The sequence below is a fragment of the Misgurnus anguillicaudatus genome, chromosome 16, assembly GCF_027580225.2.
Source record: "Misgurnus anguillicaudatus chromosome 16, ASM2758022v2, whole genome shotgun sequence".
NCBI classification, from domain to species: Eukaryota; Metazoa; Chordata; class Actinopteri; order Cypriniformes; family Cobitidae; genus Misgurnus; species Misgurnus anguillicaudatus.
This window is the reverse complement of record NC_073352.2, coordinates 37,709,964-37,852,107: the sequence shown is the minus strand read 5'-3', so window position 1 is coordinate 37,852,107 and position 142,144 is coordinate 37,709,964.

Below are 142,144 nucleotides of genomic sequence, written 5' to 3'. Positions count from 1 at the left end.
CTGAGATATTGAGCTGTGGAGAGAGCCATACCTACCTAGAAGCTGTAACAGGCACAGAGGTGAGAGAAAACCTAGAAATCGATTCACTGTGTCCTTGTATCCCAGCAGTCGTCTGTGGAGAGAAAGAGAGCCAGTGCGAGCACTGAGATATTGAGCTGTGGAGAGAGCCATACCTACCTAGAAGCTGTAATCAGCGCAGAGGTGAGAGAAAACCTAGAACTCGATTCACTGTGTCCTTGCATCCCAGCAGTCGTCTGTGGAGAGAAAGAGAGCCAGTGCGAGCACTGAGATATTGAGCTGTGGAGAGAGCCATACCTACCTAGAAGCTGTAATCAGCGCAGAGGTGAGAGAAAACCTAGAACTCGATTCACTGTGTCCTTGCATCCCAGCAGTCGTCTGTGGAGAGAAAGAGAGCCAGCGTGAGCACTGAGATATTGAGCTGTGGAGAGAGCCATACCTGCCTAGAAGCTGTAACCAGCACAGAGGTGAGAGAAAACCTAGAACTCGATTCACTGTGTCCTTGTATCCCAGCAGTCGTCTGTGGAGAGAAAAGAGAGCCAGCGCGAGCACTGAGATATTGAGCTGTGGAGAGAGCCATACCTACCTAGAAGCTGTAACCAGCACAGAGGTGAGAGAAAACCTAGAACTCGATTCACTGTGTCCTTGTATCCCAGCAGAGTCTGTGAAGAGATAGAGAATAAAGAAGAAGAGTGAGTCAACGAGCAAGGAACTGTGGGAGATAGGCGGCGAAACGCCGTGCGCTGCAGAAAGGTACACTGATCAGAAAAGTCCATGCCCCCACTCATTGTGATTTTATTCTGCCTCCAGGAAGGAAGAGGAGCGCACCACGGGTAGAGGGAACCAGAGGCGGGAGCCAGTTCCCCGACGCAAAATCCCCTCCCCTTACCCTCCGTCTTCCATTCAGCCGTGGCCCCCTGGAGGACAGATTCTGATTTTAGTTTTAATTCCCCTTTCCCCAAGTCCCCGTATATTTTAACTATTTAAATAAATAAAGAATATTTTTATACTTACCTGTACTCGTTGTTGTCTGGTCATTGGGTTGGTTTTGGGGACCTCCTCGAGGTGGAAGTTTAGAAGGGGCGTGGCTCAACCATTAGCGGCCAGCCCCTGGCTTGTGACAGATTTTGGCGTAGTCGGCAGGGTTCCACCTCGAGTTGAGTAACCAGACTAGCCCAATGACCGACAACGCGGGACCCGCAGCCCAACCCCGTGCGGTGCCTGTCTTTATGGGCAGCCCTTGGGTCCAAAAGTATGGAGGGACAGAGTCGGGAGTACGACTTACGGAATGGAAGGCCCAGTTGGAGTATCTAGCCGATCTGCAAGGCCTTAGTGTAGCCCAGCGGCTCCAGTTCGTGCTGAACTCCCTAGAGGGAGAAGCGCGGCGAGAAGTACAGGCCGCCCCTGAAGCTGTCCGAACCAGCGCCCAAACTATATTCCAGTTTCTCACCGAGCAATATGGTGATCACACCCCTGTAGCCGTCCTCCGTTCCCAATTTTTTAATAGTAAACAAGGCCCCCGACAACCCATTAGAGCTTTTGCCCTGAGACTGCGAGAGCAGTTCACCCGGTTACAGACCCGCCGCGATCATGGATTGGGAGATGGAGAGACTTTGCTGCGTGACCAATTCCTTTTGGGGATGAAAGAGGGCCCCGTGAGACAGAGTCTGAGGGATCAGTTTCGGAGAGACCCCGACCTCACATTTGAAGATCTAAGGAAGGAGGCGCTAGCGTTGGAGGGCGACGAGGTTGAGGTGAGTGAGACCCCAGTGTGTGCGGCTGTGAACGAAAGCGTGCCACCACCACCTGAGCGCACGGATTGGAAACAGGCTCTGAAGGCAGAACTCTTGAAAGACGTCCGGGAACAGATGTCAGAAATATCTAAGACCCTCCTGGGAGAGCTACGCCAAGGAAGGGCGCGGGAGGAACCAAGGCCGGCACCCCGAGAGCGAGTGTACTCGGAGAGGAGCCGAGAGCCACCTGGACGCCCAAGCCGCTACAATCGGCCCCGTTTCGAATGGGATGACCAGGGGCGGCCGATTTGCAACCGCTGTGGTGAGCCAGGACATTATAGCCGTCAGTGTGGGCCCCGCAGGGCATCGGAAGGGGGTTTGTAGGACGACCGGCCACAGTGGGTCGTGTGGCTGGGGCCCCTCGAGGAGACCCGGGAAGAAGGGACAGCTCAAGGCAACAGATGATCGGGCATAGCCCGGTGGCAGAAGTAAAAGTGTGTGGCAAGTGGATTCAGTGCCTGGTAGATACGGGCTCACAGGTAACGATGTTTGCAGAAAGCCTCTCCAAGGAGATATTCGGACGAGGGGGAACACAAGGAGCGGAGGCCCCCTGGCTGACGTTGAAGGGCGCTAATGGCCTGGAAATCCCCTACATTGGCTATCGCCTGACGGATCTGGAAGTGCATGGAGTCGTTGTCCCCCAAAAAGGTGTGATCATTGTTGAAGATAAGTGTTTGGGCGCCCACAGGGCCCTGTTGGGCATGAATGTCCTCTCTGAGTGTTGGGAGGAGATATTCCGGGCTAGGCCTGGTCCAAGGATCTCACCTACCGAGAGGTCCAATTGGGAGCGCGTAGTGGCCGACTGCCGCCGGGTCCAGATGAACCAGGTTCGTAGAGATCGGGAGGAAGTGGGAAGAGTAATGTGTCGTTTTGCTTTGTCTATTCCCCCTAGGAGTGAGGCTATCGTATGGGCGAGAGTGCCCCTTCGGGAAGCGAGCCCTGAGGAGTGGGTGTTGGTAGAGCCACACACAGATTGTCCACAAGTGGAGGTAGCACAAGGATTAGCTGCGGTCCACCGAGGGAGGATCCCTGTGAGGGTACGAAACGAGCACCCCTATGCAGTACAATTGTACCGACATCAACGACTGGCCTGGCTGACGATGGTCACGCCCCACCAGGTGAGAGAAGAGAGGGACGTCAGTTTCCGTCAGGTGTGCCCCACTGTGATCGAGGTGGCCCTGACTCAGATGGATGCCCCGGCGAGTAGCCAGGGTAGAGGTGTGCCAAGACATCTGGCGGGTGAGTCACTGCAAGGGGATGACCTGGGACAGGTACAGACACAGAAACTACAGACACTCCTTCGGAAGTGGCAACATGTGTTTGCGAGGCACGATGAAGACTATGGGTGCACCCGGGTGGTGGAACATCACATCCCCACTGGGGATGCAGGGCCCAGCAGGGAGAGGTACCGACCGATTCCACCTACCTTGTATGCAGAAGTGCGTACACTTCTGCAGGGCCTGTTGGGCCGGGGCATCGTCAGAGAGAGTAGTAGCCCCTGGGCAGCCCCCATCGTGCTCGTACAAAAGAAGACGGGAGCCTGGAGGTTCTGTGTGGACTATCGCAAGTTGAACCTGGTAACCAAGAAAGATGCTTTCCCTTTACCACGAATTGAAGACTCCCTTGCTGGCCTCACGCAGTCGGCCTGGTACTCCACCCTGGATCTGGCCAGTGGATATTGGCAGGTGCAAGTAGCCGAGGTAGACCGGGAGAAGACTGCCTTTACGACCCCGTTCGGACTATTTGAATGGGACCGGATGCCTTTCGGGCTTTGCAACGCTCCGGCCACCTTCCAACGCCTGATGCAACGCTGCCTTGGAGGTCAGTTGATGGAGTCAGTACTGGTATACTTGGATGATGTGATTGTGTATTCCCCAGATTTCGACTCTCACCTCCGGCACCTAGAGGAAGTCTTTCGAGCCATGGAGAGATACGGGCTGAAGCTGCAGCCAGACAAATGCCACCTACTGCGGCGAGAGGTGAAATTTCTGGGCCATGTTGTCAGCGCAGCAGGGGTGGCCGTGGACCCCGAGAAAGTCTCTGCAGTGAAGGATTGGAATGCGCCTAAGACTGTGAGGCAAGTACGATCCTTTCTGGGGTTCGTGGGATATTACAGACGTTTTATTAAGGATTTCTCGAAGATTGCCAAGCCCCTTAACCAGTTGCTGGTTGGCACGGGACGAAGCCGGGCCGTGGATCGCCCTCTATTAACTGGGGTAGTGAGTGCGAGATGGCTTTTCAGAGGCTGAAGCAGGAGTTGTTACAGGCCCCCATCTTGGCGTATGCTGATTTTTCTAAACCTTTTGTCTTATATACAGACGCGAGCAACCTGGGATTGGGGGCAGTATTGGCCCAACGACAAGAGGGAACAGAGCGGGTAATCGCTTATGCGAGCCGGAGCCTTCATCCGGCAGAGAGGAACGATGCAAATTACAGCTCCTTCAAGCTGGAACTGCTGGCCCTGAAGTGGGCCCTGAGCGAAAAGTTCAAGGACTACCTGTGGGGAGCTAAGGTTACAGTCATCACAGATAACAACCCTTTAGTACATTTACAGACGGCGAAGCTGGGGGCCGTGGAGCAGCGATGGGTGGCTCAGCTGGCCAACTTTGATTACAAGTTGCAGTATCGGCCCGGACGAGAGCATACGAACGCGGACGTCCTCTCAAGACTGCCAGAGGTAAAGAGCCCCAGATACCAGGAGTATCGAAGGGAGGATAGCCAAGAGGAGGGCTACATGATAGGGGCTGTAGAGGCGCCAGGAGGCCAGCAGGAAGCCGCACCAGGGAACTGGGGGTGGGACCCCCACCGTTGGATAGAGAGGCAGGCCCAGGACCGGGACGTGCGTCAGGTGAAGACGTGGGTGGAGCAGGGCCAACGGCCCACGCCGGCGGAAAGGCTAGCCCAGACAGAGACTGGGAAGAAGTTGCTGGGACAGTGGGAGAAGCTGGAGCTACAGGAGGGGGTACTTTGCAGGAAGACCCGTGATCCGAAAGTGGGCGAAGAGGTGTGCCAGATCGTAGTGCCCGCCGACCAGGTAAACGCATTGGTCTCAGCCTATCATGACCAGTTGGGACATCAGGGACAGGAGAGGACTGTATCTCTACTGCGTAGATTCTTCTACTGGCCGGGACTGGAGGCGTCTGTGCACAACCTAATTCAAGCTTGCCCCCGGTGCATGTTGTTTAAATTTAGACGAGAGGCCCGAGCACCGATGGTACCCATTCACGCGAAAGCCCCCCTCCATATATTGGCAATGGACTTCCTGACGCTGGGTCGCCCTCGGGACCGTTATCAAAACATTCTGGTAATTACTGACCTATTTACCAAATACGCCTGGGCAGTCCCGACGCTCGATCAGACAGCCAACACCACCGCCACAGCTCTATGGCGAAATGTGTTCCAGAGAGTGCTGTGTCTTGTCTGACGTAACCCTGCCTTCAGTCACTCGTCCCGGGATGACGAAGAGGAAAAACGGCGCTAGAGAACATCTGCACGATTATGCTGTAGTGTGCTTCAGTCTGACGGTATTATAGAGTGGCGGTGAAGAACTGTGCGAGTGGCGGTGTGCGTGAGTACTACATTTGCTGTTGTTACTTTACCTGTGTCTTTTTCATCATTACAGAGTAGAGGCGAACGAGATCCGCCGGCCCGAGGTCTCGACGAAAGGGCGCCCCGGTCCGGTTTTCGATTGACCAACGGGTCTCGAGGAAAGGGCAGCGCTCGACCCGGTGTGCCGGCGTGACGTCCTCGCCCCTCTGTCAACCAACAAGTTCGCCGAGTGGGTCTTGGTCCCCGGCGTCCCATTGTAAACTACTGTCCAATCGACGCATTGCATAGCCAGCCAGCGTTAAGCCCGCCACCCGTAGCCGTTTGTGAGAGATTGAGCTGTGGAGAGAGCCATACCTACCTAGAAGCTGTAACCGGCACAGAGGTGAGAGAAAACCTAGAAATCGATTCACTGTGTCCTTGTATCCCAGCAGTCGTCTGTGGAGAGAAAGAGAGCCAGCGCGAGCACTGAGATATTGAGCTGTGGAGAGAGCCATACCTACCTAGAAGCTGTAACCAGCACAGAGGTGAGAGAAAACCTAGAAATCGATTCACTGTGTCCTTGTATCCCAGCAGTCGTCTGTGGAGAGAAAGAGAGCCAGTGCGAGCACTGAGATATTGAGCTGTGGAGAGAGCCATACCTACCTAGAAGCTGTAATCAGCGCAGAGGTGAGAGAAAACCTAGAACTCGATTCACTGTGTCCTTGCATCCCAGCAGTCGTCTGTGGAGAGAAAGAGAGCCAGTGCGAGCACTGAGATATTGAGCTGTGGAGAGAGCCATACCTACCTAGAAGCTGTAATCAGCGCAGAGGTGAGAGAAAACCTAGAACTCGATTCACTGTGTCCTTGCATCCCAGCAGTCGTCTGTGGAGAGAAAGAGAGCCAGCGTGAGCACTGAGATATTGAGCTGTGGAGAGAGCCATACCTCCCTAGAAGCTGTAACCAGCACAGAGGTGTGAGAAAACCTAGAACTCGATTCACTGTGTCCTTGTATCCCAGCAGTCGTCTGTTGATAGAAAAGAGAGCCAGCGCGAGCACTGAGATATTGAGCTGTGGAGAGAGCCATACCTACCTAGAAGCTGTAACCAGCACAGAGGTGAGAGAAAACCTAGAACTCGATTCACTGTGTCCTTGTATCCCAGCAGAGTCTGTGAAGAGATAGAGAATAAAGAAGAAGAGTGAGTCAACGAGCAAGGAACTGTGGGAGATAGGCGGCGAAACGCCGTGCGCTGCAGAAAGGTACACTGATCAGAAAAGTCCATGCCCCCACTCATTGTGATTTTATTCTGCCTCCAGGAAGGAAGAGGAGCGCACCACGGGTAGAGGGAACCAGAGGCGGTAGCCAGTTCCCCGACGCAAAATCCCCTCCCCTTACCCTCCGTCTTCCATTCAGCCGTGGCCCCCTGGAGGACAGATTCTGATTTTAGTTTTAATTCCCCTTTCCCCAAGTCCCCGTATATTTTAACTATTTAAATAAATAAAGAATATTTTTATACTTACCTGTACTCGTTGTTGTCTGGTCATTGGGTTGGTTTTGGGGACCTCCTCGAGGTGGAAGTTTAGAAGGGGCGTGGCTCAACCATTAGCGGCCAGCCCCTGGCTTGTGACATATACGATATTTAACTGGTAGCCAGTGTAAAGATGCCAGAATTGGGCTTATGCGGTCATACTTCTTAGTTCGAGTAAGAACTCTTGCAGAAGCGTTTTGAACTAGCTGAAGCTTGTTGACCTGTTTTGCATGGCATCCTCCGAGTAACGAGTTACAATAGTCTATTCTAGAGGTCATAAAAGCGTGGATAAGCTTCTCTGCATCTGATGCAGACAACACATGGCGTATTTTTGAGATATTTCTAAGGTGGAAGAATGCTGTGCGGCAGACATTGGAGATATGGCTGTCGAAGGATAAACTGCTGTCGAACATCACACCTAAATTCTTAACCGTGGAAGTTGGCACCACAGTGCAGCCATTTATGGGCAACTTGTAATCTGTCATATTATATTTGTAGCGATTCGGTTCGATAACAAGTATCTCTGTCTTATTGGAGTTTAGCATAAGAAAGTTATGTGACATCCAGTCACTTATATCGCTGATGCAGTCTGATAGTTTAGAAAAATTTTGTGTTTCGCTAGGATGCGAGGAGATGTAAAGCTGTGTGTCATCTGCATAGCAGTGAAACTGTATGTTATGATTTCTGATAATATCTCCCAGAGGTAAAAGCACAACATAAGTAACATACATGGCTTACTTCACAGATTTACTTTACCTTTTTTTGGCTAACAAATGTGTTATTTACAGCTTAATGATTAAAAGGGCAATAAAGATGATACTGGATCGGGATTGACAAATACTCAAGGTTCTGGTATCGACATCGACCCAGCCCTACGCAAAACCCAGGATTTGCACAAAGTAATCCTAAACTTACCTGGCTAACCAACTAAAACGCCTTCATGGTATTGTATGTGGATGCAACACAGACTGAGCGCTAACACGATTGCAGCATTGCTGCTTCAAATCCACTTCTGTGATGCTAACACGTGCAGTGTTAATGCTGTTAACATCAGTGCTAAATTAAAGTTTGTGCTGCAAATGTTCAATTAACGTAAATGCATTGTGTGAAACTAGACTTCACAGTTCTCTATCTCTATCTCTATCTCTCTCTATATATATTATACACACACACACAACTACATGTATATTAGACATGTCATTGACCAGTGGTTCTTAACGTTATTTCTGGAGGCCCACTGCCCTGCACATTTTGTATGTCTCTTTTGTCTGACAGACTCAGTTCAGTTCATAAAATCTCTTCAAATGAGCTGATGATTTGATTCAGGTGTGTTAAATAAGGAACACATACAAAATATGTAGGGCAGTGGGCCTCCAGGAATAACGTTAAGAACCACTGCAATAGACGGTTTGTTGTTAAGGAGCTAATCGGTTTACAGCTTTGACTTTACAGGTTGACTTTACAGCTAATCTGCATGTAATATAATAAGCTAAGGGTATGCTGCTTTTAAATTAATATCTATTAATTCACAAAAAGTTCTTCTTTGGCAAGATTAGGCTAGATTTTTTATAGCATGAACATAGTCTTTACTGCCTTCAAACTTTAACTGAAATATCGCCGTTTCTGTCATTGATTAAAAATCTCTGTATAAAGGCTATACATCTTTCCTTCCCATTATTTGCACGTAAGACAGTGATAACATAATAAACAAATGTAATTTCTATTGTTGTTCTCAGTTTACATTTTCTTCACTTAATATGTGGTAAAAGTTGTTTACAGAAACAGTATAAAATGTCTCTGTTGATAATGTTCTCTGCATTATGAGCTTTGCTACTGCAACAGCCAGAATTTAGGCATTTAGAACTTAAATATGAAAATAAGAATGAAAATAAGTTTAAACATTTTTGTTTTTTTAACTAATTTGGCCTTTTCTCAATTTTTTTGTGTTAACCACATGCTAGGAATGAAGCTAGAAAAATGTTTATTTACATATTGCCGAAGCTTGTCATTGTTGCAGTGACACTGCAGAGAAAACAAGGAGCCAACATTAAAGGGGACAGAGAATGAAAAACCATTTTTACCTTGTCTTTGTTGAATAATGTTAGTCTACCCACATTCACAAACATACAAAAAATGCTAAACATGCCAGTCTCATAGAAATTCCTCTTTTAGAAATGTCAGCCAGAAAACAGCCCAATCTGAAATATTGATGCTTATGACATCACAGGCATCTAACTGCCCCTCCACATTAAAATAATTGGCTACATTTTTTGAGTGGCAGCAAAGTCAGCCAATCAGTAATGAGATTGCAAGTTAAGCCAGTAGGGGGAGCCAAATAGGTGCAAAACCACTTGTTTAAATCCCCCACCCTAATAGAGCTATCTGAGAGAGGTTTTTAGGAAGCTTCTAAAGCATTAAAGACCCAAACAATAAATATTTTGTCTACATGTCACATCACAGAATGATTGAACGTGGTATTTATCCTTGTGCTATGTCACCTTTAATTTGTATAGTTGGATTACTTTTGTTGTTTTATCTATTTTTAGAAAAGTGTAACACTTTACAATAAGTTCATTAGTTAACATTACTTGTTTTATATTAACTAACATGAACAAAACATGAGCAATACATTTGCTACAGTATTTATTAATCTTTGTGTAACATCTGGCTGGACGTCAACTGGAGGTCTCTTCAGTCTGGGTCGTTAACGGTTTCATGCTGTGACCCTAGATTGAGTTTTGTCACCAGGTCTGCTCAGACGCTTTCATCAGAAGATCCTAATCTCCTGATGACACACATTTACAGACCCATCGACTCTCTCTGGCTGTCTTTATTGCACCAATCTAAGCAAATTAACACCTCAAAGCAAACTTCAAACCGTGGCCAGAGACGAAGCAGCCATGACACAAAAATGTGTCTGTCTAAGATCACAGCTAAGACCAAGATAAATTTGTTTAAATTGTATATATTATATATCCTTGTATTGCATATTTGTTTCTGTAATGAACCACTTTCTTGTAACACTATAGGGATACTTCGTTTATCTTAGCATGTCTCATAATTCACATTTATGAGATTACTATTTGATTTGTGTTTAAGTAATATCTTGTCTACACTCTTAATAATGCCCTTTTCCTTTCCTGATCAATGATGTGCATCATCTTACCATAACTTATATCAAACTTGTTAAATATTAATCTAAATTATTATTGTAACAAATCCCTGGCATAGCACATCTATGCAAATGAGTCTGGTGAAACAAAGACAAAGTTTCCCTGCTCGATTAACACCCTTTTGGATTGGTCATCTGAACTTCAAGGGGTTGGTCTAAGCTCAGGTTAAGAGGCCTGCACCTCAATTCATCGATGCTCATAGCTCGTGCCCGGCACGCCACACGGCTGCTCAACAGCGAGGCCGTGGCGCCCATCCGGGCTTCCTATGAGAACTGTCCCTCTATCGAATAGTTTTGGGTACCCTGCCACTTGGACTTAAACTTCAACTCCTACGGACACCTCCAAGAACTCCGTCACGTGACCACAAACTCAGGAACTCTCTTCCTCGCATACGCGCCCATATACAGCCTGTGTCTCTATATAATATATATTATTAAATACTCACGCCAGTCTCCGCAAGTCCGCATCGCAAGACTTCACACCCGCGTCTCCCAAAACGAATGATGCGTTAAAACTTTACACAGACACACGCCCAACAATATTTACAAGCCTGGCTCCTTATTTAAAACAAACTGAAATACCATTTAACTTGGTTGCTAATGTCACTTGAATGAAATGACTTTTAACGCATTTGGATATTATATTCATTTTAAAAATCCCAAATGTAGCTATTTAATATTTTGATAGTTATGAAGTTGAGTATTACAGTTCTTTGTTTACAAAAAACAAACATGCATTCAAACCTTTCCAGTTAAACTCAGTCACCCATTTAAATATTTTAACTTCTTGTTAAAGTTGAAGCTATAATGAACCTACTTATTTAAATACGGTTACAGTGTTCATTTCATTAATATGTGTAAAGAACTGTATGCAAAGTGTTTTCTATTAAAATAAATTCTTCTGATACACGTGTACACAAAAACACAAACTGAATTTAAGAGGTATGATACATTATCTAAGAGATTTAGGTATTACGTGACACAAGTAGCTCTCGACCACTTTTATTTTTTAGAATGTATGGTACAGTATTTTGTTTACTATTTGTACTGTCATGGCAGTGATGGTGCTGTCAGTTTACCTTGTTGTTGCATTTCAAAAGTGCAGAATAAATTGTGACACTGAATTTGAAACATCACATTTGTAATTTCTGCATCTATTATTAAAGTATTTATTAGTAATAAAGTGGAAATTAGTAGATTTGGTTACCATTTTGATTTACGTTGTGCGCCCCTACATTTTCTGGTTGTGCTCATAAAATTTTCAGTTGGGGGCCACTGTGCTCCTAGCGAAAAAAGTTAGTCTGGAGCCCTGGTGCCTCACAAAAGCCAACGCAAGTATCGCTTGTTCATTCGCTGTAAAAAAGTTATTGCCCCTTTTAATTAAGGTGATTCTTAGAGTTCTGATGGTTTGTGCAGAAGTTAAGTCTATAGTGATATTGCCCTTCTTTTACTCTCTCTCTCTCTCTCTCTCTCTCTCTCTCTCTCTCTCTTAATTTTCCATTCTTTCTCTTTCATATATGTTTCTTGTTTGTTTGTATGTATGTATAGTTAGTCTGGTGTGTTTTTGTAGTGTAACGTAGTTTAATAAACCGGTTTTGCATTTCACAATTGAATTGTTTCTGTGTTCAATGCTAATGAAATCAATGTCACTTAGGCTATGTTTACATTAATGCGTTTATCCTTTAAAACGCGTTACTTTTGCTACGTTTACGCCTTTCATCTACACTACAGCACCGTTTTCGACCCTCATAAACGGATTCGTTCGCAAACGCTGAAGACCCTGTTTTAGTTTGAGAACTCAGACGTTGCACTGCAGGGTAAACGAACATAGACGGAGTCTTATGTAAACGAACAGCTAATGTTAACGTGACGGCGCATCATTTTCAAAGTAAAAAATATTTTATTCAGGTAAATGGAGGTTTGCTACGGAGGTTTTGCCAAAAATAGTAAACCTCTACAAACCAGCTATTATAAATGCTATATCAGATTGTTTTAACATGTACCCTTATAGATAATGTCTGTTTTATATTTATGTTTGAGTATTGTTGAGTTTGAATATTATTGTAATGCTGTTTATGTTTTGTTTAAATTTAGTTAGCTTATTACGAAAGATAGACTGTAATTTTAAACGCCATAGGGCGTTGTAAAGGCCAATATGAAGGGAGAATTGTAATGGGTCAGACATTATTTTCGAGTTTAATTGAAGTTTTGTTTGCTAAAAATTAAATTTACATTTAAAATTAATTTTGTTTCATATCATTTGTCACTTAATTTTAATCGATGTTTTGTTGATAAGTTTTGTTATATAAATTAATAAAAACAATAAAATCAATATCATTAATATTTAATACTCGTTTAGCCGATTGCGCTTTTTGCTATTTCTGTGTTGCTAGCGGAGGACGTGCACGGACCTCGCACACTTTTAAAAATTGACATCATATTAATTTTTAATACTTAAGCCGGCCACGCTTTTTGTCGGAGAACGTGTGTGAGGGAACACAACCACAAACGCACTGAACAGCGACAGGTGAGGGAAGATAAGTTATTTGGTGTTTTTCTGAAGAATACAGTCAGTTCACGAAAATTTTTAAATGGACTAAGATCATAAATATGAACTGCGAACATTGAACTATTATAAATATAACAGCGTAAAATGGCTGAAGAGGAACTCCCTACATTAAAGCAATAAGCATTTCTGTAGGCTAAAGCTATACTTCACCTCTTATTATGTTTGATTGAAGTTTGCATTTGCAGAAATTTATTTTTGCTTCAAGTTCGCTTCTGTTTAGTACTGTTCACTTGAATGCTTCCTTTTTAAATCATAAAGACCTTTCTGTTTGGTTTAAAACATCAACATTAACCCATTAAAGGCGGAGTCCACGATGTTTGAAAAACGCGTTGGAAAAGGAGACGGGCCGACTACCAAAACACACTTATAGCCAATCAAATCAAATCAAATGCCGGGTTGCGTATGTGTGGGGCGGGTCTATCAACAGAAGGTCCAGATTCTATTGGGGTAGGGGCGTGTTTGTTTAGGTGATTTCAAATATCAACATTGGCTTTCAAACATCATGGACTCCGCCTTTAATCAAATTAATTTGTAGGTGGGAAGTTAGAACAATATAAGACTTTCTCAAACACATTTTTATAGGTTCAAAAATAGTGTCTGTTGTAGTTGCTGGAAAAGGATCCAGGTATTAATTCTTGTCATTGTCGCACACCCCTAATCTGCATAAATGTGCAAAGGTAAGCTATTATTAGAGTAATAATTTATTTTACACTTTAATGCGCATGCCCAGTTACGTGATTGGTCATGTTTCATGCGTTTATGGTGGTGTATAGTGTGGATGAAGATTCTTTTTAAAATGCCAGTATAAACGAGGATTGTTTTCATTTTAAAATGCCGTTTTAAAACGCAAATGCTCTAATGTAAACGGCCTTAATCCGCCTTTTAAGATCTTAAAGCTACATGCTTAATAATACTTTATAGCAGTAAGAATGTTATTTTCTAAAGGCCACGGAATTAACTTGTTAATGTACAAATTATGAGTATTTGCTAGACAAATGTATTAATTAATTTTTATTATTATTCTGCTAAATCACTTAAAATCTTAATAATTTGTATAATTAACTGTACTTATTCCATTTGACCTAAATCTGTGAATTTCCCCAAATTCCCTTAAATTCCCGTAGTGTTTCGGTTGGAGGTTTATAGTGTTTTAAATAACGCCGTTCTCCTCCTCCGGCTGAATTCGCTACATAAGTTAATTTTAGTTAATACAAATAAAGCTTTTAATTGTTTGTTCATGTTAGTTTAATGTATTTGCTAAAAACAAAAACCAAAAGAGTGAAAGTGACATTTTTGTCAAGTATGGAACACACACTAAATGTGACCTCTGCATTTAACTCATCGTGAATACTGAAAACACACAGTGCAAATGGTGAACAAACACACACTTGGAACAGGGAGCACTATAGTGCCCATGGACCAATTGGTGTTAAGGTGCCTTGCTCAAGGGCACCTCACTCGCAACCTGCCAGTCGTGAGACTCGAACTGGCAATAAGTGTAAGATTGAGAGTGGTTTACCTGGTGTTGCACTGTTTTCGGTGGCTTGAAAGCATGTGCAGAGGCACTTCTTGGTTGCACGTTCTGCATATTTGTTTCAAAGTATAATTCTCCACATTCCCATTCTGTAATATTATTTAAACAGACATTAGTGAAGAACATAAAAACTAAACACAGAAAAAAAACTGACATTTCTTACCTGTTGCCCGTTTGCATTAAGTGGGAGATCGCATTGTAAGGGTACAATGTATGCCACAGCTTTATTAAGATTGCTTCTGTTTTTTAAAAATTCTACAGAATACCCTCCTGGCGGGATAGGTATGTCAAATAGCTGTTTGCTCTGGCCACACCGCATTAGCTTAAAGCCTCCAGCCATCTTAAGAGCAGAAAACGCTTCCTCAATGGTATTAATAAAATCAGATGGTGTGCATTGCACATCATCAAATCTCAGTTTTTTTTCCCAAGCCCGTTCGCCTGTAAGCACATGCTTTCTTCCAGCGTTGGTATTTCTACAGTATTCATTAGAGAGCAGCAGAAAAATGTGTGCTCCCATGGCTGGGTAAGATGGGTTTTTTTTTCTTTTTAAACCTTTATAAGGCTGGAACAGCCTGCTCAAACTAGCAGTTACAGATTCCGGACGATGAGATGAAAACTGACCCATACCAAGGAAGGGGGCACGGACAGTCTGTCCTGTCAGATCAGTGGTTGGTCCAGGGAGACCAGCAGTAGGTCCAGGCAGTCGAGTGATCGATCCAGGGGGTATAGCGGTAAGTCTTCCGGCGGGTACAGCGAACGGTCCTGCGGGTGCAGCGGTCGGTCCTGCGGGTGCAGCGGTCGGTCCTGCGGGTGCAGCGGTCGGTCCTGCGGGTGCAGCGGTCGGTCCTGCGGGTGCAGCGGTCGGTCCTGCCTGCGGGTGCAGCGGTCGGTCCTGCGGGTGCAGCCTGCACACTTGTTTGGTGCCTCAGGAGATGGCTAAGCTCCATTATAAGAGCACTTGCCCTGTTGGAAAAAATAAAAAGCAAGGAAGCATGAAATAGCTCTGTAGGTAAAAAAGTAAAAGCTGTTATTTTTTATTACTGTGTTGGTGTTTGTCTTTGGTTGGCTTAATCTCTGCATTTACTAGCTGCAAAATCTTAGCCTGGCTAACACCAGACCAGTCTCATAGAAAATGAGACGTGGTCTGGGAACCATATGCTCATTTTCTCGTATTTGAGGCGTGGTTTACGAATGCCCAGAGCCATTTATTGAGCGCTACGAATGTCTGTCAAACATGTCTGTACGCAGCTCATAGCCAATCGTTTAAATTTTACCAGATTACGTATGTAGAGCGTATGTAAACAAATTTTATCGGGTACGAGTGCAGCTGAGAGCTATGCAACTAAACCGGTAGCTGTATATTATATTGAAAAGCAACACATTTTAGTGGCACTACGACAACCACCGTACACGCATAATGACAATGATATTAATAAATACCACTTACAATTTATAACTTATATGTACTTCGTCGACGACGATGCCTAGCAGGTTGGTCCTATAAAACTCCGTGTTTATCATGTCTTGCCATATAGACGGTTTCATCAGACACACGTGATTCACGTCTGGATCCGAACCTTACTTCCGGTTTCATTTTTTTAATGGTCTGACTAGTTACTAAACTGATCTCTTGAACGAATGCCTCGTCGAAAATAACAAATGTTTTGGTTTCCTAGATAATCTATGGGTGGTTTTTTTTGCTTGTTATATAAACTACGTTTAAAAACGTTTTATTTATTCTTAGCGGAGTTTACCGGAAGTTACGTGCGGACCGCGACAGCCGCTTGTTTATGTTGTTACTGCTGAAACCGTCTATACAAACATCCTTCTTGGATATTAAATAGCCCAGTTTAACGCCAAAAGGTGCTCTTTTTTTAAAAGGATAGTTCGGCCAAAAATGATATTAAACCACTGATCTATATAAATGACTGGATTGCGCATAGAACGCTTACGTAACAGCGTGAGGTGAAGCCAGTGCAGAGTTCGAGCAGCCATCTTGGTATACCCAACCGGCAGAGGGCGTCATTGACTTCTATTCAAAATCATGATCTAAATTCACCCGCTTTACAGCGTATCAGTCACTTTTAGGATTCATTTTTAGGATATGTGTACATAAATTAATAGTTAATTCTGGTGTTATTTGCAATGTTTATGTTTTAATCGGGCAGGATAATGGATTTATAAAAAACAGTTAAGGTGAGTGTGTCTGCTGCATTCTGTTAATGACATGGATATAAAGAAAGTTGTTTTTTTTTTAGATTCAGCTACACCGTTATTTCTCTAAATAAGTTTAGGTGACTTGTAATTTCAGATAACATAATTACAAAACCACCAAATTATTGCATGCATATACAGTACAAAGCATATTTATTTAGATTTCAAAATGAGCACGTTTGTCATTAATAATAGGCTGGTCGGCCGCTGATCTGATACTGTAATAAAGATGAATGTAATTGATTAAAAAGCAAAATGTACAACTTTCAGTAAATAACTATGTACATGTTTAGGAGGTTTGTGTTGTAATAATGTACAGGATAACTTCAGATATAAAAACGAAGACTAGTAAAGTGATGTTTTATCATTAAAATCTGATAACGTCCATTGATTTAATGGAATGTTTGGGTATACCAACATGGCGGCGCGGTGGCTTAACAAGTGTGACGTCATGCGCAATCCAGTCATTTATATAGATCAGTGTATTAAACCCATGATTAACTCACCCCCAAGCTGTCCGAGTTGCATATGTCCATCGTTTTTCAGACAAACACATTTTCGGATATTTTAGAAAATGTTTTAGATCTTTCAGTTAATTAAATGTAATGTTACGGGGTCCACGACCTTCAAGTCCAAAAAAGTGCGTCCATCCTTCACAAATTAAATCCAAACGGCTCCAGGATGATAAACAAAGGTATTCTGAGGGTAATCCGCGCGGTGTTGTTGTAGAAATATAAATATTTAAAACTTTATTAACGAAATTAAATACCTTCCGGTAGCGCCGCCATCTTAGTCGCGTCCGCATTCAGGATGAGATCTAAGATGGCGGCGCTACCGGTTATTTTCCTTTATATAGTTTTAAATTTGGATATTTCAACAACACCACCGCGCGGAAGACCTTTATTTATCATCCTGGAGCCGTTTGGATTTATTTTGTGAAGGATGGATGCACATATTTTTTATCATGGGTTTAATATCATTTTTGGCCGAACTATACTTTTAATATCACACTATTGTGACTTGCCACATCTACTGGCAGGATGAGTTTCATATTTTAAAAAGAATAAACTTAAATTTAGACATCTGCCATTTTAGATTACGGTATTCAAAAAATATATATTTTTGCATCTGAATTTAATTTGTATAGGGGTTACTTCATTTAATCTAATTGCCAACTTTATTTCGCGAAAATAATATATATAAATTTTTGTGATTATTAATGTCAAATGTCTCTGAAATAAAATAACTTGTGAAAATTATCACTTAAAGATTCTGTGTAACGTTAAGTGAATCATCATTTACTGTAACGTTAGGCAACGACAAAATCCCACATCATTATTAATGTTACACCCAGCTTGTATTAACTTCTTTCGACTCGGCTGTCTCGTATTTAAAAAATTAACACTTTAAATAAAAAAAGTGAGTTATAGGACTAATGTTATTAAAAACTAATTTACCTTTGATGCTCTGAAGACATTCTCTCCGATGCAGAAACCACAAACGGAAATGTTGATTTTGGCGCAAATCCGCCTTTTCATATGTAGGGGCGTGGTCAATAACTGTCTTTTCAAATTGATTGGCACAACATTGATGTCAATCTATATCGAGACCAACGGGATACATTTAAATATTTTTATTCTGCTTTTTATTTTAACCTACTTAACAAATATTTCATATCGTCCAATATATTAACTTATTTTATAATTAATTAATTAATAAATCAAAACACACAAGTGTCTGATGAATTAAGACAGACTGCTTTCTACGAAGAGGCCAATAACAAACAAAAAAGACAAACACAGTCAATGCAACATGAACAATCAGGATGGTTGAGAAGCAAGACTATTCAAGTTGATCGGCAGCAGTGGCAGACACTTAACCGTGCTGGGTGTGTTTCATAGTTGCTAACTGATCAGGGAGTCGGCCATTTTAAAGGCTGTCACAACCGCAAAATCCTTCCAGTGCATTGGAACCTTCGTTCTCTAAAAATGCCCATAATGCAACGAAAAAATCAGTGAGCGTCGATACCGGAAATCACGTGACCTTTTCTGAAACTCGTCAACCGAAAATCACGTGGGCCAACTCAAAATTTATGAAATGTGACAGAACTTTTCATACAAACATTTCTTTTAGTTTTAAATATAAACACACATTACAAGTTTTAAATTCCCCTAACCTCTAAGGTCTGGAGGGGAGATAAGAGAAAAAAGGCGACCCACTTCAATCCTCTGTCCCAGAGGATTGACAACACCAGATGGTATAATAAAAGAAAAGGCTTTATTCAGAATTAAGGGACAGAACAGGATACTAGGGAGCAAAGGCTCAGGGGAGAGCAAGGACTAAAAATAACAATTAAAACAATACACTGACTACTTTTGGGAGCAGTCCTAACTAACCTAAGAGAGGTTAAACAAAAAGAAATAAACTTTCCTCAACTCCCTAGCTATTGAGAGTGAGGAGTCACGTGCCGATTTGGGCGGAGTCTGGGCCAGTCGGCCATGATGGTAGGAGACGCTGTCGGTTGCCAGAGGCAACTTCACAGAGGCGCGACTTCCAAAGCTCTTAATTTATTATTTCGGCAGGACAGAGACGATCTACAAATACGATAAAGAAAAGGAATATGGCAATGCAAAAAGATAAGGCTAAAGAAAGGGACCTTTCAGGAACAAGCTCACAAACAGCGTTGTACTGGCAAAGGTAACTTAAGTTTCTTCACATGCGTTTAGTGTATTTTAATTACATTGCATTTAGCAGACACTTCTTGACCAAAATGACAAAGTAATTAACTGCAACGGTTTCTAAACACGAGATGTCCAATGTACACAAACGTTTCCAACATGTTGTGATGTAGAATATTTAGGTATTTAGTTGTAATTTGATTTTAGCCCAATACCACTGTTGTAACTTTACCAGGTTTTTGTGTTGGGGCTGCAAAGTGCCTATGGTAGTTATATGTGTGATTGCAAGATGTAAATGATTAAAGATTAAAGCCATTAACCGTGTGGGTAACACTTTACTAGAAGGGCTGTGCATAAGACTGACATAAAACTTTCATAATTATTTATGACCTGACATGTCATGAATATAAATGAGGTTTTATGCATGTTTATGACAATTGCAAGTGTCATACATTCAATTATGACATTTTTAATGCAAATATGCCATTGTTTGAGATGTCTTTGTTATGCATAATGGTGTCTTCATTTCGGTAACCTAAAAACGGTATTCCACTGTTCGTATGTCTTCCATATTTATCGTGTGAGGTACTGGAGCAGTTTTTAACGCAGCAGTAACTGCGGGGCATGGTAAAACAGTGTAGAATTGCGAAAAACTACCCTACTACGGAGCTAAGAACACACGTAAACAATCATGTTCTGCCGCCGGAATCCTGCCAACATGGCGGAAAGGGGGAGGGGCTCTGTACGATGACGACAGCTCCTAACTCTCAATACAAAAAAAAAAACCCAGATAAAACAGTATTAAAGGAAAAAGGCACTCACCACCTACAACAAACAAACATACCTTCTCCTTAATGTTTAGTTGTAGTAAGATCAATTTCACTGAATACCAGCCACTGCTAAACCACAATTACTATCTCTGAATGTCAAAACATATCAATACAGCTTTCAATCTGGAGAAGTGTGGACTGCTCTCTTATACTCTCCGTCTCAGGCACACTCACAAACAAGTTGCAGGTGCTGATGATTAGGCCTGAAAGTGAGTAGAGAGAGAGAGAGAGAGACAGAGAGAGAGAGACAGAGAGAGAGAGACAAAGAGAGAGAGACAGAGAGAGAGAGAGAGAAAGCAAAAAACACAGGTCACACAACCAGTCCCACACTTTCAGAAAGTAAATCAAAAAGGTTCAGGAAAAAAAATCATCATAATAGTATTAACATAACACGTCCTGGGATGAAACAAAAGACTGTAAGGGACCACAATTTACTCAATATTTAAAATATTTTTACATTTGACGTTTAATTATACTCCTCCAATTTTATGCATGTGTAACAGAATAATGATTATTTTTTTGCAATGTACTGTTTAAAATTGAAGTCAGAGAGATGTTGGTTTTACTGGTTGTTGATGAGTAACAGCTGTGAATGATCATTCACAACCCACTTAAGCACCCACATGACAGAAAAATAAGTGAACAGTGTCCCAATGTCAAGTGAGCTAGGGTCCTTACTAGTGCCCGAACCTGTGTACACGATATACTGATTCACGACCTCGGGAGCTAGGGAACGAAATGAGAGACATGGTTTGTTTCAGGAAGCCAAGCTGCATGGCTAAGGATGACAGGCAGAAATATTGAAACAGCAGAAATAAGAGCCAAGGTGGACCCATAGGAACAAGAGTACATGTGGAGGGAATCCTGAGCCAGTGGACGAGAGACTAGGGAAGATGGCATGAGCAATAGCCTACAGAGACACATAGAGAGGGAAAGTTAGACCACTGGCAAACTTACTGGACACATTGAGAAATTAGATCTTCAGGAGAAAATACAAGACTAAGGTAGAACTACAATTACAGGACTAGAAGCATATTAATTACTAAACTGGACAAGACTAGAGAAATACAGCATAACACCAAAACAAAAGCACCAGATGAGGTACAACATGGGGAAAATAGAGAACAAAACAAAACAGGTCAGTTGAGTGCACTGCTAGACAAAAATTAATGAGTTAAGATGGAAAGACGTGATCATGTCAGTTAAGCACATTGTGGGCTGTCAAAACAATGCTGCATGCACAATAACCACAAACTAAAACACACAAAGACAAATTCAAATTTATGACATCACAAAAATATTTAGATGGCAGAGTCACGACTACCGTATTAAAACATTAAAAAAAATGTTAAAAGTAAAAAATAAGAGTAACGCTTACATACCTAGGTTTGTGCAGCCATAAAGACTTGGATCTCGGACATGGCTTTAAGGTAAATATCTGCACCAAACACCTCACTAGTCATAAAGGGGTCAATAGTAGTTCTTAAATGCCCATTAACTCTCTGAAGCAGGTCCACAGGAGCTGCTGGAATCTCAGCAATGTCTGCATCAGGTGCTGCCACTGGCCCACCCCAGTCAATGCCCCAGTGTGTAGCATCAATCTATCGAAAAATGAACCAGATTAGGTAAATATGAGTGAGTTTGTCTGAACACAGTCTAATGTGTAACAAGGAAAAATGTAACACCTGTTCAGGATCGACTTGCTGCCCTAAAAGGAGACCAGCCATCCACAACTGCTGTGGAGACCTGTTTCCCTCAGTTGTAAGTGGATGCCTGTCCCACATCAGGGTGAACTGATGAAGATGCCAGTTCAGTCTTGGCAGAAAGACATAGTGCAAGCCTATTAAATGAAGGTCTTGATCAGGATCCAGTACACCAATACTTTCAAGGTACCGGAAGGTGGTGTAATAATTGCAAACAACTATACACCACACATCACGCCAAAGCCTTTCAATTCTCTGGTTGTGTACACTTTTCCCAGTGATATGGCTTCTTCTCTCTGACGTAGATCAGTTGAACAAACAGGAAAGATGAAGGAAGATAGACAGATAGATTGTCAGTGGGGAGGAGCTTGCCACAATGAATATGAACAATGTCTTTCCAGCATACATCTACATTCAAAATAAGTTTGGGAGTGGGTAATTTTAGATAACTCAAATGGTTTTAAAAAAGGTAATATTACAATTTTTGTGTTTCCACCTACATGCAATACATTTGTGCTAAGGTAAAAAAAATCTAGAGAGTGTGAACATTTTGATATTGGGACAATGGATATTTAATTTCCAGCCCTGGTTATCACATGATGCAAATATTAAAGCAAATTAACTAAATTATTTGATACCTTGATTAACTTTAAACAGAAACAAAATGTTTTGTTTACGGTACTGAGGGTGGTTACTAAAGGTGATGTGCAGTGATACACAGAATCATTAGGCAAAGCTGTCATATAACAGCAACCATTTTTTAATAAAACAAAATGTTCAACAACATTATTGTTGTAAACTTGGAATTATTTTTCGATATGTCAACCAATATGTGCTTCACATCTCCAGTAAGGAACAGACTGTTAAAGTTTACGAGTTAAGACTTACAAACTAGTCAGAGTTATTGAAATGGATAGTTGCCGTGCTGTCCGGGGAGCACTTGGCTGTTGGCCTAAACCCACAGCACACACCCCTGTTCTGGTTAAACAGCTGACGAGAGGTGGTGGAGGGATGATGAAACTATCGAGGAACAAGAATGAATCCAAGAATGAATCTATATAGGTTTCCCTTAATGCAGATCAAGTGGCAATCTGTCACAATTACGAGGTGATTGGGTAGATTTGTTTGAACATGTTCCTCCCGAACTTTGTTAAAGGTCCCATGTCACAAAACATTTTTAAGATGTAAAATAAATCTTTGGTGTCCCCAGAATACATATATAAAGTTTAAGCTCAAAATGCCCCACAGATAATTTATTATATGTTAAAAATGCCACTTTTTAGGTGCAAACAAAAATGTGCCGTTTTAATTGTGTCCTTTAAAGGGCGTTTTGCAGGTAAAATTTTTCAACGAATTTGTGCAATTTGCTTGTTGATAATAAACATTTAAACTGTTATCCATTGTATTTTATGTTGTTGGGTATCACAAAACCCGAAAAAGTATGAAAAAGTACAGCAATTTGCAATGATTCTCCTTTCCCTCACAACGCACTGTATGACGTCACGCTGGGGAGAGAATTGACCAAAGCCGCCTTGAGAGCATTGAGAATGACTATAGAAAGACGAGTAAAGTAGAGTTCTGATAGCGCAGATTATAGATAGATAGATAGATAGATAGATAGATAGATAGATAGATAGATAGATAGATAGATAGATAGATAGATAGATAGATAGATAGATAGATAGATAGATAGATAGATAGATAGATATGCAGGCAGATAGAAACATAGATAGTTAGACACAGATAGACAGACAGACATATAGACAGATAGACAGATAGACAGACAGACAGACAGACAGATGGATAGGCTAGTATAGAGAGATAGGCAGACAGCCAGATAGCATAACGTTAGCATATCTTCGTGTAGAAAGTAAACAAACAATTAACATACTCGTGCATGCTGGCTTGAGGGGGTCCATGATCCTGCCTGAAATGGGTGTAACTTTATGCGATCTTCAGCACAAACGGTTTTGGCAGCATGTCTCTAATCCTGGAAGGTGAGTGAAGCACGTCACGTCTGTTCGCGGGGACCAGCGACCCAAACGAACTCACTTTCTTACAGCCAGTAGCGGAATGGCAATCGAGAGTCGGGACTTTCCCGGGCCGATCTGATAATAGTTATACATTTCGAGTTATATTAGCAACACCGTCTGGCGGCGTGATGTGCGCCGGTTCCCGCAGCCCGCTGGTCAAACTGTGCAGGCAGCCTCTCTGCTCAATAAAGTATATAAAAGTGCTCAACCTGTTCGGCAGGTCCAAACATGTACAGGATTTATAAAAATACGGTGATCAGTGAGCGGTTCCTCCTCAAATGGCATAGTCTGTCGTGATGTAAAAAGCCGCCGAACGCCTGTTTATTACAGTATGTATGCGGTCGGATCCGAGTATGCTGCAGCTGCTGACTGCTGCTGCATAAAATGATCGTGTGATTCGTTATAATCGCATAAACAATATAACAAAGCATCATTTTATTTCCCAAAACAATATATTTGAGATATTATTTGATAGACTAGTAAGTGTGGATTAAGGATGTTTAAAAATCTCTAGCCTGGTGGTCAGGACATGAATGGATCAAATCAGCAGATTTGCGAAGTTTTATTTATCTCCACATATATCATAAATAATAATTAGCAAGGTAACTTTGCAGTATAACACATTATATATTTCCTACGATGTATATATGATTTCCAAATTATATACGTAAGTATTAAATAGCAATAAATGTCTCATCTATCTCTATGGCTCTGGCTGAGTCTTTCTCCACTTCTCCCCAACGTGACGTCATCGCAGAATTGCGTTAAAAAAACCGTTAATACCAAAAACGTAAAAAAAGTGGTCTTTAAGACCATTTTTGAGACATTTTAAAAATTATACACATATCTTGAGTGATTTATGTACCCATTAATCGACAGTGGTGGTTAACCTGCAACATACACTTTAAGGCCCTGTTTACACGTACACGGTTATTTTGAAAAACTGAGACATTTCCCTTCATTTGCACCCTTTGTACATGCAAACCGAGACCTTACCTCTGAAACCGATTCTTTCTAAAAAACTCCGGCCAGAGTGAATATTTTTAAAAACCTTCGGTCGAGCGGTTGCATGTAAACTGAGACAAACGGATATTTAAGCAGCCAACGTCACAGTTCGTTGCTGTTTTCGGGATTCTGATTGGCTTACGTGGGCTTTAGCTTCTCGTTACACCGCCACCTAGAGGTCTGGCATTCTCTTGACCGTATATACAGTGACTGGATGGCACATAACTTTCTTATGCTATATATAACTCCAATAAGAAAGAGATACTTATTATTGAGTCGAATCACTACAAACATATGTCAGATTACAAGTTGCCCATAGATGGCTGCACTGTGGTACCATCTTCCACAGTTAAGAATTTAGGTGTGATGTTCGACAGCAATTTATCCATCGATAGCCCTATCTCCAATGTCTGCCGCACAGTATTCTTCACCTACAAAGCCTTAAATGGCTTAGCACCCTCATATCTTAGAGAATTACTATCAGAATACAATCCATCACGTGCACTGCAGTCCCAAATTCTGGTCACTTAATTATCCCTAGAATATCAAAAATGTCTAAAGGTGGTAGAGGCTTTTCCTACTTAGCCGCTAAGCTCTGGAATGATTTACCAAACTATGTCCGAGAATCAGACACAGTCGATAACTTTAAATCTAGACTTAAGACTTTTCTCTTTAACAAAGCATTCACATAATTTGTCAAGTAAAGGTACTTATCTCACAATAGTTAGCTTGTACAACTTAATAAATAAATAAATTAAAACCTTATTATCATGAACACTTACACTTCAAAGCATGGTAAATTTAATTAATATTCTTAAGAAATATGTTGAAACTTTGAATTAGTAGACGGTTGAGTCTTAATTTGGCCACAACTATCTCTGTGTTCAGCAAAGGGAATGATTTTTGGTGACAAATCTTATTTTGACACATATTTGACTTAGTCTATATTCAGTTCCATCATGAGTATAATAGGCCGGTGTTGTAAGGTAACTGCGGTAGATAGTTTGCCACCGAACCTGCATTAAGGACATCACTGGGGCCTCTGGCCTTAGTCAAATGGTTTGGCACGTGTGGTCGGGTTGCGATTTTGGTGTTTTCCTGTGGTCTTGTGAATAGTATGCCATATAGACCCGTTTGCCACTTAACCTGCATTAATGATGACAGTGGGGCTTCTGGCCTTAGTCAAATGGGTTTCTGTTTTAAAGATCAGATGGGGGGCCCCATACATAGCTTTGCCTTGGGGCCACCAATTTGCTTAATCCTCAACTGTGGGTAATATACTTATGCCGCAATAGTTAGCCTGTCTGGAACCAAGCTGATTTTTTAACCACATCACTGTGTGACACTTGCATTACATGTGAACGGCCCCTACGCTAATAGGATTTTGTTTCTCTCTCCCTGTCTCATCCTCGACCCCGAGGACAATGAGACAAACAGACCCAGTTCCGGTAAATGTGAAGGTCAGCACACCTCTGATCTACTGTCCGTCCGTCAACGTGATGCCCAGCTGATGCCTGACCAATGACCACCGGCAGAACCCGTTTAATCTCCTTATTCGTTTACATATATACAGTATATATATATATATATATATATATATATATATATATATATATATATATATATATATATATATATATATATATATATATATATATATATATATATATATATATATATATATATATAAAACTCCCAATGGTTTTTTCCTCCTAGGACTTTTTTCCTAGGGGTTTTTTAAACCCCGGGAGTCAGCCTTCATTGGCTTAACTTAGCACTCTCTTCTATACATTACATTATTAATACGCTCACTTATAATGTTGTCACGTTCCTATCTGTGTCCATTGCATGTTTTGAGTTTCACCTTCCTAGATTAGTTATCCTCTGTTAGTTAGTCATCATCCTCTGTTCATCTGTCTAATTGTCAACACCTGTTTATCATTAATTATCTAGTTTAGAGCCCTATTTAAGTTGTGCTTGTTTCAGTCTTCCTTGTCCGGTCTCAGTCGTGTTAGTTAGCAAAGTGTGTTCGTGCTGTGTTGTGAATTCATCCTGCTTTTGAAAGTAAAGTTTATATGTTATTTGGAAACTACTTGTCTTCTTCTTCTTACCACACACACGTATGTGATAGAAGACCGGACCAAAAACTGGAATGAAGATGGATATTGCTGCCATCAACATACACCCTGGAGGTAAAGCAAGACATTCCTCAGAAAGAATCGTCTTTCTCTTCCAGAACGGCAAGAGTCTAGAAGAATATGTGGAGGAGTTTCTAGACATCTGCCACCACACCACTTGCAGTGATCTTACCCTTATGGAGGGGTTCTGGGTTGGACTGGACGAAGAGTTTCGGTTTGTAATACCACAAGCAAATCCAGTATGGTCATTGTCAAGTTACATTAATATTGCTTTGTGTATTACACAATCACCTTTCATCGTCTCCCCCGTAGAAGAATATGACCCAATCGTCCAATCCAACTCAGCACCAGCGAGACAGCCTACCTCAGAACCCGATCCACCACCCATGGCCGCAAAGATATCATGTGAGCCCCCCGCAGACGGAGAAGGACTACCCGCCACGATGAGTAAGCCAGATCCCAATGAGAAGAGGACTGAGGCTACTATCGTACAGGATGAAGAGCCCACTCACCAATCTGACCAGGGATGTGAGCCCGTGACTTCAGTGGCCGAAGGGGTTTTGGTGGATATTGAAACCGAGGACTGGCTTATCGACTGGAGCAGTGAGGTCCTGCTTCCCACCCATTCCCACCCATCTGTATCTGTCATCTTGCCATCACCTAGTTTAGTCAAGTCTCAGTTCACGTCTTTGTTAGATGTCTGCAGCCCGGTGCCCAGTGACGCTGTATCGCCGGCCATGCAACCTACAGCAGCATCTGGATGCGAGGATCCTGCATTCACACCGTCATCCTCTGTTCCCTGCACTCCATCCTGTCCTGTCGACCTATCGACTCAGCCTCAGCTCTTCCCTATTTCGGTCTCACCCGAGACCCGCAGCCTTGTGGCGTCGCCGGGTTCCCTCGTCCTACCGGCTCCCCTTTGGTCACTCGTCACTCTACTTCCACCTTGGACTTGCGAGTCGGCCGCTACGCTCTGCCTCTCCACCCCTCTGGTTACAGCGGGTTCCTCCATCCCTCCGGGATCACCTCTGTCCTTGGTCTCTCCAGCTCCCCCTCAGTCCTTGGGCACTCTGGCTCCACCTTCAACGCTCATCACCTCGACTTCGCCTGGGTCTTCTAAGCCAGAGATGTTGCTTGTCCTCATCGTCTCTCCATCTGCTCACTTGTTCTCCTCCAACTGGTTTCCGTCGGTCGTAGCATGGAGGCCATCCTGCCGTCGTCCTTCACTGCCCGTTCCATGGCTCCTCCCTCCGTCCATTCCTCCATGGCTCATTGCATCTCCCTTACCACCATGGACTTTAATGTTTATCTGCCTGTTTATTTGTGTTTCAGTTTTTTGCCCATTCCTCCTGTGTCCCAGTCCAGCATCCATTCTGTCATCATCTGTCTCTCACAGCGCGAGGTCGCGCTTTGCCGGAGGGGGGCGAACTGTCACGTTCCTATCTGTGTCCATTGCATGTTTTGAGTTTCACCTTCCTAGATTAGTTATCCTCTGTTAGTTAGTCATCATCCTCTGTTCATCTGTCTAATTGTCAACACCTGTTTATCATTAATTATCTAGTTTAGAGCCCTATTTAAGTTGTGCTTGTTTCAGTCTTCCTTGTCCGGTCTCAGTCGTGTTAGTTAGCAAAGTGTGTTCGTGCTGTGTTGTGAATTCATCCTGCTTTTGAAAGTAAAGTTTATATGTTATTTGGAAACTACTTGTCTTCTTCTTCTTACCACACACACGTATGTGATAAATGTTGATTCATAGCCACAGCAAATTCTGCTGTTTATGCTATCTGTATTATTTTATGCTATCTGTCAATTTTTCTGTGTTTTTCCCTGCTTCTATTAATGTAAAGCTGCTTTGAAACAATTACCAATTGTGAAAAGCGCTATATAAATAAAATTGAATTGAATATACACAAGTACGTGTCAATGAACACTTTTCTGAAAACTGATATGCGTGCACGTTATTTTTGAAACCAAAGACGGTAGAAATGTCAGTTTATGCAAATAGCCCCACGTGTAAACGTAGTCGAAAATGCAAATGAGCTGATAAATTGCAAACACTGATCACAGTGATGGTGGTTTGTTGAAATTAAAACTCAATTGTGCTGTCAATTACTTTTTCTTTCTCTCTTTTTCTGCACTAAATGGCAGTAGCATGGTTGTACTGTGCAGAGTAAAGGCTGGGTCCATGATTTCTGAAAGCCAATGTTGATATTTGAAATCACCTTAACATCACGCCCCTACCCCAATAGAATCTAGACTTTCTACTGATAGACCCGGCCCACACATATGCAATCCAGGCAAAGATGTCGGTAAGTAGACACGCCCCTTACTGCTGATTAGCTGTTTTGGTAGTCAGCCCGACTCCCTCTTTCAAAGCCATTTTCAGATATTGTGTACCCCGCCTTTAAGGGGTGGTATTATTATAATAAGATCCCCTTACAACATCATGTGGGGTCAAATTTTAATTACCTTATATATACTGTAAGTTACTGGGTTGAAATTTCACATTTTTAGGTTGATAGAAGCACTGGGAACCCAATTATTTCACTAAAACATGAAAAACGTAAATTGTTCATGCTATGTGACCTTTAATAAAACCTTATACAGTTGATATATTTTGTTAAAACGTATTGTATATTATGGGTTTGGATATGTACATAGTACATCAAGGACACATGAATTGGGTCATGACAACTCACCTGAGCCCCTTTCTGGATGTTCAAGCATGTATCTAGCCACCTCAACATTTTCTCCTCCCTTGTCACTACGTACACGGTGAGGCAAACCATGTGAACTGACAGCAGCAAGGAAACACTGGAGCACAGTTGATGTTCTATTGTTTGTATTGGCTTGAAGATACATTATACGCCTACTGAATCCATCTATGCCTCCATGTATAACAATTCTCCATCTATAAAGATTTACAAATTTATCTGCAATAAGCTTTACTTACTTAGTAAATAAGATTTACTTAGTTATCTGCAATAAGCAGATAAGTAAGTGTTGACATTAAAGTTTTGTAAAACTTCTGATCTTGTCAGTCACTTAGTGATTTTCTAAAATCATCCATCATTTGCAAATTAGTAAATGCATTTCTCAAAACAATTTGGAAAGGTTTCAACAGCATACACTAGTGGAGAACCACTATAAGACTCTCTGGTCAATATTTCTTAAAGGGACACTTCACCCATTTGCATTAATCTTTGTATAGTTAGAACCCCAGTCATGTTTTTGAATGGTCGTGCATCATTTCCTTAGTTGACACTGAGACAGGAGAAATACAGATTTCAGTGTTGCACTTCCTTCTTTCAATGATGTTAAAATCATCACTTTGCATCATTGAAAGAAGGAAGTGCAATATCTTTGTTGAGGAAGTAAGACTACAAACACCCATTTTCTCTGTCACATAGGCACCAAATTCGAAATGTATGTTACATTTTGACCACAAATATGACACACTTTCAATAAAGATGAATGTTTCTACGGGTGAAATGCTCCTTTAAGCATAATGTCAGATAAGGCTAGAAACAGAAACAACTGTACACAGTAAACTGCATAAATGTACTGCCCTGCTAAAAAAACAATAAAACCATTACAGAAATTCTAATGGTTTCCATTAAAATACCAATAGGAACCTTAAGCTTTTACCATTACAATACAAGCACTACAGAATTCCTTTAGGATTTAATGGCCCCACCAATAGAACCCAACAAATACCAATGGAGACCAACAGAGACCATTATAGTTTCCTATAGACCCCTTCACGGTTCACGTCACAGGCTGTTCCCACTGCGCATGTCGGGGTCAGAAAAGTCATTACAGCTGATTGAGTTGCGTATTATTCGGTATCGTCAAAAATGCCTACTTACGTCGTGGGCTGTGAAAATCGCACGAGGTCTTCCGTTAAGTTTTCGCGATTCATGCAGAATCTCAAAAACAAAAAAATACAACATCTGCGTCTGCAAGCAATTAACGTGCAGACTGGGACATTGCAAAGATCAAAGAGGCTTGTGTTTGTAGTGCTCACTTCATTTGAGGTAAGTCATCATTTTTCAGCATTGTTAGATTAAATTATAAAGCTTAAATGGTATGAACAGTTCGACCCTGTGCTGCGCGCGCACCCGATAATCATTCAATGTTTACAAACCTTGAAGGGGTCTATACAACCAATAAAATTCCCATCACTAAATCCAATAGAATCTATTATATGGTTTCTTTTGATGTACACAAGTGATTAGATGATGTTGAAGATTTAACAAGTATTTTCATTGTTATCTGAGTAATTCTCTAAAGCTACAAAGAAAATAAATAAATAACTTTTTGTTAATAAACAGAATAAATAAAATTCTAACCTTATCAGTTTATGGTTACCATCTATGTGCCACAGGGAGAGAGGACCCGGAACAGAGTATGGCACTCTTGGGACAATGTTAAGTTGAAGCCCGCGAATAAAATTTCCAACAGGATCAACTTCTTTTAGATGAAGCCGCACCCGGAACTGCTGAACTCTTCAGAAGGAATGTTAGGTAGAATATGGATGATAATTTCCAGTAAAAACATAGCACAACATAACAACATATAACAATATAATCTTGCACATTATCCTTTTCACCAAAAATGCTAAGAAGTCCATCAAAACACAACTAACTTTTAATCCCATGTTTTCTTGCATGCATGGATGGACTTCTGTATTAACTTAAAAGTGTGACAACCTACCACACTCTCCCGTACAATATGTGAAAATTACGTGATCTCTTAATTACCTTATTCCTTGAGAATTAAGATGTCCAGTCACAGTCCTTATACCTGCGTTTGGGTAATGAGCAATAAAGTCAGAGATTACATGCTGGAGGTCTTCATCTGTGATGTCTGAATAAGTCTGTCGCACAGACAGTCCATATTCCGACATTCTCCTATGAACAGTTCTCTTGCTAACACAAAAAATTTGTGCTATGTCACCAACTCTAAAGTTGTTTTCTAGAAGAAATAGCAGCTGCTCCCTTGACATCACAGTGCTGAATCTGCATTGGTCCACCATCTGAATTATCATTTGCAATAAATGAAAAACATGCTCTTCATTAGGTAATTCTGCAATAGCAGCTAAAATTGTCAAGGCACTATATGTTTTCCAAGCTGATGACAACTCGATCAATCTCAGCTTCAGGTCTTAAAATTTCAGCTGCCAATATACCCAGGGCATCTGCAATATGGTCCAACTGGCTGAAAATAAAGATGGCAACATTTGAACATTAGATGACATTTGATGTGGTTAAAATGTGTTCATTTAAATGTGCTATGTACATAGCTACATAGGCTATATGCCGAAAACTATTAAAGACGTGAAAGTAAGGTTGGGGGATAAATTGCACAAATAACACTATTTTCTCACACTTTCAAAACACATCTAGTATTTAAATAATAATATATATTCAATATATGTACATACGTTTAAGCTGTAGGTTGCAAATTAGACTGTTTCCTGGAGCGAAAATGTATTATTGTGTTTAATGTGTAACCATGTTTTTTTATTATTACTGGAGCAAAATCATGGTTTTACTACACTAACCATGGTTTAACTATGTTTTTTTAAAACCATGTTTGTTAAAACCATGGTTAGTTTGTGGTTAACATGGTTATACTTTAGTAACCATGTTTTTTGGTTTTAACTGTTGTACAACCATTAACTTTCGCAAGGGCACATGAGCATTCTGTGTCTGCGTGAAATAATCAAATGACATATATGGGGTAACTGGAAATTAAGACTCTTGAAAACAAAACAAACTCCGCTCCACATCACAAAAAGTTTAAACCGTTGAAAAACGTAATAATTTCATAAACGGCATTTTGAAAGGCTGACTGACTGACCTAGAAATATCTGCTGCCATGTTTCCCAGTACCGCTGACTGTTTACGTAGGTGTAGATGCTCTTGGTATTAACTTCCGCTGCGATGATTTAACCGCTTATGACACGGAAGTTTCACCGCAACTGTCAATGTGGTTCAGATAGTAGGCTACCCTAAATAACTTAAGTGGCACATTTAGCAAGATTTAGGTTAATTTTAGACTTCACTGAGCATATTAGCAGTTATATTTCTTAAAATGCTAATGTATGCTAATTGTTGAAGCCTTAAAAGAACACGTTTATTAATAAGAGCTTTCAAATGAACTCAATTTACCCTTATTCAATGAACACATCATCATCATTAGGCATAAACACCAGTCTATATAACCAATAGTTATCACCATATTCAACCAAATATGAAACCTGAAACCATGACACAACGCAGTTTTTTAATAAACATCATAATCATTCAAATGCAGCATCAAAGGCATACAGGGCAGTTAAAAGTAGTCTACATCACAAATACATTTAAATTTAACGTGTGACACCTGAATGCTGCAATCTTAGTCCTCTCTTTCAACACATTCCCTATCCTAGTCAAGCTTTTGATTTGTTTTCAAATAAGTTGTCAGGAGGTTAACAACAAACATAAGGCATTGATGTCGAACTTGGCTGACCAACAAGCAGTTAACTTAGCCATCAGTCTTACTTTAATGGGTTTAAATTAGACCAGTGTGTAAGCTTTGTGTACATGACATATATATAAAACATCAAAGAAAAAGACCAAAACATTGACCAATTGTCTAAACATGTTTAATTTGACGTTTGTGCTTGGGGGTCACCTACCGGCAGACATGGGAACTGCAATACTTTTGATTAGTGAGTGTGGCCTTCTAGTTCTCAAAAATATTTTATGCTTAGGTTACTCAGTCTACCTACTAAAACAATAACATTAAACAAATAAAATGGGGAAATATGTATTATTTTATTTCATAAATCATAATTGCTCAGGTCTTGGGGTATACAACAAAATAAATATATACAATTATACAAATAATCTAAATCTCACTATTCATAAAAGTTCTTAAACTTGTAAACTCAGTGTAAACATGTTTAATTTATGTTAACTTACACATTCGATTCACCCTGCAGATATATTGTATATATTTGCACAGAATGTAACAAATATTATATTGCCTGGGAATAAATAGTCAAAAAAAGTAAAGTAGATAATACATAAATATTAATAGATAATGTGGCGTGAAGGTATAAAGTTATATAAGGTGAAATTTACACATTTATCTATTGTTATATATACAATTTTATCTTATTTAAAAATGGATGAATATATTAATTAGGAAATATAACTAGTTTTAACAAACATGCATCACTAAAAACATTACTGGTGTGCATTTTGAGGCAAAACAAAGGGCACTGACAGATTTACAGATATGTCAGTGCAAGTTGTTTTCAGTTTGGACAGCTCTTACATTTATTTTAGTCTAGGACTAATCTAATCCCTGTCCGGGAAACCGTCCCATATGTTTCAACATGCCAAAACCTTTACTCACAACAGTAAACCATTAGGAACACATACTGTAGCCACCCGAACATGCATGACAAACACTTTATTACTGTTATTTTAAGTTAATGTGGCTGTTAATGTATATTGTCTGAACATACTTGAATAACTTAGTATCATTTAAATAAATAATGTCGTTGACATATGTCTTCAAATGAACTTTAAATACTCAAACATCTGAATGTTAAGATTTTTCCCCTCTTTTCTCAATTGTTTGTCTATATGAAGTTCAAAAGGTTCTGGAGGAGCCTAATCATTTAGTCATGTGGCCAGTTGCATAAACATAGTTGTTTTGACTTTGTCTTAAGAATGAATATGACTAACTAGCAATTAGTTAGGGCTAATCAGTCTTATTATTTGTATTTAAATTAGACCAATCTACCTTTCTAACACTTAAAACACCAGTCTGGGGGGGGGTTGAAGTTTCCCTTAAGCCACAGCCTCATGTTCAAGCTCTTTGAAGGTTGGGGTGTTGAAGTTTGGGCTCAATCCTTGGCCTTAGGTTCACAACTCCCTTCGAGGACAGAAAGCCCAGTTAATTTACCATTACACCGTGTTCCAAATTATTATGAACATGCCATTTTTGTTTATTTTTCCAATACAGTCAGTAAGTTCACTTAAAAATGTATTAAGTAATTAATTCCTGTAACAATTTATATCTGGTGGACCTAAACAGAAATTATTGAACTATTATAAGATTTATGAGTGATTCACAGTACAGACAGATTTGAATATATAAAGGTTTTTGTATATGTTTTTTTTCACAATATGATATAAAGGGCATAATGTCTTTTGAAATAAATTTACTTTCATGGAGGATAATACACCATCCCATGCTGCAAAAACCATCACTGACTATTTTAATTAATATGGGCATAAAATAAGAAAGAAATCAAGGTATTACCACCATCATCCGCTGACCCGAGTCCTATTTAAGAGCCTGTGGTGCATCATTATATGAAAGATCTGTGAGGTGGACAGAACAAAAGTTACAAAGCATAAACTTTCATCAACAATGAATCAATTAAAAACATCAACTTAGGGATGCAATACTAGCGTCTTCAAGTGGAATAAAGACAAAACCTATACTTGTATACTTACAAGTTTAATGAATGGGAGAGTTAAAGTCATGTCAAAGATATGTCCATATATTATTATGTAACTTGTGTAAATACATTATTTATTTTACATTGTGTTTTTTTTGGACAATGTTTGTTTTGTGTCCATGCAGCACATTTGACAGATATATGTTTTTGGATCATTTAAATCGATTATATCATTATCAGTATGTTTAAAGTGCATAATAATTTGTAACAGCATATTTTGCATATTTTTCTAAGTATTAAAGTATACTTTGACATATTTATTTCATTTAAATAGAATAACATCCACACTGTCATATAAGCGTTGAGTGAAAATTAGAATTTGTAAACTTACTGACTGTATTGGGAAAATAAACAAAAATGGCATCTACATAATAATTTGGAACACAGTGTAATTATCAAGAATAAATGGGCAGGTGAACTAGTAAACTGTCTGTTACATACCTCCACTTCACTGAATTAATAAACAGAGAAAACAATAAATCACTGTTGAGTAAGAATGAAACAAACTTCTTGTGATGGTAAACTGGGTCAAAGAGTACTAGTACATACACACATTGAATGATTACAAACTACATTTACTACAGTAGTCAGTAGAACAATGTAACTGCCACAGTTAAATTACTTTGATCAGGCTATATAAATAAAAACAAAAAATATTATTAAAATTAACTTTAATAATAAAGACAACATATCTGTTAAACTTATACATTCATGTTCCTCTAGAATAAAGGATCAACACAGTTGTGGTCACACAAAAAGCTACCAGAAGCTAATAGTGGCTTTAACTACTATATTAGCAAATCTGCCAACTTTCAAACCAGTTCTGAACCGCACAGAAAAGTTAAAGAAATTAAATTCAGTAGGTGACTCACCCCACGATTATTGTTCACATTTCTTTTAAGTGTCCCCTTGTTGTTGGAAATGAAGTTCAATCAGATCTTGTTAAAAACTCGTTACAAACACAAGTAGTTATTTGGAGATGACGTATGTGTCACACGTGCTTAGAGACGACGTATGTATCACACGTGCTTAGAGACGACGTGGGTATCAGACGTGCTTAGTGGCGACGTGGGTATCAGACGTGCTTAGTGGCGACGTATGTATCAGACGTGTTGTACGGCGACGTACATAGTTCAGACGTACTAAGTACACGTAATTTTTATGTAAATTTCGAACATACGCCGTCGTGACGTCGCCGCCGGTAAACGATTCTTCCATGCACTCGCCGTGACGTCACCGCCGGTCTTCCGTCTGCAGTCCCTATCAAATCCATTCAAAACTCCACACGGACTGGCGGCGACGGAAGGTTAGGCTGCTCCTTATCCTTCTCCAGGTTAGGCTTTGAATTGGCAGCAATCACTCGCCATACCCTCGGGTAGAGCGACCGACCCCGAGGGCGACGTCCTCGGACTTAAGGCGCCCGAGCAGCGGCCGTGGGAAAATCCGGAGACGGCCCCCCGTATCTCCGCCGCGGAAAGGGCCAGATACTCGCGGGTGGGCTCGTTCGAAAGGGCCCCTCCGGCGGACCAATCGACCCGAAGGTCGAAGGCCCCGGGCCCGAGGCGGCGCGATAAGGAAATTCGGATATTCGACCGGAAGTATCTCCGGTCCACGGGGTCGCACGGACTCGGGGCCGGCGTCGCCGGAAAGCCCCGGGAAAGACCTTTCGAACGAGACCGGTCACGCCTCCGGCAGACGAACGCAGCGGACGCTACGGGCGAGCAAACTCCGGACGAGCGTTTTTTTTTTTCGAACCGCCGTATCTCGGCCGAGGAAAGGGTCGGAGGGTCGAGGGCGGGCTCGTTCGAAAGGTCCCCTCGGGTAGAGCGAGCGACCCCGAGGGCGACGTCCTGGGACTTAAGGCGCCCGAGCAGCGGCCGTGGGAAAATCCGGAGACGGCACCCCGTATCTCCGCTGCGGAAAGGGGCCAGATACTCGCGGGTGGGCTCGTTCGAAAGGGCCCCTCCGGTGGACCGACCGACCCGAAGGTCGAAGGACCCGGGCCCGAGGCGCCGGAGCGGCGCTGTAACGAAATTCGGATTTTCGACCGGAAGTATCTCCGGTCCCCCGGGCCGACCGAGGCGCACCCTCCCGGCCGCGGACCCGGCGGGTTCCCCCTTCGCGGGGGACGGTAGGGCGAACAGGTGCCATCAGGTATATAGCTAAGTCGGTCGGGGTTGACCAACTGTCGGAGAGGCGAAAGCTCCAGAACCTAAGTCGATGGGGTTGACCAACTGCTGGAGAAGTGAAAGCTCCAGAGCCTAAGTCGATTGAGGTTGACCAACTGCTGGAAACGCGAACACTCCAAAACCTAAGTCGATTGAGGTTGACCAACTGCTGGAAACTCGAACGCTACAAAACCTAAGTCGATTGAGGTTGACCAACTGCTGAAAACGCGAACGCTCCAAAACCTAAGTCGATTGAGGTTGAAAGGGCCAGATACTCGCGGGTGGGCTCGTTCGAAAGGGCCCCTCCGGCGGACCGACCGACCCGAAGGTCGAAGGACCCGGGCCCGAGGCGCCGGAGCGGCGCTGTAACGAAATTCGGATTTTCGACCGGAAGTATCTCCGGTCCCCCGGGCCGACCGAGGCGCACCCTCCCGGCGGGGGTCCCGGCGGGTTCCCCCTTCGCGGGGGACGGTAGGGCGAACAGGTGCCATCAGGTATATAGCTAAGTCGATCGGGGTTGACCAACTGTCGGAGAGGCGAAAGCTCCAGAACCTAAGTCGATGGGGTTGACCAACTGCTGGAGAAGTGAAAGCTCCAGAGCCTAAGTCGATTGAGGTTGACCAACTGCTGGAAACGCGAACACTCCAAAACCTAAGTCGATTGAGGTTGACCAACTGCTGGAAACTCGAACGCTCCAAAACCTAAGTCAATTGAGGTTGACCAACTGCTGGAAACGCGAACGCTCCAAAACCTAAGTCGATTGAGGTTGACCAACTGCTGGAAACGCGAACGCTCCAAAACCTAAGTCAATTGGGGTTGACCAACTGCTGGAAAATCTTTCGGGTTGACCAACGGTTGGAGAAATTTTGGGGTTGACCAACTGTTTGGTTCTCCAGAAGGGCCGGGAGGATGGGGCTTAGTCCGGTGGGGGAGTGCTTAAGAGTGGGATGGCAGGGACCGAACGGTGCGCCGGGTACGAGCTCCAGGGTGTCCGTCGCGGGGTCCAAAGCCGGCCTCGGGTGCACGGTGGTCGGGTTGACGGGGCGATGTTCCCGGGGTCGTATCTCGGCCGGGGAAGGGGGTACGGAGACGGGGGTGGGGTCGTTGGAAAGGGCCCCTCCTGGTGGATGAGGGACTCAAAGGGCTAAGGTCTCGGTCTTAAGGCGCCCGAGCTACGGCCGTTTAAAGGTGCAGCGGTGGAAGTCCGTATCTCCGGCCCCCGGGGTCGCACGGACCCGAGGCTGGCGTCCCCTGAAAGCCCCGAGAGAGACCTTTCGAACGAGACCGGCCGCGCCTCCGGCGGACGAACGCAGCGGACGCTACGGGCGCGCGAACTCCGGATGAGCGTTTTTTTTTTTCTTCGAACCGCCGTATCTCGGCCGCGAAAAGGGTCGGAAGGCCGAGGGCGGGCTCGTTCGAAAGGTCCCCTCGGGTAGAGCGACCGACCCCGAGGGCGACGTCCTCGGACTTAAGGCGCCCGAGCAGCGGCAGTGGGAAAATCCGGAGACGGCCCCTCGTATCTCCGCCGCGGAAGGGGCCAGATACTCGCGGGTGGGGTCGTTCGAAAGGGCCCCTCCGGCGGACCGACCGACCCGAAGTTCGAAGGCCCCGGGCCCGAGGCGCCCGAGATACGGCCGTTCGAAGTTTTCCGAAATTCGACCGGAAGTATCTCCGGTCCCCGGGGTCGCACGGACTCGGGGCCGGCGTCGCCGAAAAGCCCCGGGAAAGACCCTTCGAACGAGACCGGCCGCGCCTCCGGCGGACGAACGCAGCGGACGCTACGGGCGCGCGAACTCCGGACCAGCGTTTCTTTTTTTTCGATCCGCCGTATCTCGGCCGCGGAAAGGGTCGGAGGGTCGAGTGCGGGCTCGTTCGAAAGGTCCCCTCGGGTAGAGCGACCGACCCCGAGGGCGACGTCCTCGGACTTAAGGCGCCCGAGCAGCGGCCGTGGGAAAATCCAGAGACGGCCCCCCGTATCTCCGCCGCGGAAAGGGCCAGATACTCGCGGGTGGGCTCGTTCGAAAGGGCCCCTCCGGCGGACCAATCGACCCGAAGTTCGAAGGCCCCGGACCCGAGGCGCCGGAGCGGCGCGGTAACGAAATTCGGATAATCGACCGGAAGTATCTCCGGTACACGGGGTCGCACGGACTCAGGGCCGGCGTCGCCGGAAAGCCCCGGGAAATACCTTTCGAACGAGACCGGCCGCGCCTCCGGCGGAACAACGCAGCGGACACTACGGGTGCGCGAACTCCGGACCAGCGTTTTTTTTTTCAATCCGCCGTATCTCGGCCGCAGGAAGGGTCGGAGGGTCCAGGGCGGGCTCGTTTGAAAGGTCCCCTCGGGTAGAGCGACCGACCCCGAGGGCGACGTCCTCGGACTTAAGGCGCCCGAGCAGCGGCCGTGGGAAAATCCGGAGACGGCCCCCCGTTTCTCCGCCGCGGAAAGGGCCAGATACTCGCGGGTGGGCTCGTTCGAAAGGGCCCCTCCGGCGGACCAATCGATTCGAAGGTCGAAGGCCCCGGACCCGAGGCGCCGGAGCGGCGCGGTAACGAAATTCGGATATTCGACCGGAAGTATCTCCGGTCCACGGGGTCGCACGGACTCGGGGCCGGCGTCGCCGGAAAGCCCCGGGAAACACCTTTCGAACGAGACCGGTCAAGTTTCCGGCGGACGAACGCAGCGGACGCTACGGGCGAGCAAACTCCCGACGAGCGTTTTTTTTTTTTCGAACCGCCGTATCTCGGCCGCGGAAAGGGTCGGAGGGTCGAGGGCGGGCTCGTTCGAAAGGTCCCCTCGGGTAGAGCGACCGACCCCGAGGGCGACGTCCTGGGACTTAAGGCGCCCGAGCAGCGGCCGTGGGAAAATCCGGAGACGGCACCCCGTATCTCCGCTGCGGAAAGGGCCAGATACTCGCGGGTGGGCTCGTTCGAAAGGGCCCCTCCGGCGGACCGACCGACCCGAAGGTCGAAGGACCCGGGCCCGAGGCGCCGGAGCGGCGCTGTAACGAAATTCGGATTTTCGACCGGAAGTATCTCCGGTACCCCGGGCCGACCGAGGCGCACCCTCCCGGCCGCGGTCCCGGCGGGTTCCCCCTTCGCGGGGGACGGTAGGGCGAACAGGTGCCATCAGGTATATAGCTAAGTCGATCGGGGTTGACCAACTGTCGGAGAGGCGAAAGCTCCAGAACCTAAGTCGATGGGGTTGACCAACTGCTGGAGAAGTCGCTACGGGCGAGCAAACTCCCGACGAGCGTTTTTTTTTTTCGAACCGTGTATCTCGGCCGCGGAAAGGGTCGGCCAGGGAAAGGGTCGGAGGGTAGAGCGACCGACCCCGAGGGCGACGTCCTCGGACTTAAGGCGCCCGAGCAGCGGCCGTGGGAAAATCCGGAGAAGGCCCCCCGTATCTCCGCCGCGGAAAGGGCCAGATACTCGTGGGTGGGCTCGTTCGAAAGGGCCCATCCGGCGGACCAATCGACCCGAAGGTCGAAGGCCCCGGGCCTGAGGCGCCGGAGCGGCGCGGTAACGAAATTCGGATATTCGACCGGAAGTATCTCCGGTCCACGGGATCGCACGGACTCGGGGCCGGCGTCGCCGGAAAGCCCCGGGAAAGACCTTTCGAACGAGACCGGTCACGCCTCCGGCGGACGAACGCAGCGGACGCTACGGGCGAGCAAACTCCGGACGAGCGGTTTTTTTTTTTTTCATACCGCCGTATCTCGGCCGCGGAAAGGGTCGGAGGGTCGAGGGCGGGCTCGTTCGAAAGGTCCCCTCGGGTAGAGCGACCGACCCCGAGGGCGACGTCCTGGGACTAAAGGCGCCCGAGCAGCGGCCGTGGGAAAATCCGGAGACGGCACCCCGTATCTCCGCTGCGGAAAGAGACAGATACTCGCGGGTGGGCTCGTTCGAAAGGGCCCCTCCGGCGGACAGACCGACCCAAAGGTCGAAGGACCCGGGCCCGAGGCGCCGGAGCGGCGCTGTAACGAAATTCGGATTTTCGACCGGAAGTATCTCCGGTCCCCCAGGCCGACCGAGGCGCACCCTCCCGGCCGCGGACCCGGCGGGTTCCCCCTTCGCGGGGGACGGTAGGGCGAACAGGTGCCATCAGGTATATAGCTAAGTCGATCGGGGTTGACCAACTGTCGGAGAGGCGAAAGCTCCAGAACCTAAGTCGATGGGGTTGACCAACTGCTGGAGAAGTGAAAGCTCCAGAGCCTAAGTCTATGGCAGGAGAAGCGAACGCCCCAGAACCTAAGTCGATGGGGTTGACCAACTGCTGGAAAAGTGAAAGCTCAAGAGCCTAAGTCGTTGGGGTTGACCAACTGCTGGAGAGGCGAAAGCTCCAGAGCCTAAGTCGATTGAGGTTGACCAACTGCTGGAAACGCGAACGCTCCAAAACCTAAGTCGATTGAGGTTGACCAACTGCTGGAAACGCGAACACCCCAAAACCTAAGTCGATTGAGGTTGACCAACTGCTGGAAAATCTTTCGGGTTGACCAACGGTTGGAGAAATTTTGGGGTTGACCAACTGTTTGGTTCTCCAGAAGGGCCGGGAGGATGGGGCTTAGTCCGGTGGGGGAGTGCTTAAGAGTGGGATGGCAGGGACCAAACGGTGCGCCGGGTACGAGCTCCAGGGTGTCCGTCGCGGGGTCCAAAGCCGGCCTCGGGTGCACGGTGGTCGGGTTGACGGGGCGATGTTCCCGGGGTCGTATCTCGGCCGGGGAAGGGGGTACGGAGACGTGGGTGGGGTCGTTGGAAAGGGCCCCTCCTGGAGGATGAGGGACCCAAAGGGCTAAGGTCTCGGTCTTAAGGCGCCCGAGCTACGGCCGTTTAAAGGTGCAGCAGTGGAAGTCCGTATCTCCGGCCCCCGGGGTCGCACGGACCCGAGGCTGGCGTCCCCGGAAAGCCCCGAGAGAGACCTTTCAAACGAGAACGGCCGCGCCTCCGGCGGACGAACGCAGCGGACGCTACGGGCGCGCGAACTACGGACGAGCGTTTTTTTTTTTCGAACCGCCGTATCTCGGCCGCGAAAAGGGTCGGAGGGTCGAGGGCGGGCTCGTTCGAAAGGTCTCCTCGGGTAGAGCGACCGACCCCGAGGGCGACGTCCTCGGACTTAAGGCGCCCGAGCAGCGGCCGTGGGAAAATCCGGAGACGGCCCCCCGTATCTCCGCCGCGGAAAAGGCCAGATACTCTCGGGTGGGCTCGTTCGAAAGGGCCCCTCCGGCGGACCAATCGACCCGAAGGTCGAAGGCCCCGGACCCGAGGGGCCGGAGCGGCGCGGTAACGAAATTCGGATATTCGACCGGAAGTATCTCCGGTCCACGGGGTCGCACGGACTCGGGGCCGGCGTCGCCGGAAAGCCCCGGGAAAGACCTTTCGAACGAGACCGGCCGCGCCTCCGGCGGACGAACGCAGCGGACGCTACGGGCGCGCGAACTCCGGACCAGCGTTTTTTTTTTTTCGATCCGCCGTATCTCGGCCGCGGAAAGGGTCGGAGGGTCGAGGGCGGGCTCGTTCGAAAGTTCCCCTCGGGTAGAGCGACCGACCCCGAGGGCGACGTCCTCGGACTTAAGGCGCCCGAGCAGCGGCCGTGGGAAAATCCGGAGACGGCCCCCCGTATCTCCGCCGCGGAAAAGGCCAGATACTCGCGGGTGGGCTCGTTCGAAAGGGCCCCTCCGGCGGACCAATCGACCCGAAGTTCGAAGGCCCCGGACCCGAGGCGCCGGAGCGGCGCGGTAACGAAATTCGGATATTCTACCGGAAGTATCTCCGGTCCACGGGGTCGCACGGACTCGGGGCCGGCGTCGCCGGAAAGCCCCGGGAAAGACCTTTCGAACGAGACCGGCCGCGCCTCCGGCGGACGAACGCAGCGGACGCTACGGGCGCGCGAACTCCGGACCAGCGTTTTTTTTTTTCGATCCGCCGTATCTCGGCCGCGGAAAGGGTCGGAGGGTCGAGGGCGGGCTCGTTCGAAAGGTCCCCTCGGGTAGAGCGACCGACCCCGAGGGCGACGTCCTCGGACTTAAGGCGCCCGAGCAGCGGCCGTGGGAAAATCCGGAGAAGGCCCCCCGTATCTCCGCCGCGGAAAGGGCCAGATACTCGTGGGTGGGCTCGTTCGAAAGGGCCCATCCGGCGGACCAATCGACCCGAAGGTCGAAGGCCCCGGGCCCGAGGCGCCGGAGCGGCGCGGTAACGAAATTCGGATATTCGACCGGAAGTATCTCCGGTCCACGGGATCGCACGGACTCGGGGCCGGCGTCGCCGGAAAGCCCCGGGAAAGACCTTTCGAACGAGACCGGTCACGCCTCCGGCGGACGAACGCAGCGGACGCTACGGGCGAGCAAACTCCGGACGAGCGTTTTTTTTTTTTTCAAACCGCCGTATCTCGGCCGCGGAAAGGGTCGGAGGGTCGAGGGCGGGCTCGTTCGAAAGGTCCCCTCGGGTAGAGCGACCGACCCCGAGGGCGACGTCCTGGGACTTAAGGCGCCCGAGCAGCGGCCGTGGGAAAATCCGGAGACGGCACCCCGTATCTCCGCTGCGGAAAGGGCCAGATACTCGCGGGTGGGCTCGTTCGAAAGGGCCCCTCCGGCGGACCGACCGACCCGAAGGTCGAAGGACCCGGGCCCGAGGCGCCGGAGCGGCGCTGTAACGAAATTCGGATTTTCGACCGGAAGTATCTCCGGTCCCCCAGGCCGACCGAGGCGCACCCTCCCGGCCGCGGACCCGGCGGGTTCCCCCTTCGCGGGGGACGGTAGGGCGAACAGGTGCCATCAGGTATATAGCTAAGTCGATCGGGGTTGACCAACTGTCGGAGAGGCGAAAGCTCCAGAACCTAAGTCGATGGGGTTGACCAACTGCTGGAGAAGTGAAAGCTCCAGAGCCTAAGTCGATTGGGGTTGACCAACTGTCGGAGAGGCGATAGCTCTAGAACCTAAGTCTATGGCAGGAGAAGCGAACGCCCCAGAACCTAAGTCGATGGGGTTGACCAACTGCTGGAGAAGTAAAAGCTCAAGAGCCTAAGTCGTTGGGGTTGACCAACTGCTGGAGAGGCGAAAGCTCCAGAGCCTAAGTCGATTGAGGTTGACCAACTGCTGGAAACGCGAACGCTCCAAAACCTAAGTCGATTGAGGTTGACCAACTGCTGGAAACGCGAACACTCCAAAACCTAAGTCGATTGAGGTTGACCAACTGCTGGAAATTCGAACGCTCCAAAACCTAAGTCGATTGAGGTTGACCAACTGCTGGAAAATCTTTCGGGTTGACCAACGGTTGGAGAAATTTTGGGGTTGACCAACTGTTTGGTTCTCCAGAAGGGCCGGGAGGATGGGGCTTAGTCCGGTGGGGGAGTGCTTAAGAGTGGGATGGCAGGGACCAAACGGTGCGCCGGGTACGAGCTCCAGGGTGTCCGTCGCGGGGTCCAAAGCCGGCCTCGGGTGCACGGTGGTCGGGTTGACGGGGCGATGTTCCCGGGGTCGTATCTCGGCCGGGGAAAGGGGTAAGGAGACGTGGGTGGGGTCGTTGGAAAGGGCCCCTCCTGGAGGATGAGGGACCCAAAGGGCTAAGGTCTCGGTCTTAAGGCGCCCGAGCTACGGCCGTTTAAAGGTGCAGCGGTGGAAGTCCGTATCTCCGGCCCCCGGGGTCGCACGGACCCGAGGCTGGCGTCCACGGAAAGCCCCGAGAGAGACCTTTCGAACGAGACCGGCCGCGCCTCCGGCGGACGAACGCAGCGGACGCTACGGGCAAGCGAACTACGGACGAGCGTTTTTTTTTTTTTTTCGAACCGCCGTATCTCGGCCGCGAAAAGGGTCGGAGGGTCGAGGGCGGGCTCGTTCGAAAGGTCTCCTCGGGTAGAGCGACCGACCTCGAGGGCGACGTCCTCGGACTTAAGGCGCCCGAGCAGCGGCAGTGGGAAAATCCGGAGACGGCCCCCCGTATCTCCGCTGCGGAAGGGGCCAGATACTCCCGGGTGGGCTCGTTCGAAAGGGCCCCTCCGGCGGACCGACCGACCCGAAGGTCGAAGGCCACGGGCCCGAGGCGCCGGAGCGGCGCGGTAACGAAATTCGGATATTCGACCGGAAGTATCTCCGGTCCACGGGGTCGCACGGACTCGGGGCCGGCGTCGCCGGAAAGCCCCGGGAAAGACCTTTCGAACGAGACCGGCCGCGCCTCCGGCGGACGAACGCAGCGGACGCTACGGGCGCGCGAACTCCGGACCAGCGTTTTTTTTTTTTCGATCCGCCGTATCTCGGCCGCGGAAAGGGTCGGAGGGTCGAGGGCGGGCTCGTTCGAAAGGTCCCCTCGGGTAGAGCGACCGACCCCGAGGGCGACGTCCTCGGACTTAAGGCGCCCGAGCAGCGGCCGTGGGAAAATCCGGAGACGGCCCCCCGTATCTCCGCCGCGGAAAGGGCCAGATACTCGCGGGTGGGCTCGTTCGAAAGGGCCCATCCGGCGGACCAATCGACCAGAAGGTCGAAGGCACCGGGCCCGAGGCGCCGGAGCGGCGCGGTAACGAAATTCGGATATTCGACCGGAAGTATCTCCGGTCCACGGGGTCGCACGAACTCGGGGCCGGCGTTGCCGAAAAGCCCCGGGAAAGACCTTTCGAACGAGACCGGTCACGCCTCCGGCGGACGAACGCAGCGGACGCTACGGGCAAGCAAACTCCGGACGAGCGTTTTTTTTTTCGAACCGCCGTATCTCGGCCGCGGAAAGGGTCGGAGGGTCGAGGGCGGGCTCGTTCGAAAGGTCCCCTCGGGTAGAGCGACCGACCCCGAGGGCGACGTCCTGGGACTTAAGGCGCCCGAGCAGCGGCCGTGGGAAAATCCGGAGACGGCACCCCGTATCTCCGCTGCGGAAAGGGCCAGATACTCGCGGGTGGGCTCGTTCGAAAGGGCCCCTCCGGCGGACCGACCGACCCGAAGGTCGAAGGACCCGGGCCCGAGGCGCCAGAGCGGCGCTGTAACGAAATTCGGATTTTCGACCGGAAGTATCTCCGGTCCCCCAGGCCGACCGAGGCGCACCCTCCCGGCCGCGGACCCGGCGGGTTCCCCCTTCGCGGGGGACGGTAGGGCGAACAGGTGCCATCAGGTATATAGCTAAGTCGATCGGGGTTGACCAACTGTCGGAGAGGCGAAAGCTCCAGAACCTAAGTCGATGGGGTTGACCAACTGCTGGAGAAGTGAAAGCTCCAGAGCCTAAGTCGATTGGGGTTGACCAACTGTCGGAGAGGCGAAAGCTATAGAACCTAAGTCTATGGCAGGAGAAGCGAACGCCCCAGAACCTAAGTCGATGGGGTTGACCAACTGCTGGAGAAGTGAAAGCTCAAGAGCCTAAGTCGTTGGGGTTGACCAACTGCTGGAGAGGCGAAAGCTCCAGAGCCTAAGTCGATTGAGGTTGACCAACTGCTGGAAACGCGAACGCTCCAAAACCTAAGTCGATTGAGGTTGACCAACTGCTGGAAACGCGAACACTCCAAAACCTAAGTCGATTGAGGTTGACCAACTGCTGGAAACTCGAACGCTCCAAAACCTAAGTCGATTGAGGTTGACCAACTGCTGGAAAATCTTTCGGGTTGACCAACGGTTGGAGAAATTTTGGGGTTGACCAACTGTTTGGTTCTCCAGAAGGGCCGGGAGGATGGGGCTTAGTCCGGTGGGGGAGTGCTTAAGAGTGGGATGGCAGGGACTAAACGGTGCGCCGGGTACGAGCTCCAGGGTGTCCGTCGCGGGGTCCAAAGCCGGCCTCGGGTGCACGGTGGTCGGGTTGACGGGGCGATGTTCCCGGGGTCGTATCTCGGCCGGGGAAGGGGGTACGGAGACGTGGGTGGGGTCGTTGGAAAGGGCCCCTCCTGGAGGATGAGGGACCCAAAGGGCTAAGGTCTCGGTCTTAAGGCGCCCGAGCTACGGCCGTTTAAAGGTGCAGCGGTGGAAGTCCGTATCTCCGGCCCCCGGGGTCGCACGGACCCGAGGCTGGCGTCCACGGAAAGCCCCGAGAGAGACCTTTCGAACGAGACCGGCCGCGCCTCCGGCGGACGAACGCAGCGGACGCTACGGGCGCGCGAACTACGGACGAGCGTTTTTTTTTTTTTCGAACCGCCGTATCTCGGCCGCGAAAAGGGTCGGAGGGTCGAGGGCGGGCTCGTTCGAAAGGTCTCCTCGGGTAGAGCGACCGACCCCGAGGGCGACGTCCTCGGACTTAAGGCGCCCGAGCAGCGGCAGTGGGAAAATCCGGAGACGGCCCCCTGTATCTCCGCTGCGGAAGGGGCCAGATACTCCCGGGTGGGCTCGTTCGAAAGGGCCCCTCCGGCGGACCGACCGACCCGAAGTTCGAAGGCCCCGGGCCCGAGGCGCCCGAGATACGGCCGTTCGAAGTTTTCCTAAATTCGACCGGAAGTATCTCCGGTCCCCGGGGTCGCACGGACTCGGGGCCGGCGTCGCCGAAAAGCCCCGGGAAAGACCTTTCGAACGAGACCGGCCGCGCCTCCAGCGGACGAACGCAGCGGACGCTACGGGCGCGCGAACTCCGGACCAGCGTTTTTTTTTTCGATCCGCCGTATCTCGGCCGCGGAAAGGGTCGGAGGGTCGAGGGCGGGCTCGTTCGAAAGGTCCCCTCGGGTAGAGCGACCGACCCCGAGGGCGACGTCCTCGGACTTAAGGCGCCCGAGCAGCGGCCGTGGGAAAATCCGGTGACGGCCCCCCGTATCTCCGCCGCGGAAAGGGCCAGATACTCGCGGGTGGGCTCGTTCGAAAGGGCCCCTCCGGCGGACCAATCGACCCGAAGTTCGAAGGCCCCGGACCCGAGGCGCCGGAGCGGCGCGGTAACGAAATTCGGATATTCGACCGGAAGTATCTCCGGTCCACGGGGTCGCACGGACTCGGGGCCGGCGTCGCCGGAAAGCCCCGGGAAAGACCTTTCGAACGAGACCAGTCACGCCTCCGGCGGACGAACGCAGCGGACGCTACGGGCGAGCAAACTCCGGACGAGCGTTTTTTTTTTTCGAACCGCCGTATCTCGGCCGCGGAAAGGGTCGGAGGGTCGAGGGCGGGCTCGTTCGAAAGGTCCCCTCGGGTAGAGCGACCGACCCCGAGGGCGACGTCCTGGGACTTAAGGCGCCCGAGCAGCGGCCGTGGGAAAATCCGGAGACGGCAACCCGTATCTCCGCTGCGGAAAGGGCCAGATACTCGCGGGTGGGCTCGTTCGAAAGGGCCCCTCCGGCGGACCGACCGACCCGAAGGTCGAAGGCCCCGGACCCGAGGCGCCGGAGCGGCGCGGTAACGAAATTCGGATATTCGACCGGAAGTATCTCCGGTCCACGGGGTCGCACGGACTCGGGGCCGGCGTCGCCGGAAAGCCCCGGGAAAGACCTTTCGAACGAGACCGGCCGCGCCTCCGGCGGACGAACGCAGCGGACGCTACGGGCGCGCGAACTCCGGACCAGCGTTTTTTTTTTCGATCCGCCGTATCTCGGCCGCGGAAAGGGTCGGAGGGTCGAGGGCGGGCTCGTTCGAAAGGTCCCCTCGGGTAGAGCGACCGACCCCGAGGGCGACGTCCTCGGACTTAAGGCGCCCGAGCAGCGGCCGTGGGAAAATCCAGAGACGGCCCCCCGTATCTCCGCCGCGGAAAAGGCCAGATACTCGCGGGTGGGCTCGTTTGAAAGGGCCCCTCCGGCGGACCAATCGACCCGAAGGTCGAAGGCCCCGGACCCGAGGCGCCGGAGCGGCGCGGTAACGAAATTCGGATATTCGACCGGAAGTATCTCCGGTCCACGGGGTCGCACGGACTCGGGGCCGGCGTCGCCGGAAAGCCCCCGGAAAGACCTTTCGAACGAGACCGGCCGCGCCTCCGGCGGACGAACGCAGCGGACGCTACGGGCGCGCGAACTCCGGACCAGCGTTTTTTTTTTTTTCGATCCGCCGTATCTCGGCCGCGGAAAGGGTCGGAGGGTCGAGGGCGGGCTCGTTCGAAAGGTCCCCTCGGGTAGAGCGACCGACCCCGAGGGCGACGTCCTCGGACTTAAGGCGCCCGAGCAGCGGCCGTGGAAAAATCCGGAGACGGCCCCCCGTATCTCCGCGCGGAAAGGGCCAGATACTCGCGGGTGGGCTCGTTCGAAAGGGCCCATCCGGCGGACCAATCGACCCGAAGGTCGAAGGCACCGGGCCCGAGGCGCCGGAGCGGCGCGGTAACGAAATTCGGATATTCGACCGGAAGTATCTCCGGTCCACGGGGTCGCACGGACTCGGGGCCGGCGTCGCCGGAAAGCCCCGGGAAAGACCTTTCGAACGAGACCGGTCACGCCTCCGGCGGACGAACGCAGCGGACGCTACGGGCAAGCAAACTCCGGACAAGCGTTTTATTTTTCGAACCGCCGTATCTCGGCCGCGGAAAGGGTCGGAGGGTCGAGGGCGGGCTCGTTCGAAAGGTCCCCTCGGGTAGAGCGACCGACCCCGAGGGCGACGTCCTGGGACTTAAGGCGCCCGAGCAGCGGCCGTGGGAAAATCCGGAGACGGCACCCCGTATCTCCGCTGCGGAAAGGGCCAGATACTCGCGGGTGGGCTCGTTCGAAAGGGCCCCTCCGGCGGACCGACCGACCCGAAGGTCGAAGGACCCGGGCCCGAGGCGCCGGAGCGGCGCTGTAACGAAATTCGGATTTTCGACCGGAAGTATCTCCGGTCCCCCAGGCCGACCGAGGCGCACCCTCCCGGCCGCGGACCCGGCGGGTTCCCCCTTCGCGGGGGACGGTAGGGCGAACAGGTGCCATCAGGTATATAGCTAAGTCGATCGGGGTTGACCAACTGTCGGAGAGGCGAAAGCTCCAGAACCTAAGTCGATGGGGTTGACCAACTGCTGGAGAAGTGAAAGCTCCAGAGCCTAAGTCGATTGGGGTTGACCAACTGTCGGAGAGGCGAAAGCTATAGAACCTAAGTCTATGGCAGGAGAAGCGAACGCCCCAGAACCTAAGTCGATGGGGTTGACCAACTGCTGGAGAAGTGAAAGCTCAAGAGCCTAAGTCGTTGGGGTTGACCAACTGCTGGAGAGGCGAAAGCTCCAGAGCCTAAGTCGATTGAGGTTGACCAACTGCTGGAAACGCGAACGCTCCAAAACCTAAGTCGATTGAGGTTGACCAACTGCTGGAAACGCGAACACTCCAAAACCTAAGTCGATTGAGGTTGACCAACTGCTGGAAACTCGAACGCTCCAAAACCTAAGTCGATTGAGGTTGACCAACTGCTGGAAAATCTTTCGGGTTGACCAACGGTTGGAGAAATTTTGGGGTTGACCAACTGTTTGGTTCTCCAGAAGGGCCGGGAGGATGGGGCTTAGTCCGGTGGGGGAGTGCTTAAGAGTGGGATGGCAGGGACTAAACGGTGCGCCGGGTACGAGCTCCAGGGTGTCCGTCGCGGGGTCCAAAGCCGGCCTCGGGTGCACGGTGGTCGGGTTGACGGGGCGATGTTCCCGGGGTCGTATCTCGGCCGGGGAAGGGGGTACGGAGACGTGGGTGGGGTCGTTGGAAAGGGCCCCTCCTGGAGGATGAGGGACCCAAAGGGCTAAGGTCTCGGTCTTAAGGCGCCCGAGCTACGGCCGTTTAAAGGTGCAGCGGTGGAAGTCCGTATCTCCGGCCCCCGGGGTCGCACGGACCCGAGGCTGGCGTCCACGGAAAGCCCCGAGAGAGACCTTTCGAACGAGACCGGCCGCGCCTCCGGCGGACGAACGCAGCGGACGCTACGGGCGCGCGAACTACGGACGAGCGTTTTTTTTTTTTCGAACCGCCGTATCTCGGCCGCGAAAAGGGTCGGAGGGTCGAGGGCGGGCTCGTTCGAAAGGTCTCCTCGGGTAGAGCGACCGACCCCGAGGGCGACGTCCTCGGACTTAAGGCGCCCGAGCAGCGGCAGTGGGAAAATCCGGAGACGGCCCCCTGTATCTCCGCTGCGGAAGGGGCCAGATACTCCCGGGTGGGCTCGTTCGAAAGGGCCCCTCCGGCGGACCGACCGACCCGAAGTTCGAAGGCCCCGGGCCCGAGGCGCCCGAGATACGGCCGTTCGAAGTTTTCCTAAATTCGACCGGAAGTATCTCCGGTCATCGGGGTCGCACGGACTCGGGGCCGGCGTCGCCGAAAAGCCCCGGGAAAGACCTTTCGAACGAGACCGGCCGCGCCTCCAGCGGACGAACGCAGCGGACGCTACGGGCGCGCGAACTCCGGACCAGCGTTTTTTTTTTCGATCCGCCGTATCTCGGCCGCGGAAAGGGTCGGAGGGTCGAGGGCGGGCTCGTTCGAAAGGTCCCCTCGGGTAGAGCGACCGACCCCGAGGGCGACGTCCTCGGACTTAAGGCGCCCGAGCAGCGGCCGTGGGAAAATCCGGTGACGGCCCCCCGTATCTCCGCCGCGGAAAGGGCCAGATACTCGCGGGTGGGCTCGTTCGAAAGGGCCCCTCCGGCGGACCACTCGACCCGAAGTTCGAAGGCCCCGGACCCGAGGCGCCGGAGCGGCGCGGTAACGAAATTCGGATATTCGACCGGAAGTATCTCCGGTCCACGGGGTCGCACGGACTCGGGGCCGGCGTCGCCGGAAAGCCCCGGGAAAGACCTTTCGAACGAGACCGGCCGCGCCTCCGGCGGACGAACGCAGCGGACGCTACGGGCGCGCGAACTCCGGACCAGCGTTTTTTTTTTTCGATCCGCCGTATCTCGGCCGTGGAAAGGGTCGGAGGGTCGAGGGCGGGCTAGTTCGAAAGGTCCCCTCGGGTAGAGCGACCGACCCCGAGGGCGACGTCCTCGGACTTAAGGCGCCCGAGCAGCGGCCGTGGGAAAATCCGGAGACGGCCCCCCGTATCTCCGCCGCGGAAAAGGCCAGATACTCGCAGGTGGGCTCGTTCGAAAGGGCCCCTCCGGCGGACCAATCGACCCGAAGGTCGAAGGCCCCGGACCCGAGGCGCCGGAGCGGCGCGGTAACGAAATTCGGATATTCGACCGGAAGTATCTCCGGTCCACGGGGTCGCACGGACTCGGGGCCGAAGTCGCCGGAAAGCCCCGGGAAAGACCTTTCGAACGAGACCGGCCGCGCCTCCGGCGGACGAACGCAGCGGACGCTACGGGCGCGCGAACTCCGGACCAGCTTTTTTTTTTTCGATCCGCCGTATCTCGGCCGCGGAAAGGGTCGGAGGGTCGAGGGCGGGCTCGTTCGAAAGGTCCCCTCGGGTAGAGCGACCGACCCCGAGGGCGACGTCCTCGGACTTAAGGCGCCCGAGCAGCGGCCGTGGGAAAATCTGGAGACGGCCCCCCGTATCTCCGCCGCGGAAAGGGCCAGATACTCGCGGGTGGGCTCGTTCGAAAGGGCCCATCCGGCGGACCAATCGACCCGAAGGTCGAAGGCACCGGGCCCGAGGCGCCGGAGCGGCGCGGTAACGAAATTCGGATATTCGACCGGAAGTATCTCCGGTCCACGGGGTCGCACGGACTCGGGGCCGGCGTCGCCGGAAAGCCCCGGGAAAGACCTTTCGAACGAGACCGGTCACGCCTCCGGCGGACGAACGCAGCGGACGCTACGGGCGAGCAAACTCCGGACGAGCGTTTTTTTTTTTCGAACTGCCGTATCTCGGCCGCGGAAAGGGTCGGAGGGTCGAGGGCGGGCTCGTTCGAAAGGTCCCCTCGGGTAGAGCGACCGACCCCGAGGGCGACGTCCTGGGACTTAAGGCGCCCGAGCAGCGGCCGTGGGAAAATCCGGAGACGGCACCCCGTATCTCCGCTGCGGAAAGGGCCAGATACTCGCGGGTGGGCTCGTTCGAAAGGGCCCCTCCGGCGGACCGACCGACCCGAAGGTCGAAGGACCCGGGCCCGAGGCGCCGGAGCGGCGCTGTAACGAAATTCGGATTTTCGACCGGAAGTATCTCCGGTCCCCCAGGCCGACCGAGGCGCACCCTCCCGGCCGCGGACCCGGCGGGTTCCCCCTTCGCGGGGGACGGTAGGGCGAACAGGTGCCATCAGGTATATAGCTAAGTCGATCGGGGTTGACCAACTGTCGGAGAGGCGAAAGCTCCAGAACCTAAGTCGATGGGGTTGACCAACTGCTGGAGAAGTGAAAGCTCCAGAGCCTAAGTCGATTGGGGTTGACCAACTGTCGGAGAGGCGAAAGCTATAGAACCTAAGTCTATGGCAGGAGAAGCGAACGCCCCAGAACCTAAGTCGATGGGGTTGACCAACTGCTGGAGAAGTGAAAGCTCAAGAGCCTAAGTCGTTGGGGTTGACCAACTGCTGGAGAGGCGAAAGCTCCAGAGCCTAAGTCGATTGAGGTTGACCAACTGCTGGAAACGCGAACGCTCCAAAACCTAAGTCGATTGAGGTTGACCAACTGCTGGAAACGCGAACACTCCAAAACCTAAGTCGATTGAGGTTGACCAACTGCTGGAAACTCGAACGCTCCAAAACCTAAGTCGATTGAGGTTGACCAACTGCTGGAAAATCTTTCGGGTTGACCAACGGTTGGAGAAATTTTGGGGTTGACCAACTGTTTGGTTCTCCAGAAGGGCCGGGAGGATGGGGCTTAGTCCGGTGGGGGAGTGCTTAAGAGTGGGATGGCAGGGACTAAACGGTGCGCCGGGTACGAGCTCCAGGGTGTCCGTCGCGGGGTCCAAAGCCGGCCTCGGGTGCACGGTGGTCGGGTTGACGGGGCGATGTTCCCGGGGTCGTATCTCGGCCGGGGAAGGGGGTACGGAGACGTGGGTGGGGTCGTTGGAAAGGGCCCCTCCTGGAGGATGAGGGACCCAAAGGGCTAAGGTCTCGGTCTTAAGGCGCCCGAGCTACGGCCGTTTAAAGGTGCAGCGGTGGAAGTCCGTATCTCCGGCCCCCGGGGTCGCACGGACCCGAGGCTGGCGTCCACGGAAAGCCCCGAGAGAGACCTTTCGAACGAGACCGGCCGCGCCTCCGGCGGACGAACGCAGCAGACGCTACGGGCGCACGAACTACGGACGAGCGTTTTTTTTTTTTCGAACCGCCGTATCTCGGCCGCGAAAAGGGTCGGAGGGTCGAGGGCGGGCTCGTTCGAAAGGTCTCCTCGGGTAGAGCGACCGACCCCGAGGGCGACGTCCTCGGACTTAAGGCGCCCGAGCAGCGGCAGTGGGAAAATCCGGAGACGGCCCCCTGTATCTCCGCTGCGGAAGGGGCCAGATACTCCCGGGTGGGCTCGTTCGAAAGGGCCCCTCCGGCGGACCGACCGACCCGAAGTTCGAAGGCCCCGGGCCCGAGGCGCCCGAGATACGGCCGTTCGAAGTTTTCCTAAATTCGACCGGAAGTATCTCCGGTCCCCGGGGTCGCACGGACTCGGGGCCGGCGTCGCCGAAAAGCCCCGGGAAAGACCTTTCGAACGAGACCGGCCGCGCCTCCAGCGGACGAACGCAGCGGACGCTACGGGCGCGCGAACTCCGGACCAGCGTTTTTTTTTTCGATCCGCCGTATCTCGGCCGCGGAAAGGGTCGGAGGGTCGAGGGCGGGCTCGTTCGAAAGGTCCCCTCGGGTAGAGCGACCGACCCCGAGGGCGACGTCCTCGGACTTAAGGCGCCCGAGCAGCGGCCGTGGGAAAATCCGGTGACGGCCCCCCGTATCTCCGCCGCGGAAAGGGCCAGATACTCGCGGGTGGGCTCGTTCGAAAGGGCCCCTCCGGCGGACCACTCGACCCGAAGTTCGAAGGCCCCGGACCCGAGGCGCCGGAGCGGCGCGGTAACGAAATTCGGATATTCGACCGGAAGTATCTCCGGTCCACGGGGTCGCACGGACTCGGGGCCGGCGTCGCCGGAAAGCCCCGGGAAAGACCTTTCGAACGAGACCGGCCGCGCCTCCGGCGGACGAACGCAGCGGACGCTACGGGCGCGCGAACTCCGGACCAGCGTTTTTTTTTTTCGAACCGCCGTATCTCGGCCGCGGAAAGGGTCGGAGGGTCGAGGGCGGGCTCGTTCGAAAGGTCCCCTCGGGTAGAGCGACCGACCCCGAGGGCGACGTCCTGGGACTTAAGGCGCCCGAGCAGCGGCCGTGGGAAAATCCGGAGTCGGCACCCCGTATCTCCGCTGCGGAAAGGGCCAGATACTCGCGGGTGGGCTCATTCGAAAGGGCCTCTCCGGCGGACCGACCGACCCGAAGGTCGAAGGCCCCGGACCCGAGGCGCCGGAGCGGCGCGGAAACGAAATTCGGATATTCGACCGGAAGTATCTCCGGTCCACGGGGTCGCACGGACTCGGGGCCGGCGTCGCCGGAAAGCCCCGGGAAAGACCTTTCGAACGAGACCGGCCGCGCTTCCGGCGAACGAACGCAGCGGACGCTACGGGCGCGCGAACTCCGGACCAGCGTTTTTTTTTTTCGATCCGCCGTATCTCGGCCGCGGAAAGGGTCGGAGGGTCGAGGGCGGGCTCGTTCGAAAGGTCCCCTCGGGTAGAGCGACCGACCCCGAGGGCGACGTCCTCGGACTTAAGGCGCCCGAGCAGCGGCCGTGGGAAAATCCGGAGACGGCCCCCCGTATCTCCGCCGCGGAAAAGGCCAGATACTCGCGGGTGGGCTCGTTCGAAAGGGCCCCTCCGGCGGACCAATCGACCCGAAGGTCGAAGGCCCCGGACCCGAGGCGCCGGAGCGGCGCGGTAACGAAATTCGGATATTCGACCGGAAGTATCTCCGGTCCACGGGGTCGCACGGACTCGGGCCCGGCGTCGCCGGAAAGCCCCGGGAAAGACCTTTCGAACGAGACCAGTCACGCCTCCGGCGGACGAACGCAGCGGACGCTACGGGCGAGCAAACTCCGGACGAGCGGTTTTTTTTTCGAACCGCCGTATCTCGGCCGCGGAAAGGGTCGGAGGGTCGAGGGCGGGCTCGTTCGAAAGGTCCCCTCGGGTAGAGCGACCGACCCCGAGGGCGACGTCCTGGGACTTAAGGCGCCCGAGCAGCGGCCGTGGGAAAATCCGGAGACGGCCCCCCGTATCTCCGCCGCGGAAAGGGCCAGATACTCGCGGGTGGGCTCGTTCGAAAGGGCCCATCCGGCAGACCAATCGACCCGAAGGTCGAAGGCACCGGGCCCGAGGCGCCGGAGCGGCGCGGTAACGAAATTCGGATATTCGACCGGAAGTATCTCCGGTCCACGGGGTCGCACGGACTCGGGGCCGGCGTCGCCGGAAAGCCCCGGGAAAGACCTTTCGAACGAGACCGGTCACGCCTCCGGCGGACGAACGCAGCGGACGCTACGGGCGAGCAAACTCCGGACGAGCGTTTTTTTTTTTCGAACCGCCGTATCTCGGCCGCGGAAAGGGTCGGAGGGTCGAGGGCGGGCTCGTTCGAAAGGTCCCCTCGGGTAGAGCGACCGACCCCGAGGGCGACGTCCTGGGACTTAAGGCGCCCGAGCAGCGGCCGTGGGAAAATCCGGAGACGGCACCCCGTATCTCCGCTGCGGAAAGGGCCAGATACTCGCGGGTGGGCTCGTTCGAAAGGGCCCCTCCGGCGGACCGACCGACCCGAAGGTCGAAGGACCCGGGCCCGAGGCGCCGGAGCGGCGCTGTAACGAAATTCGGATTTTCGACCGGAAGTATCTCCGGTCCCCCAGGCCGACCGAGGCGCACCCTCCCGGCCGCGGACCCGGCGGGTTCCCCCTTCGCGGGGGACGGTAGGGCGAACAGGTGCCATCAGGTATATAGCTAAGTCGATCGGGGTTGACCAACTGTCGGAGAGGCGAAAGCTCCAGAACCTAAGTCGATGGGGTTGACCAACTGCTGGAGAAGTGAAAGCTCCAGAGCCTAAGTCGATTGGGGTTGACCAACTGTCGGAGAGGCGAAAGCTATAGAACCTAAGTCTATGGCAGGAGAAGCGAACGCCCCAGAACCTAAGTCGATGGGGTTGACCAACTGCTGGAGAAGTGAAAGCTCAAGAGCCTAAGTCGTTGGGGTTGACCAACTGCTGGAGAGGCGAAAGCTCCAGAGCCTAAGTCGATTGAGGTTGACCAACTGCTGGAAACGCGAACGCTCCAAAACCTAAGTCGATTGAGGTTGACCAACTGCTGGAAACGCGAACACTCCAAAACCTAAGTCGATTGAGGTTGACCAACTGCTGGAAACTCGAACGCTCCAAAACCTAAGTCGATTGAGGTTGACCAACTGCTGGAAAATCTTTCGGGTTGACCAACGGTTGGAGAAATTTTGGGGTTGACCAACTGTTTGGTTCTCCAGAAGGGCCGGGAGGATGGGGCTTAGTCCGGTGGGGGAGTGCTTAAGAGTGGGATGGCAGGGACTAAACGGTGCGCCGGGTACGAGCTCCAGGGTGTCCGTCGCGGGGTCCAAAGCCGGCCTCGGGTGCACGGTGGTCGGGTTGACGGGGCGATGTTCCCGGGGTCGTATCTCGGCCGGGGAAGGGGGTACGGAGACGTGGGTGGGGTCGTTGGAAAGGGCCCCTCCTGGAGGATGAGGGACCCAAAGGGCTAAGGTCTCGGTCTTAAGGCGCCCGAGCTACGGCCGTTTAAAGGTGCAGCGGTGGAAGTCCGTATCTCCGGCCCCCGGGGTCGCACGGACCCGAGGCTGGCGTCCACGGAAAGCCCCGAGAGAGACCTTTCGAACGAGACCGGCCGCGCCTCCGGCGGACGAACGCAGCGGACGCTACGGGCGCGCGAACTACGGACGAGCGTTTTTTTTTTTTCGAACCGCCGTATCTCGGCCGCGAAAAGGGTCGGAGGGTCGAGGGCGGGCTCGTTCGAAAGGTCTCCTCGGGTAGAGCGACCGACCCCGAGGGCGACGTCCTCGGACTTAAGGCGCCCGAGCAGCGGCAGTGGGAAAATCCGGAGACGGCCCCCTGTATCTCCGCTGCGGAAGGGGCCAGATACTCCCGGGTGGGCTCGTTCGAAAGGGCCCCTCCGGCGGACCGACCGACCCGAAGTTCGAAGGCCCCGGGCCCGAGGCGCCCGAGATACGGCCGTTCGAAGTTTTCCTAAATTCGACCGGAAGTATCTCCGGTCCCCGGGGTCGCACGGACTCGGGGCCGGCGTCGCCGAAAAGCCCCGGGAAAGACCTTTCGAACGAGACCGGCCGCGCCTCCAGCGGACGAACGCAGCGGACGCTACGGGCGCGCGAACTCCGGACCAGCGTTTTTTTTTTTTCGATCCGCCGTATCTCGGCCGCGGAAAGGGTCGGAGGGTCGAGGGCGGGCTCGTTCGAAAGGTCCCCTCGGGTAGAGCGACCGACCCCGAGGGCGACGTCCTCGGACTTAAGGCGCCCGAGCAGCGGCCGTGGGAAAATCCGGTGACGGCCCCCCGTATCTCCGCCGCGGAAAGGGCCAGATACTCGCGGGTGGGCTCGTTCGAAAGGGCCCCTCCGGCGGACCACTCGACCCGAAGTTCGAAGGCCCCGGACCCGAGGCGCCGGAGCGGCGCGGTAACGAAATTCGGATATTCGACCGGAAGTATCTCCGGTCCACGGGGTCGCACGGACTCGGGGCCGGCGTCGCCGGAAAACCCCGGGAAAGACCTTTCGAACGAGACCGGCCGCGCCTCCGGCGGACGAACGCAGCGGACGCTACGGGCGCGCGAACTCCGGACCAGCTTTTTTTTTTTTCGATCCGCCGTATCTCGGCCGCGGAAAGGGTCGGAGGGTCGAGGGCGGGCTCGTTCGAAAGGTCCCCTCGGGTAGAGCGACCGACCCCGAGGGCGACGTCCTCGGACTTAAGGCGCCCGAGCAGCGGCCGTGGGAAAATCTGGAGACGGCCCCCCGTATCTCCGCCGCGGAAAGGGCCAGATACTCGCGGGTGGGCTCGTTCGAAAGGGCCCATCCGGCGGACCAATCGACCCGAAGGTCGAAGGCACCGGGCCCGAGGCGCCGGAGCGGCGCGGTAACGAAATTCGGATATTCGACCGGAAGTATCTCCGGTCCACGGGGTCGCACGGACTCGGGGCCGGCGTCGCCGGAAAGCCCCGGGAAAGACCTTTCGAACGAGACCGGTCACGCCTCCGGCGGACGAACGCAGCGGACGCTACGGGCGAGCAAACTCCGGACGAGCGTTTTTTTTTTTTCGAACTGCCGTATCTCGGCCGCGGAAAGGGTCGGAGGGTCGAGGGCGGGCTCGTTCGAAAGGTCCCCTCGGGTAGAGCGACCGACCCCGAGGGCGACGTCCTGGGACTTAAGGCGCCCGAGCAGCGGCCGTGGGAAAATCCGGAGACGGCACCCCGTATCTCCGCTGCGGAAAGGGCCAGATACTCGCGGGTGGGCTCGTTCGAAAGGGCCCCTCCGGCGGACCGACCGACCCGAAGGTCGAAGGACCCGGGCCCGAGGCGCCGGAGCGGCGCTGTAACGAAATTCGGATTTTCGACCGGAAGTATCTCCGGTCCCCCAGGCCGACCGAGGCGCACCCTCCCGGCCGCGGACCCGGCGGGTTCCCCCTTCGCGGGGGACGGTAGGGCGAACAGGTGCCATCAGGTATATAGCTAAGTCGATCGGGGTTGACCAACTGTCGGAGAGGCGAAAGCTCCAGAACCTAAGTCGATGGGGTTGACCAACTGCTGGAGAAGTGAAAGCTCCAGAGCCTAAGTCGATTGGGGTTGACCAACTGTCGGAGAGGCGAAAGCTATAGAACCTAAGTCTATGGCAGGAGAAGCGAACGCCCCAGAACCTAAGTCGATGGGGTTGACCAACTGCTGGAGAAGTGAAAGCTCAAGAGCCTAAGTCGTTGGGGTTGACCAACTGCTGGAGAGGCGAAAGCTCCAGAGCCTAAGTCGATTGAGGTTGACCAACTGCTGGAAACGCGAACGCTCCAAAACCTAAGTCGATTGAGGTTGACCAACTGCTGGAAACGCGAACACTCCAAAACCTAAGTCGATTGAGGTTGACCAACTGCTGGAAACTCGAACGCTCCAAAACCTAAGTCGATTGAGGTTGACCAACTGCTGGAAAATCTTTCGGGTTGACCAACGGTTGGAGAAATTTTGGGGTTGACCAACTGTTTGGTTCTCCAGAAGGGCCGGGAGGATGGGGCTTAGTCCGGTGGGGGAGTGCTTAAGAGTGGGATGGCAGGGACTAAACGGTGCGCCGGGTACGAGCTCCAGGGTGTCCGTCGCGGGGTCCAAAGCCGGCCTCGGGTGCACGGTGGTCGGGTTGACGGGGCGATGTTCCCGGGGTCGTATCTCGGCCGGGGAAGGGGGTACGGAGACGTGGGTGGGGTCGTTGGAAAGGGCCCCTCCTGGAGGATGAGGGACCCAAAGGGCTAAGGTCTCGGTCTTAAGGCGCCCGAGCTACGGCCGTTTAAAGGTGCAGCGGTGGAAGTCCGTATCTCCGGCCCCCGGGGTCGCACGGACCCGAGGCTGGCGTCCACGGAAAGCCCCGAGAGAGACCTTTCGAACGAGACCGGCCGCGCCTCCGGCGGACGAACGCAGCGGACGCTACGGGCGCGCGAACTACGGACGAGCGTTTTTTTTTTTCGAACCGCCGTATCTCGGCCGCGAAAAGGGTCGGAGGGTCGAGGGCGGGCTCGTTCGAAAGGTCTCCTCGGGTAGAGCGACCGACCCCGAGGGCGACGTCCTCGGACTTAAGGCGCCCGAGCAGCGGCAGTGGGAAAATCCGGAGACGGCCCCCTGTATCTCCGCTGCGGAAGGGGCCAGATACTCCCGGGTGGGCTCGTTCGAAAGGGCCCCTCCGGCGGACCGACCGACCCGAAGTTCGAAGGCCCCGGGCCCGAGGCGCCCGAGATACGGCCGTTCGAAGTTTTCCTAAATTCGACCGGAAGTATCTCCGGTCCCCGGGGTCGCACGGACTCGGGGCCGGCGTCGCCGAAAAGCCCCGGGAAAGACCTTTCGAACGAGACCGGCCGCGCCTCCAGCGGACGAACGCAGCGGACGCTACGGGCGCGCGAACTCCGGACCAGCGTTTTTTTTTTTCGATCCGCCGTATCTCGGCCGCGGAAAGGGTCGGAGGGTCGAGGGCGGGCTCGTTCGAAAGGTCCCCTCGGGTAGAGCGACCGACCCCGAGGGCGACGTCCTCGGACTTAAGGCGCCCGAGCAGCGGCCGTGGGAAAATCCGGTGACGGCCCCCCGTATCTCCGCCGCGGAAAGGGCCAGATACTCGCGGGTGGGCTCGTTCGAAAGGGCCCCTCCGGCGGACCACTCGACCCGAAGTTCGAAGGCCCCGGACCCGAGGCGCCGGAGCGGCGCGGTAACGAAATTCGGATATTCGACCGGAAGTATCTCCGGTCCACGGGGTCGCACGGACTCGGGGCCGGCGTCGCCGGAAAGCCCCGGGAAAGACCTTTCGAACGAGACCGGCCGCGCCTCCGGCGGACGAACGCAGCGGACGCTACGGGCGCGCGAACTCCGGACCAGCGTTTTTTTTTTTTCGATCCGCCGTATCTCGGCCGCGGAAAGGGTCGGAGGGTCGAGGGCGGGCTCGTTCGAAAGGTCCCCTCGGGTAGAGCGACCGACCCCGAGGGCGACGTCCTGGGACTTAAGGCGCCCGAGCAGCGGCCGTGGGAAAATCCGGAGTCGGCACCCCGTATCTCCGCTGCGGAAAGGGCCAGATACTCGCGGGTGGGCTCGTTCGAAAGGGCCCCTCCGGCGGACCGACCGACCCGAAGGTCGAAGGCCCCGGACCCGAGGCGCCGGAGCGGCGCGGTAAACGAAATTCGGATATTCGACCGGAAGTATCTCCGGTCCACGGGGTCGCACGGACTCGGGGCCGGCGTCGCCGGAAAGCCCCGGGAAAGACCTTTCGAACGAGACCGGCCGCGCTTCCGGCGAACGAACGCAGCGGACGCTACGGGCGCGCGAACTCCGGACCAGCGTTTTTTTTTTTTCGATCCGCCGTATCTCGGCCGCGGAAAGGGTCGGAGGGTCGAGGGCGGGCTCGTTCGAAAGGTCCCCTCGGGTAGAGCGACCGACCCCGAGGGCGACGTCCTCGGACTTAAGGCGCCCGAGCAGCGGCCGTGGGAAAATCCGGAGACGGCCCCCCGTATCTCCGCCGCGGAAAAGGCCAGATACTCGCGGGTGGGCTCGTTCGAAAGGGCCCCTCCGGCGGACCAATCGACCCGAAGGTCGAAGGCCCCGGACCCGAGGCGCCGGAGCGGCGCGGTAACGAAATTCGGATATTCGACCGGAAGTATCTCCGGTCCACGGGGTCGCACGGACTCGGGCCCGGCGTCGCCGGAAAGCCCCGGGAAAGACCTTTCGAACGAGACCAGTCACGCCTCCTGCGGACGAACGCAGCGGACGCTACGGGCGAGCAAACTCCGGACGAGCGGTTTTTTTTCGAACCGCCGTATCTCGGCCGCGGAAAGGGTCGGTGGGTCGAGGGCGGGCTCGTTCGAAAGGTCCCCTCGGGTAGAGCGACCGACCCCGAGGGCGACGTCCTGGGACTTAAGGCGCCCGAGCAGCGGCCGTGGGAAAATCCGGAGACGGCCCCCCGTATCTCCGCCGCGGAAAGGGCCAGATACTCGCGGGTGGGCTCGTTCGAAAGGGCCCATCCGGCAGACCAATCGACCCGAAGGTCGAAGGCACCGGGCCCGAGGCGCCGGAGCGGCGCGGTAACGAAATTCGGATATTCGACCGGAAGTATCTCCGGTCCACGGGGTCGCACGGACTCGGGGCCGGCGTCGCCGGAAAGCCACGGGAAAGACCTTTCGAACGAGACCGGTCACGCCTCCGGCGGACGAACGCAGCGGACGCTACGGGCGAGCAAACTCCGGACGAGCGTTTTTTTTTTTCGAACCGCCGTATCTCGGCCGCGGAAAGGGTCGGAGGGTCGAGGGCGGGCTCGTTCGAAAGGTCCCCTCGGGTAGAGCGACCGACCCCGAGGGCGACGTCCTGGGACTTAAGGCGCCCGAGCAGCGGCCGTGGGAAAATCCGGAGACGGCACCCCGTATCTCCGCTGCGGAAAGGGCCAGATACTCGCGGGTGGGCTCGTTCGAAAGGGCCCCTCCGGCGGACCGACCGACCCGAAGGTCGAAGGACCCGGGCCCGAGGCGCCGGAGCGGCGCTGTAACGAAATTCGGATTTTCGACCGGAAGTATCTCCGGTCCCCCAGGCCGACCGAGGCGCACCCTCCCGGCCGCGGACCCGGCGGGTTCCCCCTTCGCGGGGGACGGTAGGGCGAACAGGTGCCATCAGGTATATAGCTAAGTCGATCGGGGTTGACCAACTGTCGGAGAGGCGAAAGCTCCAGAACCTAAGTCGATGGGGTTGACCAACTGCTGGAGAAGTGAAAGCTCCAGAGCCTAAGTCGATTGGGGTTGACCAACTGTCGGAGAGGCGAAAGCTATAGAACCTAAGTCTATGGCAGGAGAAGCGAACGCCCCAGAACCTAAGTCGATGGGGTTGACCAACTGCTGGAGAAGTGAAAGCTCAAGAGCCTAAGTCGTTGGGGTTGACCAACTGCTGGAGAGGCGAAAGCTCCAGAGCCTAAGTCGATTGAGGTTGACCAACTGCTGGAAACGCGAACGCTCCAAAACCTAAGTCGATTGAGGTTGACCAACTGCTGGAAACGCGAACACTCCAAAACCTAAGTCGATTGAGGTTGACCAACTGCTGGAAACTCGAACGCTCCAAAACCTAAGTCGATTGAGGTTGACCAACTGCTGGAAAATCTTTCGGGTTGACCAACGGTTGGAGAAATTTTGGGGTTGACCAACTGTTTGGTTCTCCAGAAGGGCCGGGAGGATGGGGCTTAGTCCGGTGGGGGAGTGCTTAAGAGTGGGATGGCAGGGACTAAACGGTGCGCCGGGTACGAGCTCCAGGGTGTCCGTCGCGGGGTCCAAAGCCGGCCTCGGGTGCACGGTGGTCGGGTTGACGGGGCGATGTTCCCGGGGTCGTATCTCGGCCGGGGAAGGGGGTACGGAGACGTGGGTGGGGTCGTTGGAAAGGGCCCCTCCTGGAGGATGAGGGACCCAAAGGGCTAAGGTCTCGGTCTTAAGGCGCCCGAGCTACGGCCGTTTAAAGGTGCAGCGGTGGAAGTCCGTATCTCCGGCCCCCGGGGTCGCACGGACCCGAGGCTGGCGTCCACGGAAAGCCCCGAGAGAGACCTTTCGAACGAGACCGGCCGCGCCTCCGGCGGACGAACGCAGCGGACGCTACGGGCGCGCGAACTACGGACGAGCGTTTTTTTTTTTTCGAACCGCCGTATCTCGGCCGCGAAAAGGGTCGGAGGGTCGAGGGCGGGCTCGTTCGAAAGGTCTCCTCGGGTAGAGCGACCGACCCCGAGGGCGACGTCCTCGGACTTAAGGCGCCCGAGCAGCGGCAGTGGGAAAATCCGGAGACGGCCCCCTGTATCTCCGCTGCGGAAGGGGCCAGATACTCCCGGGTGGGCTCGTTCGAAAGGGCCCCTCCGGCGGACCGACCGACCCGAAGTTCGAAGGCCCCGGGCCCGAGGCGCCCGAGATACGGCCGTTCGAAGTTTTCCTAAATTCGACCGGAAGTATCTCCGGTCCCCGGGGTCGCACGGACTCGGGGCCGGCGTCGCCGAAAAGCCCCGGGAAAGACCTTTCGAACGAGACCGGCCGCGCCTCCAGCGGACGAACGCAGCGGACGCTACGGGCGCGCGAACTCCGGACCAGCGTTTTTTTTTTTCGATCCGCCGTATCTCGGCCGCGGAAAGGGTCGGAGGGTCGAGGGCGGGCTCGTTCGAAAGGTCCCCTCGGGTAGAGCGACCGACCCCGAGGGCGACGTCCTCGGACTTAAGGCGCCCGAGCAGCGGCCGTGGGAAAATCCGGTGACGGCCCCCCGTATCTCCGCCGCGGAAAGGGCCAGATACTCGCGGGTGGGCTCGTTCGAAAGGGCCCCTCCGGCGGACCACTCGACCCGAAGTTCGAAGGCCCCGGACCCGAGGCGCCGGAGCGGCGCGGTAACGAAATTCGGATATTCGACCGGAAGTATCTCCGGTCCACGGGGTCGCACGGACTCGGGGCCGGCGTCGCCGGAAAACCCCGGGAAAGACCTTTCGAACGAGACCGGCCGCGCCTCCGGCGGACGAACGCAGCGGACGCTACGGGCGCGCGAACTCCGGACCAGCTTTTTTTTTTTTCGATCCGCCGTATCTCGGCCGCGGAAAGGGTCGGAGGGTCGAGGGCGGGCTCGTTCGAAAGGTCCCCTCGGGTAGAGCGACCGACCCCGAGGGCGACGTCCTCGGACTTAAGGCGCCCGAGCAGCGGCCGTGGGAAAATCCGGAGACGGCCCCCCATATCTCCGCCGCGGAAAGGGCCAGATACTCGCGGGTGGGCTCGTTCGAAAGGGCCCATCCGGCGGACCAATCGACCCGAAGGTCGAAGGCACCGGGCCCGAGGCGCCGGAGCGGCGCGGTAACGAAATTCGGATATTCGACCGGAAGTATCTCCGGTCCACGGGGTCGCACGGACTCGGGGCCGGCGTCGCCGGAAAGCCCCGGGAAAGACCTTTCGAACGAGACCGGTCACGCCTCCGGCGGACGAACGCAGCGGACGCTACGGGTGAGCAAACTCCGGACGAGCGTTTTTTTTTTCCGAACTGCCGTATCTCGGCCGCGGAAAGGGTCGGAGGGTCGAGGGCGGGCTCGTTCGAAAGGTCCCCTCGGGTAGAGCGACCGACCCCGAGGGCGACGTCCTGGGACTTAAGGCGCCCGAGCAGCGGCCGTGGGAAAATCCGGAGACGGCACCCCGTATCTCCGCTGCGGAAAGGGCCAGATACTCGCGGGTGGGCTCGTTCGAAAGGGCCCCTCCGGCGGACCGACCGACCCGAAGGTCGAAGGACCCGGGCCCGAGGCGCCGGAGCGGCGCTGTAACGAAATTCGGATTTTCGACCGGAAGTATCTCCGGTCCCCCAGGCCGACCGAGGCGCACCCTCCCGGCCGCGGACCCGGCGGGTTCCCCCTTCGCGGGGGACGGTAGGGCGAACAGGTGCCATCAGGTATATAGCTAAGTCGATCGGGGTTGACCAACTGTCGGAGAGGCGAAAGCTCCAGAACCTAAGTCGATGGGGTTGACCAACTGCTGGAGAAGTGAAAGCTCCAGAGCCTAAGTCGATTGGGGTTGACCAACTGTCGGAGAGGCGAAAGCTATAGAACCTAAGTCTATGGCAGGAGAAGCGAACGCCCCAGAACCTAAGTCGATGGGGTTGACCAACTGCTGGAGAAGTGAAAGCTCAAGAGCCTAAGTCGTTGGGGTTGACCAACTGCTGGAGAGGCGAAAGCTCCAGAGCCTAAGTCGATTGAGGTTGACCAACTGCTGGAAACGCGAACGCTCCAAAACCTAAGTCGATTGAGGTTGACCAACTGCTGGAAACGCGAACACTCCAAAACCTAAGTCGATTGAGGTTGACCAACTGCTGGAAACTCGAACGCTCCAAAACCTAAGTCGATTGAGGTTGACCAACTGCTGGAAAATCTTTCGGGTTGACCAACGGTTGGAGAAATTTTGGGGTTGACCAACTGTTTGGTTCTCCAGAAGGGCCGGGAGGATGGGGCTTAGTCCGGTGGGGGAGTGCTTAAGAGTGGGATGGCAGGGACTAAACGGTGCGCCGGGTACGAGCTCCAGGGTGTCCGTCGCGGGGTCCAAAGCCGGCCTCGGGTGCACGGTGGTCGGGTTGACGGGGCGATGTTCCCGGGGTCGTATCTCGGCCGGGGAAGGGGGTACGGAGACGTGGGTGGGGTCGTTGGAAAGGGCCCCTCCTGGAGGATGAGGGACCCAAAGGGCTAAGGTCTCGGTCTTAAGGCGCCCGAGCTACGGCCGTTTAAAGGTGCAGCGGTGGAAGTCCGTATCTCCGGCCCCCGGGGTCGCACGGACCCGAGGCTGGCGTCCACGGAAAGCCCCGAGAGAGACCTTTCGAACGAGACCGGCCGCGCCTCCGGCGGACGAACGCAGCGGACGCTACGGGCGCGCGAACTACGGACGAGCGTTTTTTTTTTTTCGAACCGCCGTATCTCGGCCGCGAAAAGGGTCGGAGGGTCGAGGGCGGGCTCGTTCGAAAGGTCTCCTCGGGTAGAGCGACCGACCCCGAGGGCGACGTCCTCGGACTTAAGGCGCCCGAGCAGCGGCAGTGGGAAAATCCGGAGACGGCCCCCTGTATCTCCGCTGCGGAAGGGGCCAGATACTCCCGGGTGGGCTCGTTCGAAAGGGCCCCTCCGGCGGACCGACCGACCCGAAGTTCGAAGGCCCCGGGCCCGAGGCGCCCGAGATACGGCCGTTCGAAGTTTTCCTAAATTCGACCGGAAGTATCTCCGGTCCCCGGGGTCGCACGGACTCGGGGCCGGCGTCGCCGAAAAGCCCCGGGAAAGACCTTTCGAACGAGACCGGCCGCGCCTCCAGCGGACGAACGCAGCGGACGCTACGGGCGCGCGAACTCCGGACCAGCGTTTTTTTTTTTCGATCCGCCGTATCTCGGCCGCGGAAAGGGTCGGAGGGTCGAGGGCGGGCTCGTTCGAAAGGTCCCCTCGGGTAGAGCGACCGACCCCGAGGGCGACGTCCTCGGACTTAAGGCGCCCGAGCAGCGGCCGTGGGAAAATCCGGTGACGGCCCCCCGTATCTCCGCCGCGGAAAGGGCCAGATACTCGCGGGTGGGCTCGTTCGAAAGGGCCCCTCCGGCGGACCACTCGACCCGAAGTTCGAAGGCCCCGGACCCGAGGCGCCGGAGCGGCGCGGTAACGAAATTCGGATATTCGACCGGAAGTATCTCCGGTCCACGGGGTCGCACGGACTCGGGGCCGGCGTTGCCGGAAAGCCCCGGGAAAGACCTTTCGAACGAGACCGGCCGCGCCTCCGGCGGACGAACGCAGCGGACGCTACGGGCGCGCGAACTCCGGACCAGCGTTTTTTTTTTTCGATCCGCCGTATCTCGGCCGTGGAAAGGGTCGGAGGGTCGAGGGCGGGCTAGTTCGAAAGGTCCCCTCGGGTAGAGCGACCGACCCCGAGGGCGACGTCCTCGGACTTAAGGCGCCCGAGCAGCGGCCGTGGGAAAATCCGGAGACGGCCCCCCGTATCTCCGCCGCGGAAAAGGCCAGATACTCGCAGGTGGGCTCGTTCGAAAGGGCCTTTCCGGCGGACCAATCGACCCGAAGGTCGAAGGCCCCGGACCCGAGGCGCCGGAGCGGCGCGGTAACGAAATTCGGATATTCGACCGGAAGTATCTCCGCTTTCGAACGAGACCGGTCACGCCTCCGGCGGACGAACGCAGCGGACGCTACGGGCGAGCAAACTCCGGACGAGCGTTTTTTTTTTTCGAACTGCCGTATCTCGGCCGCGGAAAGGGTCGGAGGGTCGAGGGCGGGCTCGTTCGAAAGGTCCCCTCGGGTAGAGCGACCGACCCCGAGGGCGACGTCCTGGGACTTAAGGCGCCCGAGCAGCGGCCGTGGGAAAATCCGGAGACGGCACCCCGTATCTCCGCTGCGGAAAGGGCCAGATACTCGCGGGTGGGCTCGTTCGAAAGGGCCCCTCCGGCGGACCGACCGACCCGAAGGTCGAAGGACCCGGGCCCGAGGCGCCGGAGCGGCGCTGTAACGAAATTCGGATTTTCGACCGGAAGTATCTCCGGTCCCCCAGGCCGACCGAGGCGCACCCTCCCGGCCGCGGACCCGGCGGGTTCCCCCTTCGCGGGGGACGGTAGGGCGAACAGGTGCCATCAGGTATATAGCTAAGTCGATCGGGGTTGACCAACTGTCGGAGAGGCGAAAGCTCCAGAACCTAAGTCGATGGGGTTGACCAACTGCTGGAGAAGTGAAAGCTCCAGAGCCTAAGTCGATTGGGGTTGACCAACTGTCGGAGAGGCGAAAGCTATAGAACCTAAGTCTATGGCAGGAGAAGCGAACGCCCCAGAACCTAAGTCGATGGGGTTGACCAACTGCTGGAGAAGTGAAAGCTCAAGAGCCTAAGTCGTTGGGGTTGACCAACTGCTGGAGAGGCGAAAGCTCCAGAGCCTAAGTCGATTGAGGTTGACCAACTGCTGGAAACGCGAACGCTCCAAAACCTAAGTCGATTGAGGTTGACCAACTGCTGGAAACGCGAACACTCCAAAACCTAAGTCGATTGAGGTTGACCAACTGCTGGAAACTCGAACGCTCCAAAACCTAAGTCGATTGAGGTTGACCAACTGCTGGAAAATCTTTCGGGTTGACCAACGGTTGGAGAAATTTTGGGGTTGACCAACTGTTTGGTTCTCCAGAAGGGCCGGGAGGATGGGGCTTAGTCCGGTGGGGGAGTGCTTAAGAGTGGGATGGCAGGGACTAAACGGTGCGCCGGGTACGAGCTCCAGGGTGTCCGTCGCGGGGTCCAAAGCCGGCCTCGGGTGCACGGTGGTCGGGTTGACGGGGCGATGTTCCCGGGGTCGTATCTCGGCCGGGGAAGGGGGTACGGAGACGTGGGTGGGGTCGTTGGAAAGGGCCCCTCCTGGAGGATGAGGGACCCAAAGGGCTAAGGTCTCGGTCTTAAGGCGCCCGAGCTACGGCCGTTTAAAGGTGCAGCGGTGGAAGTCCGTATCTCCGGCCCCCGGGGTCGCACGGACCCGAGGCTGGCGTCCACGGAAAGCCCCGAGAGAGACCTTTCGAACGAGACCGGCCGCGCCTCCGGCGGACGAACGCAGCGGACGCTACGGGCGCACGAACTACGGACGAGCGTTTTTTTTTTTCGAACCGCCGTATCTCGGCCGCGAAAAGGGTCGGAGGGTCGAGGGCGGGCTCGTTCGAAAGGTCTCCTCGGGTAGAGCGACCGACCCCGAGGGCGACGTCCTCGGACTTAAGGCGCCCGAGCAGCGGCAGTGGGAAAATCCGGAGACGGCCCCCTGTATCTCCGCTGCGGAAGGGGCCAGATACTCCCGGGTGGGCTCGTTCGAAAGGGCCCCTCCGGCGGACCGACCGACCCGAAGTTCGAAGGCCCCGGGCCCGAGGCGCCCGAGATACGGCCGTTCGAAGTTTTCCTAAATTCGACCGGAAGTATCTCCGGTCCCCGGGGTCGCACGGACTCGGGGCCGGCGTCGCCGAAAAGCCCCGGGAAAGACCTTTCGAACGAGACCGGCCGCGCCTCCAGCGGACGAACGCAGCGGACGCTACGGGCGCGCGAACTCCGGACCAGCGTTTTTTTTTTTCGATCCGCCGTATCTCGGCCGCGGAAAGGGTCGGAGGGTCGAGGGCGGGCTCGTTCGAAAGGTCCCCTCGGGTAGAGCGACCGACCCCGAGGGCGACGTCCTCGGACTTAAGGCGCCCGAGCAGCGGCCGTGGGAAAATCCGGTGACGGCCCCCCGTATCTCCGCCGCGGAAAGGGCCAGATACTCGCGGGTGGGCTCGTTCGAAAGGGCCCCTCCGGCGGACCACTCGACCCGAAGTTCGAAGGCCCCGGACCCGAGGCGCCGGAGCGGCGCGGTAACGAAATTCGGATATTCGACCGGAAGTATCTCCGGTCCACGGGGTCGCACGGACTCGGGGCCGGCGTCGCCGGAAAGCCCCGGGAAAGACCTTTCGAACGAGACCGGCCGCGCCTCCGGCGGACGAACGCAGCGGACGCTACGGGCGAGCAAACTCCGGACGAGCGTTTTTTTTTTTCGAACCGCCGTATCTCGGCCGCGGAAAGGGTCGGAGGGTCGAGGGCGGGCTCGTTCGAAAGGTCCCCTCGGGTAGAGCGACCGACCCCGAGGGCGACGTCCTGGGACTTAAGGCGCCCGAGCAGCGGCCGTGGGAAAATCCGGAGTCGGCACCCCGTATCTCCGCTGCGGAAAGGGCCAGATACTCGCGGGTGGGCTCGTTCGAAAGGGCCCCTCCGGCGGACCGACCGACCCGAAGGTCGAAGGCCCCGGACCCGAGGCGCCGGAGCGGCGCGGAAACGAAATTCGGATATTCGACCGGAAGTATCTCCGGTCCACGGGGTCGCACGGACTCGGGGCCGGCGTCGCCGGAAAGCCCCGGGAAAGACCTTTCGAACGAGACCGGCCGCGCCTCCGGCGGACGAACGCAGCGGACGCTACGGGCGCGCGAACTCCGGACCAGCGTTTTTTTTTTTTCGATCCGCCGTATCTCGGCCGCGGAAAGGGTCGGAGGGTCGAGGGCGGGCTCGTTCGAAAGGTCCCCTCGGGTAGAGCGACCGACCCCGAGGGCGACGTCCTCGGACTTAAGGCGCCCGAGCAGCGGCCGTGGGAAAATCCGGAGACGGCCCCCCGTATCTCCGCCGCGGAAAAGGCCAGATACTCGCGGGTGGGCTCGTTCGAAAGGGCCCCTCCGGCGGACCAATCGACCCGAAGGTCGAAGGCCCCGGACCCGAGGCGCCGGAGCGGCGCGGTAACGAAATTCGGATATTCGACCGGAAGTATCTCCGGTCCACGGGGTCGCACGGACTCGGGGCCGGCGTCGCCGGAAAGCCCCGGGAAAGACCTTTCGAACGAGACCGGCCGCGCCTCCGGCGGACGAACGCAGCGGACGCTACGGGCGCGCGAACTCCGGACCAGCGTTTTTTTTTTTCGATCCGCCGTATCTCGGCCGCGGAAAGGGTCGAAGGGGCGAGGGTGGGCTCGTTCGAAAGGTCCCCTCGGGTAGAGCGACCGACCCCGAGGGCGACGTCCTCGGACTTAAGGCGCCCGAGCAGCGGCCGTGGGAAAATCCGGAGACGGCCCCCCGTATCTCCGCCGCGGAAAAGGCCAGATACTCGCGGGTGGGCTCGTTCGAAAGGGCCCCTCCGGCGGACCAATTCGACCCGAAGGTCGAAGGCCCCGGACCCGAGGCGCCGGAGCGGCGCGGTAACGAAATTTGGATATTCGACCGGAAGTATCTCCGGTCCACGGGGTCGCACGGACTCGGGGCCGGCGTCGCCGGAAAGCCCCGGGAAAGACCTTTCGAACGAGACCGGTCACGCCTCCGGCGGACGAACGCAGCGGACGCTACGGGCGAGCAAACTCCGGACGAGCGTTTTTTTTTTTCGAACTGCCGTATCTCGGCCGCGGAAAGGGTCGGAGGGTCGAGGGCGGGCTCGTTCGAAAGGTCCCCTCGGGTAGAGCGACCGACCCCGAGGGCGACGTCCTGGGACTTAAGGCGCCCGAGCAGCGGCCGTGGGAAAATCCGGAGACGGCACCCCGTATCTCCGCTGCGGAAAGGGCCAGATACTCGCGGGTGGGCTCGTTCGAAAGGGCCCCTCCGGCGGACCGACCGACCCGAAGGTCGAAGGACCCGGGCCCGAGGCGCCGGAGCGGCGCTGTAACGAAATTCGGATTTTCGACCGGAAGTATCTCCGGTCCCCCAGGCCGACCGAGGCGCACCCTCCCGGCCGCGGACCCGGCGGGTTCCCCCTTCGCGGGGGACGGTAGGGCGAACAGGTGCCATCAGGTATATAGCTAAGTCGATCGGGGTTGACCAACTGTCGGAGAGGCGAAAGCTCCAGAACCTAAGTCGATGGGGTTGACCAACTGCTGGAGAAGTGAAAGCTCCAGAGCCTAAGTCGATTGGGGTTGACCAACTGTCGGAGAGGCGAAAGCTATAGAACCTAAGTCTATGGCAGGAGAAGCGAACGCCCCAGAACCTAAGTCGATGGGGTTGACCAACTGCTGGAGAAGTGAAAGCTCAAGAGCCTAAGTCGTTGGGGTTGACCAACTGCTGGAGAGGCGAAAGCTCCAGAGCCTAAGTCGATTGAGGTTGACCAACTGCTGGAAACGCGAACGCTCCAAAACCTAAGTCGATTGAGGTTGACCAACTGCTGGAAACGCGAACACTCCAAAACCTAAGTCGATTGAGGTTGACCAACTGCTGGAAACTCGAACGCTCCAAAACCTAAGTCGATTGAGGTTGACCAACTGCTGGAAAATCTTTCGGGTTGACCAACGGTTGGAGAAATTTTGGGGTTGACCAACTGTTTGGTTCTCCAGAAGGGCCGGGAGGATGGGGCTTAGTCCGGTGGGGGAGTGCTTAAGAGTGGGATGGCAGGGACTAAACGGTGCGCCGGGTACGAGCTCCAGGGTGTCCGTCGCGGGGTCCAAAGCCGGCCTCGGGTGCACGGTGGTCGGGTTGACGGGGCGATGTTCCCGGGGTCGTATCTCGGCCGGGGAAGGGGGTACGGAGACGTGGGTGGGGTCGTTGGAAAGGGCCCCTCCTGGAGGATGAGGGACCCAAAGGGCTAAGGTCTCGGTCTTAAGGCGCCCGAGCTACGGCCGTTTAAAGGTGCAGCGGTGGAAGTCCGTATCTCCGGCCCCCGGGGTCGCACGGACCCGAGGCTGGCGTCCACGGAAAGCCCCGAGAGAGACCTTTCGAACGAGACCGGCCGCGCCTCCGGCGGACGAACGCAGCAGACGCTACGGGCGCGCGAACTACGGACGAGCGTTTTTTTTTTTTCGAACCGCCGTATCTCGGCCGCGAAAAGGGTCGGAGGGTCGAGGGCGGGCTCGTTCGAAAGGTCTCCTCGGGTAGAGCGACCGACCCCGAGGGCGACGTCCTCGGACTTAAGGCGCCCGAGCAGCGGCAGTGGGAAAATCCGGAGACGGCCCCCTGTATCTCCGCTGCGGAAGGGGCCAGATACTCCCGGGTGGGCTCGTTCGAAAGGGCCCCTCCGGCGGACCGACCGACCCGAAGTTCGAAGGCCCCGGGCCCAAGGCGCCCGAGATACGGCCGTTCGAAGTTTTCCTAAATTCGACCGGAAGTATCTCCGGTCCCCGGGGTCGCACGGACTCGGGGCCGGCGTCGCCGAAAAGCCCCGGGAAAGACCTTTCGAACGAGACCGGCCGCGCCTCCAGCGGACGAACGCAGCGGACGCTACGGGCGCGCGAACTCCGGACCAGCGTTTTTTTTTTTCGATCCGCCGTATCTCGGCCGCGGAAAGGGTCGGAGGGTCGAGGGCGGGCTCGTTCGAAAGGTCCCCTCGGGTAGAGCGACCGACCTTGAGGGCGACGTCCTCGGACTTAAGGCGCCCGAGCAGCGGCCGTGGGAAAATCCGGTGACGGCCCCCCGTATCTCCGCCGCGGAAAGGGCCAGATACTCGCGGGTGGGCTCGTTCGAAAGGGCCCCTCCGGCGGACCACTCGACCCGAAGTTCGAAGGCCCCGGACCCGAGGCGCCGGAGCGGCGCGGTAACGAAATTCGGATATTCGACCGGAAGTATCTCCGGTCCACGGGGTCGCACGGACTCGGGGCCGGCGTCGCCGGAAAGCCCCGGGAAAGACCTTTCGAACGAGACCGGCCGCGCCTCCGGCGGACGAACGCAGCGGACGCTACGGGCGCGCGAACTCCGGACCAGCGTTTTTTTTTTTCGATCCGCCGTATCTCGGCCGCGGAAAGGGTCGGAGGGTCGAGGGCGGGCTCGTTCGAAAGGTCCCCTCGGGTAGAGCGACCGACCCCGAGGGTGACGTCCTGGGACTTAAGGCGCCCGAGCAGCGGCCGTGGGAAAATCCGGAGTCGGCACCCCGTATCTCCGCTGCAGAAAGGGCCAGATACTCGCGGGTGGGCTCATTCGAAAGGGCCTCTCCGGCGGACCGACCGACCCGAAGGTCGAAGGCCCCGGACCCGAGGCGCCGGAGCGGCGCGGAAACGAAATTCGGATATTCGACCGGAAGTATCTCCGGTCCACGGGGTCGCACGGACTCGGGGCCGGCGTCGCCGGAAAGCCCCGGGAAAGACCTTTCGAACGAGACCGGCCGCGCCTCCGGCGGACGAACGCAGCGGACGCTACGGGCGCGCGAACTCCGGACCAGCGTTTTTTTTTTTCGATCCGCCGTATCTCGGCCGCGGAAAGGGTCGGAGGGTCGAGGGCGGGCTCGTTCGAAAGGTCCCCTCGGGTAGAGCGACCGACCCCGAGGGCGACGTCCTTGGACTTAAGGCGCCCGAGCAGCGGCCGTGGGAAAATCCGGAGACGGCCCCCCGTATCTCCGCCGCGGAAAAGGCCAGATACTCGCGGGTGGGCTCGTTCGAAAGGGCCCCTCCGGCGGACCAATCGACCCGAAGGTCGAAGGCCCCGGGCCCGAGGCGCCGTAGCGGCGCGGTAACGAAATTCAGATATTCGACCGGAAGTATCTCCGGTCCACGGGGTCGCACGGACTCGGGGCCGGCGTCGCCGGAAAGCCCCGGGAAAGACCTTTCGAACGAGACCGGTCACGCCTCCGGCGGACGAACGCAGCGGACGCTACGGGCGAGCAAACTCCGGACGAGCGTTTTTTTTTTTTCGAACCGCCGTATCTCGGCCGCGGAAAGGGTCGGAGGGTCGAGGGCGGGCTCGTTCGAAAGGTCCCCTCGGGTAGAGCGACCGACCCCGAGGGCGACGTCCTGGGACTTAGGGCGCCCGAGCAGCGGCCGTGGGAAAATCCGTAGACGGCACCCCGTATCTCCGCTGCGGAAAGGGCCAGATACTCGCGGGTGGGATCGTTCGAAAGGGCCCCTCCGGCGGACCGACCGACCCGAAGGTCGAAGGACCCGGGCCCGAGGCGCCGGAGCGGCGCTGTAACGAAATTCGGATTTTTGACCGGAAGTATCTCCGGTCCCCCGGGCCGACCGAGGCGCACCCTCCCGGCCGCGGACCCAGCGGGTTCCCCCTTCGCGGGGGACGGTAGGGCGAACAGGTGCCATCAGGTATATAGCTAAGTCGATCGGGGTTGACCAACTGTCGGAGAGGCGAAAGCTCCAGAACCTAAGTCGATGGGGTTGACCAACTGCTGGAGAAGTGAAAGCTCCAGAGCCTAAGTCGATTGGGGTTGACCAACTGTCGGAGAGGCGAAAGCTCTAGAACCTAAGTCTATGGCAGGAGAAGCGAACGCCCCAGAACCTAAGTCGATGGGGTTGACCAACTGCTGGAGAAGTGAAAGCTCAAGAGCCTAAGTCGTTGGGGTTGACCAACTGCTGGAGAGGCGAAAGCTCCAGAGCCTAAGTCGATTGAGGTTGACCAACTGCTGGAAAATCTTTCGGGTTGACCAACGGTTGGAGAAATTTTGGGGTTGACCAACTGTTTGGTTCTCCAGAAAGGCCGGGAGGATGGGGCTTAGTCCGGTGGGGGAGTGCTTAGGAGTGGGATGGCAGGGACCAAACGGTGCGCCGGGTACGAGCTCCAGGGTGTCCGTCGCGGGGTCCAAAGCCGGCCTCGGGTGCACGGTGGTCGGGTTGACGGGGCGATGTTCCCGGGGTCGTATCTCGGCCGGGGAAGGGGGTACGGAGACGTGGGTGGGGTCGTTGGAAAGGGCCCCTCCTGGAGGATGAGGGACCCAAAGGGCTAAGGTCTCGGTCTTAAGGCGCCCGAGCTACGGCCGTTTAAAGGTGCAGCGGTGGAAGTCCGTATCTCCGGCCCCCGGGGTCGCACGGACCCGAGGCTGGCGTCCACGGAAAGCCCCGAGAGAGACCTTTCGAACGAGACCGGCCGCGCCTCCGGCGGACGAACGCAGCGGACGCTACGGGCAAGCGAACTACGGACGGGCGTTTTTTTTTTTTTTTCGAACCGCCGTATCTCGGCCGCGAAAAGGGTCGGAGGGTCGAGGGCGGGCTCGTTCGAAAGGTCTCCTCGGGTAGAGCGACCGACCTCGAGGGCGACGTCCTCGGACTTAAGGCGCCCGAGCAGCGGCAGTGGGAAAATCCGGAGACGGCCCCCCGTATCTCCGCTGCGGAAGGGGCCAGATACTCCCGGGTGGGCTCGTTCGAAAGGGCCCCTCCGGCGGACCGACCGACCCGAAGTTCGAAGGCCCCGGGCCCGAGGCGCCGGAGCGGCGCGGTAACGAAATTCGGATATTCGACCGGAAGTATCTCCGGTCCACGGGGTCGCACGGACTCGGGGCCGGCGTCGCCGGAAAGCCCCGGGAAAGACCTTTCGAACGAGACCGGCCGCGCCTCCGGCGGACGAACGCAGCGGACGCTACGGGCGCGCGAACTCCGGACCAGCGTTTTTTTTTTTTCGATCCGCCGTATCTCGGCCGCGGAAAGGGTCGGAGGGTCGAGGGCGGGCTCGTTCGAAAGGTCCCCTCGGGTAGAGCGACCGACCCCGAGGGCGACGTCCTCGGACTTAAGGCGCCCGAGCAGCGGCCGTGGGAAAATCCGGAGTCGGCCCCCCGTATCTCCGCCGCGGAAAAGGCCAGATACTCGCGGGTGGGCTCGTTCGAAAGGGCCCCTCCGGCGGACCAATCGACCCGAAGGTCGAAGGCCCCGGACCCGAGGCGCCGGAGCGGCGCGGTAACGAAATTCGGATATTCTACCGGAAGTATCTCCGGTCCACGGGGTCGCACGGACTCGGGGCCGGCGTCGCCGGAAAGCCCCGGGAAAGACCTTTCGAACGAGACCGGCCGCGCCTCCGGCGGACGAACGCAGCGGACGCTACGGGCGCGCGAACTCCGGACCAGCGTTTTTTTTTTCCGATCCGCCGTATCTCGGCCGCGGAAAGGGTCGGAGGGTCGAGGGCGGGCTCGTTCGAAAGGTCCCCTCGGGTAGAGCGACCGACCCCGAGGGCGACGTCCTCGGACTTAAGGCGCCCGAGCAGCGGCCGTGGGAAAATCCGGAGAAGGCCCCCCGTATCTCCGCCGCGGAAAGTGCCAGATACTCGTGGGTGGGCTCGTTCGAAAGGGCCCATCCGGCGGACCAATCGACCCGAAGGTCGAAGGCCCCGGGCCCGAGGCGCCGGAGCGGCGCGGTAACGAAATTCGGATATTCTACCGGAAGTATCTCCGGTCCACGGGATCGCACGGACTCGGGGCCGGCGTCGCCGGAAAGCCCCGGGAAAGACCTTTCGAACGAGACCGGTCACGCCTCCGGCGGACGAACGTAGCGGACGCTACGGGCGAGCAAACTCCGGACGAGCGTTTTTTTTTTTTTTTCGAACCGCCGTATCTCGGCCGCGGAAAGGGTCGGAGGGTCGAGGGCGGGCTCGTTCGAAAGGTCCCCTCGGGTAGAGCGACCGACCCCGAGGGCGACGTCCTGGGACTTAAGGCGCCCGAGCAGCGGCCGTGGGAAAATCCGGAGACGGCACCCCGTATCTCCGCTGCGGAAAGGGCCAGATACTCGCGGGTGGGCTCGTTCGAAAGGGCCCCTCCGGCGGACCGACCGACCCGAAGGTCGAAGGACCCGGGCCCGAGGCGCCGGAGCGGCGCTGTAACGAAATTCGGATTTTCGACCGGAAGTATCTCCGGTCCCCCAGGCTGACCGAGGCGCACCCTCCCGGCCGCGGACCCGGCGGGTTCCCCCTTCGCGGGGGACGGTAGGGCGAACAGGTGCCATCAGGTATATAGCTAAGTCGATCGGGGTTGACCAACTGTCGGAGAGGCGAAAGCTCCAGAACCTAAGTCCATGGGGTTGACCAACTGCTGGAGAAGTGAAAGCTCCAGAGCCTAAGTCGATTGGGGTTGACCAACTGTCGGAGAGGCGATAGCTCTAGAACCTAAGTCTATGGCAGGAGAAGCGAACGCCCCAGAACCTAAGTCGATGGGGTTGACCAACTGCTGGAGAAGTAAAAGCTCAAGAGCCTAAGTCGTTGGGGTTGACCAACTGCTGGAGAGGCGAAAGCTCCAGAGCCTAAGTCGATTGAGGTTGACCAACTGCTGGAAACGCGAACGCTCCAAAACCTAAGTCGATTGAGGTTGACCAACTGCTGGAAACGCGAACACTCCAAAACCTAAGTCGATTGAGGTTGACCAACTGCTGGAAACTCGAACGCTCCAAAACCTAAGTCGATTGAGGTTGACCAACTGCTGGAAAATCTTTCGGGTTGACCAACGGTTGGAGAAATTTTGGGGTTGACCAACTGTTTGGTTCTCCAGAAGGGCCGGGAGGATGGGGCTTAGTCCGGTGGGGGAGTGCTTAAGAGTGGGATGGCAGGGACTAAACGGTGCGCCGGGTACGAGCTCCAGGGTGTCCGTCGCGGGGTCCAAAGCCGGCCTCGGGTGCACGGTGGTCGGGTTGACGGGGCGATGTTCCCGGGGTCGTATCTCGGCCGGGGAAGGGGGTACGGAGACGTGGGTGGGGTCGTTGGAAAGGGCCCCTCCTGGAGGATGAGGGACCCAAAGGGCTAAGGTCTCGGTCTTAAGGCGCCCGAGCTACGGCCGTTTAAAGGTGCAGCGGTGGAAGTCCGTATCTCCGGCCCCCGGGGTCGCACGGACCCGAGGCTGGCGTCCACGGAAAGCCCCGAGAGAGACCTTTCGAACGAGACCGGCCGCGCCTCCGGCGGACGAACGCAGCGGACGCTACGGGCAAGCGAACTACGGACGAGCGTTTTTTTTTTTTTTTTCGAACCGCCGTATCTCGGCCGCGAAAAGGGTCGGAGGGTCGAGGGCGGGCTCGTTCGAAAGGTCTCCTCGGGTAGAGCGACCGACCTCGAGGGCGACGTCCTCGGACTTAAGGCGCCCGAGCAGCGGCAGTGGGAAAATCCGGAGACGGCCCCCCGTATCTCTGCTGCGGAAGGGGCCAGATACTCCCGGGTGGGCTCGTTCGAAAGGGCCCCTCCGGCGGACCGACCGACCCGAAGTTCGAAGGCCCCGGGCCCGAGGCGCCGGAGCGGCGCGGTAACGAAATTCGGATATTCGACCGGAAGTATCTCCGGTCCACGGGGTCGCACGGACTCGGGGCCGGCGTCGCCGGAAAGCCCCGGGAAAGACCTTTCGAACGAGACCGGCCGCGCCTCCGGCGGACGAACGCAGCGGACGCTACGGGCGCGCGAACTCCGGACCAGCGTTTTTTTTTTTCGATCCGCCGTATCTCGGCCGCAGAAAGGGTCGGAGGGTCGAGGGCGGGCTCGTTCGAAAGGTCCCGTCGGGTAGAGCGACCGACCCCGAGGGCGACGTCCTGGGACTTAAGGCGCCCGAGCAGCGCCCGTGGGAAAATCCGGAGTCGGCACCCCGTATCTCCGCTGCGGAAAGGGCCAGATACTCGCGGGTGGGCTCGGTCGAAAGGGCCCCTCCGGCGGACCGACCGACCCGAAGGTCGAAGGCCCCGGACCCGAGGCGCCGGAGCGGCGCGGTAACGAAATTCGGATATTCGACCGGAAGTATCTCCGGTCCACGGGGTCGCACGGACTCGGGGCCGGCGTCGCCGGAAAGCCCCGGGAAAGACCTTTCGAACGAGACCGGCCGCGCCTCCGGCGGACGAACGCAGCGGACGCTCCGGGCGCGCGAACTCCGGACCAGCGTTTTTTTTTTTTCGATCCGCCGTATCTCGGCCGCGGAAAGGGTCGGAGGGTCGAGGGCGGGCTCGTTCGAAAGGTCCCCTCGGGTAGAGCGACCGACCCCGAGGGCGACGTCCTCGGACTTAAGGCGCCCGAGCAGCGGCCGTGGGAAAATCCGGAGACGGCCCCCCGTATCTCCGCCGCGGAAAAGGCCAGATACTCGCGGGTGGGCTCGTTCGAAAGGGCCCCTCCGGCGGACCAATCGACCCAAAGGTCGAAGGCCCCGGACCCGAGGCGCCGGAGCGGCGCGGTAACGAAATTCGGATATTCTACCGGAAGTATCTCCGGTCCACGGGGTCGCACGGACTCGGGGCCGGCGTCGCCGGAAAGCCCCGGGAAAGACCTTTCGAACGAGACCGGCCGCGCCTCCGGCGGACGAACGCAGCGGACGCTACGGGCGCGCGAACTCCGGACCAGCGTTTTTTTTTTCCGATCCGCCGTATCTCGGCTGCGGAAAGGGTCGGAGGGTCGAGGGCGGGCTCGTTCGAAAGGTCCCCTCGGGTAGAGCGACCGACCCCGAGGGCGACGTCCTCGGACTTAAGGCGCCCGAGCAGCGGCCGTGGGAAAATCCGGAGAAGGCCCCCCGTATCTCCGCCGCGGAAAGGGCCAGATACTCGTGGGTGGGCTCGTTCGAAAGGGTCCATCCGGCGGACCAATCGACCCGAAGGTCGAAGGCCCCGGACCCGAGGCGCCGGAGCGGCGCGGTAACGAAATTCGGATATTCGACCGGAAGTATCTCCGGTCCACGGGGTCGCACGGACTCGGGGCCGGCGTCGCCGGAAAGCCCCGGGAAAGACCTTTCGAACGAGACCAGTCACGCCTCCGGCGGACGAACGCAGCGGACGCTACGGGCGAGCAAACTCCGGACGAGCGTTTTTTTTTTTCGAACCGCCGTATCTCGGCCGCGGAAAGGGTCGGAGGGTCGAGGGCGGGCTCGTTCGAAAGGTCCCCTCGGGTAGAGCGACCGACCCCGAGGGCGACGTCCTCGGACTTAAGGCGCCCGAGCAGCGGCCGTGGGAAAATCCGGAGTCGGCACCCCGTATCTCCGCTGCGGAAAGGGCCAGATACTCGCGGGTGGGCTCGTTCGAAAGGGCCCCTCCGGCGGACCGACCGACCCGATGGTCGAAGGCCCCGGACCCGAGGCGCCGGAGCGGCGCGGTAACGAATTTCGGATATTCGACCGGAAGTATCTCCGGTCCACGGGGTCGCACGGACTCGGGGCCGGCGTCGCCGGAAAGCCCCGGGAAAGACCTTTCGAACGAGACCGGCCGCGCCTCCGGCGGACGAACGCAGCGGACGCTACGGGCGCGCGAACTCCGGACGAGCGTTTTTTTTTTTCGATCCGCCGTATCTCGGCCGCGGAAAGGGTCGGAGGGTCGAGGGCGGGCTCGTTCGAAAGGTCCCCTCGGGTAGAGCGACCGACCCCGAGGGCGACGTCCTCGGACTTAAGGCGCCCGAGCAGCGGCCGTGGGAAAATCCGGAGACGGCCCCCCGTATCTCCGCCGCAGAAAAGGCCAGATACTCGCGGGTGGGCTCGTTCGAAAGGGCCCCTCCGGCGGACCAATCGACCCGAAGGTCGAAGGCCCCGGACCCGAGGCGCCGGAGCGGCGCGGTAACGAAATTCGGATATTCGACCGGAAGTATCTCCGGTCCACGGGGTCGCACGGACTCGGGGCCGGCGTCGCGGAAAGCCCCGGGAAAGACCTTTCGAACGAGACCAGCCGCGCCTCCGGCGGACGAACGCAGCGGACGCTACGGGCGCGCGAACTCCGGACCAGCGTTTTTTTTTTTTTCGATCCGCCGTATCTCGGCCGCGGAAAGGGTCGGAGGGTCGAGGGCGTGCTCGTTCGAAAGGTCCCCTCGGGTAGAGCGACCGACCCCGAGGGCGACGTCCTCGGACTTAAGGCGCCCGAGCAGCGGCCGTGGGAAAATCCGGAGAAGGCCCCCCGTATCTCCGCCGCGGAAAGGGCCAGATACTCGTGGGTGGGCTCGTTCGAAAGGGCCCATCCGGCGGACCAATCGACCCGAAGGTCGAAGGCCCCGGGCCCGAGGCGCCGGAGCGGCGCGGTAACGAAATTCGGATATTCGACCGGAAGTATCTCCGGTCCACGGGATCGCACGGACTCGGGGCCGGCGTCGCCGGAAAGCCCAGGGAAAGACCTTTCGAACGAGACCGGTCAAACCTCCGGCGGACGAACGCAGCGGACGCTACGGGCGAGCAAACTCCGGACGAGCGGTTTTTTTTTTTTCGAACCGCCGTATCTCGGCCGCGGAAAGGGTCGGAGGGTCGAGGGCGGGCTCGTTCGAAAGGTCCCCTCGGGTAGAGCGACCGACCCCGAGGGCGACGTCCTGGGACTTAAGGCGCCCGAGCAGCGGCCGTGGGAAAATCCGGAGACGGCACCCCGTATCTCCGCTGCGGAAAGGGCCAGATACTCGCGGGTGGGCTCGTTCGAAAGGGCCCCTCCGGCGGACCGAACGACCCGAAGGTCGAAGGACCCGGGCCCGGGGCCGGAGCGGCGCTGTAACGAAATTCGGATTTTCGACCGGAAGTATCTTCGATTGAGGTTGACCAACTGCTGGAAACGCGAACACTCCAAAACCTAAGTCGATTGAGGTTGACCAACTGCTGGAAACTCGAACGCTCCAAAACCTAAGTCGATTGAGGTTGACCAACTGCTGGAAAATCTTTCGGGTTGACCAACGGTTGGAGAAATTTTGGGGTTGACCAACTGTTTGGTTCTCCAGAAGGGCCGGGAGGATGGGGCTTAGTCCGGTGGGGGAGTGCTTAAGAGTGGGATGGCAGGGACTAAACGGTGCGCCGGGTACGAGCTCCAGGGTGTCCGTCGCGGGGTCCAAAGCCGGCCTCGGGTGCACGGTGGTCGGGTTGACGGGGCGATGTTCCCGGGGTCGTATCTCGGCCGGGGAAGGGGGTACGGAGACGTGGGTGGGGTCGTTGGAAAGGGCCCCTCCTGGAGGATGAGGGACCCAAAGGGCTAAGGTCTCGGTCTTAAGGCGCCCGAGCTACGGCCGTTTAAAGGTGCAGCGGTGGAAGTCCGTATCTCCGGCCCCCGGGGTCGCACGGACCCGAGGCTGGCGTCCACGGAAAGCCCCGAGAGAGACCTTTCGAACGAGACCGGCCGCGCCTCCGGCGGACGAACGCAGCGGACGCTACGGGCAAGCGAACTACGGACGAGCGTTTTTTTTTTTTTTCGAACCGCCGTATCTCGGCCGCGAAAAGGGTCGGAGGGTCGAGGGCGGGCTCGTTCGAAAGGTCTCCTCGGGTAGAGCGACCGACCTCGAGGGCGACGTCCTCGGACTTAAGGCGCCCGAGCAGCGGCAGTGGGAAAATCCGGAGACGGCCCCCCGTATCTCCGCTGCGGAAGGGGCCAGATACTCCCGGGTGGGCTCGTTCGAAAGGGCCCCTCCGGCGGACCGACCGACCCGAAGTTCGAAGGCCCCGGGCCCGAGGCGCCGGAGCGGCGCGGTAACGAAATTCGGATATTCGACCGGAAGTATCTCCGGTCCACGGGGTCGCACGGACTCGGGGCCGGCGTCGCCGGAAAGCTCCGGGAAAGACCTTTCGAACGAGACCGGCCGCGCCTCCGGCGGACGAACGCAGCGGACGCTACGGGCGCGCGAACTCCGGACCAGCGTTTTTTTTTTCGATCCGCCGTATCTCGGCCGCGGAAAGGGTCGGAGGGTCGAGGGCGGGCTCGTTCGAAAGGTCCCGTCGGGTAGAGCGACCGACCCCGAGGGCGACGTCCTGGGACTTAAGGCGCCCGAGCAGCGGCCGTGGGAAAATCCGGAGTCGGCACCCCGTATCTCCGCTGCGGAAAGGGCCAGATACTCGCGGGTGGGCTCGTTCGAAAGGGCCCCTCCGGCGGACCGACCGACCCGAAGGTCGAAGGCCCCGGACCCGAGGCGCCGGAGCGGCGCGGTAACGAAATTCGGATATTCGACCGGAAGTATCTCCGGTCCACGGGGTCGCACGGACTCGGGGCCGGCGTCGCCGGAAAGCCCCGGGAAAGACCTTTCGAACGAGACCGGCCGCGCCTCCGGCGGACGAACGCAGCGGACGCTCCGGGCGCGCGAACTCCGGACCAGCGTTTTTTTTTTCGATCCGCCGTATCTCGGCCGCGGAAAGGGTCGGAGGGTCGAGGGCGGGCTCGTTCGAAAGGTCCCCTCGGGTAGAGCGACCGACCCCGAGGGCGACGTCCTCGGACTTAAGGCGCCCGAGCAGCGGCCGTGGGAAATTCCGGAGACGGCCCCCCGTATCTCCGCCGCGGAAAAGGCCAGATACTCGCGGGTGGGCTCGTTCGAAAGGGCCCCTCCGGCGGACCAATCGACCCGAAGGTCGAAGGCCCCGGACCCGAGGCGCCGGAGCGGCGCGGTAACGAAATTCGGATATTCTACCGGAAGTATCTCCGGTCCACGGGGTCGCACGGACTCGGGGCCGGCGTCGCCGGAAAGCCCCGGGAAAGACCTTTCGAACGAGACCGGCCGCGCCTCCGGCGGACGAACGCAGCGGACGCTACGGGCGCGCGAACTCCGGACCAGCGTTTTTTTTTCCGATCCGCCGTATCTCGGCCGCGGAAAGGGTCGGAGGGTCGAGGGCGGGCTCGTTCGAAAGGACCCCTCGTTTAGAGCGACCGACCCCGAGGGCGACGTCCTCGGACTTAAGGCGCCCGAGCAGCGGCCGTGGGAAAATCCGGAGAAGGCCCCCCGTATCTCCGCCGCGGAAAGGGCCAGATACTCGTGGGTGGGCTCGTTCGAAAGGGCCCATCCGGCGGACCAATCGACCCGAAGGTCGAAGGCCCCGGGCCCGAGGCGCCGGAGCGGCGCGGTAACGAAATTCGGATATTCTACCGGAAGTATCTCCGGTCCACGGGATCGCACGGACTCGGGGCCGGCGTCGCCGGAAAGCCCCGGGAAAGACCTTTCGAACGAGACCGGTCACGCCTCCGGCGGACGAACGCAGCGGACGCTACGGGCGAGCAAACTCCGGACGAGCGTTTTTTTTTTTTCGAACCGCCGTATCTCGGCCGCGGAAAGGGTCGGAGGGTCGAGGGCGGGCTCGTTCGAAAGGTCCCCTCGGGTAGAGCGACCGACCCCGAGGGCGACGTCCTGGGACTTAAGGCGCCCGAGCAGCGGCCGTGGGAAAATCCGGAGACGGCACCCCGTATCTCCGCTGCGGAAAGGGCCAGATACTCGCGGGTGGGCTCGTTCGAAAGGGCCCCTCCGGCGGACCGACCGACCCGAAGGTCGAAGGACCCGGGCCCGAGGCGCCGGAGCGGCGCTGTAACGAAATTCGGATTTTCGACCGGAAGTATCTCCGGTCCCCCAGGCTGACCGAGGCGCACCCTCCCGGCCGCGGACCCGGCGGGTTCCCCCTTCGCGGGGGACGGTGGGGCGAACAGGTGCCATCAGGTATATAGCTAAGTCGATCGGGGTTGACCAACTGTCGGAGAGGCGAAAGCTCCAGAACCTAAGTCCATGGGGTTGACCAACTGCTGGAGAAGTGAAAGCTCCAGAGCCTAAGTCGATTGGGGTTGACCAACTGTCGGAGAGGCGATAGCTCTAGAACCTAAGTCTATGGCAGGAGAAGCGAACGCCCCAGAACCTAAGTCGATGGGGTTGACCAACTGCTGGAGAAGTAAAAGCTCAAGAGCCTAAGTCGTTGGGGTTGACCAACTGCTGGAGAGGCGAAAGCTCCAGAGCCTAAGTCGATTGAGGTTGACCAACTGCTGGAAACGCGAACGCTCCAAAACCTAAGTCGATTGAGGTTGACCAACTGCTGGAAACGCGAACACTCCAAAACCTAAGTCGATTGAGGTTTACCAACTGCTGGAAACTCGAACGCTCCAAAACCTAAGTCGATTGAGGTTGACCAACTGCTGGAAAATCTTTCGGGTTGACCAACGGTTGGAGAAATTTTGGGGTTGACCAACTGTTTGGTTCTCCAGAAGGGCCGGGAGGATGGGGCTTAGTCCGGTGGGGGAGTGCTTAAGAGTGGGATGGCAGGGACCAAACGGTGCGCCGGGTACGAGCTCCAGGGTGTCCGTCGCGGGGTCCAAAGCCGGCCTCGGGTGCACGGTGGTCGGGTTGACGGGGCGATGTTCCCGGGGTCGTATCTCGGCCGGGGAAAGGGGTACGGAGACGTGGGTGGGGTCGTTGGAAAGGGCCCCTCCTGGAGGATGAGGGACCCAAAGGGCTAAGGTCTCGGTCTTAAGGCGCCCGAGCTACGGCCGTTTAAAGGTGCAGCGGTGGAAGTCCGTATCTCCGGCCCCCGGGGTCGCACGGACCCGAGGCTGGCGTCCACGGAAAGCCCCGAGAGAGACCTTTCGAACGAGACCGGCCGCGCCTCCGGCGGACGAACGCAGCGGACGCTACGGGCAAGCGAACTACGGACGAGCGTTTTTTTTTTTTTCGAACCGCCGTATCTCGGCCGCGAAAAGGGTCGGAGGGTCGAGGGCGGGCTCGTTCGAAAGGTCTCCTCGGGTAGAGCGACCGACCTCGAGGGCGACGTCCTCGGACTTAAGGCGCCCGAGCAGCGGCAGTGGGAAAATCCGGAGACGGCCCCCCGTATCTCCGCTGCGGAAGGGGCCAGATACTCCCGGGTGGGCTCGTTCGAAAGGGCCCCTCCGGCGGACCGACCGACCCGAAGTTCGAAGGCCCGGGCCCGAGGCGCCCGAGATACAGCCGTTCGAAGTTTTCCTAAATTCGACCGGAAGTATCTCCGGTCCCCGGGGTCGCACGGACTCGGGGCCGGCGTCGCCGAAAAGCCCCGGGAAAGACCTTTCGAACGAGTCCGGCCGCGCCTCCAGCGGACGAACGCAGCGGACGCTACGGGCGCGCGAACTCCGGACCAGCGGTTTTTTTTTTTCGATCCGCCGTATCTCGGCCGCGGAAAGGGTCGGAGGGTCGAGGGCGGGCTCGTTCGAAAGGTCCCCTCGGGTAGAGCGACCGACCCCGAGGGCGACGTCCTCGGACTTAAGGCGCCCGAGCAGCGGCCGTGGGAAAATCCGGTGACGGCCCCCCGTATCTCCGCCGCGGAAAGGGCCAGATACTCGCGGGTGGGCTCGTTCGAAAGGGCCCCTCCGGCGGACCAATCGACCCGAAGGTCGAAGGCCCCGGACCCGAGGCGCCGGAGCGGCGCGGTAACGAAATTCGGATATTCTACCGGAAGTATCTCCGGTCCACGGGGTCGCACGGACTCGGGGCCGGCGTCGCCGGAAAGCCCCGGGAAAGACCTTTCGAACGAGACCGGCCGCGCCTCCGGCGGACGAACGCAGCGGACGCTACGGGCGCGCGAACTCCGGACCAGCGTTTTTTTTTTTCCGATCCGCCGTATCTCGGCCGCGGAAAGGGTCGGAGGGTCGAGGGCGGGCTCGTTCGAAAGGTCCCCTCGGGTAGAGCGACCGACCCCGAGGGCGACGTCCTCGGACTTAAGGCGCCCGAGCAGCGGCCGTGGGAAAATCCGGAGAAGGCCCCCCGTATCTCCGCCGCGGAAAGTGCCAGATACTCGTGGGTGGGCTCGTTCGAAAGGGCCCATCCGGCGGACCAATCGACCCGAAGGTCGAAGGCCCCGGGCCCGAGGCGCCGGAGCGGCGCGGTAACGAAATTCGGATATTCTACCGGAAGTATCTCCGGTCCACGGGATCGCACGGACTCGGGGCCGGCGTCGCCGGAAAGCCCCGGGAAAGACCTTTCGAACGAGACCGGTCACGCCTCCGGCGGACGAACGTAGCGGACGCTACGGGCGAGCAAACTCCGGACGAGCGTTTTTTTTTTTTTTCGAACCGCCGTATCTCGGCCGCGGAAAGGGTCGGAGGGTCGAGGGCGGGCTCGTTCGAAAGGTCCCCTCGGGTAGAGCGACCGACCCCGAGGGCGACGTCCTGGGACTTAAGGCGCCCGAGCAGCGGCCGTGGGAAAATCCGGAGACGGCACCCCGTATCTCCGCTGCGGAAAGGGCCAGATACTCGCGGGTGGGCTCGTTCGAAAGGGCCCCTCCGGCGGACCGACCGACCCGAAGGTCGAAGGACCCGGGCCCGAGGCGCCGGAGCGGCGCTGTAACGAAATTCGGATTTTCGACCGGAAGTATCTCCGGTCCCCCAGGCTGACCGAGGCGCACCCTCCCGGCCGCGGACCCGGCGGGTTCCCCCTTCGCGGGGGACGGTAGGGCGAACAGGTGCCATCAGGTATATAGCTAAGTCGATCGGGGTTGACCAACTGTCGGAGAGGCGAAAGCTCCAGAACCTAAGTCCATGGGGTTGACCAACTGCTGGAGAAGTGAAAGCTCCAGAGCCTAAGTCGATTGGGGTTGACCAACTGTCGGAGAGGCGATAGCTCTAGAACCTAAGTCTATGGCAGGAGAAGCGAACGCCCCAGAACCTAAGTCGATGGGGTTGACCAACTGCTGGAGAAGTAAAAGCTCAAGAGCCTAAGTCGTTGGGGTTGACCAACTGCTGGAGAGGCGAAAGCTCCAGAGCCTAAGTCGATTGAGGTTGACCAACTGCTGGAAACGCGAACGCTCCAAAACCTAAGTCGATTGAGGTTGACCAACTGCTGGAAACGCGAACACTCCAAAACCTAAGTCGATTGAGGTTGACCAACTGCTGGAAACTCGAACGCTCCAAAACCTAAGTCGATTGAGGTTGACCAACTGCTGGAAAATCTTTCGGGTTGACCAACGGTTGGAGAAATTTTGGGGTTGACCAACTGTTTGGTTCTCCAGAAGGGCCGGGAGGATGGGGCTTAGTCCGGTGGGGGAGTGCTTAAGAGTGGGATGGCAGGGACTAAACGGTGCGCCGGGTACGAGCTCCAGGGTGTCCGTCGCGGGGTCCAAAGCCGGCCTCGGGTGCACGGTGGTCGGGTTGACGGGGCGATGTTCCCGGGGTCGTATCTCGGCCGGGGAAGGGGGTACGGAGACGTGGGTGGGGTCGTTGGAAAGGGCCCCTCCTGGAGGATGAGGGACCCAAAGGGCTAAGGTCTCGGTCTTAAGGCGCCCGAGCTACGGCCGTTTAAAGGTGCAGCGGTGGAAGTCCGTATCTCCGGCCCCCGGGGTCGCACGGACCCGAGGCTGGCGTCCACGGAAAGCCCCGAGAGAGACCTTTCGAACGAGACCGGCCGCGCCTCCGGCGGACGAACGCAGCGGACGCTACGGGCAAGCGAACTACGGACGAGCGTTTTTTTTTTTTTTTTCGAACCGCCGTATCTCGGCCGCGAAAAGGGTCGGAGGGTCGAGGGCGGGCTCGTTCGAAAGGTCTCCTCGGGTAGAGCGACCGACCTCGAGGGCGACGTCCTCGGACTTAAGGCGCCCGAGCAGCGGCAGTGGGAAAATCCGGAGACGGCCCCCCGTATCTCTGCTGCGGAAGGGGCCAGATACTCCCGGGTGGGCTCGTTCGAAAGGGCCCCTCCGGCGGACCGACCGACCCGAAGTTCGAAGGCCCCGGGCCCGAGGCGCCGGAGCGGCGCGGTAACGAAATTCGGATATTCGACCGGAAGTATCTCCGGTCCACGGGGTCGCACGGACTCGGGGCCGGCGTCGCCGGAAAGCCCCGGGAAAGACCTTTCGAACGAGACCGGCCGCGCCTCCGGCGGACGAACGCAGCGGACGCTACGGGCGCGCGAACTCCGGACCAGCGTTTTTTTTTTTCGATCCGCCGTATCTCGGCCGCAGAAAGGGTCGGAGGGTCGAGGGCGGGCTCGTTCGAAAGGTCCCGTCGGGTAGAGCGACCGACCCCGAGGGCGACGTCCTGGGACTTAAGGCGCCCGAGCAGCGCCCGTGGGAAAATCCGGAGTCGGCACCCCGTATCTCCGCCGCGGAAAAGGCCAGATACTCGCGGGTGGGCTCGTTCGAAAGGGCCCCTCCGGCGGACCAATCGACCCAAAGGTCGAAGGCCCCGGACCCGAGGCGCCGGAGCGGCGCGGTAACGAAATTCGGATATTCTACCGGAAGTATCTCCGGTCCACGGGGTCGCACGGACTCGGGGCCGGCGTCGCCGGAAAGCCCCGGGAAAGACCTTTCGAACGAGACCGGCCGCGCCTCCGGCGGACGAACGCAGCGGACGCTACGGGCGCGCGAACTCCGGACCAGCGTTTTTTTTTCCGATCCGCCGTATCTCGGCTGCGGAAAGGGTCGGAGGGTCGAGGGCGGGCTCGTTCGAAAGGTCCCCTCGGGTAGAGCGACCGACCCCGAGGGCGACGTCCTCGGACTTAAGGCGCCCGAGCAGCGGCCGTGGGAAAATCCGGAGAAGGCCCCCCGTATCTCCGCCGCGGAAAGGGCCAGATACTCGTGGGTGGGCTCGTTCGAAAGGGTCCATCCGGCGGACCAATCGACCCGAAGGTCGAAGGCCCCGGACCCGAGGCGCCGGAGCGGCGCGGTAACGAAATTCGGATATTCGACCGGAAGTATCTCCGGTCCACGGGGTCGCACGGACTCGGGGCCGGCGTCGCCGGAAAGCCCCGGGAAAGACCTTTCGAACGAGACCAGTCACGCCTCCGGCGGACGAACGCAGCGGACGCTACGGGCGAGCAAACTCCGGACGAGCGTTTTTTTTTTTCGAACCGCCGTATCTCGGCTGCGGAAAGGGTCGGAGGGTCGAGGGCGGGCTCGTTCGAAAGGTCCCCTCGGGTAGAGCGACCGACCCCGAGGGCGACGTCCTCGGACTTAAGGCGCCCGAGCAGCGGCCGTGGGAAAATCCGGAGTCGGCACCCCGTATCTCCGCTGCGGAAAGGGCCAGATACTCGCGGGTGGGCTCGTTCGAAAGGGTCCATCCGGCGGACCAATCGACCCGAAGGTCGAAGGCCCCGGACCCGAGGCGCCGGAGCGGCGCGGTAACGAAATTCGGATATTCGACCGGAAGTATCTCCGGTCCACGGGGTCGCACGGACTCGGGGCCGGCGTCGCCGGAAAGCCCCGGGAAAGACCTTTCGAACGAGACCGGCCGCGCCTCCGGCGGACGAACGCAGCGGACGCTACGGGCGCGCGAACTCCGGACGAGCGTTTTTTTTTTCGATCCGCCGTATCTCGGCCGCGGAAAGGGTCGGAGGGTCGAGGGCGGGCTCGTTCGAAAGGTCCCCTCGGGTAGAGCGACCGACCCCGAGGGCGACGTCCTCGGACTTAAGGCGCCCGAGCAGCGGCCGTGGGAAAATCCGGAGACGGCCCCCCGTATCTCCGCCGCAGAAAAGGCCAGATACTCGCGGGTGGGCTCGTTCGAAAGGGCCCCTCCGGCGGACCAATCGACCCGAAGGTCGAAGGCCCCGGACCCGAGGCGCCGGAGCGGCGCGGTAACGAAATTCGGATATTCGACCGGAAGTATCTCCGGTCCACGGGGTCGCACGGACTCGGGGCCGGCGTCGCGGAAAGCCCCGGGAAAGACCTTTCGAACGAGACCAGCCGCGCCTCCGGCGGACGAACGCAGCGGACGCTACGGGCGCGCGAACTCCGGACCAGCGTTTTTTTTTTTTTCGATCCGCCGTATCTCGGCCGCGGAAAGGGTCGGAGGGTCGAGGGCGTGCTCGTTCGAAAGGTCCCCTCGGGTAGAGCGACCGACCCCGAGGGCGACGTCCTCGGACTTAAGGCGCCCGAGCAGCGGCCGTGGGAAAATCCGGAGAAGGCCCCCCGTATCTCCGCCGCGGAAAGGGCCAGATACTCGTGGGTGGGCTCGTTCGAAAGGGCCCATCCGGCGGACCAATCGACCCGAAGGTCGAAGGCCCCGGGCCCGAGGCGCCGGAGCGGCGCGGTAACGAAATTCGGATATTCGACCGGAAGTATCTCCGGTCCACGGGATCGCACGGACTCGGGGCCGGCGTCGCCGGAAAGCCCCGGGAAAGACCTTTCGAACGAGACCGGTCAAACCTCCGGCGGACGAACGCAGCGGACGCTACGGGCGAGCAAACTCCGGACGAGCGGTTTTTTTTTTTTCGAACCGCCGTATCTCGGCCGCGGAAAGGGTCGGAGGGTCGAGGGCGGGCTCGTTCGAAAGGTCCCCTCGGGTAGAGCGACCGACCCCGAGGGCGACGTCCTGGGACTTAAGGCGCCCGAGCAGCGGCCGTGGGAAAATCCGGAGACGGCACCCCGTATCTCCGCTGCGGAAAGGGCCAGATACTCGCGGGTGGGCTCGTTCGAAAGGGCCCCTCCGGCGGACCGAACGACCCGAAGGTCGAAGGACCCGGGCCCGGGGCCGGAGCGGCGCTGTAACGAAATTCGGATTTTCGACCGGAAGTATCTTCGATTGAGGTTGACCAACTGCTGGAAACGCGAACACTCCAAAACCTAAGTCGATTGAGGTTGACCAACTGCTGGAAACTCGAACGCTCCAAAACCTAAGTCGATTGAGGTTGACCAACTGCTGGAAAATCTTTCGGGTTGACCAACGGTTGGAGAAATTTTGGGGTTGACCAACTGTTTGGTTCTCCAGAAGGGCCGGGAGGATGGGGCTTAGTCCGGTGGGGGAGTGCTTAAGAGTGGGATGGCAGGGACTAAACGGTGCGCCGGGTACGAGCTCCAGGGTGTCCGTCGCGGGGTCCAAAGCCGGCCTCGGGTGCACGGTGGTCGGGTTGACGGGGCGATGTTCCCGGGGTCGTATCTCGGCCGGGGAAGGGGGTACGGAGACGTGGGTGGGGTCGTTGGAAAGGGCCCCTCCTGGAGGATGAGGGACCCAAAGGGCTAAGGTCTCGGTCTTAAGGCGCCCGAGCTACGGCCGTTTAAAGGTGCAGCGGTGGAAGTCCGTATCTCCGGCCCCCGGGGTCGCACGGACCCGAGGCTGGCGTCCACGGAAAGCCCCGAGAGAGACCTTTCGAACGAGACCGGCCGCGCCTCCGGCGGACGAACGCAGCGGACGCTACGGGCAAGCGAACTACGGACGAGCGTTTTTTTTTTTTTTCGAACCGCCGTATCTCGGCCGCGAAAAGGGTCGGAGGGTCGAGGGCGGGCTCGTTCGAAAGGTCTCCTCGGGTAGAGCGACCGACCTCGAGGGCGACGTCCTCGGACTTAAGGCGCCCGAGCAGCGGCAGTGGGAAAATCCGGAGACGGCCCCCCGTATCTCCGCTGCGGAAGGGGCCAGATACTCCCGGGTGGGCTCGTTCGAAAGGGCCCCTCCGGCGGACCGACCGACCCGAAGTTCGAAGGCCCCGGGCCCGAGGCGCCGGAGCGGCGCGGTAACGAAATTCGGATATTCGACCGGAAGTATCTCCGGTCCACGGGGTCGCACGGACTCGGGGCCGGCGTCGCCGGAAAGCTCCGGGAAAGACCTTTCGAACGAGACCGGCCGCGCCTCCGGCGGACGAACGCAGCGGACGCTACGGGCGCGCGAACTCCGGACCAGCGTTTTTTTTTTTCGATCCGCCGTATCTCGGCCGCGGAAAGGGTCGGAGGGTCGAGGGCGGGCTCGTTCGAAAGGTCCCGTCGGGTAGAGCGACCGACCCCGAGGGCGACGTCCTGGGACTTAAGGCGCCCGAGCAGCGGCCGTGGGAAAATCCGGAGTCGGCACCCCGTATCTCCGCTGCGGAAAGGGCCAGATACTCGCGGGTGGGCTCGTTCGAAAGGGCCCCTCCGGCGGACCGACCGACCCGAAGGTCGAAGGCCCCGGACCCGAGGCGCCGGAGCGGCGCGGTAACGAAATTCGGATATTCGACCGGAAGTATCTCCGGTCCACGGGGTCGCACGGACTCGGGGCCGGCGTCGCCGGAAAGCCCCGGGAAAGACCTTTCGAACGAGACCGGCCGCGCCTCCGGCGGACGAACGCAGCGGACGCTCCGGGCGCGCGAACTCCGGACCAGCGTTTTTTTTTTTCGATCCGCCGTATCTCGGCCGCGGAAAGGGTCGGAGGGTCGAGGGCGGGCTCGTTCGAAAGGTCCCCTCGGGTAGAGCGACCGACCCCGAGGGCGACGTCCTCGGACTTAAGGCGCCCGAGCAGCGGCCGTGGGAAATTCCGGAGACGGCCCCCCGTATCTCCGCCGCGGAAAAGGCCAGATACTCGCGGGTGGGCTCGTTCGAAAGGGCCCCTCCGGCGGACCAATCGACCCGAAGGTCGAAGGCCCCGGACCCGAGGCGCCGGAGCGGCGCGGTAACGAAATTCGGATATTCTACCGGAAGTATCTCCGGTCCACGGGGTCGCACGGACTCGGGGCCGGCGTCGCCGGAAAGCCCCGGGAAAGACCTTTCGAACGAGACCGGCCGCGCCTCCGGCGGACGAACGCAGCGGACGCTACGGGCGCGCGAACTCCGGACCAGCGTTTTTTTTTCCGATCCGCCGTATCTCGGCCGCGGAAAGGGTCGGAGGGTCGAGGGCGGGCTCGTTCGAAAGGACCCCTCGTTTAGAGCGACCGACCCCGAGGGCGACGTCCTCGGACTTAAGGCGCCCGAGCAGCGGCCGTGGGAAAATCCGGAGAAGGCCCCCCGTATCTCCGCCGCGGAAAGGGCCAGATACTCGTGGGTGGGCTCGTTCGAAAGGGCCCATCCGGCGGACCAATCGACCCGAAGGTCGAAGGCCCCGGGCCCGAGGCGCCGGAGCGGCGCGGTAACGAAATTCGGATATTCTACCGGAAGTATCTCCGGTCCACGGGATCGCACGGACTCGGGGCCGGCGTCGCCGGAAAGCCCCGGGAAAGACCTTTCAAACGAGACCGGTCACGCCTCCGGCGGACGAACGCAGCGGACGCTACGGGCGAGCAAACTCCGGACGAGCGTTTTTTTTTTTTCGAACCGCCGTATCTCGGCCGCGGAAAGGGTCGGAGGGTCGAGGGCGGGCTCGTTCGAAAGGTCCCCTCGGGTAGAGCGACCGACCCCGAGGGCGACGTCCTGGGACTTAAGGCGCCCGAGCAGCGGCCGTGGGAAAATCCGGAGACGGCACCCCGTATCTCCGCTGCGGAAAGGGCCAGATACTCGCGGGTGGGCTCGTTCGAAAGGGCCCCTCCGGCGGACCGACCGACCCGAAGGTCGAAGGACCCGGGCCCGAGGCGCCGGAGCGGCGCTGTAACGAAATTCGGATTTTCGACCGGAAGTATCTCCGGTCCCCCAGGCTGACCGAGGCGCACCCTCCCGGCCGCGGACCCGGCGGGTTCCCCCTTCGCGGGGGACGGTGGGGCGAACAGGTGCCATCAGGTATATAGCTAAGTCGATCGGGGTTGACCAACTGTCGGAGAGGCGAAAGCTCCAGAACCTAAGTCCATGGGGTTGACCAACTGCTGGAGAAGTGAAAGCTCCAGAGCCTAAGTCGATTGGGGTTGACCAACTGTCGGAGAGGTGATAGCTCTAGAACCTAAGTCTATGGCAGGAGAAGCGAACGCCCCAGAACCTAAGTCGATGGGGTTGACCAACTGCTGGAGAAGTAAAAGCTCAAGAGCCTAAGTCGTTGGGGTTGACCAACTGCTGGAGAGGCGAAAGCTCCAGAGCCTAAGTCGATTGAGGTTGACCAACTGCTGGAAACGCGAACGCTCCAAAACCTAAGTCGATTGAGGTTGACCAACTGCTGGAAACGCGAACACTCCAAAACCTAAGTCGATTGAGGTTTACCAACTGCTGGAAACTCGAACGCTCCAAAACCTAAGTCGATTGAGGTTGACCAACTGCTGGAAAATCTTTCGGGTTGACCAACGGTTGGAGAAATTTTGGGGTTGACCAACTGTTTGGTTCTCCAGAAGGGCCGGGAGGATGGGGCTTAGTCCGGTGGGGGAGTGCTTAAGAGTGGGATGGCAGGGACCAAACGGTGCGCCGGGTACGAGCTCCAGGGTGTCCGTCGCGGGGTCCAAAGCCGGCCTCGGGTGCACGGTGGTCGGGTTGACGGGGCGATGTTCCCGGGGTCGTATCTCGGCCGGGGAAAGGGGTACGGAGACGTGGGTGGGGTCGTTGGAAAGGGCCCCTCCTGGAGGATGAGGGACCCAAAGGGCTAAGGTCTCGGTCTTAAGGCGCCCGAGCTACGGCCGTTTAAAGGTGCAGCGGTGGAAGTCCGTATCTCCGGCCCCCGGGGTCGCACGGACCCGAGGCTGGCGTCCACGGAAAGCCCCGAGAGAGACCTTTCGAACGAGACCGGCCGCGCCTCCGGCGGACGAACGCAGCGGACGCTACGGGCAAGCGAACTACGGACGAGCGTTTTTTTTTTTTCGAACCGCCGTATCTCGGCCGCGAAAAGGGTCGGAGGGTCGAGGGCGGGCTCGTTCGAAAGGTCTCCTCGGGTAGAGCGACCGACCTCGAGGGCGACGTCCTCGGACTTAAGGCGCCCGAGCAGCGGCAGTGGGAAAATCCGGAGACGGCCCCCCGTATCTCCGCTGCGGAAGGGGCCAGATACTCCCGGGTGGGCTCGTTCGAAAGGGCCCCTCCGGCGGACCGACCGACCCGAAGTTCGAAGGCCCGGGCCCGAGGCGCCCGAGATACAGCCGTTCGAAGTTTTCCTAAATTCGACCGGAAGTATCTCCGGTCCCCGGGGTCGCACGGACTCGGGGCCGGCGTCGCCGAAAAGCCCCGGGAAAGACCTTTCGAACGAGTCCGGCCGCGCCTCCAGCGGACGAACGCAGCGGACGCTACGGGCGCGCGAACTCCGGACCAGCGGTTTTTTTTTTTCGATCCGCCGTATCTCGGCCGCGGAAAGGGTCGGAGGGTCGAGGGCGGGCTCGTTCGAAAGGTCCCCTCGGGTAGAGCGACCGACCCCGAGGGCGACGTCCTCGGACTTAAGGCGCCCGAGCAGCGGCCGTGGGAAAATCCGGTGACGGCCCCCCGTATCTCCGCCGCGGAAAGGGCCAGATACTCGCGGGTGGGCTCGTTCGAAAGGGCCCCTCCGGCGGACCAATCGACCCGAAGTTCGAAGGCCCCGGACCCGAGGCGCCGGAGCGGCGCGGTAACGAAATTCGGATATTCGACCGGAAGTATCTCCGGTCCACGGGGTCGCACGGACTCGGGGCCGGCGTCGCCGGAAAGCCCCGGGAAAGACCTTTCGAACGAGACCGGCCGCGCCTCCGGCGGACGAACGCAGCGGACGCTACGGGCGCGCGAACTCCGGACGAGCGTTTTTTTTTTTCGATCCGCCGTATCTCGGCCGCGGAAAGGGTCGGAGGGTCGAGGGCGGGCTCGTTCGAAAGGTCCCCTCGGGTAGAGCGACCGACCCCGAGGGCGACGTCCTCGGACTTAAGGCGCCCGAGCAGCGGCCGTGGGAAAATCCGGAGACGGCCCCCCGTATCTCCGCCGCAGAAAAGGCCAGATACTCGCGGGTGGGCTCGTTCGAAAGGGCCCCTCCGGCGGACCAATCGACCCGAAGGTCGAAGGCCCCGGACCCGAGGCGCCGGAGCGGCGCGGTAACGAAATTCGGATATTCGACCGGAAGTATCTCCGGTCCACGGGGTCGCACGGACTCGGGGCCGGCGTCGCCGGAAAGCCCCGGGAAAGACCTTTCGAACGAGACCAGCCGCGCCTCCGGCGGACGAACGCAGCGGACGCTACGGGCGCGCGAACTCCGGACCAGCGTTTTTTTTTTTCGATCCGCCGTATCTCGGCCGCGGAAAGGGTCGGAGGGTCGAGGGCGTGCTCGTTCGAAAGGTCCCCTCGGGTAGAGCGACCGACCCCGAGGGCGACGTCCTCGGACTTAAGGCGCCCGAGCAGCAGCCGTGGGAAAATCCGGAGAAGGCCCCCCGTATCTCCGCCGCGGAAAGGGCCAGATACTCGTGGGTGGGCTCGTTCGAAAGGGCCCATCCGGCGGACCAATCGACCCGAAGGTCGAAGGCCCCGGGCCCGAGGCGCCGGAGCGGCGCGGTAACGAAATTCGGATATTCGACCGGAAGTATCTCCGGTCCACGGGATCGCACGGACTCGGGGCCGGCGTCGCCGGAAAGCCCCGGGAAAGACCTTTCGAACGAGACCGGTCAAACCTCCGGCGGACGAACGCAGCGGACGCTACGGGCGAGCAAACTCCGGACGAGCGGTTTTTTTTTTTTCGAACCGCCGTATCTCGGCCGCGGAAAGGGTCGGAGGGTCGAGGGCGGGCTCGTTCGAAAGGTCCCCTCGGGTAGAGCGACCGACCCCGAGGGCGACGTCCTGGGACTTAAGGCGCCCGAGCAGCGGCCGTGGGAAAATCCGGAGACGGCACCCCGTATCTCCGCTGCGGAAAGGGCCAGATACTCGCGGGTGGGCTCGTTCGAAAGGGCCCCTCCGGCGGACCGAACGACCCGAAGGTCGAAGGACCCGGGCCCGGGGCCGGAGCGGCGCTGTAACGAAATTCGGATTTTCGACCGGAAGTATCTTCGATTGAGGTTGACCAACTGCTGGAAACGCGAACACTCCAAAACCTAAGTCGATTGAGGTTGACCAACTGCTGGAAACTCGAACGCTCCAAAACCTAAGTCGATTGAGGTTGACCAACTGCTGGAAAATCTTTCGGGTTGACCAACGGTTGGAGAAATTTTGGGGTTGACCAACTGTTTGGTTCTCCAGAAGGGCCGGGAGGATGGGGCTTAGTCCGGTGGGGGAGTGCTTAAGAGTGGGATGGCAGGGACTAAACGGTGCGCCGGGTACGAGCTCCAGGGTGTCCGTCGCGGGGTCCAAAGCCGGCCTCGGGTGCACGGTGGTCGGGTTGACGGGGCGATGTTCCCGGGGTCGTATCTCGGCCGGGGAAGGGGGTACGGAGACGTGGGTGGGGTCGTTGGAAAGGGCCCCTCCTGGAGGATGAGGGACCCAAAGGGCTAAGGTCTCGGTCTTAAGGCGCCCGAGCTACGGCCGTTTAAAGGTGCAGCGGTGGAAGTCCGTATCTCCGGCCCCCGGGGTCGCACGGACCCGAGGCTGGCGTCCACGGAAAGCCCCGAGAGAGACCTTTCGAACGAGACCGGCCGCGCCTCCGGCGGACGAACGCAGCGGACGCTACGGGCAAGCGAACTACGGACGAGCGTTTTTTTTTTTTCGAACCGCCGTATCTCGGCCGCGAAAAGGGTCGGAGGGTCGAGGGCGGGCTCGTTCGAAAGGTCTCCTCGGGTAGAGCGACCGACCTCGAGGGCGACGTCCTCGGACTTAAGGCGCCCGAGCAGCGGCAGTGGGAAAATCCGGAGACGGCCCCCCGTATCTCCGCTGCGGAAGGGGCCAGATACTCCCGGGTGGGCTCGTTCGAAAGGGCCCCTCCGGCGGACCGACCGACCCGAAGATCGAAGGCCCGGGCCCGAGGCGCCCGAGATACGGCCGTTCGAAGTTTTCCTAAATTCGACCGGAAGTATCTCCGGTCCCCGGGGTCGCACGGACTCGGGGCCGGCGTCGCCGAAAAGCCCCGGGAAAGACCTTTCGAACGAGTCCGGCCGCGCCTCCAGCGGACGAACGCAGCGGACGCTACGGGCGCGCGAACTCCGGACCAGCGGTTTTTTTTTTTTCGATCCGCCGTATCTCGGCCGCGGAAAGGGTCGGAGGGTCGAGGGCGGGCTCGTTCGAAAGGTCCCCTCGGGTAGAGCGACCGACCCCGAGGGCGACGTCCTCGGACTTAAGGCGCCCGAGCAGCGGCCGTGGGAAAATCCGGTGACGGCCCCCCGTATCTCCGCCGCGGAAAGGGCCAGATACTCGCGGGTGGGCTCGTTCGAAAGGGCCCCTCCGGCGGACCAATCGACCCGAAGTTCGAAGGCCCCGGACCCGAGGCGCCGGAGCGGCGCGGTAACGAAATTCGGATATTCGACCGGAAGTATCTCCGGTCCACGGGGTCGCACGGACTCGGGGCCGGCGTCGCCGGAAAGCTCCGGGAAAGACCTTTCGAACGAGACCGGCCGCGCCTCCGGCGGACGAACGCAGCGGACGCTACGGGCGCGCGAACTCCGGACGAGCGTTTTTTTTTTTCGATCCGCCGTATCTCGGCCGCGGAAAGGGTCGGAGGGTCGAGGGCGGGCTCGTTCGAAAGGTCCCCTCGGGTAGAGCGACCGACCCCGAGGGCGACGTCCTCGGACTTAAGGCGCCCGAGCAGCGGCCGTGGGAAAATCCGGAGACGGCCCCCCGTATCTCCGCCGCAGAAAAGGCCAGATACTCGCGGGTGGGCTCGTTCGAAAGGGCCCCTCCGGCGGACCAATCGACCCGAAGGTCGAAGGCCCCGGACCCGAGGCGCCGGAGCGGCGCGGTAACGAAATTCGGATATTCGACCGGAAGTATCTCCGGTCCACGGGGTCGCACGGACTCGCGGCCGGCGTCGCCGGAAAGCCCCGGGAAAGACCTTTCGAACGAGACCAGCCGCGCCTCCGGCGGACGAACGCAGCGGACGCTACGGGCGCGCGAACTCCGGACCAGCGTTTTTTTTTTTCGATCCGCCGTATCTCGGCCGCGGAAAGGGTCGGAGGGTCGAGGGCGTGCTCGTTCGAAAGGTCCCCTCGGGTAGAGCGACCGACCCCGAGGGCGACGTCCTCGGACTTAAGGCGCCCGAGCAGCAGCCCTGGGAAAATCCGGAGAAGGCCCCCCGTATCTCCGCCGCGGAAAGGGCCAGATACTCGTGGGTGGGCTCGTTCGAAAGGGCCCATCCGGCGGACCAATCGACCCGAAGGTCGAAGGCCCCGGGCCCGAGGCGCCGGAGCGGCGCGGTAACGAAATTCGGATATTCGACCGGAAGTATCTCCGGTCCACGGGATCGCACGGACTCGGGGCCGGCGTCGCCGGAAAGCCCCGGGAAAGACCTTTCGAACGAGACCGGTCAAACCTCCGGCGGACGAACGCAGCGGACGCTACGGGCGAGCAAACTCCGGACGAGCGGTTTTTTTTTTTTTCGAACCGCCGTATCTCGGCCGCGGAAAGGGTCGGAGGGTCGAGGGCGGGCTCGTTCGAAAGGTCCCCTCGGGTAGAGCGACCGACCCCGAGGGCGACGTCCTGGGACTTAAGGCGCCCGAGCAGCGGCCGTGGGAAAATCCGGAGACGGCACCCCGTATCTCCGCTGCGGAAAGGGCCAGATACTCGCGGGTGGGCTCGTTCGAAAGGGCCCCTCCGGCGGACCGAACGACCCGAAGGTCGAAGGACCCGGGCCCGGGGCCGGAGCGGCGCTGTAACGAAATTCGGATTTTCGACCGGAAGTATCTTCGATTGAGGTTGACCAACTGCTGGAAACGCGAACACTCCAAAACCTAAGTCGATTGAGGTTGACCAACTGCTGGAAACTCGAACGCTCCAAAACCTAAGTCGATTGAGGTTGACCAACTGCTGGAAAATCTTTCGGGTTGACCAACGGTTGGAGAAATTTTGGGGTTGACCAACTGTTTGGTTCTCCAGAAGGGCCGGGAGGATGGGGCTTAGTCCGGTGGGGGAGTGCTTAAGAGTGGGATGGCAGGGACTAAACGGTGCGCCGGGTACGAGCTCCAGGGTGTCCGTCGCGGGGTCCAAAGCCGGCCTCGGGTGCACGGTGGTCGGGTTGACGGGGCGATGTTCCCGGGGTCGTATCTCGGCCGGGGAAGGGGGTACGGAGACGTGGGTGGGGTCGTTGGAAAGGGCCCCTCCTGGAGGATGAGGGACCCAAAGGGCTAAGGTCTCGGTCTTAAGGCGCCCGAGCTACGGCCGTTTAAAGGTGCAGCGGTGGAAGTCCGTATCTCCGGCCCCCGGGGTCGCACGGACCCGAGGCTGGCGTCCACGGAAAGCCCCGAGAGAGACCTTTCGAACGAGACCGGCCGCGCCTCCGGCGGACGAACGCAGCGGACGCTACGGGCAAGCGAACTACGGACGAGCGTTTTTTTTTTTTTTCGAACCGCCGTATCTCGGCCGCGAAAAGGGTCGGAGGGTCGAGGGCGGGCTCGTTCGAAAGGTCTCCTCGGGTAGAGCGACCGACCTCGAGGGCGACGTCCTCGGACTTAAGGCGCCCGAGCAGCGGCAGTGGGAAAATCCGGAGACGGCCCCCCGTATCTCCGCTGCGGAAGGGGCCAGATACTCCCGGGTGGGCTCGTTCGAAAGGGCCCCTCCGGCGGACCGACCGACCCGAAGTTCGAAGGCCCCGGGCCCGAGGCGCCGGAGCGGCGCGGTAACGAAATTCGGATATTCGACCGGAAGTATCTCCGGTCCACGGGGTCGCACGGACTCGGGGCCGGCGTCGCCGGAAAGCCCCGGGAAAGACCTTTCGAACGAGACCGGCCGCGCCTCCGGCGGACGAACGCAGCGGACGCTACGGGCGCGCGAACTCCGGACCAGCGTTTTTTTTTTCGATCCGCCGTATCTCGGCCGCGGAAAGGGTCGGAGGGTCGAGGGCGGGCTCGTTCGAAAGGTCCCGTCGGGTAGAGCGACCGACCCCGAGGGCGACGTCCTGGGACTTAAGGCGCCCGAGCAGCGGCCGTGGGAAAATCCGGAGTCGGCACCCCGTATCTCCGCTGCGGAAAGGGCCAGATACTCGCGGGTGGGCTCGTTCGAAAGGGCCCCTCCGGCGGACCGACCGACCCGAAGGTCGAAGGCCCCGGACCCGAGGCGCCGGAGCGGCGCGGTAACGAAATTCGGATATTCGACCGGAAGTATCTCCGGTCCACGGGGTCGCACGGACTCGGGGCCGGCGTCGCCGGAAAGCCCCGGGAAAGACCTTTCGAACGAGACCGGCCGCGCCTCCGGCGGACGAACGCAGCGGAAGCTCCGGGCGCGCGAACTCCGGACCAGCGTTTTTTTTTTTCGATCCGCCGTATCTCGGCCGCGGAAAGGGTCGGAGGGTCGAGGGCGGGCTCGTTCGAAAGGTCCCCTCGGGTAGAGCGACCGACCCCGAGGGCGACGTCCTCGGACTTAAGGCGCCCGAGCAGCGGCCGTGGGAAATTCCGGAGACGGCCCCCCGTATCTCCGCCGCGGAAAAGGCCAGATACTCGCGGGTGGGCTCGTTCGAAAGGGCCCCTCCGGCGGACCAATCGACCCGAAGGTCGAAGGCCCCGGACCCGAGGCGCCGGAGCGGCGCGGTAACGAAATTCGGATATTCTACCGGAAGTATCTCCGGTCCACGGGGTCGCACGGACTCGGGGCCGGCGTCGCCGGAAAGCCCCGGGAAAGACCTTTCGAACGAGACCGGCCGCGCCTCCGGCGGACGAACGCAGCGGACGCTACGGGCGCGCGAACTCCGGACCAGCGTTTTTTTTTTCCGATCCGCCGTATCTCGGCCGCGGAAAGGGTCGGAGGGTCGAGGGCGGGCTCGTTCGAAAGGACCCCTCGTTTAGAGCGACCGACCCCGAGGGCGACGTCCTCGGACTTAAGGCGCCCGAGCAGCGGCCGTGGGAAAATCCGGAGAAGGCCCCCCGTATCTCCGCCGCGGAAAGGGCCAGATACTCGTGGGTGGGCTCGTTCGAAAGGGCCCATCCGGCGGACCAATCGACCCGAAGGTCGAAGGCCCCGGGCCCGAGGCGCCGGAGCGGCGCGGTAACGAAATTCGGATATTCTACCGGAAGTATCTCCGGTCCACGGGATCGCACGGACTCGGGGCCGGCGTCGCCGGAAAGCCCCGGGAAAGACCTTTCGAACGAGACCGGTCACGCCTCCGGCGGACGAACGCAGCGGACGCTACGGGCGAGCAAACTCCGGACGAGCGTTTTTTTTTTTTTCGAACCGCCGTATCTCGGCCGCGGAAAGGGTCGGAGGGTCGAGGGCGGGCTCGTTCGAAAGGTCCCCTCGGGTAGAGCGACCGACCCCGAGGGCGACGTCCTGGGACTTAAGGCGCCCGAGCAGCGGCCGTGGGAAAATCCGGAGACGGCACCCCGTATCTCCGCTGCGGAAAGGGCCAGATACTCGCGGGTGGGCTCGTTCGAAAGGGCCCCTCCGGCGGACCGACCGACCCGAAGGTCGAAGGACCCGGGCCCGAGGCGCCGGAGCGGCGCTGTAACGAAATTCGGATTTTCGACCGGAAGTATCTCCGGTCCCCCAGGCTGACCGAGGCGCACCCTCCCGGCCGCGGACCCGGCGGGTTCCCCCTTCGCGGGGGACGGTGGGGCGAACAGGTGCCATCAGGTATATAGCTAAGTCGATCGGGGTTGACCAACTGTCGGAGAGGCGAAAGCTCCAGAACCTAAGTCCATGGGGTTGACCAACTGCTGGAGAAGTGAAAGCTCCAGAGCCTAAGTCGATTGGGGTTGACCAACTGTCGGAGAGGCGATAGCTCTAGAACCTAAGTCTATGGCAGGAGAAGCGAACGCCCCAGAACCTAAGTCGTTGGGGTTGACCAACTGCTGGAGAGGCGAAAGCTCCAGAGCCTAAGTCGATTGAGGTTGACCAACTGCTGGAAACGCGAACGCTCCAAAACCTAAGTCGATTGAGGTTGACCAACTGCTGGAAACGCGAACACTCCAAAACCTAAGTCGATTGAGGTTTACCAACTGCTGGAAACTCGAACGCTCCAAAACCTAAGTCGATTGAGGTTGACCAACTGCTGGAAAATCTTTCGGGTTGACCAACGGTTGGAGAAATTTTGGGGTTGACCAACTGTTTGGTTCTCCAGAAGGGCCGGGAGGATGGGGCTTAGTCCGGTGGGGGAGTGCTTAAGAGTGGGATGGCAGGGACCAAACGGTGCGCCGGGTACGAGCTCCAGGGTGTCCGTCGCGGGGTCCAAAGCCGGCCTCGGGTGCACGGTGGTCGGGTTGACGGGGCGATGTTCCCGGGGTCGTATCTCGGCCGGGGAAAGGGGTACGGAGACGTGGGTGGGGTCGTTGGAAAGGGCCCCTCCTGGAGGATGAGGGACCCAAAGGGCTAAGGTCTCGGTCTTAAGGCGCCCGAGCTACGGCCGTTTAAAGGTGCAGCGGTGGAAGTCCGTATCTCCGGCCCCCGGGGTCGCACGGACCCGAGGCTGGCGTCCACGGAAAGCCCCGAGAGAGACCTTTCGAACGAGACCGGCCGCGCCTCCGGCGGACGAACGCAGCGGACGCTACGGGCAAGCGAACTACGGACGAGCGTTTTTTTTTTTTCGAACCGCCGTATCTCGGCCGCGAAAAGGGTCGGAGGGTCGAGGGCGGGCTCGTTCGAAAGGTCTCCTCGGGTAGAGCGACCGACCTCGAGGGCGACGTCCTCGGACTTAAGGCGCCCGAGCAGCGGCAGTGGGAAAATCCGGAGACGGCCCCCCGTATCTCCGCTGCGGAAGGGGCCAGATACTCCCGGGTGGGCTCGTTCGAAAGGGCCCCTCCGGCGGACCGACCGACCCGAAGTTCGAAGGCCCGGGCCCGAGGCGCCCGAGATACGGCCGTTCGAAGTTTTCCTAAATTCGACCGGAAGTATCTCCGGTCCCCGGGGTCGCACGGACTCGGGGCCGGCGTCGCCGAAAAGCCCCGGGAAAGACCTTTCGAACGAGTCCGGCCGCGCCTCCAGCGGACGAACGCAGCGGACGCTACGGGCGCGCGAACTCCGGACCAGCGTTTTTTTTTTTTCGATCCGCCGTATCTCGGCCGCGGAAAGGGTCGGAGGGTCGAGGGCGGGCTCGTTCGAAAGGTCCCCTCGGGTAGAGCGACCGACCCCGAGGGCGACGTCCTCGGACTTAAGGCGCCCGAGCAGCGGCCGTGGGAAAATCCGGTGACGGCCCCCCGTATCTCCGCCGCGGAAAGGGCCAGATACTCGCGGGTGGGCTCGTTCGAAAGGGCCCCTCCGGCGGACCAATCGACCCGAAGTTCGAAGGCCCCGGACCCGAGGCGCCGGAGCGGCGCGGTAACGAAATTCGGATATTCGACCGGAAGTATCTCCGGTCCACGGGGTCGCACGGACTCGGGGCCGGCGTCGCCGGAAAGCCCCGGGAAAGACCTTTCGAACGAGACCAGTAACGCCTCCGGCGGACGAACGCAGCGGACGCTACGGGCGAGCAAACTCCGGACGAGCGTTTTTTTTTTTTCGAACCGCCGTATCTCGGCCGCGGAAAGGGTCGGAGGGTCGAGGGCGGGCTCGTTCGAAAGGTCCCCTCGGGTAGAGCGACCGACCCCGAGGGCGACGTCCTCGGACTTAAGGCGCCCGAGCAGCGGCCGTGGGAAAATCCGGAGTCGGCACCCCGTATCTCCGCTGCGGAAAGGGCCAGATACTCGCGGGTGGGCTCGTTCGAAAGGGCCCCTCCGGCGGACCGACCGACCCGAAGGTCGAAGGCCCCGGACCCGAGGCGCCGGAGCGGCGCGGTAACGAATTTCGGATATTCGACCGGAAGTATCTCCGGTCCACGGGGTCGCACGGACTCGGGGCCGGCGTCGCCGGAAAGCCCCGGGAAAGACCTTTCGAACGAGACCGGCCGCGCCTCCGGCGGACGAACGCAGCGGACGCTACGGGCGCGCGAACTCCGGACGAGCGTTTTTTTTTTTCGATCCGCCGTATCTCGGCCGCGGAAAGGGTCGGAGGGTCGAGGGCGGGCTCGTTCGAAAGGTCCCCTCGGGTAGAGCGACCGACCCCGAGGGCGACGTCCTCGGACTTAAGGCGCCCGAGCAGCGGCCGTGGGAAAATCCGGAGACGGCCCCCCGTATCTCCGCCGCAGAAAAGGCCAGATACTCGCGGGTGGGCTCGTTCGAAAGGGCCCCTCCGGCGGACCAATCGACCCGAAGGTCGAAGGCCCCGGACCCGAGGCGCCGGAGCGGCGCGGTAACGAAATTCGGATATTCGACCGGAAGTATCTCCGGTCCACGGGGTCGCACGGACTCGGGGCCGGCGTCGCCGGAAAGCCCCGGGAAAGACCTTTCGAAGGAGACCAGCCGCGCCTCCGGCGGACGAACGCAGCGGACGCTACGGGCGCGCGAACTCCGGACCAGCGTTTTTTTTTTTCGATCCGCCGTATCTCGGCCGCGGAAAGGGTCGGAGGGTCGAGGGCGTGCTCGTTCGAAAGGTCCCCTCGGGTAGAGCGACCGACCCCGAGGGCGACGTCCTCGGACTTAAGGCGCCGAGCAGCGGCCGTGGGAAAATCCGGAGAAGGCCCCCCGTATCTCCGCCGCGGAAAGGGCCAGATACTCGTGGGTGGGCTCGATCGAAAGGGCCCATCCGGCGGACCAATCGACCCGAAGGTCGAAGGCCCCGGGCCCGAGGCGCCGGAGCGGCGCGGTAACGAAATTCGGATATTCGACCGGAAGTATCTCCGGTCCACGGGATCGCACGGACTCGGGGCCGGCGTCGCCGGAAAGCCCCGGGAAAGACCTTTCGAACGAGACCGGTCAAACCTCCGGCGGACGAACGCAGCGGACGCTACGGGCGAGCAAACTCCGGACGACCTTTTTTTTTTTTTCGAACCGCCGTATCTCGGCCGCGGAAAGGGTCGGAGGGTCGAGGGCGGGCTCGTTCGAAAGGTCCCCTCGGGTAGAGCGACCGACCCCGAGGGCGACGTCCTGGGACTTAAGGCGCCCGAGCAGCGGCCGTGGGAAAATCCGGAGACGGCACCCCGTATCTCCGCTGCGGAAAGGGCCAGATACTCGCGGGTGGGCTCGTTCGAAAGGGCCCCTCCGGCGGACCGAACGACCCGAAGGTCGAAGGACCCGGGCCCGGGGCCGGAGCGGCGCTGTAACGAAATTCGGATTTTCGACCGGAAGTATCTTCGATTGAGGTTGACCAACTGCTGGAAACGCGAACACTCCAAAACCTAAGTCGATTGAGGTTGACCAACTGCTGGAAACTCGAACGCTCCAAAACCTAAGTCGATTGAGGTTGACCAACTGCTGGAAAATCTTTCGGGTTGACCAACGGTTGGAGAAATTTTGGGGTTGACCAACTGTTTGGTTCTCCAGAAGGGCCGGGAGGATGGGGCTTAGTCCGGTGGGGGAGTGCTTAAGAGTGGGATGGCAGGGACTAAACGGTGCGCCGGGTACGAGCTCCAGGGTGTCCGTCGCGGGGTCCAAAGCCGGCCTCGGGTGCACGGTGGTCGGGTTGACGGGGCGATGTTCCCGGGGTCGTATCTCGGCCGGGGAAGGGGGTACGGAGACGTGGGTGGGGTCGTTGGAAAGGGCCCCTCCTGGAGGATGAGGGACCCAAAGGGCTAAGGTCTCGGTCTTAAGGCGCCCGAGCTACGGCCGTTTAAAGGTGCAGCGGTGGAAGTCCGTATCTCCGGCCCCCGGGGTCGCACGGACCCGAGGCTGGCGTCCACGGAAAGCCCCGAGAGAGACCTTTCGAACGAGACCGGCCGCGCCTCCGGCGGACGAACGCAGCGGACGCTACGGGCAAGCGAACTACGGACGAGCGTTTTTTTTTTTTTTTCGAACCGCCGTATCTCGGCCGCGAAAAGGGTCGGAGGGTCGAGGGCGGGCTCGTTCGAAAGGTCTCCTCGGGTAGAGCGACCGACCTCGAGGGCGACGTCCTCGGACTTAAGGCGCCCGAGCAGCGGCAGTGGGAAAATCCGGAGACGGCCCCCCGTATCTCCGCTGCGGAAGGGGCCAGATACTCCCGGGTGGGCTCGTTCGAAAGGGCCCCTCCGGCGGACCGACCGACCCGAAGTTCGAAGGCCCCGGGCCCGAGGCGCCGGAGCGGCGCGGTAACGAAATTCGGATATTCGACCGGAAGTATCTCCGGTCCACGGGGTCGCACGGACTCGGGGCCGGCGTCGCCGGAAAGCCCCGGGAAAGACCTTTCGAACGAGACCGGCCGCGCCTCCGGCGGACGAACGCAGCGGACGCTACGGGCGCGCGAACTCCGGACGAGCGTTTTTTTTTTCGATCCGCCGTATCTCGGCCGCGGAAAGGGTCGGAGGGTCGAGGGCGGGCTCGTTCGAAAGGTCCCGTCGGGTAGAGCGACCGACCCCGAGGGCGACGTCCTGGGACTTAAGGCGCCCGAGCAGCGGCCGTGGGAAAATCCGGAGTCGGCACCCCGTATCTCCGCTGCGGAAAGGGCCAGATACTCGCGGGTGGGCTCGTTCGAAAGGGCCCCTCCGGCGGACCGACCGACCCGAAGGTCGAAGGCCCCGGACCCGAGGCGCCGGAGCGGCGCGGTAACGAAATTCGGATATTCTACCGGAAGTATCTCCGGTCCACGGGGTCGCACGGACTCGGGGCCGGCGTCGCCGGAAAGCCCCGGGAAAGACCTTTCGAACGAGACCGGCCGCGCCTCCGGCGGACGAACGCAGCGGACGCTACGGGCGCGCGAACTCCGGACCAGCGTTTTTTTTTCCGATCCGCCGTATCTCGGCCGCGGAAAGGGTCGGAGGGTCGAGGGCGGGCTCGTTCGAAAGGTCCCCTCGGGTAGAGCGACCGACCCCGAGGGCGACGTCCTCGGACTTAAGGCGCCCGAGCAGCGGCCGTGGGAAAATCCGGAGAAGGCCCCCCGTATCTCCGCCGCGGAAAGGGCCAGATACTCGTGGGTGGGCTCGTTCGAAAGGGCCCATCCGGCGGACCAATCGACCCGAAGGTCGAAGGCCCCGGACCCGAGGCGCCGGAGCGGCGCGGTAACGAAATTCGGATATTCGACCGGAAGTATCTCCGGTCCACGGGGTCGCACGGACTCGGGGCCGGCGTCGCCGGAAAGCCCCGGGAAAGACCTTTCGAACGAGACCAGTCACGCCTCCGGCGGACGAACGCAGCGGACGCTACGGGCGAGCAAACTCCGGACGAGCGTTTTTTTTTTTCGAACCGCCGTATCTCGGCCGCGGAAAGGGTCGGAGGGTCGAGGGCGGGCTCGTTCGAAAGGTCCCCTCGGGTAGAGCGACCGACCCCGAGGGCGACGTCCTCGGACTTAAGGCGCCCGAGCAGCGGCCGTGGGAAAATCCGGAGTCGGCACCCCGTATCTCCGCTGCGGAAAGGGCCAGATACTCGCGGGTGGGCTCGTTCGAAAGGGCCCCTCCGGCGGACCGACCGACCCGAAGGTCGAAGGCCCCGGACCCGAGGCGCCGGAGCGGCGCGGTAACGAATTTCGGATATTCGACCGGAAGTATCTCCGGTCCACGGGGTCGCACGGACTCGGGGCCGGCGTCGCCGGAAAGCCCCGGGAAAGACCTTTCGAACGAGACCGGCCGCGCCTCCGGCGGACGAACGCAGCGGACGCTACGGGCGCGCGAACTCCGGACGAGCGTTTTTTTTTTTCGATCCGCCGTATCTCGGCCGCGGAAAGGGTCGGAGGGTCGAGGGCGGGCTCGTTCGAAAGGTCCCCTCGGGTAGAGCGACCGACCCCGAGGGCGACGTCCTCGGACTTAAGGCGCCCGAGCAGCGGCCGTGGGAAAATCCGGAGACGGCCCCCCGTATCTCCGCCGCAGAAAAGGCCAGATACTCGCGGGTGGGCTCGTTCGAAAGGGCCCCTCCGGCGGACCAATCGACCCGAAGGTCGAAGGCCCCGGACCCGAGGCGCCGGAGCGGCGCGGTAACGAAATTCGGATATTCGACCGGAAGTATCTCCGGTCCACGGGGTCGCACGGACTCGGGGCCGGCGTCGCCGGAAAGCCCCGGGAAAGACCTTTCGAAGGAGACCAGCCGCGCCTCCGGCGGACGAACGCAGCGGACGCTACGGGCGCGCGAACTCCGGACCAGCGTTTTTTTTTTTCGATCCGCCGTATCTCGGCCGCGGAAAGTGTCGGAGGGTCGAGGGCGTGCTCGTTCGAAAGGTCCCCTCGGGTAGAGCGACCGACCCCGAGGGCGACGTCCTCGGACTTAAGGCGCCCGAGCAGCGGCCGTGGGAAAATCCGGAGAAGGCCCCCCGTATCTCCGCCGCGGAAAGGGCCAGATACTCGTGGGTGGGCTCGTTCGAAAGGGCCCATCCGGCGGACCAATCGACCCGAAGGTCGAAGGCCCCGGGCCCGAGGCGCCGGAGCGGCGCGGTAACGAAATTCGGATATTCGACCGGAAGTATCTCCGGTCCACGGGATCGCACGGACTCGGGGCCGGCGTCGCCGGAAAGCCCCGGGAAAGACCTTTCGAACGAGACCGGTCAAACCTCCGGCGGACGAACGCAGCGGACGCTACGGGCGAGCAAACTCCGGACGACCTTTTTTTTTTTTTTCGAACCGCCGTATCTCGGCCGCGGAAAGGGTCGGAGGGTCGAGGGCGGGCTCGTTCGAAAGGTCCCCTCGGGTAGAGCGACCTTTCGAAGGAGACCAGCCGCGCCTCCGGCGGACGAACGCAGCGGACGCTACGGGCGCGCGAACTCCGGACCAGCGGTTTTTTTTTTCGATCCGCCGTATCTCGGCCGCGGAAAGTGTCGGAGGGTCGAGGGCGTGCTCGTTCGAAAGGTCCCCTCGGGTAGAGCGACCGACCCCGAGGGCGACGTCCTCGGACTTAAGGCGCCCGAGCAGCGGCCGTGGGAAAATCCGGAGAAGGCCCCCCGTATCTCCGCCGCGGAAAGGGCCAGATACTCGTGGGTGGGCTCGTTCGAAAGGGCCCATCCGGCGGACCAATCGACCCGAAGGTCGAAGGCCCCGGGCCCGAGGCGCCGGAGCGGCGCGGTAACGAAATTCGGATATTCGACCGGAAGTATCTCCGGTCCACGGGATCGCACGGACTCGGGGCCGGCGTCGCCGGAAAGCCCCGGGAAAGACCTTTCGAACGAGACCGGTCAAACCTCCGGCGGACGAACGCAGCGGACGCTACGGGCGAGCAAACTCCGGACGACCTTTTTTTTTTTTTCGAACCGCCGTATCTCGGCCGCGGAAAGGGTCGGAGGGTCGAGGGCGGGCTCGTTCGAAAGGTCCCCTCGGGTAGAGCGACCGACCCCGAGGGCGACGTCCTGGGACTTAAGGCGCCCGAGCAGCGGCCGTGGGAAAATCCGGAGACGGCACCCCGTATCTCCGCTGCGGAAAGGGCCAGATACTCGCGGGTGGGCTCGTTCGAAAGGGCCCCTCCGGCGGACCGAACGACCCGAAGGTCGAAGGACCCGGGCCCGGGGCCGGAGCGGCGCTGTAACGAAATTCGGATTTTCGACCGGAAGTATCTTCGATTGAGGTTGACCAACTGCTGGAAACGCGAACACTCCAAAACCTAAGTCGATTGAGGTTGACCAACTGCTGGAAACTCGAACGCTCCAAAACCTAAGTCGATTGAGGTTGACCAACTGCTGGAAAATCTTTCGGGTTGACCAACGGTTGGAGAAATTTTGGGGTTGACCAACTGTTTGGTTCTCCAGAAGGGCCGGGAGGATGGGGCTTAGTCCGGTGGGGGAGTGCTTAAGAGTGGGATGGCAGGGACTAAACGGTGCGCCGGGTACGAGCTCCAGGGTGTCCGTCGCGGGGTCCAAAGCCGGCCTCGGGTGCACGGTGGTCGGGTTGACGGGGCGATGTTCCCGGGGTCGTATCTCGGCCGGGGAAGGGGGTACGGAGACGTGGGTGGGGTCGTTGGAAAGGGCCCCTCCTGGAGGATGAGGGACCCAAAGGGCTAAGGTCTCGGTCTTAAGGCGCCCGAGCTACGGCCGTTTAAAGGTGCAGCGGTGGAAGTCCGTATCTCCGGCCCCCGGGGTTGCACGGACCCGAGGCTGGCGTCCACGGAAAGCCCCGAGAGAGACCTTTCGAACGAGACCGGCCGCGCCTCCGGCGGACGAACGCAGCGGACGCTACGGGCAAGCGAACTACGGACGAGCGTTTTTTTTTTTTTTCGAACCGCCGTATCTCGGCCGCGAAAAGGGTCGGAGGGTCGAGGGCGGGCTCGTTCGAAAGGTCTCCTCGGGTAGAGCGACCGACCTCGAGGGCGACGTCCTCGGACTTAAGGCGCCCGAGCAGCGGCAGTGGGAAAATCCGGAGACGGCCCCCCGTATCTCCGCTGCGGAAGGGGCCAGATACTCCCGGGTGGGCTCGTTCGAAAGGGCCCCTCCGGCGGACCGACCGACCCGAAGTTCGAAGGCCCCGGGCCCGAGGCGCCGGAGCGGCGCGGTAACGAAATTCGGATATTCGACCGGAAGTATCTCCGGTCCACGGGGTCGCACGGACTCGGGGCCGGCGTCGCCGGAAAGCCCCGGGAAAGACCTTTCGAACGAGACCGGCCGCGCCTCCGGCGGACGAACGCAGCGGACGCTACGGGCGCGCGAACTCCGGACCAGCGTTTTTTTTTTTCGATCCGCCGTATCTCGGCCGCGGAAAGGGTCGGAGGGTCGAGGGCGGGCTCGTTCGAAAGGTCCCGTCGGGTAGAGCGACCGACCCCGAGGGCGACGTCCTGGGACTTAAGGCGCCCGAGCAGCGGCCGTGGGAAAATCCGGAGTCGGCACCCCGTATCTCCGCTGCGGAAAGGGCCAGATACTCGCGGGTGGGCTCGTTCGAAAGGGCCCCTCCGGCGGACCGACCGACCCGAAGGTCGAAGGCCCCGGACCCGAGGCGCCGGAGCGGCGCGGTAACGAAATTCGGATATTCGACCGGAAGTATCTCCGGTCCACGGGGTCGCACGGACTCGGGGCCGGCGTCGCCGGAAAGCCCCGGGAAAGACCTTTCGAACGAGACCGGCCGCGCCTCCGGCGGACGAACGCAGCGGACGCTACGGGCGCGCGAACTCCGGACCAGCGTTTTTTTTTTCCGATCCGCCGTATCTCGGCCGCGGAAAGGGTCGGAGGGTCGAGGGCGGGCTCGTTCGAAAGGTCCCCTCGTTTAGAGCGACCGACCCCGAGGGCGACGTCCTCGGACTTAAGGCGCCCGAGCAGCGGCCGTGGGAAAATCCGGAGAAGGCCCCCCGTATCTCCGCCGCGGAAAGGGCCAGATACTCGTGGGTGGGCTCGTTCGAAAGGGCCCATCCGGCGGACCAATCGACCCGAAGGTCGAAGGCCCCGGGCCCGAGGCGCCGGAGCGGCGCGGTAACGAAATTCGGATATTCGACCGGAAGTATCTCCGGTCCACGGGATCGCACGGACTCGGGGCCGGCGTCGCCGGAAAGCCCCGGGAAAGTCCTTTCGAACGAGAACGGTCAAACCTCCGGCGGACGAACGCAGCGGACGCTACGGGCGAGCAAACTCCGGACGAGCGTTTTTTTTTTTTTTTCGAACCGCCGTATCTCGGCCGCGGAAAGGGTCGGAGGGTCGAGGGCGGGCTCGTTCGAAAGGTCCCCTCGGGTAGAGCGACCGACCCCGAGGGCGACGTCCTGGGACTTAAGGCGCCCGAGCAGCGGCCGTGGGAAAATCCGGAGACGGCACCCCGTATCTCCGCTGCGGAAAGGGCCAGATACTCGCGGGTGGGCTCGTTCGAAAGGGCCCCTCCGGCGGACCGACCGACCCGAAGGTCGAAGGACCCGGGCCCGAGGCCCCGGAGCGGCGCTGTAACGAAATTCGGATTTTCGACCGGAAGTATCTCCGGTCCCCCAGGCCGACCGAGGCGCACCCTCCCGGCCGCGGACCCGGCGGGTTCCCCCTTCGCGGGGGACGGTAGGGCGAACAGGTGCCATCAGGTATATAGCTAAGTCGATCGGGGTTGACCAACTGTCGGAGAGGCGAAAGCTCCAGAACCTAAGTCGATGGGGTTGACCAACTGCTGGAGAAGTGAAAGCTCCAGAGCCTAAGTCGATTGGGGTTGACCAACTGTCGGAGAGGCGATAGCTCTAGAACCTAAGTCTATGGCAGGAGAAGCGAACGCCCCAGAACCTAAGTCGATGGGGTTGACCAACTGCTGTAGAAGTAAAAGCTCAAGAGCCTAAGTCGTTGGGGTTGACCAACTGCTGGAGAGGCGAAAGCTCCAGAGCCTAAGTCGATTGAGGTTGACCAACTGCTGGAAACGCGAACGCTCCAAAACCTAAGTCGATTGAGGTTGACCAACTGCTGGAAACGCGAACACTCCAAAACCTAAGTCGATTGAGGTTGACCAACTGCTGGAAACTCGAACGCTCCAAAACCTAAGTCGATTGAGGTTGACCAACTGCTGGAAAATCTTTCGGGTTGACCAACGGTTGGAGAAATTTTGGGGTTGACCAACTGTTTGGTTCTCCAGAAGGGCCGGGAGGATGGGGCTTAGTCCGGTGGGGGAGTGCTTAAGAGTGGGATGGCAGGGACCAAACGGTGCGCCGGGTACGAGCTCCAGGGTGTCCGTCGCGGGGTCCAAAGCCGGCCTCGGGTGCACGGTGGTCGGGTTGACGGGGCGATGTTCCCGGGGTCGTATCTCGGCCGGGGAAAGGGGTACGGAGACGTGGGTGGGGTCGTTGGAAAGGGCCCCTCCTGGAGGATGAGGGACCCAAAGGGCTAAGGTCTCGGTCTTAAGGCGCCCGAGCTACGGCCGTTTAAAGGTGCAGCGGTGGAAGTCCGTATCTCCGGCCCCCGGGGTCGCACGGACCCGAGGCTGGCGTCCACGAAAAGCTCCGAGAGAGACCTTTCGAACGAGACCGGCCGCGCCTCCGGCGGACGAACGCAGCGGACGCTACGGGCGCGCGAACTCCGGACGAGCTTTTTTTTTTTTTCGAACCGCCGTATCTCGGCCGCGAAAAGGGTCGGAGGGTCGAGGGCGGGCTCGTTCGAAAGGTCTCCTCGGGTAGAGCGACCGACCCCGGGGGGCGACGTCCTCGGACTTAAGACGCCCGAGCAGCGGCAGTGGGAAAATCCGGAGACGGCCCCCCGTATCTCCGCTGCGGAAGGGGCCAGATACTCCCGGGTGGGCTCGTTCGAAAGGGCCCCTCCGGCGGACCGACCGACCCGAAGTTCGAAGGCCCCGGGCCGAGGCGCCCGAGATACGGCCGTTCGAAGTTTTCCTAAATTCGACCGGAAGTATCTCCGGTCCCCGGGGTCGCACGGACTCGGGCCCGGCGTCGCCGGAAAGCCCCGGGAAAGACCTTTCGAACGAGACCGGCCGCGCCTCCGGCGGACGAACGCAGCGGACGCTACGGGCGAGCAAACTCCGGACGAGCGTTTTTTTTTTTTCGAACCGCCGTATCTCGGCCGCGGAAAGGGTCGGAGGGTCGAGGGCGGGCTCGTTTGAAAGGTCCCCTCGGGTAGAGCGACCGACCCCGAGGGCGACGTCCTGGGACTTAAGGCGCCCGAGCAGCGGCCGTGGGAAAATCCGGAGACGGCACCCCGTATCTCCGCTGCGGAAAGGGCCAGATACTCACGGGTGGGCTCGTTCGAAAGGGCCCCTCCGGCGGGACGACCGACCCGAAGGTCGAAGGACCCGGGCCCGAGGCGCCGGAGCGGCGCTGTAACGAAATTCGGATTTTCGACCGGAAGTATCTCCGGTCCCCCAGGCCGACCGAGGCGCACCCTCCCGGCCGCGGACCCGGCGGGTTCCCCCTTCGCGGGGGACGGTAGGGCGAACAGGTGCCATCAGGTATATAGCTAAGTCGATCGGCGTTGACCAACTGTCGGAGAGGCGAAAGCTCCAGAACCTAAGTCGATGGGGTTGACCAACTGCTGGAGAAGTGAAAGCTCCAGAGCCTAAGTCGATTGGGGTTGACCAACTGTCGGAGAGGCGATAGCTCTAGAACCTAAGTCTATGGCAGGAGAAGCGAACGCCCCAGAACCTAAGTCGATGGGGTTGACCAACTGCTGGAGAAGTAAAAGCTCAAGAGCCTAAGTCGTTGGGGTTGACCAACTGCTGGAGAGGCGAAAGCTCCAGAGCCTAAGTCGATTGAGGTTGACCAACTGCTGGAAACGCGAACGCTCCAAAACCTAAGTCGATTGAGGTTGACCAACTGCTGGAAACGCGAACACTCCAAAACCTAAGTCGATTGAGGTTGACCAACTGCTGGAAACTCGAACGCTCCAAAACCTAAGTCGATTGAGGTTGACCAACTGCTGGAAAATCTTTCGGGTTGACCAACGGTTGGAGAAATTTTGGGGTTGACCAACTGTTTGGTTCTCCAGAAGGGCCGGGAGGATGGGGCTTAGTCCGGTGGGGGAGTGCTTAAGAGTGGGATGGCAGGGACCAAACGGTGCGCCGGGTACGAGCTCCAGGGTGTCCGTTGCGGGGTCCAAAGCCGGCCTCGGGTGCACGGTGGTCGGGTTGACGGGGCGATGTTCCCGGGGTCGTATCTCGGCCGGGGAAGGGGGTACGGAGACGTGGGTGGGGTCGTTGGAAAGGGCCCCTCCTGGAGGATGAGGGACCCAAAGGGCTAAGGTCTCGGTCTTAAGGCGCCCGAGCTACGGCCGTTTAAAGGTGCAGCAGTGGAAGTCCGTATCTCCGGCCCCCGGGGTCGCACGGACCCGAGGCTGGCGTCCCCGGAAAGCCCCGAGAGAGACCTTTCGAACGAGACCGGCCGCGCCTCCGGCGGACGAACGCAGCGGACGCTACGGGCGCGCGAACTCCGGACCAGCGTTTTTTTTTTTTTCGATCCGCCGTATCTCGGCCGCGGAAAGGGTCGGAGGGTCGAGGGCGGGCTCGTTCGAAAGGTCCCCTCGAGTAGAGCGACCGACCCCGAGGGCGACGTCCTGGGACTTAAGGCGCCCGAGCAGCGGCCGTGGGAAAATCCGGAGTCGGCACCCCGTATCTCCGCTGCGGAAAGGGCCAGATACTCGCGGGTGGGCTCGTTCGAAAGGGCCCCTCCGGCGGACCGACCGACCCGAAGGTCGAAGGCCCCGGACCCGAGGCGCCGGAGCGGCGCGGTAACGAAATTCGGATATTCGACCGGAAGTATCTCCGGTCCACGGGGTCGCACGGACTCGGGGCCGGAGTCGCCGGAAAGCCCCGGGAAAGACCTTTCGAACGAGACTGGTCGCGCCTCCGGCGGACGAACGCAGCGGACGCTCCGGGCGCGCGAACTCCGGACCAGCGTTTTTTTTTTTCGATCCGCCGTATCTCGGCCGCGGAAAGGGTCGGAGGGTCGAGGGTGGGCTCGTTCGAAAGGTCCCCTCGGGTAGAGCGACCGACCCCGAGGGCGACGTCCTCGGACTTAAGGCGCCCGAGCAGCGGCCGTGGGAAAATCCGGAGACGGCCCCCCGTATCTCCGCCGCGGAAAAGGCCAGATACTCGCGGGTGGGCTCGTTCGAAAGGGCCCCTCCGGCGGACCAATCGACCCGAAGGTCGAAGGCCCCGGACCCGAGGCGCCGGAGCGGCGCGGTAACGAAATTCGGATATTCTACCGGAAGTATCTCCGGTCCACGGGGTCGCACGGACTCGGGGCCGGCGTCGCCGGAAAGCCCCGGGAAAGACCTTTCGAACGAGACCGGCCGCGCCTCCGGCGGACGAACGCAGCGGACGCTACGGGCGCGCGAACTCCGGACCAGCGTTTTTTTTTTTCGATCCGCCGTATCTCGGCCGCGGAAAGGGTCGGAGGGTCGAGGGCGGGCTCGTTCGAAAGGTCCCCTCGGGTAGAGCGACCGACCCCGAGGGCGACGTCCTCGGACTTAAGGCGCCCGAGCAGCGGCCGTGGGAAAATCCGGAGAAGGCCCCCCGTATCTCCGCCGCGGAAAGGGCCAGATACTCGTGGGTGGGCTCGTTCGAAAGGGCCCATCCGGCGGACCAATCGACCCGAAGGTCGAAGGCCCCGGGCCCGAGGCGCCGGAGCGGCGCGGTAACGAAATTCGGATATTCGACCGGAAGTATCTCCGGTCCACGGGATCGCACGGACTCGGGGCCGGCGTCGCCGGAAAGCCCCGGGAAAGACCTTTCGAACGAGACCGGCCGCGCCTCCGGCGGACGAACGCAGCGGACGCTACGGGCGCGCGAACTCCGGACCAGCGTTTTTTTTTTTCGATCCGCCGTATCTCGGCCGCGGAAAGGGTCGGAGGGTCGAGGGCGGGCTCGTTCGAAAGGTCCCCTCGGGTAGAGCGACCGACCCCGAGGGCGACGTCCTCGGACTTAAGGCGCCCGAGCAGCGGCCGTGGGAAAATCCGGAGAAGGCCCCCCGTATCTCCGCCGCGGAAAGGGCCAGATACTCGTGGGTGGGCTCGTTCGAAAGGGCCCATCCGGCGGACCAATCGACCCGAAGGTCGAAGGCCCCGGGCCCGAGGCGCCGGAGCGGCGCGGTAACGAAATTCGGATATTCGACCGGAAGTATCTCCGGTCCACGGGATCGCACGGACTCGGGGCCGGCGTCGCCGGAAAGCCCCGGGAAAGACCTTTCGAACGAGACCGGCCGCGCCTCCGGCGGACGAACGCAGCGGAAGCTACGGGCGAGCAAACTCCGGACGAGCGTTTTTTTTTTTTTCGAACCGCCGTATCTCGGCCGCGGAAAGGGTCGGAGGGTCGAGGGCGGGCTCGTTCGAAAGGTCCCCTCGGGTAGAGCGACCGACCCCGAGGGCGACGTCCTGGGACTTAAGGCGCCCGAGCAGCGGCTGTGGGAAAATCCGGAGACGGCACCCCGTATCTCCGCTGCGGAAAGGGCCAGATACTCGCGGGTGGGCTCGTTCGAAAGGGCCCCTCCGGCGGACCGACCGACCCGAAGGTCGAAGGACCCGGGCCCGAGGCGCCGGAGCGGCGCTGTAACGAAATTCGGATTTTCGACCGGAAGTATCTCCAGTCCCCCAGGCCGACCGAGGCGCACCCTCCCGGCCGCGGATCCGGCGGGTTCCCCCTTCGCGGGGGACGGTAGGGCGAACAGGTGCCATCAGGTATATAGCTAAGTCGATCGGGGTTGACCAACTGTCGGAGAGGCGAAAGCTCCAGAACCTAAGTCGATGGGGTTGACCAACTGCTGGAGAAGTGAAAGCTCCAGAGCCTAAGTCGATTGGTGTTGACCAACTGTCGGAGAGGCGATAGCTCTAGAACCTAAGTCTATGGCAGGAGAAGCGAACGCCCCAGAACCTAAGTCGATGGGGTTGACCAACTGCTGGAGAAGTAAAAGCTCAAGAAGGCCCCGGGCCCGAGGCGCCCGAGATACGGCCGTTCGAAGTTTTCCTAAATTCGACCGGAAGTATCTCCGGTCCCCGGGGTCGCACGGACTCGGGGCCGGCGTCGCCGAAAAGCCCCGGGAAAGACCTTTCGAACGAGACCGGCCGCGCCTCCAGCGGCCGAACGCAGCGGACGCTACGGGCGCGCGAACTCCGGACCAGCGTTTTTTTTTTCGATCCGCCGTATCTCGGCCGCGGAAAGGGTCGGAGGGTCGAGGGCGGGCTCGTTCGAAAGGTCCCCTCGGGTAGAGCGACCGACCCCGAGGGCGACGTCCTCGGACTTAAGGCGCCCGAGCAGCGGCCGTGGGAAAATCCGGTGACGGCCCCCCGTATCTCCGCCGCGGAAAGGGCCAGATACTCGCGGGTGGGCTCGTTCGAAAGGGCCCCTCCGGCGGACCAATCGACCCGAAGTTCGAAGGCCCCGGACCCGAGGCGCCGGAGCGGCGCGGTAACGAAATTCGGATATTCGACCGGAAGTATCTCCGGTCCACGGGGTCGCACGGACTCGGGGCCGGCGTCGCCGGAAAGCCCCGGGAAAGACCTTTCGAACGAGACCGGCCGCGCCTCCGGCGGACGAACGCAGCGGACGCTACGGGCGCGCGAACTCCGGACCAGCTTTTTTTTTTTTCGATCCGCCGTATCTCGGCCGCGGAAAGGGTCGGAGGGTCGAGGGCAGGCTCGTTCGAAAGGTCCCCTCGGGTAGAGCGACCGACCCCGAGGGCGACGTCCTCGGACTTAAGGCGCCCGAGCAGCGGCCGTGGGAAAATCCGGAGACGGCCCCCCGTATCTCCGCCGCGGAAAAGGCCAGATACTCGCGGGTGGGCTCGTTCGAAAGGGCCCCTCCGGCGGACCAATCGAATCGAAGGTCGAAGGCCCCGGACCCGAGGCGCCGGAGCGGCGCGGTAACGAAATTCGGATATTCTACCGGAAGTATCTCCGGTCCACGGGGTCGCACGGACTCGGGGCCGGCGTCGCCGGAAAGCCCCGGGAAAGACCTTTCGAACGAGACCGGCCGCGCCTCCGTCGGACGAACGCAGCGGACGCTACGGGCAAGCGAACTACGGACGAGCGTTTTTTTTTTTTCGAACCGCCGTATCTCGGCCGCGAAAAGGGTCGGAGGGTCGAGGGCGGGCTCGTTCGAAAGGTCTCCTCGGGTAGAGCGACCGACCTCGAGGGCGACGTCCTCGGACTTAAGGCGCCCGAGCAGCGGCAGTGGGAAAATCCGGAGACGGCCCCCCGTATCTCCGCTGCGGAAGGGGCCAGATACTCCCGGGTGGGCTCGTTCGAAAGGGCCCCTCCGGCGGACCGACCGACCCGAAGTTCGAAGGCCCCGGGCCCGAGGCGCCCGAGATACGGCCGTTCGAAGTTTTCCTAAATTCGACCGGAAGTATCTCCGGTCCCCGGGGTCGCACGGACTCGGGGCCGGCGTCGCCGAAAAGCCCCGGGAAAGACCTTTCGAACGAGACCGGCCGCGCCTCCAGCGGACGAACGCAGCGGACGCTACGGGCGCGCGAACTCCGGACCAGCGTTTTTTTTTTTTCGATCCGCCGTATCTCGGCCGCGGAAAGGGTCGGAGGGTCGAGGGCGGGCTCGTTCGAAAGGTCCCCTCGGGTAGAGCGACCGACCCCGAGGGCGACGTCCTCGGACTTAAGGCGCCCGAGCAGCGGCCGTGGGAAAATCCGGTGACGGCCCCCCGTATCTCCGCCGCGGAAAGGGCCAGATACTCGCGGGTGGGCTCGTTCGAAAGGGCCCCTCCGGCGGACCAATCGACCCGAAGTTCGAAGGCCCCGGACCCGAGGCGCCGGAGCGGCGCGGTAACGAAATTCGGATATTCGACCGGAAGTATCTCCGGTCCACGGGGTCGCACGGACTCGGGGCCGGCGTCGCCGGAAAGCCCCGGGAAAGACCTTTCGAACGAGACCAGTCACGCCTCCGGCGGACGAACGCAGCGGACGCTACGGGCGAGCAAACTCCGGACGAGCGTTTTTTTTTTTCGAACCGCCGTATCTCGGCCGCGGAAAGGGTCGGAGGGTCGAGGGCGGGCTCGTTCGAAAGGTCCCCTCGGGTAGAGCGACCGACCCTGAGGGCGACGTCCTCGGACTTAAGGCGCCCGAGCAGCGGCCGTGGGAAAATCCGGAGTCGGCACCCCGTATCTCCGCTGCGGAAAGGGCCAGATACTCGCGGGTGGGCTCGTTCGAAAGGGCCCCTCCGGCGGACCGACCGACCCGAAGGTCGAAGGCCCCGGACCCGAGGCGCCGGAGCGGCGCGGTAACGAATTTCGGATATTCGACCGGAAGTATCTCCGGTCCACGGGGTCGCACGGACTCGGGGCCGGCGTCGCCGGAAAGCCCCGGGAAAGACCTTTCGAACGAGACCGGCCGCGCCTCCGGCGGACGAACGCAGCGGACGCTACGGGCGCGCGAACTCCGGACGAGCGTTTTTTTTTTTCGATCCGCCGTATCTCGGCCGCGGAAAGGGTCGGAGGGTCGAGGGCGGGCTCGTTCGAAAGGTCCCCTCGGGTAGAGCGACCGACCCCGAGGGCGACGTCCTCGGACTTAAGGCGCCCGAGCAGCGGCCGTGGGAAAATCCGGAGACGGCCCCCCGTATCTCCGCCGCAGAAAAGGCCAGATACTCGCGGGTGGGCTCGTTCGAAAGGGCCCCTCCGGCGGACCAATCGACCCGAAGGTCGAAGGCCCCGGACCCGAGGCGCCGGAGCGGCGCGGTAACGAAATTCGGATATTCGACCGGAAGTATCTCCGGTCCACGGGGTCGCACGGACTCGGGGCCGGCGTCGCCGGAAAGCCCCGGGAAAGACCTTTCGAACGAGACCAGCCGCGCCTCCGGCGGACGAACGCAGCGGACGCTACGGGCGCGCGAACTCCGGACCAGCGTTTTTTTTTTTTCGATCCGCCGTATCTCGGCCGCGGAAAGGGTCGGAGGGTCGAGGGCGTGCTCGTTCGAAAGGTCCCCTCGGGTAGAGCGACCGACCCCGAGGGCGACGTCCTCGGACTTAAGGCGCCCGAGCAGCGGCCGTGGGAAAATCCGGAGAAGGCCCCCCGTATCTCCGCCGCGGAAAGGGCCAGATACTCGTGGGTGGGCTCGTTCGAAAGGGCCCATCCGGCGGACCAATCGACCCGAAGGTCAAAGGCCCCGGGCCCGAGGCGCCGGAGCGGCGCGGTAACGAAATTCGGATATTCGACCGGAAGTATCTCCGGTCCACGGGATCGCACGGACTCGGGGCCGGCGTCGCCGGAAAGCCCCGGGAAAGACCTTTCGAACGAGACCGGTCAAACCTCCGGCGGACGAACGCAGCGGACGCTACGGGCGAGCAAACTCCGGACGAGCGTTTTTTTTTTTTTCGAACCGCCGTATCTCGGCCGCGGAAAGGGTCGGAGGGTCGAGGGCGGGCTCGTTCGAAAGGTCCCCTCGGGTAGAGCGACCGACCCCGAGGGCGACGTCCTGGGACTTAAGGCGCCCGAGCAGCGGCCGTGGGAAAATCCGGAGACGGCACCCCGTATCTCCGCTGCGGAAAGGGCCAGATACTCGCGGGTGGGCTCGTTCGAAAGGGCCCCTCCGGCGGACCGAACGACCCGAAGGTCGAAGGACCCGGGCCCGGGGCCGGAGCGGCGCTGTAACGAAATTCGGATTTTCGACCGGAAGTATCTTCGATTGAGGTTGACCAACTGCTGGAAACGCGAACACTCCAAAACCTAAGTCGATTGAGGTTGACCAACTGCTGGAAACTCGAACGCTCCAAAACCTAAGTCGATTGAGGTTGACCAACTGCTGGAAAATCTTTCGGGTTGACCAACGGTTGGAGAAATTTTGGGGTTGACCAACTGTTTGGTTCTCCAGAAGGGCCGGGAGGATGGGGCTTAGTCCGGTGGGGGAGTGCTTAAGAGTGGGATGGCAGGGACTAAACGGTGCGCCGGGTACGAGCTCCAGGGTGTCCGTCGCGGGGTCCAAAGCCGGCCTCGGGTGCACGGTGGTCGGGTTGACGGGGCGATGTTCCCGGGGTCGTATCTCGGCCGGGGAAGGGGGTACGGAGACGTGGGTGGGTTCGTTGGAAAGGGCCCCTCCTGGAGGATGAGGGACCCAAAGGGCTAAGGTCTCGGTCTTAAGGCGCCCGAGCTACGGCCGTTTAAAGGTGCAGCGGTGGAAGTCCGTATCTCCGGCCCCCGGGGTCGCACGGACCCGAGGCTGGCGTCCACGGAAAGCCCCGAGAGAGACCTTTCGAACGAGACCGGCCGCGCCTCCGGCGGACGAACGCAGCGGACGCTACGGGCAAGCGAACTACGGACGAGCGTTTTTTTTTTTTTCGAACCGCCGTATCTCGGCCGCGAAAAGGGTCGGAGGGTCGAGGGCGGGCTCGTTCGAAAGGTCTCCTCGGGTAGAGCGACCGACCTCGAGGGCGACGTCCTCGGACTTAAGGCGCCCGAGCAGCGGCAGTGGGAAAATCCGGAGACGGCCCCCCGTATCTCCGCTGCGGAAGGGGCCAGATACTCCCGGGTGGGCTCGTTCGAAAGGGCCCCTCCGGCGGACCGACCGACCCGAAGTTCGAAGGCCCCGGGCCAGAGGCGCCGGAGCGGCGCGGTAACGAAATTCGGATATTCGACCGGAAGTATCTCCGGTCCACGGGGTCGCACGGACTCGGGGCCGGCGTCGCCGGAAAGCCCCGGGAAAGACCTTTCGAACGAGACCGGCCGCGCCTCCGGCGGACGAACGCAGCGGACGCTACGGGCGCGCGAACTCCGGACCAGCGTTTTTTTTTCGATCCGCCGTATCTCGGCCGCGGAAAGGGTCGGAGGGTCGAGGGCGGGCTCGTTCGAAAGGTCCCCTCGGGTAGAGCGACCGACCCCGAGGGCGACGTCCTGGGACTTAAGGCGCCCGAGCAGCGGCCGTGGGAAAATCCGGAGTCGGCACCCCGTATCTCCGCTGCGGAAAGGGCCAGATACTCGCGGGTGGGCTCGTTCGAAAGGGCCCCTCCGGCGGACCGACCGACCCGAAGGTCGAAGGCCCCGGGCCCGAGGCGCCGTAGCGGCGCGGTAACGAAATTCGGATATTCGACCGGAAGTATCTCCGGTCCACGGGATCGCACGGACTCGGGGCCGGCGTCGCCGGAAAGCCCCGGGAAAGACCTTTCGAACGAGACCGGCCGCGCCTCCGGCGGACGAACGCAGCGGACGCTACGGGCGCGCGAACTCCGGACCAGCGTTTTTTTTTTTTTCGAACCGCCGTATCTCGGCCGCGGAAAGGGTCGGAGGGTCGAGGGCGGGCTCGTTCGAAAGGTCCCCTCGGGTAGAGCGACCGACCCCGAGGGCGACGTCCTGGGACTTAAGGCGCCCGAGCAGCGGCCGTGGGAAAATCCGGAGACGGCACCCCGTATCTCCGCTGCGGAAAGGGCCAGATACTCGCGGGTGGGCTCGTTCGAAAGGGCCCCTCCGGCGGACCGAACGACCCGAAGGTCGAAGGACCCGGGCCCGGGGCCGGAGCGGCGCTGTAACGAAATTCGGATTTTCGACCGGAAGTATCTTCGATTGAGGTTGACCAACTGCTGGAAACGCGAACACTCCAAAACCTAAGTCGATTGAGGTTGACCAACTGCTGGAAACTCGAACGCTCCAAAACCTAAGTCGATTGAGGTTGACCAACTGCTGGAAAATCTTTCGGGTTGACCAACGGTTGGAGAAATTTTGGGGTTGACCAACTGTTTGGTTCTCCAGAAGGGCCGGGAGGATGGGGCTTAGTCCGGTGGGGGAGTGCTTAAGAGTGGGATGGCAGGGACTAAACGGTGCGCCGGGTACGAGCTCCAGGGTGTCCGTCGCGGGGTCCAAAGCCGGCCTCGGGTGCACGGTGGTCGGGTTGACGGGGCGATGTTCCCGGGGTCGTATCTCGGCCGGGGAAGGGGGTACGGAGACGTGGGTGGGTTCGTTGGAAAGGGCCCCTCCTGGAGGATGAGGGACCCAAAGGGCTAAGGTCTCGATCTTAAGGCGCCCGAGCTACGGCCGTTTAAAGGTGCAGCGGTGGAAGTCCGTATCTCCGGCCCCCGGGGTCGCACGGACCCGAGGCTGGCGTCCACGGAAAGCCCCGAGAGAGACCTTTCGAACGAGACTGGCCGCGCCTCCGGCGGACGAACGCAGCGGACGCTACGGGCAAGCGAACTACGGACGAGCGTTTTTTTTTTTTTTCGAACCGCCGTATCTCGGCCGCGAAAAGGGTCGGAGGGTCGAGGGCGGGCTCGTTCGAAAGGTCTCCTCGGGTAGAGCGACCGACCTCGAGGGCGACGTCCTCGGACTTAAGGCGCCCGAGCAGCGGCAGTGGGAAAATCCGGAGACGGCCCCCCGTATCTCCGCTGCGGAAGGGGCCAGATACTCCCGGGTGGGCTCGTTCGAAAGGGCCCCTCCGGCGGACCGACCGACCCGAAGTTCGAAGGCCCCGGGCCCGAGGCGCCGGAGCGGCGCGGTAACGAAATTCGGATATTCGACCGGAAGTATCTCCGGTCCACGGGGTCGCACGGACTCGGGGCCGGCGTCGCCGGAAAGCCCCGGGAAAGACCTTTCGAACGAGACCGGCCGCGCCTCCGGCGGACGAACGCAGCGGACGCTACGGGCGCGCGAACACCGGACCAGCGTTTTTTTTTTCGATCCGCCGTATCTCGGCCGCGGAAAGGGTCGGAGGGTCGAGGGCGGGCTCGTTCGAAAGGTCCCCTCGGGTAGAGCGACCGACCCCGAGGGCGACGTCCTGGGACTTAAGGCGCCCGAGCAGCGGCCGTGGGAAAATCCGGAGTCGGCACCCCGTATCTCCGCTGCGGAAAGGGCCAGATACTCGCGGGTGGGCTCGTTCGAAAGGGCCCCTCCGGCGGACCGACCGACCCGAAGGTCGAAGGCCCCGGACCCGAGGCGCCGGAGCGGCGCGGTAACGAAATTCGGATATTCGACCGGAAGTATCTCCGGTCCACGGGGTCGCACGGACTCGGGGCCGGCGTCGCCGGAAAGCCCCGGGAAAGACCTTTCGAACGAGACCGGCCGCGCCTCCGGCGGACGAACGCAGCGGACGCTCCGGGCGCGCGAACTCCGGACCAGCGTTTTTTTTTTTCGATCCGCCGTATCTCGGCCGCGGAAAGGGTCGGAGGGTCGAGGGCGGGCTCGTTCGAAAGGTCCCCTCGGGTAGAGCGACCGACCCCGAGGGCGACGTCCTCGGACTTAAGGCGCCCGAGCAGCGGCCGTGGGAAAATCCGGAGACGGCCCCCCGTATCTCCGCCGCGGAAAAGGCCAGATACTCGCGGGTGGGCTCGTTCGAAAGGGCCCCTCCGGCGGACCAATCGACCCGAAGGTCGAAGGCCCCGGACCCGAGGCGCCGGAGCGGCGCGGTAACGAAATTCGGATATTCTACCGGAAGTATCTCCGGTCCACGGGGTCGCACGGACTCGGGGCCGGCGTCGCCGGAAAGCCCCGGGAAAGACCTTTCGAACGAGACCGGCCGCGCCTCCGGCGGACGAACGCAGCGGACGCTACGGGCGCGCGAACTCCGGACCAGCGTTTTTTTTTTTCCGATCCGCCGTATCTCGGCCGCGGAAAGGGTCGGAGGGTCGAGGGCGGGCTCGTTCGAAAGGTCCCCTCGGGTAGAGCGACCGACCCCGAGGGCGACGTCCTCGGACTTAAGGCGCCCGAGCAGCGGCCGTGGGAAAATCCGGAGAAGGCCCCCCGTATCTCCGCCGCGGAAAGGGCCAGATACTCGTGGGTGGGCTCGTTCGAAAGGGCCCATCCGGCGGACCGACCGACCCGAAGGTCGAAGGACCCGGGCCCGAGGCGCCGGAGCGGCGCTGTAACGAAATTCGGAGTGTCGACCGGAAGTATCACCGGTCCCCCAGGCCGACCGAGGCGCACCCTCCCGGCCGCGGACCCGGCGGGTTCCCCCTTCGCGGGGGACGGTAGGGCGAACAGGTGCCATCAGGTATATAGCTAAGTCGATCGGGGTTGACCAACTGTCGGAGAGGCGAAAGCTCCAGAACCTAAGTCGATGGGGTTGACCAACTGCTGGAGAAGTGAAAGCTCCAGAGCCTAAGTCGATTGGGGTTGACCAACTGTCGGAGAGGCGAAAGCTATAGAACCTAAGTCTATGGCAGGAGAAGCGAACGCCCCAGAACCTAAGTCGATGGGGTTGACCAACTGCTGGAGAAGTGAAAGCTCAAGAGCCTAAGTCGTTGGGGTTGACCAACTGCTGGAGAGGCGAAAGCTCCAGAGCCTAAGTCGATTGAGGTTGACCAACTGCTGGAGAGGCGAAAGCTCCAAAACCTAAGTCGATTGAGGTTGACCAACTGCTGGAAACGCGAACACTCCAAAACCTAAGTCGATTGAGGTTGACCAACTGCTGGAAACTCGAACGCTCCAAAACCTAAGTCGATTGAGGTTGACCAACTGCTGGAAAATCTTTCGGGTTGACCAACGGTTGGAGAAATTTTGGGGTTGACCAACTGTTTGGTTCTCCAGAAGGGCCGGGAGGATGGGGCTTAGTCCGGTGGGGGAGTGCTTAAGAGTGGGATGGCAGGGACTAAACGGTGCGCCGGGTACGAGCTCCAGGGTGTCCGTCGCGGGGTCCAAAGCCGGCCTCGGGTGCACGGTGGTCGGGTTGACGGGGCGATGTTCCCGGGGTCGTATCTCGGCCGGGGAAGGGGGTACGGAGACGTGGGTGGGGTCGTTGGAAAGGGCCCCTCCTGGAGGATGAGGGACCCAAAGGGCTAAGGTCTCGGTCTTAAGGCGCCCGAGCTACGGCCGTTTAAAGGTGCAGCGGTGGAAGTCCGTATATCCGGCCCCCGGGGTCGCACGGACCCGAGGCTGGCGTCCACGGAAAGCCCCGAGAGAGACCTTTCGAACGAGACCGGCCGCGCCTCCGGCGGACGAACGCAGCGGACGCTACGGGCAAGCGAACTACGGACGAGCGTTTTTTTTTTTTTCGAACCGCCGTATCTCGGCCGCGAAAAGGGTCGGAGGGTCGAGGGCGGGCTCGTTCGAAAGGTCTCCTCGGGTAGAGCGACCGACCTCGAGGGCGACGTCCTCGGACTTAAGGCGCCCGAGCAGCGGCAGTGGGAAAATCCGGAGACGGCCCCCCGTATCTCCGCTGCGGAAGGGGCCAGATACTCCCGGGTGGGCTCGTTCGAAAGGGCCCCTCCGGCGGACCGACCGACCCGAAGTTCGAAGGCCCCGGGCCCGAGGCGCCGGAGCGGCGCGGTAACGAAATTCGGATATTCGACCGGAAGTATCTCCGGTCCACGGGGTCGCACGGACTCGGGGCCGGCGTCGCCGGAAAGCCCCGGGAAAGACCTTTCGAACGAGACCGGCCGCGCCTCCGGCGGACGAACGCAGCGGACGCTACGGGCGCGCGAACTCCGGACCAGCGTTTTTTTTTCGATCCGCCGTATCTCGGCCGCGGAAAGGGTCGGAGGGTCGAGGGCGGGCTCGTTCGAAAGGTCCCCTCGGGTAGAGCGACCGACCCCGAGGGCGACGTCCTGGGACTTAAGGCGCCCGAGCAGCGGCCGTGGGAAAATCCGGAGTCGGCACCCCGTATCTCCGCTGCGGAAAGGGCCAGATACTCGCGGGTGGGCTCGTTCGAAAGGGCCCCTCCGGCGGACCGACCGACCCGAAGGTCGAAGGCCCCGGGCCCGAGGCGCCGGAGCGGCGCGGTAACGAAATTCGGATATTCGACCGGAAGTATCTCCGGTCCACGGGATCGCACGGACTCGGGGCCGGCGTCGCCGGAAAGCCCCGGGAAAGACCTTTCGAACGAGACCGGCCGCGCCTCCGGCGGACGAACGCAGCGGACGCTACGGGCGCGCGAACTCCGGACCAGCGTTTTTTTTTTTTTTCGAACCGCCGTATCTCGGCCGCGGAAAGGGTCGGAGGGTCGAGGGCGGGCTCGTTCGAAAGGTCCCCTCGGGTAGAGCGACCGACCCCGAGGGCGACGTCCTGGGACTTAAGGCGCCCGAGCAGCGGCCGTGGGAAAATCCGGAGACGGCACCCCGTATCTCCGCTGCGGAAAGGGCCAGATACTCGCGGGTGGGCTCGTTCGAAAGGGCCCCTCCGGCGGACCGAACGACCCGAAGGTCGAAGGACCCGGGCCCGGGGCCGGAGCGGCGCTGTAACGACATTCGGATTTTCGACCGGAAGTATCTTCGATTGAGGTTGACCAACTGCTGGAAACGCGAACACTCCAAAACCTAAGTCGATTGAGGTTGACCAACTGCTGGAAACTCGAACGCTCCAAAACCTAAGTCGATTGAGGTTGACCAACTGCTGGAAAATCTTTCGGGTTGACCAACGGTTGGAGAAATTTTGGGGTTGACCAACTGTTTGGTTCTCCAGAAGGGCCGGGAGGATGGGGCTTAGTCCGGTGGGGGAGTGCTTAAGAGTGGGATGGCAGGGACTAAACGGTGCGCCGGGTACGAGCTCCAGGGTGTCCGTCGCGGGGTCCAAAGCCGGCCTCGGGTGCCCGGTGGTCGGGTTGACGGGGCGATGTTCCCGGGGTCGTATCTCGGCCGGGGAAGGGGGTACGGAGACGTGGGTGGGTTCGTTGGAAAGGGCCCCTCCTGGAGGATGAGGGACCCAAAGGGCTAAGGTCTCGATCTTAAGGCGCCCGAGCTACGGCCGTTTAAAGGTGCAGCGGTGGAAGTCCGTATCTCCGGCCCCCGGGGTCGCACGGACCCGAGGCTGGCGTCCACGGAAAGCCCCGAGAGAGACCTTTCGAACGAGACTGGCCGCGCCTCCGGCGGACGAACGCAGCGGACGCTACGGGCAAGCGAACTACGGACGAGCGTTTTTTTTTTTTTTCGAACCGCCGTATCTCGGCCGCGAAAAGGGTCGGAGGGTCGAGGGCGGGCTCGTTCGAAAGGTCTCCTCGGGTAGAGCGACCGACCTCGAGGGCGACGTCCTCGGACTTAAGGCGCCCGAGCAGCGGCAGTGGGAAAATCCGGAGACGGCCCCCCGTATCTCCGCTGCGGAAGGGGCCAGATACTCCCGGGTGGGCTCGTTCGAAAGGGCCCCTCCGGCGGACCGACCGACCCGAAGTTCGAAGGCCCCGGGCCCGAGGCGCCGGAGCGGCGCGGTAACGAAATTCGGATATTCGACCGGAAGTATCTCCGGTCCACGGGGTCGCACGGACTCGGGGCCGGCGTCGCCGGAAAGCCCCGGGAAAGACCTTTCGAACGAGACCGGCCGCGCCTCCGGCGGACGAACGCAGCGGACGCTACGGGCGCGCGAACTCCGGACCAGCGTTTTTTTTTTTCGATCCGCCGTATCTCGGCCGCGGAAAGGGTCGGAGGGTCGAGGGCGGGCTCGTTCGAAAGGTCCCCTCGGGTAGAGCGACCGACCCCGAGGGCGACGTCCTGGGACTTAAGGCGCCCGAGCAGCGGCCGTGGGAAAATCCGGAGTCGGCACCCCGTATCTCCGCTGCGGAAAGGGCCAGATACTCGCGGGTGGGCTCGTTCGAAAGGGCCCCTCCGGCGGACCGACCGACCCGAAGGTCGAAGGCCCCGGACCCGAGGCGCCGGAGCGGCGCGGTAACGAAATTCGGATATTCGACCGGAAGTATCTCCGGTCCACGGGGTCGCACGGACTCGGGGCCGGCGTCGCCGGAAAGCCCCGGGAAAGACCTTTCGAACGAGACCGGCCGCGCCTCCGGCGGACGAACGCAGCGGACGCTCCGGGCGCGCGAACTCCGGACCAGCGTTTTTTTTTTCGATCCGCCGTATCTCGGCCGCGGAAAGGGTCGGAGGGTCGAGGGCGGGCTCGTTCGAAAGGTCCCCTCGGGTAGAGCGACCGACCCCGAGGGCGACGTCCTCGGACTTAAGGCGCCCGAGCAGCGGCCGTGGGAAAATCCGGAGACGGCCCCCCGTATCTCCGCCGCGGAAAAGGCCAGATACTCGCGGGTGGGCTCGTTCGAAAGGGCCCCTCCGGCGGACCAATCGACCCGAAGGTCGAAGGCCCCGGACCCGAGGCGCCGGAGCGGCGCGGTAACGAAATTCGGATATTCTACCGGAAGTATCTCCGGTCCACGGGGTCGCACGGACTCGGGGCCGGCGTCGCCGGAAAGCCCCGGGAAAGACCTTTCGAACGAGACCGGCCGCGCCTCCGGCGGACGAACGCAGCGGACGCTACGGGCGCGCGAACTCCGGACCAGCGTTTTTTTTTTTCCGATCCGCCGTATCTCGGCCGCGGAAAGGGTCGGAGGGTCGAGGGCGGGCTCGTTCGAAAGGTCCCCTCGGGTAGAGCGACCGACCCCGAGGGCGACGTCCTCGGACTTAAGGCGCCCGAGCAGCGGCCGTGGGAAAATCCGGAGAAGGCCCCCCGTATCTCCGCCGCGGAAAGGGCCAGATACTCGTGGGTGGGCTCGTTCGAAAGGGCCCATCCGGCGGACCGACCGACCCGAAGGTCGAAGGACCCGGGCCCGAGGCGCCGGAGCGGCGCTGTAACGAAATTCGGAGTGTCGACCGGAAGTATCACCGGTCCCCCAGGCCGACCGAGGCGCACCCTCCCGGCCGCGGACCCGGCGGGTTCCCCCTTCGCGGGGGACGGTAGGGCGAACAGGTGCCATCAGGTATATAGCTAAGTCGATCGGGGTTGACCAACTGTCGGAGAGGCGAAAGCTCCAGAACCTAAGTCGATGGGGTTGACCAACTGCTGGAGAAGTGAAAGCTCCAGAGCCTAAGTCGATTGGGGTTGACCAACTGTCGGAGAGGCGAAAGCTATAGAACCTAAGTCTATGGCAGGAGAAGCGAACGCCCCAGAACCTAAGTCGATGGGGTTGACCAACTGCTGGAGAAGTGAAAGCTCAAGAGCCTAAGTCGTTGGGGTTGACCAACTGCTGGAGAGGCGAAAGCTCCAGAGCCTAAGTCGATTGAGGTTGACCAACTGCTGGAGAGGCGAAAGCTCCAAAACCTAAGTCGATTGAGGTTGACCAACTGCTGGAAACGCGAACACTCCAAAACCTAAGTCGATTGAGGTTGACCAACTGCTGGAAACTCGAACGCTCCAAAACCTAAGTCGATTGAGGTTGACCAACTGCTGGAAAATCTTTCGGGTTGACCAACGGTTGGAGAAATTTTGGGGTTGACCAACTGTTTGGTTCTCCAGAAGGGCCGGGAGGATGGGGCTTAGTCCGGTGGGGGAGTGCTTAAGAGTGGGATGGCAGGGACTAAACGGTGCGCCGGGTACGAGCTCCAGGGTGTCCGTCGCGGGGTCCAAAGCCGGCCTCGGGTGCACGGTGGTCGGGTTGACGGGGCGATGTTCCCGGGGTCGTATCTCGGCCGGGGAAGGGGGTACGGAGACGTGGGTGGGGTCGTTGGAAAGGGCCCCTCCTGGAGGATGAGGGACCCAAAGGGCTAAGGTCTCGGTCTTAAGGCGCCCGAGCTACGGCCGTTTAAAGGTGCAGCGGTGGAAGTCCGTATATCCGGCCCCCGGGGTCGCACGGACCCGAGGCTGGCGTCCACGGAAAGCCCCGAGAGAGACCTTTCGAACGAGACCGGCCGCGCCTCCGGCGGACGAACGCAGCGGACGCTACGGGCGCGCAAACTACGGACGAGCTTTTTTTTTTCGAACCGCCGTATCTCGGCCGCGAAAAGGGTCGGAGGGTCGAGGGCGGGCTCGTTCGAAAGGTCTCCTCGGGTAGAGCGACCGACCCCGAGGGCGACGTCCTCGGACTTAAGGCGCCCGAGCAGCGGCAGTGGGAAAATCCGGAGACGGCCCCCTGTATCTCCGCTGCGGAAGGGGCCAGATACTCCCGGGTGGGCTCGTTCGAAAGGGCCCCTCCGGCGGACCAATCGACCCGAAGGTCGAAGGCCCCGGGCCCGAGGCGCCGGAGCGGCGCGGTAACGAAATTCGGATATTCGACCGGAAGTATCTCCGGTCCACGGGATCGCACGGACTCGGGGCCGGCGTCGCCGGAAAGCCCCGGGAAAGACCTTTCGAACGAGACCGGCCGCGCTTCCGGCGGACGAACGCAGCGGACGCTACGGGCGCGCGAACTCCGGACCAGCGTTTTTTTTTTTTTCGATCCGCCGTATCTCGGCCGCGGAAAGGGTCGGAGGGTCGAGGGCGGGCTCGTTCGAAAGGTCCCCTCGGGTAGAGCGACCGACCCCGAGGGCGACGTCCTCGGACTTAAGGCGCCCGAGCAGCGGCCGTGGGAAAATCCGGAGAAGGCCCCCCGTATCTCCGCCGCGGAAAGGGCCAGATACTCGTGGGTGGGCTCGTTTGAAAGGGCCCATCCGGCGGACCAATCGACCCGAAGGTCGAAGGCCCCGGGCCCGAGGCGCCGGAGCGGCGCGGTAACGAAATTCGGATATTCGACCGGAAGTATCTCCGGTCCACGGGATCGCACGGACTCGGGGCCGGCGTCGCCGGAAAGCCCCGGGAAAGACCTTTCGAACGAGACCAGTCACGCCTCCGGCGGACGAACGCAGCGGACGCTACGGGCGAGCAAACTCCGGACGAGCGTTTTTTTTTTTTTTCGAACCGCCGTATCTCGGCCGCGGAAAGGGTCGGAGGGTCGAGGGTGGGCTCGTTCGAAAGGTCCCCTCGGGTAGAGCGACCGACCCCGAGGGCGACGTCCTGGGACTTAAGGCGCCCGAGCAGCGGCCGTGGGAAAATCCGGAGACGGCACCCCGTATCTCCGCTGCGGAAAGGGCCAGATACTCGCGGGTGGGCTCGTTCGAAAGTGCCCCTCCGGCGGACCGACCGACCCGAAGGTCGAAGGACCCGGGCCCGAGGCGCCGGAGCGGCGCTGTAACGAAATTCGGATTTTCGACCGGAAGTATCTCCGGTCCCCCAGGCCGACCGAGGCGCACCCTCCCGGCCGCGGACCCGGCGGGTTCCCCCTTCGCGGGGGACGGTAGGGCGAACAGGTGCCATCAGGTATATAGCTAAGTCGATCGGGGTTGACCAACTGTCGGAGAGGCGAAAGCTCCAGAACTCAAGTCGATGGGGTTGACCAACTGCTGGAGAAGTAAAAGCTCAAGAGCCTAAGTCGTTGGGGTTGACCAACTGCTGGAGAGGCGAAAGCTCCAGAGCCTAAGTCGATTGAGGTTGACCAACTGCTGGAAACGCGAACGCTCCAAAACCTAAGTCGATTGAGGTTGACCAACTGCTGGAAACGCGAACACTCCAAAACCTAAGTCGATTGAGGTTGACCAACTGCTGGAAACTCGAACGCTTCAAAACCTAAGTCGATTGAGGTTGACCAACTGCTGGAAAATCTTTCGGGTTGACCAACGGTTGGAGAAATTTTGGGGTTGACCAACGGTTTGGTTCTCCAGAAGGGCCGGGAGGATGGGGCTTAGTCCGGTGGGGGAGTGCTTAAGAGTGGGATGGCAGGGACCAAACGGTGCGCCGGGTACGAGCTCCAGGGTGTCCGTCGCGGGGTCCAAAGCCGGCTTCGGGTGCACGGTGGTCGGGTTGACGGGGCGATGTTCCCGGGGTCGTATCTCGGCCGGGGAAGGGGGTACGGAGACGTGGGTGGGGTCGTTGGAAAGGGCCCCTCCTGGAGGATGAGGGACCCAAAGGGCTAAGGTCTCGGTCTTAAGGCGCCCGAGCTACGGCCGTTTAAAGGTGCAGCGGTGGAAGTCCGTATCTCCGGCCCCCGGGGTCGCACGGACCCGAGGCTGGCGTCCCCGGAAAGCCCCGAGAGAGACCTTTCGAACGAGACCGGCCGCGCCTCCGGCGGACGAACGCAGCGGACGCTACGGGCGCGCGAACTCCGGACCAGCGTTTTTTTTTTTCGATCCGCCGTATCTCGGCCGCGGAAAGGGTCGGAGGGTCGAGGGCGGGCTCGTTCGAAAGGTCCCCTCGGGTAGAGCGACCGACCCCGAGGGCGACGTCCTGGGACTTAAGGCGCCCGAGCAGCGGCCGTGGGAAAATCCGGAGTCGGCACCCCGTATCTCCGCTGCGGAAAGGGCCAGATACTCGCGGGTGGGCTCGTTCGAAAGGGCCCCTCCGGCGGACCGACCGACCCGAAGGTCGAAGGCCCCGGACCCGAGGCGCCGGAGCGGCGCGGTAACGAAATTCGGATATTCGACCGGAAGTATCTCCGGTCCACGGGGTCGCACGGACTCGGGGCCGGCGTCGCCGGAAAGCCCCGGGAAAGACCTTTCGAACGAGACCGGCCGCGCCTCCGGCGGACGAACGCAGCGGACGCTCCGGGCGCGCGAACTCCGGACCAGCGTTTTTTTTTTTCGATCCGCCGTATCTCGGCCGCGGAAAGGGTCGGAGGGTCGAGGGCGGGCTCGTTCGAAAGGTCCCCTCGGGTAGAGCGACCGACCCCGAGGGCGACGTCCTCGGACTTAAGGCGCCCGAGCAGCGGCCGTGGGAAAATCCGGAGAAGGCCCCCCGTATCTCCGCCGCGGAAAGGGCCAGATACTCGTGGGTGGGCTCGTTTGAAAGGGCCCATCCGGCGGACCAATCGACCCGAAGGTCGAAGGCCCCGGGCCCGAGGCGCCGGAGCGGCGCGGTAACGAAATTCGGATATTCGACCGGAAGTATCTCCGGTCCACGGGATCGCACGGACTCGGGGCCGGCGTCGCCGGAAAGCCCCGGGAAAGACCTTTCGAACGAGACCAGTCACGCCTCCGGCGGACGAACGCAGCGGACGCTACGGGCGAGCAAACTCCGGACGAGCGTTTTTTTTTTTTTCGAACCGCCGTATCTCGGCCGCGGAAAGGGTCGGAGGGTCGAGGGTGGGCTCGTTCGAAAGGTTCCCTCGGGTAGAGCGACCGACCCCGAGGGCGACGTCCTGGGACTTAAGGCGCCCGAGCAGCGGCCGTGGGAAAATCCGGAGACGGCACCCCGTATCTCCGCTGCGGAAAGGGCCAGATACTCGCGGGTGGGCTCGTTCGAAAGTGCCCCTCCGGCGGACCGACCGACCCGAAGGTCGAAGGACCCGGGCCCGAGGCGCCGGAGCGGCGCTGTAACGAAATTCGGATTTTCGACCGGAAGTATCTCCGGTCCCCCAGGCCGACCGAGGCGCACCCTCCCGGCCGCGGACCCGGCGGGTTCCCCCTTCGCGGGGGACGGTAGGGCGAACAGGTGCCATCAGGTATATAGCTAAGTCGATCGGGGTTGACCAACTGTCGGAGAGGCGAAAGCTCCAGAACTCAAGTCGATGGGGTTGACCAACTGCTGGAGAAGTAAAAGCTCAAGAGCCTAAGTCGTTGGGGTTGACCAACTGCTGGAGAGGCGAAAGCTCCAGAGCCTAAGTCGATTGAGGTTGACCAACTGCTGGAAACGCGAACGCTCCAAAACCTAAGTCGATTGAGGTTGACCAACTGCTGGAAACGCGAACACTCCAAAACCTAAGTCGATTGAGGTTGACCAACTGCTGGAAACTCGAACGCTTCAAAACCTAAGTCGATTGAGGTTGACCAACTGCTGGAAAATCTTTCGGGTTGACCAACGGTTGGAGAAATTTTGGGGTTGACCAACTGTTTGGTTCTCCAGAAGGGCCGGGAGGATGGGGCTTAGTCCGGTGGGGGAGTGCTTAAGAGTGGGATGGCAGGGACCAAACGGTGCGCCGGGTACGAGCTCCAGGGTGTCCGTCGCGGGGTCCAAAGCCGGCTTCGGGTGCACGGTGGTCGGGTTGACGGGGCGATGTTCCCGGGGTCGTATCTCGGCCGGGGAAGGGGGTACGGAGACGTGGGTGGGGTCGTTGGAAAGGGCCCCTCCTGGAGGATGAGGGACCCAAAGGGCTAAGGTCTCGGTCTTAAGGCGCCCGAGCTACGGCCGTTTAAAGGTGCAGCGGTGGAAGTCCGTATCTCCGGCCCCCGGGGTCGCACGGACCCGAGGCTGGCGTCCCCGGAAAGCCCCGAGAGAGACCTTTCGAACGAGACCGGCCGCGCCTCCGGCGGACGAACGCAGCGGACGCTACGGGCGCGCGAACTCCGGACCAGCGTTTTTTTTTTTCGATCCGCCGTATCTCGGCCGCGGAAAGGGTCGGAGGGTCGAGGGCGGGCTCGTTCGAAAGGTCCCCTCGGGTAGAGCGACCGACCCCGAGGGCGACGTCCTGGGACTTAAGGCGCCCGAGCAGCGGCCGTGGGAAAATCCGGAGTCGGCACCCCGTATCTCCGCTGCGGAAAGGGCCAGATACTCGCGGGTGGGCTCGTTCGAAAGGGCCCCTCCGGCGGACCGACCGACCCGAAGGTCGAAGGCCCCGGACCCGAGGCGCCGGAGCGGCGCGGTAACGAAATTCGGATATTCGACCGGAAGTATCTCCGGTCCACGGGGTCGCACGGACTCGGGGCCGGCGTCGCCGGAAAGCCCCGGGAAAGACCTTTCGAACGAGACCGGCCGCGCCTCCGGCGGACGAACGCAGCGGACGCTCCGGGCGCGCGAACTCCGGACCAGCGTTTTTTTTTTTCGATCCGCCGTATCTCGGCCGCGGAAAGGGTCGGAGGGTCGAGGGCGGGCTCGTTCGAAAGGTCCCCTCGGGTAGAGCGACCGACCCCGAGGGCGACGTCCTCGGACTTAAGGCGCCCGAGCAGCGGCCGTGGGAAAATCCGGAGACGGCCCCCCGTATCTCCGCCGCGGAAAAGGCCAGATACTCGCGGGTGGGCTCGTTCGAAAGGGCCCCTCCGGCGGACCAATCGACCCGAAGGTCGAAGGCCCCGGACCCGAGGCGCCGGAGCGGCGCGGTAACGAAATTCGGATATTCTACCGGAAGTATCTCCGGTCCACGGGGTCGCACGGACTCGGGGCCGGCGTCGCCGGAAAGCCCCGGGAAAGACCTTTCGAACGAGACCGGCCGCGCCTCCGGCGGACGAACGCAGCGGACGCTACGGGCGCGCGAACTCCGGACCAGCGTTTTTTTTTTTCGATCCGCCGTATCTCGGCCGCGGAAAGGGTCGGAGGGTCGAGGGCGGGCTCGTTCGAAAGGTCCCCTCGGGTAGAGCGACCGACCCCGAGGGCGACGTCCTCGGACTTAAGGCGCCCGAGCAGCGGCCGTGGGAAAATCCGGAGAAGGCCCCCCGTATCTCCGCCGCGGAAAGGGCCAGATACTCGTGGGTGGGCTCGTTCGAAAGGGCCCATCCGGCGGACCGACCGACCCGAAGGTCGAAGGCCCCGGGCCCGAGGCGCCGGAGCGGCGCGGTAACGAAATTCGGATATTCGACCGGAAGTATCTCCGGTCCACAAGATCGCACGGACTCGGGGCCGGCGTCGCCGGAAAGCCCCGGGAAAGACCTTTCGAACGAGACCGGCCGCGCTTCCGGCGGACGAACGCAGCGGACGCTACGGGCGCGCGAACTCCGGACCAGCGTTTTTTTTTTTTCGATCCGCCGTATCTCGGCCGCGGAAAGGGTCGGAGGGTCGAGGGCGGGATCGTTCGAAAGGTCCCCTCGGGTAGAGCGACCGACCCCGAGGGCGACGTCCTCGGACTTAAGGCGCCCGAGCAGCGGCCGTGGGAAAATCCGGAGAAGGCCCCCCGTATCTCCGCCGCGGAAAGGGCCAGATACTCGTGGGTGGGCTCGTTTGAAAGGGCCCATCCGGCGGACCAATCGACCCGAAGGTCGAAGGCCCCGGGCCCGAGGCGCCGGAGCGGCGCGGTAACGAAATTCGGATATTCGACCGGAAGTATCTCCGGTCCACGGGATCGCACGGACTCGGGGCCGGCGTCGCCGGAAAGCCCCGGGAAAGACCTTTCGAACGAGACCAGTCACGCCTCCGGCGGACGAACGCAGCGGACGCTACGGGCGAGCAAACTCCGGACGAGCGTTTTTTTTTTTTTCGAACCGCCGTATCTCGGCCGCGGAAAGGGTCGGAGGGTCGAGGGTGGGCTCGTTCGAAAGGTCCCCTCGGGTAGAGCGACCGACCCCGAGGGCGACGTCCTGGGACTTAAGGCGCCCGAGCAGCGGCCGTGGGAAAATCCGGAGACGGCACCCCGTATCTCCGCTGCGGAAAGGGCCAGATACTCGCGGGTGGGCTCGTTCGAAAGTGCCCCTCCGGCGGACCGACCGACCCGAAGGTCGAAGGACCCGGGCCCGAGGCGCCGGAGCGGCGCTGTAACGAAATTCGGATTTTCGACCGGAAGTATCTCCGGTCCCCCAGGCCGACCGAGGCGCACCCTCCCGGCCGCGGACCCGGCGGGTTCCCCCTTCGCGGGGGACGGTAGGGCGAACAGGTGCCATCAGGTATATAGCTAAGTCGATCGGGGTTGACCAACTGTCGGAGAGGCGAAAGCTCCAGAACTCAAGTCGATGGGGTTGACCAACTGCTGGAGAAGTAAAAGCTCAAGAGCCTAAGTCGTTGGGGTTGACCAACTGCTGGAGAGGCGAAAGCTCCAGAGCCTAAGTCGATTGAGGTTGACCAACTGCTGGAAACGCGAACGCTCCAAAACCTAAGTCGATTGAGGTTGACCAACTGCTGGAAACGCGAACACTCCAAAACCTAAGTCGATTGAGGTTGACCAACTGCTGGAAACTCGAACGCTTCAAAACCTAAGTCGATTGAGGTTGACCAACTGCTGGAAAATCTTTCGGGTTGACCAACGGTTGGAGAAATTTTGGGGTTGACCAACTGTTTGGTTCTCCAGAAGGGCCGGGAGGATGGGGCTTAGTCCGGTGGGGGAGTGCTTAAGAGTGGGATGGCAGGGACCAAACGGTGCGCCGGGTACGAGCTCCAGGGTGTCCGTCGCGGGGTCCAAAGCCGGCTTCGGGTGCACGGTGGTCGGGTTGACGGGGCGATGTTCCCGGGGTCGTATCTCGGCCGGGGAAGGGGGTACGGAAACGTGGGTGGGGTCGTTGGAAAGGGCCCCTCCTGGAGGATGAGGGACCCAAAGGGCTAAGGTCTCGGTCTTAAGGCGCCCGAGCTACGGCCGTTTAAAGGTGCAGCGGTGGAAGTCCGTATCTCCGGCCCCCGGGGTCGCACGGACCCGAGGCTGGCGTCCCCGGAAAGCCCCGAGAGAGACCTTTCGAACGAGACCGGCCGCGCCTCCGGCGGACGAACGCAGCGGACGCTACGGGCGCGCGAACTCCGGACCAGCGTTTTTTTTTTTTCGATCCGCCGTATCTCGGCCGCGGAAAGGGTCGGAGGGTCGAGGGCGGGCTCGTTCGAAAGGTCCCCTCGGGTAGAGCGACCGACCCCGAGGGCGACGTCCTGGGACTTAAGGCGCCCGAGCAGCGGCCGTGGGAAAATCCGGAGTCGGCACCCCGTATCTCCGCTGCGGAAAGGGCCAGATACTCGCGGGTGGGCTCGTTCGAAAGGGCCCCTCCGGCGGACCGACCGACCCGAAGGTCGAAGGCCCCGGACCCGAGGCGCCGGAGCGGCGCGGTAACGAAATTCGGATATTCGACCGGAAGTATCTCCGGTCCACGGGGTCGCACGGACTCGGGGCCGGCGTCGCCGGAAAGCCCCGGGAAAGACCTTTCGAACGAGACCGGCCGCGCCTCCGGCGGACGAACGCAGCGGACGCTCCGGGCGCGCGAACTCCGGACCAGCGTTTTTTTTTTTCGATCCGCCGTATCTCGGCCGCGGAAAGGGTCGGAGGGTCGAGGGCGGGCTCGTTCGAAAGGTCCCCTCGGGTAGAGCGACCGACCCCGAGGGCGACGTCCTCGGACTTAAGGCGCCCGAGCAGCGGCCGTGGGAAAATCCGGAGACGGCCCCCCGTATCTCCGCCGCGGAAAAGGCCAGATACTCGCGGGTGGGCTCGTTCGAAAGGGCCCCTCCGGCGGACCAATCGACCCGAAGGTCGAAGGCCCCGGACCCGAGGCGCCGGAGCGGCGCGGTAACGAAATTCGGATATTCTACCGGAAGTATCTCCGGTCCACGGGGTCGCACGGACTCGGGGCCGGCGTCGCCGGAAAGCCCCGGGAAAGACCTTTCGAACGAGACCGGCCGCGCCTCCGGCGGACGAACGCAGCGGACGCTACGGGCGCGCGAACTCCGGACCAGCGTTTTTTTTTTTTCGATCCGCCGTATCTCGGCCGCGGAAAGGGTCGGAGGGTCGAGGGCGGGCTCGTTCGAAAGGTCCCCTCGGGTAGAGCGACCGACCCCGAGGGCGACGTCCTCGGACTTAAGGCGCCCGAGCAGCGGCCGTGGGAAAATCCGGAGAAGGCCCCCCGTATCTCCGCCGCGGAAAGGGCCAGATACTCGTGGGTGGGCTCGTTCGAAAGGGCCCATCCGGCGGACCGACCGACCCGAAGGTCGAAGGCCC